This window comes from Lutra lutra, chromosome 8 (assembly GCF_902655055.1).
Source record: "Lutra lutra chromosome 8, mLutLut1.2, whole genome shotgun sequence".
In the NCBI taxonomy this organism is placed as follows: Eukaryota; Metazoa; Chordata; class Mammalia; order Carnivora; family Mustelidae; genus Lutra; species Lutra lutra.
The window spans coordinates 89,074,187-89,218,365 of record NC_062285.1 but is presented as its reverse complement, the minus strand read 5'-3'; the positions used below and the strand labels follow the sequence as shown (position 1 = coordinate 89,218,365).

General features: G+C 43.0%; 1 protein-coding gene across 3 annotated transcripts; it reads left to right on the top strand.

Annotated features, from left to right (window-relative positions):
• Positions 1–78,904: 78,904 nt before the first annotated feature.
• Positions 78,905–132,735, top strand: BCL2L14 (BCL2 like 14). 3 transcript variants are annotated; one of them, XM_047743155.1, is made up of 8 exons: positions 98,834–98,928; positions 100,325–100,379; positions 112,657–112,795; positions 117,832–118,271; positions 123,237–123,416; positions 125,457–125,527; positions 127,664–127,930; positions 131,951–132,735. In XM_047743155.1, the coding sequence occupies exons 2-8, from the start codon at positions 100,355–100,357 to the stop codon at positions 131,987–131,989; spliced, it is 1,161 nt and encodes a 386-aa protein (XP_047599111.1). In that variant the 5' UTR covers positions 98,834–98,928; positions 100,325–100,354; the 3' UTR covers positions 131,990–132,735. The 3 variants fall into 3 exon arrangements, with proteins under 3 accessions (XP_047599113.1, XP_047599111.1, XP_047599112.1); XM_047743157.1 differs by lacking the exons at positions 98,834–98,928; positions 112,657–112,795 and adding an exon at positions 78,905–79,086; XM_047743156.1 differs by lacking the exon at positions 98,834–98,928 and having other exon boundaries at positions 100,341–100,379; positions 112,653–112,795.
• The last annotated feature ends 11,444 nt before the right edge of the window (positions 132,736–144,179 follow it).

Below are 144,179 nucleotides of genomic sequence, written 5' to 3'. Positions count from 1 at the left end.
ACAAAGAAATGGAAAAACGTTCTATGCTCATGGATTGGAAGAACATGTGAAAATGTCTATACTACCTAGAGCAATCTACACATTTAATGCAATCCTTATCAAAATGCCATCTTTTTTTTTCCCAAAGAAATTGAACAAATAATCCTAAAACTTATATGGAGCCAGAAAAGACCCTGAACAGCCAGAGGAATGTTGAAAAAGGAAACCAAAGTTGGAGGCATCATAATTCCAGACTTCAAGCTCTATTACAAAGCTGTAATCATCAAGATAGTATGGTACTGGCACAAAAACAAACACATAGGTCAGTGGAACAGAATAGAAAGCCCAGAAATGGACCCTCAACTCTATGGCCAACTAATCTTCAACAAAGCAGGAAAGAATGTCCAATGGAAAAAAGACAGTCTCTTCATCAAATGGTGTTGGGAAAATTGGACAGCCACATGCAGAAGAATGAAAATGGATCTTTGCTTTACACCACACACAAAAATAGACTCAAAATGGATGAAATACCTAATGTGAGACAGGAATCCATCAAAATCCTTGAGCAGAACATAGGCAGCAACCTCTTCGACCTCAGCCGCAGTAACTCCTTCCTAGGTACATCACCAAAGGCAAGGGAAGCAAGGGCAAAAATGAACAACTAGGACTTCATCAAGATCAAAACCTTTTTCACAACAAAGGAAACAGTCAACAAAACCAAAAGACAAGCGACAGAATGGGAGAAGATATTTTCAAATGACATACCAGCTAAAGGGCTAGTATCCAAAATCTATAAAGACTTATTAAACTCAACACCCAATGAACAAATAATCCAATCAAGAAATGGGCAGAAAACATGAACAGACACTTTTGCAAAGAAGACATCCAGATGGCCAACAGACACATGAAAAAGTCCTCAACATCACTTGGCATCAGGGAAATACAAATCAAAACCACAGTGAGATACCACCTCACACCAGTCAGAATGGCTAAAATTAACAAGACAGGAAATGACAGTTGTTGGCAAGGATGCAAAGAAAACTATACAGATGTTGGCAAGGATGCAGAGAAAGGGGAACCCTCCTACACTGATGGTGGGAATGCAAGCTGGTGCAGCCACTCCGGGAAACAGTATGGAGGTTCCCCAAAAAGTTGAAAATAGAGCTACCCTACAACCCAGCAATCGCACTATGGGGTATTTATTCTAAAGATACAAATGTACTGATCTGAAGGGGCATGTGCTCCCAAATGTTTATACCAGCAATGTTCACAATTGCCAAACTATGGAAAGAACCTAGATGTCCATCAACAGATGAATGGATAAAGAAGATGGGGTATATATCTACAATGGAATACTATGTAGCAATCAAAAACCACAAAATCTTGCCATTCACAATGATGTGGATGGAACTAGAGGGTATTAAGCTAAGTGAAATAAGTCAATGAGAGAAAGACAATTATATGATCTCTCTGATATGAGGAATTTGAGAGGCAGGGCAGGAGTTGTGGTGGGAAGGGAGGGAAAAAATGAAACAAGATGGGATCAGAAGGGAGACAAACCATAGGAGACTCTTAATCTCAGTGGTGGTGGGGGAGGAATAGTGTGGCGGGGTTATGGACATTGAGGAGGGTATGGCTATGGTGAGTGCTGTGAATTGTGTAAGACTGATGATTCATAGACCTGTACCTTTGGAGCAAATAATACATTATATGTTAATTAAAAAATGACAAATGTAATTAGCAGGTAAATACTACCTTCATCTCTCTTCTTCAGAAGCTACATTCCTGGTAATTTCTCCTCTTCTTTTTCCTTTTTCCCTCACTTCACTTCTTTTTCCCCCCTCACTTCACTTTTCCAAAAAGAAGCAACTTGAGCTCCTTCAGAAACTCTACAACTATATAATGAGCATCACTATTAACAGTCACCAAAAATGGTATCTATCAGTGACATATCCCTCCCCAAATCTCCTATCCAGTCACCTGCAGTTTACTTTTCAATGTTTCTCTGCATGTAGAGCTATGGGAAGGACCATAGCTTGGGAAGAATTACACAGTTCAGGGATTAGAATTGATCTAATGGAAGTTGATAAGGCTTGTTTGCCTGGGGTCATTGATTTGTAGCCAAGCCAGCTCAATGAGTCCAGTTTCTAACTTATCACTTTTCACCCTTCATCAAGAGAGGCACTGGTAAAATCGCTGAATCCACAAAGCCAGTATTGTCAATTGTGATTTCAAAGAGTGTGGTATTCACTTTCTCTAACACAAGAGGGAAACCAAAGCTGACTCAACTAAGAGAAGGGCAAGGGGATTCCTGGCTGGTGTCATCTCACCTGGAGAGGGAATTCAGAGAAGACTGGGATTTCCATTGTACAATATCAGGGGAATGCTAGAAGAACAGGGCTCTCATTGTTCAACGTCCAGGATTTAACTACCAGAGATGAGAGCTTCCTTTCTACTCATTACCTATGGCCCAGAGTTGCTGGGAGAGGTAATCAGACCATATGGTAACATCCTTTGAACTCTCTGGAGAGCTTGAGTGACGGTAAAGCATGAGGGATCCTTATCAACTCTAACTCTTAGGCACTCCTCTCCATCTTTGACACCTGTGCACAGTCACTCACAGTGGTTCTTTCTTCATCCTGTGCTGCTGCTGTTGCTTTCCAGCCCATTCAAAGCTCCCTCCAGGAAATAGCAAATAACATTTAAACCTATGGCAGTGTCCTAAGTGTCAAAGCCAAACCTGAGAGTTTAGCATGAATTCTGCCTCTTTGCAAAGAGTAGAGTATTAGCAGTACGCACTAATTCCACAAACTGGAGACCATCAAGAGAGACCTTAGGCAGCATTATTGTGCCTACATTAACTTTCCTCAGAAGGAAATATGGTATTTTTTCCCCTCTATATTCTCTGTGTTCTTCTCCTTCATCAATCAGAAATTTTATTTGTTTTTGCATCAAAAAGGAGGCTTTACAAAAGGCTCTACAGATTTTAAGGATGCTAACAAAAAAGCAAACATGAATGAAAACATTACTTTTTATTTTTTAAAGTTTTTACTTAAATTCCAGTTAGTTAACTTACAATGTAACATTAGTTTCCAGAGTACAATACAGTCACCCCACACTTCCATACATCACACCTGGTGCTCATCACAAGTACCCCTCTTAATCCGCATCACTCCACCCCCTCCCCTCTGGTCACCATCAGTTTGTTCTCTATAGTTAAGAGTCTATATCTTGGTTTGTCTCCCTCTCTCCCTGTCTCTTTTTTTTCCCTTCCCCTTTGCTTGTTTGCTTTGTCTCTTAAATTCCACGTATGAGTGAAATCATATGGTATTTGTCTTTCACTGACTGACACTGATGGGCACTTGGGCTGTTTTCATAATTTGGCTATTGTAGCCTGCTATCAAATCAGGTGACATGTATCCCTTGGAGTTAGTATTTTTGTATTCTTTGGGTACATGTTACTCTTATTAGAAAAAAAATTCTTTCCAGGAAGATCTGAGCATTGCAGATATGTGGAAGAATGTGAGGTCACTTCAAAATACAGCAAGTTGAATTTAACCTCCCATTATGAGCAGTGATTCAGTCTGCCAATTAAGTATCTGGGCAATACAGAAATGGACCCCATTTGCCAGTAAATAAAAACATGTTTTACTGCAATATACTGCATTCTGAAAACATTCCCCTGACCCTCATAAGCTTAATAATTACACTACTGTCTAAATAAGATATCTTTTCTCTACCAACCTCTCTGTGCTGCCTGAATATATCCCATCTGGTCAATAAATCTAAAATTCAGAGGCTTATATCCTACTTTTATTTTTCAAAATAGGGTTTCTAAAAAGGCATCATTCAAAAACACTTATAAAAACATATGGATTCTTCCTTGAGAACATTACATATGCATAGACACATACATACATAAAGGAATATATATAAATTTATATACATTCTTTGCTAAATTCATGAAGAAGAAAAGGCTGTCAACTATCACCATTTCTATATCCATTTACCGTTATTCTGGGGGCACCTGGGTGGTTCTTGATTTCAGGTCATGATCTCAGGGTCATGAGATTGAGCCCCGCGTCCAGTTCTGTGCTGGGCATGGAGCCTGCTTAATATTCTCTCTCGCTCCCTCTGCCTCTACTCCTCCCCTCTCTAAAAAAATCACACACATTATTCCTTAAGTATTAGATAAATTAGGCAACAAGAAAAAAGGAAAAGTGCAGCATTTGGTGATACTATGATAATTGCTTGGAGAAGCCACTACAATCCACTAAAAATTATTATAAATAATGAGAAATTGAAGTTGTCCAGGTACAAAATTAATATTGAAAATCAAAAGTCTTCCTGTCCATAAACAACATCTGCTTAGGATTTATAATGGGACAAAAGATTGCGTTGAAATGAGAACAAAAGGTAAAACACATAGGAGTAACTCTAAAAACAATATGCAAGAAAAGTGTAAAATGGTACTAGGGAATCCCCCAAAAATCTTAAATGAAAAGTCATATCTATTCTTACCCAGGAAGTCTCAACATCACAAAGATTTCAATTCTTTCTAAATTAACCTAAAATGTATGCCATCCTCATAAAATATGAACAGAATATTTTTCTAACTAGACAAAGTGGTTGCCAGGACAATTCTGGGGGGAAACAGTGAAAGAAGTCTATTTTGCCAAATTTTAGCTAATTAAAAAAGTATGGTGCTGGTTCATAAATGCATCAGTAGATTAGAAGAATAGAAAATCAAGAATTTGACTCAAATTTACACAGGAATTTTGTATAAGATAAAGGTAGAATCTTAAGTCAGTGAAGAACAGATGAATTATTCAATAAATAGTGTTATTGCTTCTCGGCCTTTTGGCTAAGATCAAGTGCAATAAATAGTGTTAAAACAAGTGGGTAGTCATCTCAGGAAAAAATTATACCTGTATTCTAAAATTAATAATAAAATAAAACCCAAATACCTCAAAGATTAAAATGTGAAAAAACTTAAGTCCTAAAAGTATTAGACGAAAACATGAGGAAATTATTTTTATAATCTTATAGTGGGGGAAGCCCTCTCTAATGTGTCAGACACTGAGTTGTCTGTCCATTATATTCGACACTCACTTCCCCACTTCTCACTGGCTAAATAAAACCCCAATTCTATTCAGGGGGGCAATACGCCCAACCCCTCAAAATGGGTCATGATGGCAGGGTTCTTCTCCACTTTTGTAACCTCTGCAACAATGGTGGTCATGTGACTTGGTTTTGGCCAATGAAACATAAGTGGAAATCTGCTGGAAAAATCTCTTAGCTTTCCCAATAAAAAAATGGACAAACATATTGGCACCCATCCCCTTTGAAAGTCTGAAATAAATAACCTGGGTACCAGAAGGGACAGGTTAGGAGAATAGAATAAGGGACATTGGTTCTGACATGGTTAAACAGCTGAACCAATGCTAACAACCACCAATCCTAGATTTTTCGCTATGAGATAGAAAAAAAAAAAAATCCAATGTACTTGAGCTATTGTGTATAGACTTTTGCTTTCTTACAGTTGTATGATACTTGCACTCCTAACTGACAAGCTGAGAATGCTCTAAGACTCAGACGCCTTAAAGGAAAAGACTGAACAATTTGACAACATTTCAAATTTTTAAAATTTTTTGCTCCCAAAAAGGATATCAAAAAGAAAAATTGAGATATTTAAAGTTTACATCACAGCCAAAGGGTTAATGTCTTTACTATATAATAAAGAGCTCACCAAATAAAAAGTAAAAAGACCATAGTCCACTAGGACAATGGCCAAGGGATACTAACAGAGCATTCGCAGGGAAAAAATAAATACAAGGAATACAGATGATTCTTAACCCTGTGAAAAGATATTCAACTTTACTCATAACAAAATAAGTGACAAAATAATTAACTGTAGTAATATCATTCCTATCAATTTGTTTGGAAGATATTTAAAACAAAATTAGACAAAGCACTGTATTTTTGAGGAAACCCAAACTCTGGCATTTCCATTAGGAATGAAAACCAGAATAACCCCCAAGGAGAACAACTTGTCAATGTCACAATTACAAATGTCACCCCAGCAGTTGCTCCCTGGTTATAAAACTAAAGGACTGAAAATGATCTAAACGCCCATCAAAATAGGGCTTGTTATTTAAATTATGGAATATCTATATAAGAAACTATTACAAAGAAAGATATACCATCTGATTTCATTTATATGGGGAATCCAGGAAACAAAACAAACAAACAAAGCAGAAACAGACCCATAAATGCAGAAAATAAGCTTGTGGTTACCAGAGGGGACGGCGGGGGAAATGGGTAAAATGGGTGAAGGGGAGTGGGAGGTACAGGCTTCCAGTTATGGACTGAGTAAGTCACGGGGAGGAACATACAGCACAGGGAATGCGGTCAATGCTATTGTAATAGCTCTGTATGGTGACAGGTGGTGGCTACGCTTGCGGTGAGCCCAGCGTAACGCACAGGCTTGTCCAATCACGATATTGTACACCTGAAACTAATGTCACATTGTGTGTCAACTACACTTCAGTTTAAAAAAAGAGAGAGAAACTAAACCAATAAGACAAGTCAGAACTAAACTGATGAGAAAGATAAAAGATAGTTGTTACTCTCCCCATCACCAGCAAGTCTGTAACTCTGATATAATAAAGCTGAATAGGTATGTCAAAAAATAATAAAATAAAAATGCGAATTCCTCCTCATTTAAAAAATAAAATAGTAGGGATGCCTGGGTGGCTCAGTCAGTTAAGTGTCTGCATTAGGCTCAGGTCATGATCCCAGGGTTCTGGGATCGAGTCCCCCATCAGGCTCCTTGCTCAGCTGGGAGCCTGCCACTCGCCCTGCTTCTGCTCTCTCTCTGACAAATAAATAAATAAAGTCTTATAAAAATAAAAATAATAAAATAAAATAGTATAGTTCTTTAAAAAGGAATGAAGAAGCTCCCTCTGTATAACTGAAGAATCTTCAAGACACGTTGTTAAATTAGAAAATGAAAATGCAGTACCAAGTGTATGGCAGGCTGCCATATTGTACTAAAAATATACTGAAAGGGAAACTCCGTGACTTTGTATTAATAAAATACCTTTGATAGAATACCCAAGAAACTGGTAATGGTGGTTGTCTCTGAGAAGGGGAGCTGAACTACGGGGTGTTCCAGTTCTATAGAACTGTGTCATGAATCCCCATACTCCCAAGTTAGAGGCATAAACCATTTGATGAATCTCGCAGGCTCTGTAGCTCAAGAATTTGGCGGGGGCAGAGGGCAGGGACTGGAGGCTGACTTCTTTTTTTTTTTTTTTTTTTTGATAAGAATGTATCCAGCAGTGACCTCTCCATGTGGCTGGGCCTTCCTCACAGCTTGGTAGATGAGTCAGAGTAGTTGGGACTTCTGAGAGCCAACTCAGGGTTCCAAGAGCGTGTGTTCCTTCACACAGGGGAAATGCTGCATGGTTTTTTCTGACTCGCCCCCAAATCACACAGCCTCCCTTCTACCGTCCCCTATCGGCTGAAGCGCTCACCAGCCTACTCAGATTCAAGGAACTTGAATTTGAAGTATATCAATTCAAAGTAGAATTTGAAGTATATCAATTCAATAACAGTGGTTATCTCTAGGGAGTAGAATTTGGGGGAGAAATTAATTTTGCTTTTTTTGCCAGCTTTTACTTCCTAATTTCCTTAAAGAAGGAAGGACTATCTGTGTTATAAAATAAGTGTTTTAGAAAAATCAAGGATGTCTCTTTAAAGTCTCTTCTATAGGACACCTGAGTGGCTCAGTTGGTTGAGCATCTGCCTTTGGCTCAGGTCATGATCTCAGGGTCCTGAGATGAAGCCCCACATCAGGCTCTCTGCTCAGCGGGGAGCCTGCTTCCTCCTCTCCTCTGCCTGCCACTCTACCTGCTTGTGGTCGCTCTCTCTTTCTTTCTTTCTCTCTCTCTCTGTGAAATATATAAATAAAATCTTTAAAAAAGTCTCTGCTATGGAGCTCAGCAACCCCATGCTTCGCATGCATTTCCTTGCACGTTTGGAGGAATGACGGAGTTCAGATGTACATCCCTGTGTATTTCTTATAAACTCTCTCCACAATGACACACCATATGAAAAGCCTGATGGTGACGTGTGACCACATGAGTGAAAGTGTGCCTTATTCATCTGTCACAACTTGCCAAATGGGTTCTGCAGGCCTAGAGAAACACTGCTTCAGTCGACTTTGCCTGGACCTTCTCCAGCTGTGTGGCTCAGCTCTGTGGGACCGACATCCTTGTCCTTGTCCTATGGGTGTGTGCTGGCCTGCCTTTGTCCTTTTCACTGGCTGTCGGGCCTTTACCCGGAAGCTTTTCTCCAGTCTTTGCCCCTTCTCCCCACTTTATTCTTCTGTCTCTCTGCATACCTTCACCCTCCCCAGATGTTTCTTCCTTAACCCACTTTCTCTCCTCTCACCTTTCATTTTCTCCCCACACCACACCCACTATCATATGGACCATTATCTCATATGGTGGGGTTGGGGTACCACCTTCAATCAACAAAATGGGGTTATAGGGTTCTGTTGCCTTTTCTCAGCTACTAGTTTGGGTTTGTTTTTTTCCACATCACTTCCTTTTATTTTATCATTGTACTTAGAATGACCTGGTAGTGTCTAATTTCCTTCTTTTTTTTTAAGTGTGGTAAAATGAAATTCACTATTTTAACCATTTTGAAGTGTACAGCTAGGTAGCTTTAAGCACATTCCCATTGTACTGCAACCATCACCACCACCCATCTCCATAGCTTTTTCATCTCCCAAAGCTGAAACCCTGAGCCCATTAAACTCCAGCCCCCCATCCCCCACTCCCAAAACCCCCAGAAACTGCCATTTCTACCTTCAACATCAATGAATTTGACTACACTAGGTATTTCGTATAAATGGGATCATATAGTAATTATCCTTTCTGTGATGGGTTTATTGCACTTAGCAGAACTTCTTCAAGTTCATCTATGTTGTTGCATGTGTCAGAATTCCTTTCCTTTTCAAGACTAAATAATATTCTGTTGTATATACACACCATGCTTGGTTTATCCACTCATCTATCCATAGACACTGGGTTCTCAGCTATTGCTTTTCTCCAAAGTGAAGAAAGCCTTTCCCTCCCCTAACTCTGGACCAAGAATACCCACCCTCCCTCCAATTCCCTCATTCCTGGTCCACGGCTCCCTCCTTCCCTGCTAGAGTGCCTCAGGATTGGATCTTGTGGCCTCATCTCACCATTTGCCACATTGTCCTGAATGACAGGTACTATTTCCATGGCCCTCAATACCTCACAGAGCTGATGACTCCAGACTTATCCCTCCAGACCAGACTTCATCTCAGGGCCCAAGGCTTACACCTACCTAAATATGTCATGACTCTACTTATGAATATCTCATAACCACTTCATAAGCAGATTTCTTTATTCTTCCCCATCTGCCCATCCTCAGGGTAAAAGTGACCAGAACCCTTCCCTAAACTAGCCAGGAGACTAGAGCCTTGGTCTTTAAGGCACTGAAGCTTGCTGTTCCAACTCTGGACACCAAAGACCAAGGAGGGCAAGTGTGAGATTCAGAGCTGAAAATCAGGTAATTAATAGAAATTCTGTATGTTCTACAGTAGGAAGCCGACCCAGCCCACCTCCCATCCCCTGTCATGCTCCCAGAACAATAGGAGTCAAAAGCAAGTTCTCTGGCAAGAGACTGGAATTTTCTACCCTGGAGAAACTGAGTGTCCCCACAGACGTAACCTTCCAACACTGATATCTGGCTGGTTCACTATGTGTTCCCTGTCCTGAGAGGCCTCCTAGTCACCAAGAACAAAGCCAGCTGTGTACGTGAAGCTTTAACCCATGCATGAGGGACTATCTCTTGAATGTCAATAAACAATAGGATCCACCGGCCTTTAAGGAATACAGCAAGGTACCCATATTGTCTAGAAATTTAAAGATAAATATCAAGAAAATAAAGGAGTTTGTGGAGCACAAGTAATAGGAGGGGACTGGTATTGTCAGTTATACATTTTTTAGAATTGTTTGATTTTTAAATATGTGTATTTATTTCTTCTTCTGAGAGCACTGAAAGCAACCATCCTAAAAGCTCAACCTGGTCACTTAAAACCCTACCATGTCTTCCAATTACCCTCAGAATATAACACAAACACCAATGGTAAACCCCAAGGCCCTGCACAATCTGACTCCCCACCTGCCTCTTCAGCCACACCCTGCTCTATTCCATGCTCTCCCTTTTTCATGAAGCTCTGGCCTTGCCATTTTCCTTTCCTTCAATTCCTTCCTAAGGCCTTTCCATATGCTCTCGCCTATCCATGGAACATTTTTGCTCTTCATCTGGCTGGCCCCTTCCTGTCTTTCAGGTCTCCACGTAACTATCACTTCCAAGGGAGGCCATCTCCAACCAACCTATCAAAAGTAAGTCCCCTTTATTATCTTTAATGTATCCTTTTACTGGCTCCCTTCATGACATTTTTAAATTGCTTTTGTTTTTTATCAATCATTTGTTTTCTTATTCTGCTCCCCCAATAAAAAATTCGCTCCATGAAGGTAAGGACCATGTTCTATCTCTAGAGTCTGGCACAGGACCTGTTTGAATAAATTACATCCTAAGCTGAATACAAATCTCAATTTCCATCTCCCTGGGCAGTTTTCCAGGTTGTACTATTCTTCAGAGTAAGCACCAGCAACCTGGTTAAAGATTAAAGATGTATGACAACAGGTGCTCCCTAATACAGGACACACATCAGCCCCACTGCAAACTGCTAAGACATCTCTCTTACGGGACTTGAGTAACAATTTATCACTTTATATTAGAGGGGAAAGAGAACAGGAAAAACACACATACAAACTGATTCTGGTAGAGGGGGGGTACTATTTATTTAAATTACTGAATAAATCATCCTTAGATAATAGGAAGGAACCCCTATTTTCATCTGAATCACATTAGTATGAATAACATAACAGCTTAGTACTTAATAGTAGTGATGACTATTAAAATCATAACAATGTGAGAGAGCAAGAAATCGGAAAAAGAAAAGGGATTGGCAGGTAAAACACCCTCAACTGTGTCCATCAAAGAACTTTGCAGGTGGTGAGGATATTGCTGACAAGGTGTTTGCATTTTGTGTGACCTGGAAAGACCTACTTTGTTACCTTAAAATTCGGCCCATATCACCCCATGTCACCCAACCCATGTCACAATCCAAAATCATGGTGGCTTACTTCAAGCACTGCCCAACATGTATTTGAAAGGAGAATCATGCACTCTGCTGATGTTGAGATTTTGTTTTTTGTTTTTTGTTTTTTTTTTAGATTTTATTTATTTATTTGACAGAGAGAGTGAGAGAGCACAAGTAGGGGGAGCGGCAGGCAGTGGGAGAGGGAGAAGCAGGCTCCCTGATGAGTATGGAGCCCGATGCAGAACTCCATTCCAGGACTCTGGGATCATGACCTGACCTGAAGGCAGATGCTCAACCGACTGAGCCACCCAGGCACCCCTGATGTTGAGACTTTAAAACACACAGTCTTCTTTCCTTCTTCAGGAAACAGAAGCTCAAATCCTGCTTTGAGGAGAAGGAGGGATCCAGTGATTCTTCTACATTTCTCCCAGCTCTAAAATTCAATAATTAGATTACTCATCATCTGCTGAAGGAAATTATTTAGAGATTGGGTGGTCATAAGCTGTGAAATGCTCATAAGCCTGGTCATACTTATGGAATTGTTAGATCTATACAATGGCATCCTATAAAAAGGAAAGCCCAGAGGAAAGAAAGAAAATATGAAATTGTATATAAGCAGAAACTGGAGTGATGAATTACTGCTCATCATTTATTTGCTCATAAAGCAAATATTCATTAGTACTCACTACATAACCCGCACAGTGCATGAAATGGGCAGGTGCAAAAAATGATTCCCTGTGAGGATAGATTCAAAAATAAGCAAATTTTAGCACAATCTGATGAATGCTATTGTAGGGTTGTAGTGGTGTCACAAAATCTATGGGAACCCAGAGGGATGAGTAGCTCTACTGAGGGAGTTAAGAAGGACTTTATCAAGGAGATGACAGTTGACCTGGGCTTTGAAGGATGAATAGGAGTTTTCTAGTGAAGAATGGGAGAGGAATTCAAAGGAAGACTGGAAAACAGAAAGGCTTAGAGACATGAAAGAGCACAGAAGAAAAAGAGAAAGGAAATATTTGGAGTAAGTGAAGCAGGAGTACATAAAGATAAGAGACTAGAATCAAGACATGTAAGAAACTGATCATGACCTGGGCCAAAGGCAATCACTTAACTGACTGAGTCACCTGGGTATCCCACAGTTTTTTTTTTAATATATTTTCTATTAGTTGCATTGAAAAAGTCGAGGTACAATAACACACCTATAGCAATGGGCACACCTAGCAACAAGATCTTGTCTAAATACCATTCCCCACTAAAAGAGACCAGAGTTCCTTGAAGAAACATCTTTTCCAAGGTCTGGGGCCAGAAAAACATAAATTGAGCCTTGGATCTCTTGTTTTGCTCAAAGTAAGGAAGTATACAAAGTATACAAAGACCAAGAATCATGTTAAAGGGTCTCAGAGCCTGGTCTAAAGGGGCTCTCACTGAACACATTTGGGTCAATTCAGGCAATTTGCAAAAATTGATTTAGACAGGATCATCAACAGATCCTGAGACTACTGGGTAAACTGTGTTGGACATCAGGATACTCACACCATTGCCAAGTATTACCCACAGATTGCTAATTACAAAAGGGTAAAGTTACTTTTATAGTTGAGAGATATGATTGATATTTTCTATTTCTCTCTTCTAGGATTTACTTTTCCCAGGATGCTAATCGAACTTACTAACTGTGGTGGCTTCATACTGTGTCAGCCTAGCCAAGTTGGAGCCATGTTTCCCCGAATTCCCTTTCCTCTATGTCCTGAAGTAAAGTCGGTCACAAGGTAAGTTTATGAGTGATTCAGCAAGTGGACATGGAGCCACATAGTCAATGATGTGCAGTTTTCCGGCACTGAAATTCTATTGGGTTAAGGGCCATTCTATCCGTCTGCAACTTCATCCAGTCCTCACTGCTTCCATTTCTAGAATGTGAGAATGATGCTCTGGCTTGGGGCGTAGAAGCGCAGGATTAGCTTATTTCTTATTTTCCTCTTTAACTTCTCCCAGCATGCTAGATCTTTTCCTGGAAACCATAAAAAGAAACAACAACAATAACAACATTATTGGCTACCTCAGTCTCACCCACAAGCGGGGTCTGGGAATTACATAAAGCCCCTGTGTATTTGGGCATGAAGAAAAAAGTTCATTTAAATATCTGTGACATCAATGGAACAGGCACTGATTAGACAGATGGACAGTGGGATTTTTAGTATAATATGCCTTAGAAGGCTGCAGAAAAATCACTCAGCCCACCATAATGCTAGTGACTCATGGGTGTTAATAGTGACAGTTCATAACTCTACTGAGAATACAGCCAATTTCTGCTTATCCACAAATAGATTGTTACTTTGCCAAGTATTTGCACAGCAATCTGTTCCAACCTCGGCTACCATAGCAGCCTCCAGCTTGGGTGGGGTCAGGGCTACGTATAAGGGAATGTGGAGAGCAGGGTTGGGCCTAGAATATAGAGTGAAGGGTAAGGGAGTATTTTCACCCCAGCATGCAACTGATTATATTCTAAGGCAGAATGTTACTCATTGGTGTCAGCAAATATTTACTGAGCACCTACTATGATTGGGACACTGTGCAGGGCAGTAGGGATTCAAAAGCTATAAAATAGGATCTCTACTTCAGAACCTTACACTAGAGTTTAGGACACAAACCATAAACATAAAAACACATGCATCAATATTCACTAGCAATAGTAAATGACCAAGTGTGGGATGCAGCCAATGGAGAGCAGAGAAAAGGAATTTGCACTCTGTAGATGTGAAAGATGGATCACAAGACTGAGTGAATTCTCCAGGGGAAAAGGAGAAAGCAATAGAAGCAAGAAATATTTATTAAGCACCTACTAATGATATACTAACAGCTATCATTTGGGGGCACTTAACAATGACAAATGCTTTACCTGTGATTTTCACTTAATTTTTGCAACCACCATGTGCCTAAGCGAATTAGCATTCCCATACTGTAGTTAACCAAGCACAGTCGCAGATAAGTAATTACCTCAAGGTTACACAACCTTATAAACAGTAGGACAGAACTCACACACATATGTGCCTTATTCAGAGTTCATGCTCTTTCTGTTTCAGGGTCCGGGTTCCCTCTTCTGCATCTCTTCACACTATGCATGTCTCATATATGTCACATGTAACCTCCATGGCCTTGGCCTTCAAGGAGAAAGCCATGTATAGGGAATGATGCAAGACAAGAAAATGCCAAACAAAAGGATGAGTGCCCCGATATGGCAGAGATAATTGGTTCTGGGAAAGGGGCAGTCTGAGGGAGCACTAGTTCCTTGGGGAGAAGATGCCATTCAAAAAGTTTCAGGTCCTTCCAGCTGCCTCCAGGGAGCTCCAGACAAATTCTGGTACAAAAACTGTAAACTACAACAACAGCCTCTTGAGGATTCTCTTTATCTCATGTTACACAGCAAGACACCCCAATTATGTTTCAACAGCAGACAAATGGCCCTGGGTGTCCTGATTGTGGACACAAGAGGTGGCTGCCATTCCCGAGGCCCAGCCCCCTATCCAAGTGATGGCAACTCTCCAGGGGCAGAGAATATTCCTCATGCCTACAATGGGTCTAACCAGTATCAATATTTACAGAGGAACCCAAGGGACGACAGATGGATAGAGTGAACCAAAAGGCAGCCACTTCCGTCTTCATTATGAGGTCTCTAATGCAGAAGAGAAAGAGGGGTTCAAGGAAAGTAACACCTTGTGCCACTCCACTGTCACCTTGGCAAACTTGTTCACTTCCCTTAATCATGTGAGGAACTGCCTAGTGAAAGGTGGATAATAAATGGCAGGAGTCCATTGAAGTGTTAGCATTTCTGTCTTAGGATAAAACAAATCCTCTCCCTTCCCCCAGCTATAATCTTCTTCTGTATAATTTTCTAGCAGTACTTGGCAGGTCTGGGACTCAACCAGCACATAGTCATTAGCTGTAAAAATGACAGTGACGATACTTAGAGTCCAGAGGGAAGAGAACCGGCCAAGAAAAATCCTGGGGAGAGCCAACATCCAAGTCTGTGATGTGAAGAGGAGGGACCTCTGAACTCTATGTGATCATGGATGTCCACATAAAGAACCAGGACCCAGAAGTGTCCCAGGAGTATGCAGTCCAAGGGAGCAAGAAAATCCAGGAAGAAGACAACTAAAAAATGTCCCCTGCATTTGATATGTAGGTCATGAACGACCTTAGTGTGAAAGTTATGGTAGAGTGGTGGGGTTCAGAAGACAGAGACGCCTGGACTAAGGGGCGAAAAGAGGTGAGGAAGCAGAGAAGTTTGAATACACTAGTAGGAGAAGGGTAAAGGAGAGTAATTTTTTTCAAAATGGAAATTATTTGAGTGCGATGAGAATTTTAGGAGAAAGATCCAGTAGGGAGTGAGAAGTCATCACGGGGATAGAGGAACGGATGGCAGAACGCTGGCAGACATTGTACGGAGAGAGCCTGGAACATGTGTTCCTCAGCCAGACTTTCGAAGTGTTCTCAAAAATCCATAAACAACTTAGATTGTCTTCTTCCACCTCCCTTTGGACCTAATCAAGGACAAGAGGCCCAGACAGGAGGCCATCTTGCTGACTTAACCGGTTTACTCCCAAAAAAGTGCAAACAAGCTTTACTGTGTACAGACCATCTGCAGTGTTTTCTTTATCTCCCACTCTTATGTATAAATCCTTATCTCAGCTTAAGAATGGATCCCTTGGGTGACTCAGTTGGTGGAGCATGTGCCTCTTGATCTTGGGGTAGTGAGTTCGAGCCCCACATTGGGTATAGAGACTACTTTTTTTTTAAAAAATAAGAAGAGATTCTTTCACATAGGAGGAAATAACTTGCATACAAACTAATTAATTGATACTCAAATTAACTAAATGTTCTTGAGGGTTTTTTTGGCAAGAGAAAGAAAGGCAGAAGATGCAGGAGCAAACTGGTGGTGACTGATGAAGCAAGGTCCAGAGATGATAGAAGGGGACAGGGTCAGAGGGATCTCAATGAGGTTGCCTTTCAGTAGGAGCATGGCTGCCATATACTCTGACCCTAGAGAAAATGTGGGGAGGGTGCTAAGATTGGGGGAGCAATAGGGTAAAGGGGTGAAGGGGATAGGAAGTTAAAGGGCTGTCTGCCAAGAATGAAGAGGCCAAGGATGCAGGGAATGGTGGAAGGTTTGAATTGTTGTTGAAGAGAATGGACAATGGACCTGACATGGGAAAGAAGACACAAATGGAGATACAAATGGTGAGAGTCTGCATGGCTATGTGATCCCCCCACACACACATGCCAGCTACCCGGGTATAGAGGGAGAGGAGAGTGGGGTAGGTATTTCACTGGGTGGGTACAGAGGAAGAATGGAGCAGGGGGCAGATGGGGAAAGGGGGAGGCAAGGAGTTTAGATGATCATAGGACCTGGGCTGGAATGGGGAAAGGGAGAGGCAAAGAGGGTATGCATGGTGGCCCGTGTTCTAGTTAGAACAGAATTCACTCCAGCTGGCTGAAAAAGAGAGGGATATAGATAGCTCCAAAAAATCACTGAGAGATGTAAAGAAACAGACTCTGGCTGAGCATCCAGGAATGTCGCCCCCCACACAGGGTGGGACTGGCCCATCACAGGGACTGAGCCTCCACCATCAACACAAAGATTTAGCTCAGAAGCCGACCACCACAGCTTCCAACTATAGAACGAAACCCCCTCTGTCACCACGCTCCCGGAAAAACAGACGCCCCTGCTCTGCCTTCTCTGTATAACTCAGCGTTGAGTCAATATCTCTTGGAGGTACATTAGGTTGGTGGAAATTAAATCACCACCACTGGCAGCGAGGAAGTGAGGGAGGCTAGGACCTTCACAGTGTGTTTTGTTTCCTTTCCCCTCTGTGCACCCAGGGGGGTTTGGTGTTTGCACTGTGGAGAAGGTGGTCAAGAAGTATAGAAAGGGTTCAAGAGATTTGGGACAGCTGTCCACTATAGGGTACATCAAGGCTGCCACAGCCTCCACAGTGCCTCTGTGAACACTCTCTTAAATGCCCTTCTGGGTACATGCAATGTGCACATAACTTGGCATGGCCTCTTCTTTATGAGAAGATAAAGGTGCTCCTGCTTCCAGGGATGCTGCCTTGCCCCCATGCACAGGGGCAGGAAGCTTAGGGACCAAAGTGCAGGTTGGGTTTCAGCCCCCACCCACCTCCTCAAGTGGCAAACATAAAGCGTACAGTCATTTGTGACAATGCCAGAGCCTTCTGACTGTGTGGAAATAGAAGGGCCAAGGGCCAAGAAGTCTCTGCAAAGTCAAAGAGCATGTGTAGTGGGAAGAAGACTGTTGGGAGAGTCAGGAGGATAGGTGTTCTGGTCACAGTGTGAAACCCAGGGGTCTGAGAGTTCTGAGCCAGAGCTGTCAGTGTGGGAATAACAAATTCCCGTGGGTGGGGGAAGTGCAGGGGAGCTGAGGAGGCCTTGAAATGGAGGAAGCTGTTTGCGAGAGCGAGATCACCTGTATGGATGGCAAAAATTGAGATGGACCAAGAGGAAGAAGGGAGCCAGATTCCAAAGTCGTCCATGAGACAGTTACAGGGAGACAGTGGGTGACGCACTGAGGAGGACAAGAGGAAGGTAATGATCTTAAATGAGAAGGACTTCATGTAAGGGTGGGAGCAGCAGCTGGAAGCTAAGCAATAACAACAGATCCCCAGCTCTCTTCTCCTGGCCCCTTGCTCCATGGGACACTGATGTGTGTCCTCAGGCCACCATAATGAAGTACAATAGACTGGGGGTCTTCAATAAAAGAAACTTATTTCTCACAGTTCTGGAGGCTGGAAGTCCAAGGTCAAGTTGCTGGCATGCTTGGGTTCTGGAGAGAGCCCTCTTCTTGTCTTCTAGATGGCTGCCTTCTTCCTGTGTCTTCACGTGGCAGAGAAGAGGACAAGCTCTCCAGTGTTTCTTCTTATAATGGCACTAACTCTGACCTCATCTAGCTCTAATCATCCCAAAGACTCCATCTCCAATATAGCCTTCCACAGAGGGGTAGGGCTTCAATATATGAATTGGGGGTTGGGGTACACAATCTATAGCACTCGGTCCCTAGTACTTCATTGCTTATGAACAAAAGAAAATCCCTATTCTCACAGAGCTTATATTCTAATGGAGGGAAGCAGATGATACGAACATACACACATACACACAGTATGTTAGGATAATAAGTGCTGTAAGAAAACCTGGGGTAGTGGGATGATGGTAAGCCAGGACATTACTATACGTTGGATGGATATAGAGGGAGGGAGGGAGACATTGAATATCTGGTGAAAGAATGTTATAGCCTGAGAGGGCAGCAAGTTCAAAGGCCCTGAGGCAGGATCAGTTTTGACCTGTGCAACTGGAGAGGAGAGAGGGACAAGATGGAAAGTAATAGGATTTGTTGTCATTGGAGTATAACAGCAGGCAAATCACATAGGGACATTGTAAGGAATTCAGTTCTTACTGTGAGTGAGGTGGAAAGCTACTTAGGTTAATGAGGAGAGAAATGACATGATCCGGAAATGGAAGAATGGAAAACCTACAGTGGAGGAAATTACATGTGTAGTGTTCCTTAGGGGAGAGGCGGTCACAAGGAAGACAGGGGTGGAGGAGGAGTGGTTTGACAAAGCTTAGCACTGAGAGGTGAGAGTGCATGGGGCATAGTGGCATGATTGTGGGTGGGAGAAGGCCAGGGTGAGGAAGGAGCTTGAAAACACAGGAAGGGGAGTGGTTGCCTGGACACCTAAGATCAAAGGGGCAAGGGGGACACTGGACCAAGATGCTCATGACAGGGCATAGGGAGAGCTACCTGGGGTCTGCAGAGGACAGAAAGGGCTGTGGTATAATATGGAAGTCACCAGAAGTGCCTGAAGGTTTCAGGATGCCAGGGGAATGAGACACAGGGAACCTGGGACATCTCCCCAGTGTGCTGGATGGCAGCCTGGAGAGTCTGGCCAACATTTCTCTCCTGGTAAATTCTGAGGGGAAACAGTAGAAAAACATTGAATCCTGGAAAGATGTCCAGCCCAGGAAAGGACCCTACCCCATGGATCTGGGTGGGTGTGAAGGTCCTGATGAATGGTGATCAGGGAACGGGAGCTTGCCTGGAGAAAGGAAAAGGAGGAAGTGGCTGGGCTGCACCTGGGACACTACCTCCTTCACATTGGCCCTCCCAGTGACCCAGGCCCATGGGGGAACCATGTGCAGGGAGGTGCAGGGAGGAGGCCAAGGATTATGGAGGAGAAAAAGCTACAGAGTTGATCTAATCAAGAGTCACTTTCCATAACCTCGTTTGCAATTCAGTTGCTCCTTTGGCAAAAGGCCCAGTGCGGCTGTTCCACCCGACAAGGCAAGCCTTTGCCAAGTCAACCGGGGGCCATGCACAATGTCTTGCAGCTGCCAACCTGAATGCTGCAGGGCTCAGTTTCCCCTCTCTGAGCTGGCTTCCTCAGTCCAGGCCATTAGGCTGGCATGACACTGGGGGACAGGGGAGGCAGGAGGTGCAGGCACAAGCAGACAGTGCTGCCTTGCTTTGCCTTGCCTGGTTAAAGCAAGACACAAAGCATTCTTGATCTGAGCCCTGTGCCAGTTCTGGAAGGGCTGCGTTTGTCACAGCTCCAAAAAAGAGCAGGAGGTTACTTAGCTATGGATGAATAATAATTGGGCATTTGTCTAACAGCTACTATACTGATGAATAATTCAAATTTTTATTACAATCGAGGCGAAAATCACTCAACCCACACGGATGGTCTGTTAGCTGCGCCAGGGAAATGCAGGTATTGGAAGAGGACCTTCCAAGTTCTGAAAGAGAGGCCACAATCATGGCAAAAGGCTAGGGATCTTCGGAAAAGTTACAGGGGAAGCAGACCCAAACACAGAGGCCTGTTCCTTTACATTCCTTTGCAGGATGTAATAGGATCAGTTAGCTGGAGTCAGACCTGGGGCATGCAAGTGGCTGAAACAGCTAGCAAAAACTATAGGTGACAACCAGGAGGCACCGGAGATACAGAAAAATAGATAATGACTCAGCTGTACACATACCCTTCTGTCATAGCCAATGCCAGGGACTTTGATGGTAATGGAGAGGGGCAGCAGGAATATGAAGGGGTATGTGATGAACTCAGGAGTCAGAACTCACCTCCCAGTTCAACAGAGTTGCTACTTCTTGGCTGTGACCTTGGACAAGCTCACCAAACCTCCACAGGCCTCCCGTTCTACATCCATAAAATGGGGATAATACTGCTTCACTATGTCTTGCCCTGATGATTAAATGGGATCATGTCAATGAGGCTATTTGGTAACTATAAAGACACACAGCAAATGCAAATAATTATAACTCAAAAATCAGACTTAAAGGCAATGGAGTCCAAATAGCCTCAGAGCTGGGATAGGTTGAGGGAATTAGGATTCTGCAATAATGGAAAAGAAAATCTATGCTATTTGGGTTGGGTATGAAATTCCCAATGGAATTTCAAAAAGTCCAACTTAAATACATTGTCCAAGGTAAATAAATATACCTTTCATTATAATACATTTTATTTTTCTCTGCTTTGTCAACAGGACCATCCACTTAAAAGGAAGCCATGAAACATTAATTATTTTGATGAGAATACCTATGGAACTCATACATCTACCAATAAATAGATTCATGCTGTGGGACATGACCACAGAGAAGAGGGACAATTTTTGAAAGCATGTCCCATGCAGTGGTATGCAGTAGAACCTTGACATTCCCTGAGGGATAAATCCCAACAATGCCCTCAAATACATAAGGATAATATAGCATAGAGGTGGTGGCTTCATTTTCCTCCATGCAATGACCAGCCTTGCAATCTATGATTCAAGGTCATGATGAAAAACCAAAGTGTTCAACACCCGAAAGCTGAACATCCATCACTCATTATCTCCTTTAATCCTCACAACACTCCTGTGTTCCACATTTTACACAGAATTAAATGAAGGCTCTGAGGGGTTTAAGTAACTCACCCAAGGTCCCAAGGCTATTAGTGCAGAGAACCAGGATTGGAAGCTTATTTATCTCTGCAAAGCCATCAAAACATTCACTATCATATTCCCCTTCATAGTTCATGTGGGGATACAACATTGACCACAACAAGGTCGCTTTCCCTTTTAACCTTCTGGGAGAGATAATAGTGCACCAAATTAATTCAGCAAGTATTTGTTGGGTACCTCCATTCAAGGCGCCAGAGATCCACAGATAAACAAGAGAGACAAAGCCCTGTTCTTGGGAGCAGCTAGGAAGTGAGCACCGTGACCATGGGGTAGACTCAGTGCTGGAAGCCTTGCAGGGGCCCTCACTAGCTCTTGAAACTGGATCCCCCTTAAGTTCCCACCACTGGATGTCCTGGTTACAGCTACCTCCAGAGCAACCCCCTTGAGTGTTCAGAAACTGCCAGACAGCAGGTGGGCTGTGTGGAAACAGACAGAACAGGAATCTGGAGGCAGAATCCTGGCAGTTCTGGCTTCACCGTCTCGAAGCCCATGACCTTCTGTAAGTCCTTCAACCACCCAATCAGCCTCTTTGCTTATAAATGGGGATGTTGTTGAGTGGAAAGGACCGGCATCACATTGTGCAGAAGTACCTTGAAAATCATACTCAGTGAAAACTAGCTTTCATTATCCTTGTGTGTTTCTGCTAATCAGATGCATAAGAGGCAGTGTTTTCATCAATCCATGAGGCTCCAGGAGATGCAATCTTTGAATGCTCCCAGGTCCTCCTCTGTGACATGCAGGAGTGTCTCATGTGGTTCTGGCCTCAACGGAAAGTGGTGTTGCAGAAGGTGAGGAGACAGGAGAAAATCGTTTCATGCCACCTTCTTCCCATCTCTTCTTGGGCATAGATGTATGTAATATATGGTGGAAGTTTGTGTAGTTCCAATTAACAAAGAGTAGGGTGGGAAGGGGAGGGATTTTTAAAACTTCGGCTAGAACTGCTGAAGAATTTAGCTACAGTGGAGCCTCCCCTGACACCACAGGTGCTGTCATCCTCCGTGTGACTCTGCCCTGACTCGGCCTCTGAATGACTGTGGCCTGACCACTGAGCCCCACGGGTTAGGAATGCTGCTTCATCTCACAGAACAACAAAGCAGCTGCTGTCCCACCAGCTGGATGCGCCTGGACATCTGGCTGGTACCTTCCAAAGGGCTCCATCCTGAGCAATCCTCAGGAAAAATGCTCCAACCTTCCATTGTGGACCTGGGCCAGGACTGTGTGTCTGACAGTTAAAGTTCCCGATGAGACAGGTCATGAAGGGTTGGCTGGTATCTTAGTCCTTTCAACAACCAGATCAGATGTGACAGATGAGGAGTCAGATGTACTTGCCTGGCTCTAAACTCTTTTCCCTATCAGAAAGAAATAGAGCCAAACCCTTGGTTGTATAAACATTGTCTTCATTGTGACTTACTTCTTCCTTCTTAGCCATCTCAAGTTGCTCAAAGAAGTTAGGCAATTTGTCCACGGGTATCCAGGGATGAGCATCTAATGACATTTTACTGAATCCAGACTCTTCTCCAAAGTTCAGGAAGAGCTATGGTTGGCTCATCTGTTTACATAATGTCCCTGCAGGATGATGGTGGAGAGATTGTGACATTCATGCTCTCTACCTGCCCACCCTGGTGCCTGTGTGATGGGAGGGAGAGGAGACAGTGCTGCGAGAACTGGGAACAGAGCCCCTCCAGTTCAGAGAATTAGCCCGCCTCCCTTGCAGATAGACCTTCTCGTAAAACCTCCTCCCAAGGGCAAATGAAACCACTCATTACATCATTGACAGGGAGGCTCCCAACTTGGTCTGTTTATTTTTAATTTTTATTTATTTTTTTAGATTGTATTTATTTGACACAGAGAGAGAGAGAGAGTGAGAGAGGGAACACAAGAAGGGGGAGTGGGAGAGGGAGAAGCAGGATCCCTGCTGAGCAGGGAGCCCAATGTGGGGCTCGATCCCAGGACCCTGGGATCATGACCTGAGCTGATCATGGCCAGGCAAAGTTATGTCACATATTGGACTCATGTGCACCCGAATGCAACCTACAGCAATCCTGTCCATCATGATGTTAACCAGTTAGTTTGCTCGGAGCCTTCAGTGTGTTGCTGAGGAGCAAGCTAGGTACTACTGGGGACTCTGAGACCCCTGAACTCTTGCTTGGTTGAAGAAGATTCCACATACAAATTCTTTGAGGTTCTCCTCATTGACTCATTCCATTAAGCTGTCAGAAGAAATCCTGGGGTATCTGGCTGGCTCAGTCAGTGTAGAGTATATAACTCTTGGTCTAGGGGTTATAAGTTCAAGCCCCACATTAGTTGTAGAAATTACTTTAAAAAAAAGAGGGGGAGGGGGAGAAGAAGGGGAAATCCTGACACCCAGTGGGTCATGAAACCAGTCTACAAGCACAGGGAGATTTGAGGGCTCATGTTTGCAGGCCACAAGAGCCATAGCCTTGGAAAGGGTGTCAAGTGCCACCATGTCCTCCATGGTTCTCTGTGCAGCTTGGAGAATGCGCAATATTCTCCAGTTCCACCATACTAATAATATCAGGGATGTTTATAAAATTCTTATCTAATAAACAATTTAGATTAGTCAAAATAATGGGCTACATATGTACTCATAAAGAAATGATGAGGATTTTTAAAATATTTTACATTCTAATAAAATTATGTCATACCTTATGTTCTATTCTGCACTTGCCTTGTACTCAACATTATACTTTTGAGATATACCCATAATGATACATGTGACTGTATTGTACATCCGAGCAGCTATTATACTTCCTATCTTGAAAAAAAAATCTTCCATTGACTTTGCTGGCCACTTACTGCCCTCTCCTTTGCTCTCTTCACCATTTTTTCCAACAAAATTCCCCGAAAGTGCTATCAGTACTCATTGTCTCTAAGTTTTCTGTCAAACTCTCTCAACCCCTTCCAGTCAGAGCCCCTCGAGTCCACTAGCAAGAGACTTGGTTATAACAGGTGTCGTTCCCCTCTAGAGTTGCTGCATTGCTTCATGAGTGGCTAAGGAGAGGCCTCATGTCTCAGATCCTGGCAGTGGTTTCTATGGTTCTCCCATAGCTTCAGAGTGCTTTCCTCTGCTCCTCTTGTCCTGGACTTTAGGACCTGGAGTCAAGCAGACTGGCCCAGCTCTAGAGGTGAGAGCAACTCAGCTCTTTCTGCTGCTGTATGATGGTCTTGTGAATGCTATACATGTAAGGATGCATGATCTAGAAGTCCTTTCTAACAGCTTCTAAAGAGATGCAGAAAAATTATGTTGAGTTTTTCCTTCCCTTGTGAGCACTATCATGGTGAGAGAGGAACAAAGAGGCTTCCTCCAGGGCCTCTACCCTTGGATTGCCCTTCGATTGCCCTTAGATTCCACTCAGCTAACCAGCAGAAGTCCCTAGCTGCTAGTAGGATAGAGTAGCCACAGTGTGGACCAAGAAGAGCTTTTCAATCCATTTCCTCCACACCTAAAAACATATTTTGTTGGAGTTTGCAGTAAAGGTTTATGAATGACAGCTTAAATCTACCTTAGAGGACTTGGAGCTCATGAAGGAGCAAGGGTACACTGTTCTCAGAGCAGTCCCATGACAGGACATCTCTTTTTTTTTTTTTAAGATTTTATTTATTTATTTGGCAGACAGAGATCACAAGTAGACAGAGAGGTAGGCAGAGAGAGAGAGAGGAGGAAGCAGGCTCCCTGGTAAGCAGGGAGCCCGATGCGGGGCTCGATCCCAGGACTCTGGGATCATGACCTGAGCTGAAGGCAGAGGCTTTAACCCACTGAGCCACCCAGGCGCCCCATGACAGGACATCTTTATTAGCCATGCATATGCAACCACAAACTTTTCTTCTCCTCCTGCTCATGGAGAAAGATGGACTCATACACTAAACAACCTGACTCTATTGATAAATCAATAGATGCAGAAACCAGATTATGGTGGTGATGAGGCATTTCATTGACATTCCTTTCTTTCTCTTTTTAATATTTTATCTATTTATTTGAGAGAGGGTGAGAGCAAGAGCACACAAGCAGGGAGAAGAGCAAAGAGAGAGAGAGGGAGAAGCAGACTCCCCACTGAGCAGGGAATCCGATGTGGGGCTCAATCTCAGGACCCAGAAATCATGACCTGAGCCAAAGGCAGACACCCAACCAACTGAGCCCATTTTTTTTTCCTGTCCTGTTCAAATTACTTTGCATCTCAATTTATACTGAGATATGGGTGGATATGCACGAGTTCCAAAAGTCCCAGTGTCCTGCTCAGGAAATGCAAAATACAAAACAGACACTGTGACTCTCCTCTCCAAGCCCCAGCACTGAGAAACAAATCACCTGTGCAGAGAAACCCACAAAGAGATGCTGCTTACCTTGTTAATATATTTTATAGACTAATTCTTATTTTGCATTAACTTTTCATACAGCCACATTCTAAAGAGATTTTCACAATGAGCTGTGTATCTGTACCACTGGTTGCAGAGAGAGGGAAATAAGAAAGGGTATAGGCAAAGAAGAAAACGTTACCAAAGATTTTGGAAAGAAAGGTCATCTAGGACAAATAAAACATTTTTAAAAATGAGTACTGTCGCATAAAATAGACAAATAACTTGAGACAAGTAAATTGGCTTTCTTCTCCTTTCCTTACATTTCTTGACTTATTTCTCCCTTGGATAAGACAGACAGGGTTTGACACTCAGTTCTCTCACTATCTGTGACTTCAGGCAATTTATTTTACCTCTATACCCCAAGTCTCATTATCTGTAAAATAAAAGATAATTACAGGACCCAGCACCCTGGGTGACTATGAGTGTTAAATGTGAATGGAGTACCTAGCTCATTGCTTGGCCTACAGAATGTATTCAACGCAGGTAGCTGAGAGCATTATTAATAATCCCTTTAAAATTTCTCAATATTCATTTCCTCCCATTTAACACTCCCTGAGCTCCTCAATTCACCCCATCTGCCCTCAGTCTCTCCCCTCTTCACTGCCTTCATTCCCACCTCTAAGCCCGGTTGACAAACCACTGGGGCAGGTTCATGAGCTGCCCCAATCTTTCCAGCCACAAATACTTTCCTTGCTCCATAAGCTCACCCTGTGCACTGGCCACACTGAGCAGTCCCAGCCCTCAGTGATGGCGGCTCTTCAGTGTTTATTTCTTCATCCTTACTTCCTTCATGCTCTTTTCCCAGAATGCCCTTTCCCCTTGCTATCTTGCTCAAAACAGGCCATCCTTCACTCCACAGCTCTTTGAGCCCACCTCTGATACTGCAGTTGTCTCTTTGTAGTACCGAGTTTTATTTATGGAATACACTTAGCCATACTCTGAGCTATGTGTTTAGACCTAGCTAGATAGGTGATAGATAGATAGAGAAACAGAAAGATAACTACATATATCGATCTATGTCTCTCCACCAAGTAGGTACCCCAGGCGTGCTTGCGGAATGTACGAGTGAGCAGACAGCTTCTTCTGAGCTGTTCCAGTCTTGCTAGGCCACCTGGAAGATCTTCTAGGGACATCAGATCCATGCTGCCTTCTCTGGCCACCTACAAGCACAAGTGCATAAGACCCTCAGGTCACTCGGGCGAATTTTCCAGATTGAAAACATCAAGTCCTGGTGCATTTGACTTTCATGTGGAGGTGAGTCTTCGGAAGGTGAAACGGAGATGAGGCTAAGATTCCTCTGGTGGCCCAATTTCCCCGTGAGATCCTCTCATGATTGAGAGAGCAGCCTGGAAAGAATTAGGTAGCACTTGCCTCACCCATCCTGGGTTTATGACAAGAGAACGGTCTCAGTGGTCTCAGGAGCCTCTTCTGTCTCCATTATTGCTGTGTTTTCTTTTATTAAGTTTTAAATTTTAATTCCAGTATAGCTAACATACAGGGTTATATTCATTCCAGGTGTACAATATAGTGATTCAACAATCTTATACAGCAGTACTCAGTGCTCATCATGGTAAGTGTCATGGTACATGTCATGGTAAGTGTCCTTTCAATGCCCGTCACACATTTCACCCATGCCCCAGCCTCCAGTGTTTTTTTGGAGACGGACACATTAGAGCAGAGATTCCCTGGGAGATCCCGAAAATTCCTCCTCATCTCACTATAGCAGCGGGGAACCCAGAAATGATTCACAGCTGAAGCCACTGTCCCACATCAATGCATCATGTGGTCATTTAAACTGGAAACCAGATGGCCATCTGGACACAATCTATTCGTATTTTTGTGAAGTTGCAAATACACAGTGAGTAAGAGTTCAGTAAATCCTATTATAATGTTGCTGCTGGGAGCCATGAAGAACAACCCGTGGTCTAGTGAAAGACGTACTCCCTACAGAGTCTAGAGCACCCCAACCCCCAAGGCAGGATGCCACCTGCTAGAAAAGTAAATCCAAGGGAGAAAGAGGCACCTCCCAGTCAGTTTTTTGCCTTTTGGGTTTTTTGCTAGACTTATGCAGCTCTGAGAAAGACTCCACTCACATTGGGATGAAATCTCATCAACCGCTCTATAACTTCTCCCCACTGGTCTTAACACTACTGCTTTACTTCTCACACTAAGACAAAAGATTCCCCTGGGAGACTTGGTGTTGTGCTGGGAATTTGTGAACTCAAAAATATGGCATATTTTCCTGATGAGCCAAACTGAGATGAAGATTTACTGGGGGATTGGGGAGGAATTTAAGCTTTGTGTTGAACGTCTCTTCTTTTAAAAAGATTTTCAAAAATTTAAAATACTTTTCATTAAAACAAACAAGCATATTTTCATGTATAATCTAAAGTTCAGATAATTTGTTTTTCAAATTTTTGCTTCTGGCAGCTCAGCCCCCGACCTCCCAGGAGTCTCCATTCACTTGCCTTTGACGTTGGGGATTTCTAGATGGAAAAGCCTGCAAAATACTACTCTATTGAACAGAGCTACGAGAACAAACCTAATTCCTTTCCCACAGGACTGCCTGTCAAGTTTCCATAAGATCTTACAGTTGGAAAGAGACTCAGAAATTGTCTAAATCGATCTCCTTTCTGCAGCAGCCCTAACAGATGGTCACCCAGCCTCTGCTGGATCAGGCTCACAGCAAAGAGACCACGTGGTCATCCTTCCACTCCACTTCGGGCCAGCTCTAATGGTTAGAATATGCTTTTCTTAAGCTGAGCATCACGCACGTCAAACCTGAGTTGGACTCCACGCTCGTCACTTAACTTCACTGGACCTTCGTTTCCTTAACTGTAAAATCGAGTGAATGGTGTTCGCTACATCACAGGGATACTTAGAGGAGAAAATGCATGTAAATCACTCAGCATGCTGGCTGGCCCGTTGAAGGATTCAGTAAATATTCCCCACCATCATCACCATCTCCCCACATAGCTTCCATGAGCCAAAGATACAGAGCCTGTTTATATTGCCTCCGCTCCAAAACCATGTTTTAGGTATTGGATGACAGTTAATAGACTCTCCCCCAACTGTGCTGAAGAGCATTATTTCCTAAGCTAATCTGCCCCTGCCTTCCTCCATAGAACAACGCTCTGACCCTTCAGTTAGTGTATCTTTTTTCAGAAAGCCATTTGAAAGTGTGTTAAAAGATTCTTGGCACTCAACTGGAGGAATGTTAGAGGATGGAAAAGTATTGTAGAGAAAAGAAAAAGGAGCAGAGTCAGAAGACAGGAAAGGCTAGGATGTGGAGGGGTGCAACTTAAAATAGAGTCGTCATGTAGCTGAAAATCTCCAAGGACTGGGCTTGCTCATAAGGTCCCATTGGCAAACGTGGCTCAGATTAGAGTTGAGGGAGGTGTAGCGCTCCTTCTCAGAGCTGCAGACAGACAGACCTGCAGAGTAGCACGGGCCTGACTGACCCACCCAGCAGCAGGCTGAAAAGCAGTAAAAGAGGGAGCAGGGGTCTGGCTGGGGCAGCCTGAGTCTAGTCACTGCCCTGCTCAGAGAGTACCATCCAGAAGCCCAAAGCCAGCCCTCTGAGTCTCAACAGAGAGGGCCAGTGGAAGCAGGCATCCCCATTTAACATTACCCCTGGCCCCTAAAAATTAGCCCAATGAATGTGTCAGGCTCTCAGTCATCCAATTAACTCCCTCTCCTCTTGTAGAAAGGAGCAACCACAATGCTATGGACCAAACTGTGTCCCCCTCAAATTCACATGTTGAAGCCCCAACTCCCAGTGTGACCGTATTTGGAGACAGGGCCTGTATGGAGAGGAAGTTACATGAGGGCCTAGCGGTGAGGCTCTAATCTGATGAACATAGTGTCCTTGTAAGAGGAGGAAGCGACACCAGAGTGCTCTCTCCCTCCACCCCATACAGGGCAGAGGACAGGCCACAGCAGGAAGGGGGCCATCTGCAAGCCGGGAAGAGAGTTTTCACCAGGAACCAAAGCAGCTGGCACCTTGGTCAAGGACTTCGAGCCTCCAAAAGGAGAGAAAATAAATGTCTGTTGTTTAACCCAGTTATGTTGTCTGTGGTATTTTGTTATGGCGGCCTTCGCTGACAGGTGCATGAGCTGTAGTTGTTCTCCAGGGGAGCAAATTTGTTAGCAGAGTTTCTTCCTTCATGTATTGGGTAGAGCATGGGTAGAGGAGAGCTCCCCACTTACAGGTAGGTTCTTAAAATCATTCAGTGCTGTAATGATAAAATCTAAGAATATAGAATAAAGCAAAATTTAAATAGAAAATTATTCATTGTGCCCCTAGCTTGGTGTTCAATATACTAATTTCTTCTTGGGAGAGGAGAGAATGAAATAAAGCCTTGGGTGGGTGAAAAATAGTAAAGGAAGAAAACATTCACAGAGGGCAAGAAGGAAACTCGAAGAAGTTAGAAGTTGTTAAGCACACCCAAAATCCAAATTCAGGTGATGCAAGTCCTAATTAAAAGCAGAAACATGTGTAAAGGATTTCTTGAATTACTGACGTATTCAGAGACTGAGGAAAGTGTGGAAGAAGCAACAGAAGAGTAGCATATCAATCTTGCCTTCTAGAAACTTCAGTTTTAAGAGGCAAATTCTTCCTCCCTTCCTCCCTTCCTCCCTTCCTCTCTTCCTCTCTTCCTTCCTCCTTCCATAATTTAACAAACAGGTATGGAGCCAGTCTTTTGTGGGAGAGCACAAAACGCATATAAAGACAAGTTAAGAAGTTTGTGCTTTGAAGGGCTCACAGTGGAGAGAGAGAGAGAGAGATAGATCCTGACAAGGAATCTGCCTGTGAAGGGCCATTAGTTTCACACAGACAAAGAAACTTAGAGGATGACTACAAGTTCCACAGATGGGGCCAGAGGAGAAGAACATTCTGAGTAGAAGAGACTCCAAGCCCCTGCCCAAAGCCTGCACCCACAGTGTTCTCCAGAGAGTTCAAGTCCAGCCCTGAGAGCTTTGGATGGAAACGGTCAACCCTTCAGTGGAGTTTCTCTCTGCCTTCAAAATACTTCTAGATGTGCCTTTGCCTTGAGTTACAAAGCTGAGAAACCAGCCAGAAATATCTATTTTGCTGAAAAAAGCACATCCCAAAGGGCTCCAAAGCTGCCTTTGGTCCGTCTGCCTCCCTCGAACCCCCATCCCTTCCCAAGTCCACCATGATGGCAGGAGCAGACGGGAGCCAAATAGGAAACAGCTTGGCTTCCCCGCCCTGCTTCTTAATGCCCTTTTTAGTCCCAGATTTTCCAGCTCTTTAAGCCTCCCACTCCTGCTATGTTAGTCCCTAACATCCATCCACTCATTCATAGTTACTTTTTTTAAGTGCTAGGCACTTTTCATATTTTTTTAACTGATATTCAAAACAAGTCCAAGAGGTAAGTATTATTATTCTATTTACAAATGGGAAAACTGAAGCTCACAGAGGTTGTGTGAGTTGGCTAAGGTTATAAAAGTAGTTAAGAGGGAAACTTAAAACCAAGTTCATCTGACTCCATAGCTGTGGTTTTCAGCGTATGGTGCTCTGACCAGCAACACTCCTAGAAACTCTGTCAGAGACCCTACTGAATCAAGATCTGTGGTGGGAGATAGTCTTTGAGACATTAGTCCACTCTCTTCCTCATGCTGACCTCACGAAAATAAGTTATTTTCTTGCTTCACCACCACTGCTCTCTCTGTCTCTGGATTCTGTCAGTGGTGAGTGGCTGAACCCAGTCGGCCTGGTACCCCTGGAGTCAGGCTCCTTGCACCCTGCACCCCACTGCAATCTCCAGCCCTCATTAATCAATACAATATTTAGTACAGGAAACTCGTATCTCATAAATTCAAGAGGTCTACTAGTCTCCGAACCCATCCATTTACCTTAAAGTCCTGTTTTTATTTTCTCAGATGGAATCAGTTACAGGTCATTATAATAATCAGCCAACAAACAAACTGAGTTTTATGACATGTCTATTGTCAAGGTACTTAAAATCACATAAAAGTTTAAGTAATATCAGAGAATTTCAAAACTTCAACAAATTTGGGGAGAGTGGGTGCCTCAGTCGGTTAAGTGTTCAACTCTTGATTTCTGCTCAGATCATCAACTCAGGGTTGGTCGTGAGATTGAGCCCTGCATGGGGCTCCATGCTCAGCGGGGAGTCTGCTTGTTCCTTTCCCTCTGCTTCTCCCCCAACTTGTCTTCCCTTTCTTAAATAAATAAATAAAATCTTTTAAAAATATATTTACTTATTATTAATATTAAAAAAAAGAAATGAGTGAATTTAATGACTGCCCCCAAAAGGTACAAAGAGAGATAGAGATAGAAGTTGGGTTTTTTTTTTTTTTAAAGATTTTATTTATTTATTTGGGAGACAGAAAGAGAGGGTGAGTGGGAGAGACAGGGAGAGAAAATCTGAAGCAGACTCCATGCCGAGCACAGAGCTGGGGTTGATCTCACAACCCTGAGATCAGGACCTGAGCTGGAACCAAGAGTCGGACATTCAACTGACTGAATTTTTAAGTTATAATTTTAACATGAAGTCTTTAACAGCCCCGAATGATATTGTACTCTATACATAGCAAGAACAGAAACAGAGGAACAGATGTGAGAGGACATATTAAAAACAAAACCAGGGGTGCGTGGGTGGCTCAGTGGGTTAAAGCCTCTGCCTTGGGCTCAGGTCATGATCCCAGGGTCCTGGGATCGAGCCCCGCATCGGGCTCTCTGCTCAGCGGGGAGCCTGCTTCCACCTCTCCCTCTATCTGCCTGCCTCTCTGCCTACTTGTGATCTCTGCCTGTCAAATAAATAAATAAACAAAATCTTTAAAAAATTTTATTTTTTAAAAACAACAACAACAACAACAAAAAACAAAACCAAAGAACAGAAACTGTGGACATTCAGGCCCTGTAGCTTGTCCGAGCAAGGCCCTGAGGGGCTTCTAATGGACAGTAAAAACTGAGAACAATGCTTGACACTTGTACCCTTAATGTCTGTGCCAGTGTGCATCTCCACATTCCTTATCCATGGGCAAAAAAAATCACTATGGGGGACTCGTCCTGAAAAATAGATTGTTTGTACTTCTCTGCCTACATTCTTCCAAGAATTAAAGGTAACTCTTCACTCTAGACTCTGAACTTGACCCCCATCTCAGCTGGCTACCCCAGATTCATTATCACAACTAATTGTGGCCAATGGTTTTGGGCAGAAATCTGCTCTTCCATCCTGTAAGGAATTTTAGGATGCTAGCTACCCATGAAGAGGGAAATCATAGCTTTGCTACTGAATCCGACTTGGTATTATTAAGTTCTCCTTGTCAACACAGCCCTCCCCTCTTCCAGACTAATGGCTCATTCTAGTCACTACCCTTGGGGACACCACTGCTACTACTGCCACATTTGTTGATTGACAACTGTATCTGTGTCAGGTCCTCCAGTAGGCACTTGAGATGCAGTATCTCAATTAATTCTTACAACAACCTAGAAGGCAGATATTATTATCAGTCCCATTTCCAAACTGAGACAACCAAGGCAGAGAAGATAAGTAACTTAACCAAGGTCACCAGCTAATCCACTGCAGGGCTGAGTGAGTCTTGAATGCAGTTTTTGTCCACCATGCTTTGCCATGCTTTCCTGCCTGGTATAGGCCTTTTTTGAACAAGCCTCCTTTCTCGGTATACTTCAGGCCTAAGCTCTGTGTGTGGGGTTGAGAGTCCTCCTTGCAGCCCTGTGGACCCAGTTTCCTGCTCCACTGCTCTCTGCCACCAAACTCCCCACTGGCATTGGGCCCCACCTGGAGCTGCGTTCTAGGAGCCAGCCTTCTCTGCACTAGTCCCTTCTCCTTCCTTCAGACCAGCTTAGTTTCCTTTATGTGCAGCTTAGCATGGGAAAAATTCTAGCACCTGCCAATTCCCAGTTTCTAAGGCAGGTTTTTTATCTTGCCATCTCTGCTTTAACCAGACACTTGGTACGACTTCAAATACTGTCGCCCATTATCTGGCTGCCTAACAAGGAACGTTTGGCCCATTTCGAAGCCAGCTTTCTCAAAGCCACGCTCGCAGTTAGCGCCTTTAATATAGATTTTGTTTACGATAGAGCAGGGTGTACTGAGAAGATAGGCAAAAATCAGGGAGGAGGCTATGTCTTTGCTTATGATTTCTAGGCTCATGGTAGAACCAATAGTGAATCTGGTTATTGAAGCTGAAAAGGCAAAAATGGGGATGGCAGGGGGAGGAGAAGATGCAGCTACTCTCGGGCTCGGCTGATCAGAGTTCATCATGAGGCTCCTCTAACAGAAGTTGGGGGGAGGCCTCCTGGAGGGTCCTTTCCTCCCAGAACCATTGGGGGATTGGCCGGCTCCACCTTCCAGGCAAACAGGAAACTCTGCCCACACACAGAAGGGAAGAGGAAGCTCCTAGATTCCTGTTCCAAGTAGTCTCCTGAGAAGGACTTTATCTTTGGGGAAAATTTTGCTAAAGGAAATTTGAACTGAAGTTGCAAGTTTCCTTTGTTAAGAAAAGCAAATAACATGAAAAGAGAGCAAAGCAATGAGACAAGAAATTGATCATCACAGATGCAGATCTAATCTCTGGGATAAAACACACTGGAAAGAGCGTAGACTCTGCACAGAGAAGGGGGTGGGGAGTGAAAGGCATGGGTACGGCATGAGCAGGGACTCCAGACGAGAGGGCACCTGACCTTCTCAAGAGGCCATGAGGGGTCCTGGTCAACCTGAGAGAGAGCAGTGTAATGTCAGGCTCACAGGGTCTAAACTGACCATGGAGACACCTGGGTGGCTCAGTCGGTTAAGCCGCTGCCCTCAGCTCAGGTCATGATCCCAGGGTCATGGGATTGAGTCCCGCATGGGGCTCCTTGCTCAACAGGGAGCCTGCTTCTCTCTCTGGCCTCTGTCTGCCACTCTGCCTGCTTGTGCACTCTCTCTCTCTCTCGCTCTCTCTGTGACAAATAAATAAATAAATAAAATCTTTAAACTGACATGAGTCCTTATCAAGCATCTAGGAAATGAGATCATCAAAGCACATTAATAACAATAGTCAACTTTTATTTATTTTTTTTTTAAGATTTTATTTTATTATTTATTTGTCAGAGAGAGAGAGAGAGAGAGTGAGCACAGGCATACAGAGTGGCAGGCAGAGGCAGAGGGAGAAGCAGGCTCCCCACAGAACAAGGAGCCCGATGTGGGACTCGATCCCAGGACGCTGGGATCATGACCTGAGCCGAAGGCAGCTGCTTAACCAACTGAGCCACCCAGGCGTCCCAGTAGTCAACTTTTAAAAAAAGATTTTATTTATTTATTTGACAGAGAGAGAGAGAGATAGGGTGAGAGAGCACAGGCAGGGGGAAGAAGAGAAGGAGAGGGAGAAGCAGGCTCCTTGCTGGGCTGGGAGCCCCACCTGGGGCTTGATCCCAGGACCCCCCCGGATCATAACCTGAGCCTAAGGCAGACGCTTAACCGACTGAGCCACCCAGGCTCCCCAACAGTCAACATTTTTAAACATACACTAGAACCTTCTGAAGCCTTTTGTGTGGATTAGCTCATTTAAACCTCACAACAACCTTGTAAAATAGATATCATTATTATGGCTATAAGCAATAATGTTGTTATTTGGATAGTATAATAATAGTTGTGTCTTTAAATATATTTGTATAGTATAATAATTGTATTGTTTGCTTGTAGTCAGCAAAGTTTGTGTGGCCATCTTCCTTCCTCTTTCCTCTACTGGATCTTTTCACACTCACCAGCTGCTGCTTTTCACCCTTTAGAGGACACAGAAAGGTTTACTACCTTTCTCAAGGTCACCTGGTTTATAAGGCTCATCAGCGGGATCTGAAGGTGGACCATCTGTTTCCAAGGTCCCTACTCTTGACCATTGAACTGCAAAGCAGTCCACAAAAACTAATCAAATGTATCTTCTTCTGTTCTTCAAGAAGAATTTTAGCAACTCTAGAATTTTTCCCCTGTAGCAGAAAAAAAAACCTGCGTGGGAAGCCTAACTCTACAACTCAAGAATGAAACCTTGGAACTTGAACCTTAGAGGGTTAAGTATTAAGTGGGATAATACATGTCTCTAAGCCCATGGTGGACGCTCAGTAAGTCATTACATTAGCTCTTATTCACAGACGCTTCTCAGGTGCCAGGCATCGCCTGGACCTCACATACATATCTTCTGGATCAAAATCAAAGGCAGGAGATCCGCTCGTGTTTCCCCTACAGCTCCGGGCGTGAGGAACAGTTAGGTGCAGCACTGTGGGAAACTTCTCAGAACCTCACACTAGATTTGTGCAATAGTTATTTGAGCTCAATATAGATGAGGCTCTCATATCCTCTTTTAGTTATATTTTAATGAGTAATGTCGATGCCATAGGTTGCGATCATAAAGCAACTTCGTCTTTCTCCCGCAGTCCCTTTAAATCCATTGTGTAAGCAGCTTCTTTTTCTGACACTGGCTGTGGCTGAGATTTCAGACTGGTCTAGTAGCTTTTCTGATCATTCCTAGGCACACAGGTCATTCTCCGATACCAAAACAACCTCATGTAGTATTTTAAATATCCAGGCCATGGTAATGGACTTTCAAAATTCTGGACTTTCATCTAAATTTGAGAGTCTCTCATTTTCACAGCAGGACTTTAGACACCAACTGTTTGCCTGTACACAGGGAGGGTTACCTGGCCATCTTCCTCCCTATCTCCCCCACTCGACCCTCCCACCCTTGCCAGCTGTCTCTCTGGACCCCTTCCAGGTCAGATTCAAGGTCAGTGGACTAGAGGAAGAGAGCATCTGTCTTATAGGATGGGGGAATGCACTGACCTGGGCTGGTACCTGGCAGGCAGGCAAAGCTGATATTTTGTGGGAGGCAGTTGAAAGGGGTTGTAGGAAACTCCACCTCAGTCCCCATAACATGATGGGGACTAGAGGCCCTGGTGGCAGGGCCAGTTCCAGGCTAGGCCTTAGGCGCCTAGTATACTCCTGACTAGCATGCCCTTTCCTTCTCACAAGTGTCTCTTTGTGAATGATAAATTACACAGTCACCCGACTTAACATAGACGAGACCTTCTCTGGATGGTTGAGTTTCACCTTCCCCTAGCCCTGTAGGCTCCCAGAAGTCCACTTCTACTGGCCATCTCATCCCTGCAGGGAGCCCTTGTGGACAGACTTCTTTTAGAAGTTTCCAGGCTGGTTCCCCACCCACAAGGTGCTCACCTCCAGTGTTCACAGAAATGGGCGCCAGTCCTCACCGTCGTCTAAGAGTATAATCATACCTCATGCAACTCGGTGTCTCTCTCACTCTCTTCATTTCTCTGCAGCCTCATACCCTGGAGTCCTCTCTCTTGGAAAGGGAAGGCCCCTCATTCCTCTTCCCCGGGTGGGAGTGGGCACAGCGCTCTAAGAGCTGCCTCCAAAGGGATCCTCGCTCCTGGCTCTTCATCTCAACTCTTTTTTTTCCCCCTTAAAGATTATTTATTTATTTATTTAGAAAGACACAGCGAGAGAAGGAACACAGGCAGGGTGGATGGGAGAGGGAGAAGCAGACTTCCCACCAAGCAGGGAGCCCGATGTGGGGCTCCATCCCAGGACCCCTGGACCATGACCTGAACCGAAGGCAGATGTCCAACGACTGAGCCACCCAGGCGACCCTCAACTCTTTTTAAAGGTTTGCAGGTGGGTGACTGTTAATGCCAGCAGATCTGGGTTTTACCATTTCTTAGCATGTCTGGAATAGTGGGCCAACTTGATATTTTTTCGTAATGTGGAATTCTTTAGCACCTATTGTAACATTCTCAGACTTTAAGGACTCTGCCCATCTCCTAAGCAACAAGAAGAATTGAATTCACATCTAGTTATGCATGATGTCACAAAGAAGGGGCAACAAAGCACACCCAGACCTACTAAATCTTACAGAAAGGCTATTCTCGTAGCGGGCGTGACCCAAAGCCACGTCAGCTTCCAGAAATGGTATTTTGATGAAGCAAGTGCAGTTTGAGCCAGGTTGTCCCCTCCATCAGGAAGAGGGGACAGATTCCATTGGGGCTGTCTGTCAGTTTCTTTGCTTTCCTTCTCAAAGATACCAATGCATGTAGAATTTGAAAATCTGAACCATTCCCATGGTATGCCATGCCCTGAACAAAAAGGTCTGTGCAAACTTCATCTTAACTTTGAAGCTGTGAACGGAAAATCCCCCCTAGAATTATTCATCTCACTGGGGACCCCGGCCACATTGCTAACTGAGACATGCACAGAAGTGTCAGTCTTGCTGGTTTTAGTCCTCTATCCAATCCAAAGAGTGGAGGGGTAGAAGGAAGATTCCTCCTCTCTGTGTCTCCAGGGCGTTCACTGTGGAATCCTTGAAAGCTGAAGGGTAGAAATCCAATAGTATGGTCCTACAGAGGAATCACTGTGCTTGTCGCCATTTTTTTTTTTTTTTTTTTTTTTTTTTTTGCAGGTAACCTGAGAAGACTTCTGGATATGCCCGCACCACAGGCTGGATCAGTAGCTTAGCCAGGAACAATCTACACGGCCAGACTTTTAGCCCATGCCCTGTTCACTACACAACTCAAGCTCTGTAGAGTAGAGTGTCCACAGAAACAAAGAAAAGCTTTTTTGGGTAATCCCACCTTTTCCCACAAACCATGTTTTTATAGGAGGTTTTTGTTTTTTTCCCAGCAGCAAGGTAAAGCAAGCAATTGAACTAGCCTGTTCTCAGATCAATGAATCCATTGTGTGCGGCAGGGAGCCAAAGTATTTCTTCTTGTTGCTTTTTTTTTTTTTTTTTCTTTCTCTCTCTTTCAGTGTTGGTTTGGAGCAGGAATGAAACTTGGCCGTGGGCTATGAGGAAAAAGAACTGGATAGACAAAGCTTTTCTTTCTTTGGTTGGGATTCAGGTTTCTGTAAAAATCTCTAGGTTTGTAACTAAAATTGTTAGTAAATATGTATTCACTTGCCCACATGTCCTCTTTGGCTCCTCCTTCCTTCCCTCCCTCAACTTACCCCTCACAGTAGCACCAGCTGAACTCCAGAACAGGAGAACAGCCTTTCTTGAGGTGCTGTAGTCTTATGTGCCTAATGTCACTTGTTTATTCTGCCAACAGAAACAGATGCAAGGTTACCAAGGTACTATCAAATGCTGGCAAAGAAAGGGAGCTTGAAAAGTTTGTGCTTAGCACAGACAAGGCTTCAGACCAAAATTCTAGAATGTCCTAATCTACTTAAGAACTGAGGAGGGGAATGATGTTATTTATTTCACTGTTTCTCCTCTGCTCACAGATGATTTGGTTGGATTCCGTTCTCAGTCATGAGCTAGTTTAAGAGCAACTGAAGCCAAGGAAATGCAATGGGAAAGAATAGTCCTTTCACCAAATGGTACAGAGACAACTGGATACCCACATGCAAAAGAAGGAGGCTGGACCCCACTGTTAGTTGACTCAGGCCACCATAACAAAATACTATAGTGTGGGTGGCTTACACAACAGGAACTTACATTCTACTTTAGAGACTGGAAGTCCAAGATCAGGGTGACAGCACGGTCAGATTTTGGTGAGACCTCTCTCCCTGGCTTGCAGCTGGCTGCCTTCTCAGATGGTGGAGGAAAATCTCTCTCTCTTCCTCTTCTTTCAAGGCCACAGTCTTATCAGATCGGGGCCCACCCTTGTAACCTCATTTAATCTTAATTACCTCCTAAAACCCCTATCTCCAGATGTGGTCCCATTGGAGGTCCAGGCTTTGGCATGAATTGTGGTCTGCAATTTAGTTCATAGTCACCCTTTCCTCACACCATACGCAAAAATTAACTCAAAATGTATGAGAGACCTAAATATAAGAGCAACAATACACAACTTTTAGGAGAAAATATAAGAGTAGATTTTCACTGTCTTGGGCTAAACAAAGCCTTCCTAGAAATGACAGCAGTAGCACAAATGACAAAAGGGGAAAATAGACAAATTGGACTCCAAATTAAAAATTTTTGTGCTGTGGACACCATCAAGAAAGAAAAACAACAACCCACAGTGAGGCACCTGGGTGGCTCAGTCGGTTAAGCATTCGACTCTTGGTTTCAGATCAGATCATGGTCTCATGGGTGCGAAATTGAGCCCCGCATTGGGTTCTGCATTGGTTTCCATTCTCAGTGGGGAGTCGGCGTGATGATTCTCTCCCTTTGCCTCTCCCTCCACTCATGCATGCTCTCTCTCTCTCAAATAAACATTAACAACAAAAACAAAACCAATGGTATGAGAAATAATATTTACAAATCATATACCCGATAAGGGACTTATATCTAGAATATAAAGAACTCTTACAACTCAATAATAAAGACTAATAAGCCAACGAAGACATAAACAAAAGATCTGATGGCTATTTCTCCAAAGATCTAAAAGTGACCAACAAGCACATGAAAAGATGTTCATACTCACTAATCATCAGAACAATGCACATCAAAGCCATGAGATAGCATTTCATATCCACTAGGATGGTTATAATCAAAAAGAGAGATTATAGCAAGCCCTGGCAACAGTGTGGTGAAAGCAGAACCTTCATATGTTGCTGCAGGGATGGAAAATGGTGCAGCTACTTTGGAAAACACTACAGCAGCTCCTCAAAAGGTCAAACATAGAGTTATTACATGAGCTAGCAATCGCATTCTCTTACAAAGTACCCAAGAGAAATGAAAGTATATGTTCACATTAAAAACTAGCATGCAACATTCACAGTGGAATTTCTCATAATAGCCAAAAAGTGGAGACAATCTAATGTCCACCAACTGATGAAGAGGTAAATAAACTCTGATTAAATCCCTACAATAGAATATTAGTTGGCAGTAAAAAGGAATTAAGTACTGATACATGCTATAACACAGATGAGCCTCAAAACCACTACACTGAGTTAAAGTAGCCAGTCCCAGAGGCTACATATTGTATGATTTCATTTATACAAAATGCCCAGAGCAGGCAAATCTATAGAGACAGAAAGTAGGTTAGTGGGCTACCCAGGGTGGGTGGGTTGAGCACACTGGAGAAAATGGGAGCGACTATTAAGAGGTACAGGTTGGGGCGCCTGGGTGGCTCAGTGGGTTAAGCCGCTGCCTTCGGCTCAGGTCATGATCTCAGGGTCCTGGGATCGAGTCCCGCATTGGGCTCTCTGCTCAGCAGGGAGCCTGCTTCCCTCTCTCTCTCTGCCTGCCTCTCCGTCTACTTGTGAGCTCTCTCTGTCAAATAAATAAATAAAATCTTTAAAAAAAAAAAAAGAGGTACAGGTTGGGGCACCTGTGTGGTGTCACTAAGTGTCAACTCTTGGTTTCAGCTCAGGTTATGATCTCAGAGTCCTGGGATCAAGCCCCACATCAGGCTCCACAAGGATTCTCCTTGAGATTCTCTCCTCCCTCTCCCTATTCCCCTCTGATTCATGCTGACTCTCTCTCTCTAAATACAATCTTAAAAAAAAAAAAAAAAGAAAGAAAAAAAAAAGAGGTTCAAGGTTTTTGGCAGGGTGATGAAAACATTCTAAAATTGATTGCCACGATGGTTGCACAGTTCCGTGAACATACTAAAAGCCATTGAAGTATGCATTTTAAGTAGGTGACTTGCATGGTATGTGAATTGTATCTCAAGAAAATTGTACATACACTCACACACATACACACACACAACTTGAAAAATAAAATTACCTGAAATCTGAAACAAAAACAAAATTAAGAGAAAAATTTAGGGGATAAGCCCAACATACATGCTTTTGTTCATTCTGGAGAAATCATTGAAATGTCTGAAAGCTAGAAAAATTGAATTAGGGAAAAATAGAAAAATATACTCAGGAAAACAAAACCGGAGGTCAGATCAAGTTAAGCCTTACACAATGAGGCACTGATCTTGTTTATAGGGGTGAGAGTGCTGGGGTATGACTTCTACCATGCTCTGAATATTTCTTGTTAGGAAGGAAGTAGAACCCACACAGACCAGTCATACCTTCCTTCCCTGGAAGTGACCTCATCTCTAATATGTGAGTATAAAGAACAACAACACAATTTTTCCTGATTATAAAAGTAATACACTTAAGATGATGCAAAAGGTACAGAGAAGAGGGGAAGAACATCACTCAGTCTTTCACTAATATTTGGTAGAGATCTCTCCTGTGTGTGTTGTTTCAAAATCATAAAATACACACAATTTTTTACCATTATTTTACACTGACATCAACATTTTCCATAATTATTTAAAACCCTTCTAAGTACCATTTTCAATCAGAGGAATATAGCATCATTTATTTAACTAAATGCCTGATGTAGGGAATTTATCTTTACAATCTTTCGCTGTTACTAAAAACAAAATGTTGCAAAGGAAATTTTGAACATAGGTTTTTGGTTATATTTCAAATTATTTCCTTGGAATATAGCAATTTGTTATTCAAAACATATGAAAGTGTTTAATGATTGCCATAGTGCTTATCAAAAATGTAATATAAACTTATTTGTTAACAGCAATGTACTGGTTGTGCCCACATCTCTACACAATATTGGGACTTTTAAAATTTAACTCCCAGTCCCCATCCAGGAAAGAATTCTCATCACAACATTATGATAGTAAAAACTGGAGGAAAAATAAACATCCAAACATAGTGGAAAAGGTAACACTGGACTGTTTTTCAGTAATTAAAATTGAGGATTATTAAAGAATACGAAGTGGGTAATAAAAATGATTTCTACAAAATTCTTTTTTTTTTTTTAAGATTTTATTTATTTACTTGACAGAGCTCACAAGTAGACAGAGAGGCAGGCAGAGAGAGAGGGAGGAAGCAGGGTCCCCGCTGAGCAGAGAGCCCGATGTGGGGCTGGATCCCAGGACCCTGAGATCATGACCTGAGCCAAAGGCAGAAGCTTTAACCCACTGAGCCACCCAGGCGCCCCCTACAAAATTCTTAAATGAAATGACCCGTATGCCAAACACACCAGACTGTGAGGTCAGGTAATACGGAAGCACATCAGCAGTGACAATGTCTGTGTTGTGAGATGGCAGGTGATTTTCATGTTTTGTTTGTTCCTTTCTGTATTTTCCAAACTGCCCACACAGACAATTTATGACTTTCGTAATTTTTTAAAGTTCATTGATTTAAAGAGCGAGCCCCATAAGTAAATTCACTCTCAGAGAAAATAGGAAAGGTAGAGACCTACGGAAACCAAGAGAAGCCAGTGTGGAGAGGCGTTGCTGTTCCAGCACCCAGCTCCAGCTCTAAAACTTCTGGGTGGGCTTTGGGTTGAGCCCTTGACTGGCCCTCACTTCCTTGTTAAGGAAAGCTGTCAGATGACCTCTCCCTGTTCATGTCCCTAAGTCCGTGTTCCTCGAGAGCGCCCACCTCCCCAGGACTGTGTTGCCACCATCTAATGAGCATTAACAATTGATGGCACGTGAGGCAAGCATCCAAGGGAGTTCTACGTTTCCTGCCAAGCACAGAAGGAGAGGGTGAATCTGGATAACGCTTGCACTTGGGAATTGAAACGCAATCCTGGCTTCAAGGAAACCCCCCAGATTGCAAAGTTCTTGGACAGAAAGCAAAATACATCCAGTCTCCCTGCTGTGTCTGGGCGTTTTCTGCTACCATTGTCTACCATGACCTCCACACTAACAGTGAGGCTAAAATGGGAGAAAAGAGGTCCTCTGAAAAACAGGGTTGACAGACAATCCAGAGTCTGTGGTATAGTCTGGGCTTCCTGGCTGGTTCGTAATAACTCACTCACTAGTCAGGCATTAACAGCAGACTGAATTACTATGGACTAAGAGCTAGAATGTTAGCAACATAATCCTTAATTTAAAGAGCTCAAATGAAGCTGGAATGCATTTATAACCAAGTAAAGAAGCTACATTTTCCCTGGAAGAAAAATTGGTGGCAGTTGGTTAACAAGGATGGGAAGTCACGTTGACCTTATTATTTTCCTTCCCAGGTTATCATCATAACATCTCTGGATAGTTCTCGAATACCTATTATGCAAAAGCAGCCAGAAATCCCTTTTTAGCCAGCAGGGACTCAAGAGAGTCTGTTTAACAGACACAGACCAGTATACCAGTCAGCTAGTACCTCAATAAGCCTACATAATAAACCACCCCCCAATCTCTGTGGCTTAAAACAACAAAGATTTAGTCTCATACTCGCAAGACTTCAAGACTGACTGTGATTCAGCTGGTCTAGACAAGGCGAGGCTGGGGAGCTCTGCTTCAAGCTGCCGTTCAGCTATACTTGGCTCCAGACCATAGATATGGCTAGAGGCATGTTGGTTTATTCTGGGGCCCAGGCTGACTGGGCAACAGCTACCTGGAGGAAGTTCTAGTGGTTGGTCACTGATATATAAAAAGAGCAGTCTGAATGCACAGGCTCTTTTCAAGCCTCTGGCAAGTCCCATCCATTAACATTCTTCTTGGCCAAACCCAAAGTGAAGGGGTAGGAACCAACCACGAAGCCCAGAGCAAAGATGTTGAGGATTACTTCTCTTTGAATTCTGTGAAAGATTAAGAACAGTAATTCAGTTCTCCACAGTGATGATTAAACCTCCACATTATCAACCTTGTCTTCCTTCTTGGGCTACTTCTGGTTTTCTCCTCTGGCTTCCCAGACAATGTTTGCGCCGTACAGATCGGTATTATCCACCCAAATGGAGAAGGAACAACTCTTTTTTTGGAAGTTTCTGCCCAATCTGCCATGTGTCAAGACATCTCCCATTACTTGGAAAAGGATATGATTATGCAAAATCATATATGGAGTATGGACCTTAGAGCCAAAAAGGAGTAAGGGGAGGATGTTGGTTCAACAGTTTGAACTAGAAATAGGACTCAGATTAATGTCAACCAAAACATCCCAGGCAAAGAATGTTCTCCTGAATCCCTTTTCCTTATTTTTACTATTTTATCACAGAGGTAATAAATGTTCATTGTAGGAAAAAAAATCATTCTGGTGAGCAGAAAACAAACCACTCATATTTCCATCACCCATAGTTGGCCACTGTTCAAATTTTCAGAGCATCAGAAGTCAAAGAGACAATACCTAAATAATGTAGTGAAAATATTAAGGCCACGTGGACACCAGAGCTTCTTCTTGTCTCTCTACTACAGATGCCTAGGTGAGTCCTCTCTTCCAGATTTTTCTCAACGCTTATAGTATAGATGCAGAAATTATATATACTACACATTTGCATACCTACCTTTTTTTGCAAAAATAGGATTACCTATTACATATAGTTTTGAAGTTTAAACCTCCCTTTTTTTTTTTTAAAGATTTTATTTATTTATTTGACAGAGATTACAAGTAGGCAGAGAGGCAGGCAGAGAGAGAGAGATGAGGAAGCAGGCTCCCTGCTGAGCAGAGACCCGATGTGGGACTCGATCCCAGGACGCTGGGATCATGACCTGAGCTGAAGGCCGAGGTTTTAACCCACTGAGCCACCCAGGTGCCCCTAAAACTCCTTATTTGACATGTCAGACTAGTTTTCTTTATCAACAAAAATATCTATATAATCATTTAAAGTGTTGCCTGGTATTTCATTTGTGAATTACCATAAATTATCAAAGCTTCCTTGATGGAAGTTTAGGTTATTTCCAATTTTTCAAAATTACTTTCTGCATGCATAATAACCCACATCACTTCATACACAAACTAAGGCATTTCTTTTCATTTTCAGATCTAAGAAATCTAAGAAGTGCCTTTATTGACAATAAATAGAACCACCCTTGTGGTGTTAGAATGTGGGCAGCAAGAAAGGAAATAGTGTGGTTGAGTGGAGATTAGTCATTTTTGAAAGAGCACGTATGTTCATTTTACATATTGATGGCAATCCACTCAAAAGTTTATAGATGCAGGTTAGTTCCAAGAACACAGCTTAAGTTTTAAATCAGCATTAAGCACTCCTAAATTCAGATGTTCATCTCAGCCTCTCGGGTTTGCCAACCAGTCTGGAGACAAAACAAGGCCAGACTCCCTGGCAGCCTCTTGGCAATCCTGCCCTCAGAGTCATTTCTGGAAGGGCAAAGGAGCCCCAAGGACTCTTATGCTACTAGGACAGAAATGTCACCCAGCAACTCAGCCCATTCTCATCACCATGGCAGGGAAAGTAGCCCAGGCATTATTACATTGGTCAGGAATAGCTCAAAGCCAGGAGCAAGCTGGCTTATTACAAACTAAGCCAGGCTTTCAAGGGAAGGCTTTTGAAGGAAATAAGCCAACAAAACAGCACCAGACACTGAGGGACCATTCCTTCTCCAACTCTACTCCCCCAAAGATATCAAGGTGACACAGCTTAAAGTAGACATGGAAATGATTACTACGAAGGCACAGAATCCTTCTGGCCCTGGAAGAACTTACTCTTCCGTCAACCCTGCTTTTCCCCAGACTTATTTTCACTCCTTCCCATGGTAAACTGAGATTGTCCAGCATGTTTACCTGGATAAACCACATCTATCCAAAAGACTGCAGGGCCATTCAGAACCAGGAAGGCACAATGCTCCCATGAATCTATTGTATAACCTTAGATCAATCCTCTGGCCTTCTAACTTTGGACTGTGGGGTCAGGATAATAGATTCATGGACTGGGAGAACCTCTGAGGACCATGGAGTTTTTGTCTACCACCCTCATCCTTCAGTGAGCAAACCGAAGGCTCAGCGATGGTGAGGGATCTGTCCATGGTCCCACAGAATGGATGGTTAAGCCCAACACTCTTGGCCCCCAACCACTCTGTCCGGACTCCAAGCTGATCCTCTTGCCAATGCCCCACAGTGGTAACAGCCTTTTTTGCCTGAATGCCTCCCAGGGATGTCAGGAAGATAAATTACTCTCTAGCTGTGTGGTTCTTGAGTCCTTTGGATAAACTTGCTGCATGTCAGTGTGCCTGGCAGGCCACCACAGAAACTAAAGCTGGGAAGAAATGAGCAGCCCACCTTGGCTAACACTCTTGACAGAACAATCATCCCCAATCCTTAGCTCTCTAGACACCCTAACAGGCAAATGTGAGACATTATACAGAGTTAAACCTTATACATCAGTTAGGCTAAAAGAACAGTTAATTTCATACCACTAAACTTTACAGGAATAGAACACAAGCTACAAGGCAGCAAGAACAAAGAAACAGACTAGATTCAGAAAATTTAAGCCATGGAGAAACAAAAAAATTTTTTTTCTTCAAAGAAAATTTGGGGGCAGGGGATTGAAATATATGCAAAACTTATTTTTAGTGCCCTTTACAGATATAAAGTCATGCTGTTCGTTTAGGAACATAAAAATGCATTATGTATAACTTGTTTCACTCATAAAATTATCATGTTTTGTATATTGATATATTTAGACATTGGGAGAACTGAAAAAGAGTTTTATGATTTCTTTCCTGCTTGTTTTCTTGGGCAAAGGGAGTTGGGTTTTTTTTTTTTTGTTTGTTTGTTTGTTTGTTTGTTTTTAAGTCCTCAGTCAGAAAACTTCTCAGGATTTTCAGAAACTTTTCAGAAATTTCAGAAATTTTACAGGGTCTTTAATCTCCGAAACTAACTATTTCAAGTCTTCAAGTTCTCAAGTCATTGAATTTACATGTGTTCCACCAACCTGCTCTATCAAAAGATTAGCACAATCTGGCTTAGTTAGGTTAACCTAGTGTGGAACTTTAGAAAGTCCTTTTTGGCAGTTCCATAGCTCTGGAATTCAGTTGGCCCTTCAAGGTAAATCTCCTCCATTCTTCCCAGTGCAGCACTATCTAAACACATTTCTGGAAATGAACCAGAAGAGACCACAAGTCATTTAGCTGAGACCCCGCATGAGCACAGATCATCTCTATATGAGGTCTACAAATAGTTGACGGTCCCTTGCTTCTCCCAGAGCCAATAGTGTAAACCCTTTATGATGTACTTTTATATTTATGTGTGATTATCTGATCAATTTCTGTCTTCTTCACCAAATTGTAGGTGTCATCAGGGCAAGAATCAGGCCTTCTTTACTGACTATTTTGTCCTCAGCAACTATCAGTGATAGGCAGATGACAATAAATGTATGCTTACCACCTTCTGAGACACTTCTTATGATTAGAATTTTCCTCTGTATGCTGAACTCATATTACTCTAGTTGTAACGTCAAACCACTGATTAGATTCTGCCCTCCAGGTCTATCCAGACCTTCCCCAAGACAGTATTTCAAATATGTGAAAACCCTGTGTCATTGCCAACTCTTCTTTCCTCTAAGTTAAAGCAGCTCAGTATCTTCAGCTGTTCCATATGTGGCATGATTTTTTAGTACTTTTGTTATCTTGGATGCTCTTCTCTGAACATACCACTGTTCTGGTTCTATAGACCCACGTAGTTAACAGGAAAGGGGGGGCAGTTATTGGAATATTCAGTGCTCTCCCCCTCAAAATGGTTCCAAGATCCAAGACTAGACTGGAACTCTATAATGTTCTTCCCCAGAAAGTTGATTCACAACCAAGACTGCTAGTTGACTCCCAAAATACATTCTCCTCTTCCTCTACGGCAACACAACTCCTGATTTTTCTCTGGACAGATAGCTGCCTGCAATAAAGACTATGTTTCCCAACCTCTCATGCAACTAAGTGTTGCCATATGAAAAAGTTTTTGTTAATGAAATGAGTAAAAATGCATTGGACAGCCTTAGAGAACCTTCTCTAAGAGATAGCTTACCTGCATTCTTTCCCCAGGTTCTTTATATTTCTTCTATTTTTGTTTTCTAGAATGTGGGTGACACCATCTTGGACCATGAGCCCAAGGTCCCACATAGCTGAGCAATAAGATAGAGAGATTCTAGGTCTCTGACATGAAACAATGTTCTGGACTAAGATTGAGCCCAGCACTAATACTTAGTCCAGAACTAAGACTTTTCTGTCTGAAAGAGAAATGACCTGCTATCATGTGTAAACCACTGGTATCTTGGGGTTTTTGTCACACACAGCCAAACCTAATCTTTATCTGATAGTCTATTGCTTGGTCTTCAACTTCAACTTTCTCCAAGGAGCTTTGTTACTGAGGCAGAATATAATGTTATCAAACACAACATTCCAAGCTATTAACTTTCCCAGCATTTGCTACCTTGCCAAGGTGAGGGTGGGGAGGGAGATATACAGTATGACAACACTTCTCAGAGGGTATCTATGGCTTGACTGGAATGAACTTCTAAAAGGATATGCTATTTTTCTTCTTCTCCTTCCATTAAAATTTTTTGACCTAATGGCTGATTTTAGAATTACTTAATGAGTCAACCATGCAGCCTTCAGCTAGAGTAGGCCAGTCAACAGACCCTGGAAGGCCTGTAGAGATGTTTATGCAGAGGCCACTGAGAAAGTGAGCAGCAGGAAGACAACATTGCTGAGTATGCCATTGAGGCCAGGACAAATGCCAGCTTAGAAGACTCCCCATCTTCATGACTAGAGGTGATGGGGTCTTCAAAGACTGGAATTTCAGCTTCCCAGTGCCATTTCCTGATTTAATGCCAGTCATTTGGTATTGTTAAACTTCTATCACAAAACCATAAAAATGACAAACATATTAGCAAGAGGCTAATGAGCAGGTTCCAGTAGCACCATTTTTAAAAATATTCCTAAGTATGAGGCCTCCATTTAGAATGTAAAAAGTCACAAGAGATCATCCTTTTCCACTAATACAGAGAACCAGCTAGAGAAACCACTAGTGATAGCTTTAAAACTCATCAGAGAGGCGAGGACACAAATCTAAACAAAGTAAATTCCAGAAAGTGATAAGCACTTCCTTAGGAGAGAAGCATTCTTTCATCTGGCTTCTTTCATCCCTGGCATAGTCAAGAGGAGGAATCGGCCATGGAAAGAGATAAGGAGAAACCACTCAAACTTTTCATAAACTGTTAACTATGTGTGAGCTAATTTGACAGATGAGAATACCAGTGAGCTCTAGTCACAGAGCAAACTGACACCTACTTAATTTTTCCATAGGCCTTCACTGAGTGCAGGGGGATAGTCAACAAAAAGCTAGGTGCAAGACAAGAGACCTGAAAGAGATCCACACCAGCCCCTCTCTTACCCCAGTAAAAGGAGTAAGAGACCCTCTTCCAAATACAAAGTAGCATCCCACTAAATCGTAAGGAGATGCCATTTTCTCCACCCTTCAGATTGATAATATTTCTCTTAATTTCTTAATTAAAAACCTATAACATTCTGTGCTAGCAAGCATTCTCACACACTGCCATTGGAACAGGAATTACCACACTTTTTTGGGAAAGCAAGGTGGCCATAGCTTTTAAAAATTCAGACAATGACCTTTGACCCAGCAACCCCACCTTTAAGACTAGGTCCTGTGGGGTGGGAAGAAGGAATACTAGTTCATAATGATCTATTTAAAAAACAATGCTCATAGCAGCATTATATCTGAAAGTGGAAACCCAGAAACTTCCTGAGTACTTATCAAATGGAGGTTGAGTAAATGCTGGTAGATCTATACTATGGACTATAATGAAGCTATGAAAAAATGTGGCTTGGCTATTTTGATCTGGAGGGATATCCGTAGCAAACTGTTATGTGAGGAAATCAAGTTTGCATAAAATTGTATACAGTGTAATCTTATTTTTTAATTTTTTAAAAAGATTTATTTATTTGAGAGAGAGAGAGCATGGGTGTAGGGGGAGAGAAGTAGACTCCCCACTCAATGTGGAACCCAGTGTGGGGCTCAATCTCACAACCCTGAGATCATGACCCGGGCCAAAATCAAGAGTCGGATGTTTAACCAACTGAGTCACCCAGGAGTCCCAGTGTGATCCCAATTTTAAAAAGTCACAATAATATATACCTGTGTTAACTTGGGGGAAGATGTAAAAAGCTACACAACAGGTCCTCACTGGTTACCTTAGAGGAGCAGAGGTAGAAATGCAAAGACATTGAGAGAGATGCTTAATTTTTTCCCTTCTTTCTTTATAGTATTTCACTAGTTATAGAGAACATGTGTGAATTTTCTAAATTTGGAAATGGAATTTATTTATTTATTTATTTATTTATTTATTTATTTATTTTTAAAGATTTTATTTATTTGACAGAGAGAGATCACAAGTAGACGGAGAGGCAGGCAGAGAGAGAGAGAGAGAGAGGGAAGCAGGCTCCCTGCTGAGCAGAGAGCCCAATGCGGGACTTGATCCCAGGACCCTGAGATCATGACCTGAGCCGAAGGCAGCGGCTTAACCCACTGAGCCACCCAGGCGCCCCTGGAAATGGAATTTAATAGAAGATTTTAAAAACTAAAGAATATGTGCCATGCATTCTTATCTCTTGGGAATGACATAGACTCAAGATTAGTTTCCCTCCAGATGATGGAATGAATTCATCCTCTTCTGGGATGATTTATAGCCAATAAGTTTCTTCAGGTAGCCTGCTTGTCAGGCTGATGTTTTCATAGATGATATTCTTACACTTTTATTTCTTGAAAAGGGTGACAGTCTAATTATTGCATCATGAGGCTAACTGGACACAGCATCTCTAAGTCATGCTATCACACACATCTTAATAATTCCAGGAAGGCTGCGTTATGGTTTTCTGAGAAGGAGTTGTCAATACTTGGCAAGGAAGAAGGGATATTCCCAAAAGTGAATATAGGATGAAGATTTGAGAACCATTCAAATAGGATCTTCTTAGTTCCTCCCATTCTAGCACCATCCCCCTTGTTCACATTAGCCGCCATGTAGTTCAGTTGGATCAAACAGCTGTACAATCGATAAGGATTTAAAGTGTCACTGTGTTAGCCTATTGCACTTCCCTGTAGCTCTTTTAAAGATGCCAACAACTGCCATATGACCATTCATTAGAAAGGTCTTTATAGCTGCCATAACCATCCAGTGGAACTTGCATCAAGAACCTAATTAAGAGATAAGAAATCAAGGGAAACTCTAGTCAAAGTCTGGTCAGTCTTCGTGTGAAATATATATATTCATTTTCATATACATATATGAATATATATCTTTCATATATATATATTTATATATAAGCCCATATATATATGGGCTTAACAGTGGCCAAACCTCTCTCAAAACTATGGAATGCTCAAAGAAAACAATGATATTGTTCTATTTGTTTCTTTCCCAGGAACGGGGAGCAAAAGTCACTTCCCTCTGCTTTGTTGTAATCACCAAATCAAATAGCCCAAGACTTTCTTTTGGCCAACCAGGAAGAAGAACCACTGCCAGATTCCTCCTTGATAAAGTCATTCCCTGTATTGTGGCTCCTCTGCCTTTCATCTGGGGACAAGGATTGGAAGGAAAGAAAAGGCATAGAACTTTACTGGTCAGGGAATGGTTAGATGCTAAAATGGGGGCCTCTGATGAGTAACCAAGCACCTGATGGGAGAGAAAGATCATTTAAACATCAATTTTTGGGCGCCTGGGTGGCTCAGTGGGTTAAGCCGCTGCCTTCGGCTCAGGTCATGATCTCACGGTCCGGGATCGAGTCCCACATCGGGCTCTCTGCTCAGCAGGGAGCCTGCCTCCCTCTCTCTCTCTGCCTGCCTCTCTGTCTACTTGTGATCTCTGTCTGTCAAATAAATAAATAAAATCTTTAAAAAAAAAATAAACATCAATTTTTCTTATATGCCTGCTAATGCAGGAAAACCCTACACCCATACTTCTCCCCATGTATCAGAAGCAAGTTACAAAATTGCCACTCATACCAAACTTCTCCTGTAGGCAGTGTCAGCTGAAGAAAGGAACAGGAGTTTGGAGTTAGCCCAGCTGCCAACCAGCCTTCAGGAAAGAGCCCATGCTTTCTTTCTTTTTTTTTTTTTTAAAGATTTATTTATTTATTTGACAGACAGAGATTACAAACAGGCAGAGAGGCAGGCAGGGGGGCTGGGCAGAAGAGGGCTTCCCACTGAGCATAGAGTCTGATGTGGGACTCGATCCCAGGAAGCTGGGATCATGACCTGAGCCAAAGGCAGCAGCTTAACCAACTGAGCCCAGGCACCTCGGGAGCCCAGGCACCCCGAGCCCATGGTTTCTTTTCTACCCCATGTGTTCTGAACTTATCCCAGATAAGAAAGTCAGAGGCTGTCCAAGAGCAAGGGCCTAGAAATAATAGCCCTGGCTTCACAGACAGACAGTTGTGATTTGCCTCCTTAACATTCATTCTCCTTTCCTCTGCCAACAGCCCCAACTTTTTGTTGGAAGACCCACTTCTTCAATCAAAGCATTGCAGGTTTGGCCACAATGAGCATATAATACAATGGCACCAATGAGATGAAATGGGACTTTTGCTGAGACTTCTCGAAAAGTGACCTGATGTCTTCCCCCCTACCCCGAGGTTTGAAGGTGAGAAAAAGGGAGGCCTAGAACTATGTAGTCATGACAAATCCAAAGGGAAAGCCTCTGAGAATGGTGCTGATGAAGGCAAGCAGAGCTAGGGTGTGCACAGAGAGAAAGGGCATGTGATGACAGCACTGTGGTAACTAGTAGCCCCTGGAGTCTGGGACTGTCACATCAGCAATAAACTCTTTCTCAGATTGTTTCCATCTCTTGCAATAGAAGCTTCGCTGATAAGACATGAGATGGCAAAAAGTCACGGGTCCATGTGAGGAGAGCCACGTGTTCCCTTGTTCCATTTAAAATTTCCATGCACCGTGTTTACTATTCACATGCCTGAGGAAGGTGTTACATTCTCACCTGGAGAGGGGCTCCTTCCAGTCTGGTTCACCTTCTGTAGGAGATATTATTTTCCTGGAAAAGAAATCATGGTGGGAAGTCAAATGTGTTGTTTGCTGTCATTTTAATTTTGTTCTTATTAATTATAATGCATCTCTCAGTATTCACAGCCTATTCAGTTGATCCTTCATTGGCAGGAGATTTGTGCTTCCTGGTCATAGACAGAGTTTTGCTATGAGTCATCCACATTCTCATATGGCCCCCATGGTGACAATGACATACTATTGCACAATGGCTTATCCAAATCCTCCCTGTCCTCCTGTGTGGTTTAATTAAATTGGCCACTCGGCACCAGCCACTTAAAAAAGACAGGGCACTGAGGGTTGCAAACAAAAAAGAGAAAATATAGAAAGGGTATTACTGTATTCTTCCACTCAGGACACAATGCAGAATATTCTTCTAATCTGGTATTCCTTGCTCAAGACAAATGAAGAATGAAAAGGTGAATGACCCTCTCAAATTGACTTGGCCATTGAAAGGCCAGTCTTCCTCCCTTCTTCTCTTCCTTCTCCTTCCTTCCTTCTTTCCTTCCTTCCTTTCTCCCTCCCTCCCTTCCCACCCTCCCTCCCTCCCTTCTTTCTCTCTCTCTCTCTCTTTTCTTTTGCTTGCCTTCTTTTTATGGAAGAAGTTATAAATATCAGGTTGGGTCTTAAAGTATCATCTAACCAAACAAGATGGGTACCAAAGCATTCATCATGAGCAGGGCTCACAACTTTCAGTGCTTTCACATCATCTTGTTAGCTAGGGGACAGTCAGCATGTGGAGGGTCCCTCTGTCCATGATCATGTTATCAGGAAAGGGACTGACCTTTAATGGGCTGGTTCCTTCATTGGATCCAAACAGAGGTATTGAGAAATAGTTGTTACTGGATACACTTATTTATTTTACTGAGGTTCCTGTGCCTTCAGGAAGGGAATTTTTGGAGGAATTGGGTCTCTATAAGTAGGTTGAAATAACTGCTACATGAGTCATCATTGATTTCAAAACCAAAGCGGACTTCATATCAACAACAGACATGATCAGGAAGGCTTTTCCTTCACCTTTCTCCAGGGGAAGATGCCTAATAATATTCTGTGGGCAATTCCTGGTCTAATGTAACCTGGGTTTATCTCCCAAACAGATACTTTTGCTCCTATTTCCTTACTTTCTCAAGGTAAGACTATCACACAGAACTTAAATCTCACACACACTGGAAAGGTGGAAGGTGAGGAAGTACAAGAAGACACCTTTGTCCAACACATCTTCCTGGCTTTAATTTCAGGAGAACATGCTCTAAATGAGTCAACTCCTTCTCCTTCATGAGAGGATGCAACACCTGAGGTCTTGCAGCTGAACTTATGATTACATTACAGGAGAGCACATCAAAAGAATAAATTCCAATAATGGCATAAAAGGAAATCAAGCAATATTAACAAAACAATCCAAGAAACTAGAACCAATGAGCATCAATACACCAAGAACTAGAGCAGACTCATTTCCAAAATCAGGAATCATTGCATTAGTAACAGAGATCTACTTGTTTAAAAAAAAAAAAAAAAGTTGAGGGGATCAGAACTCAGATATTTTCTTTAAACTCTAGAATTAGGTCAAAGACTCTGGCTCTATTTTTTGATGATGTCCTTTAAAGTATGGGTGTGTGTGTATGTAACACAGCATTGGCAGTACAAGCAAAAGGCCAGGGCAGAAATTCAGAATTCTAAGACCTTTCTGAGATAATTCAATCTTAGGTCATTCTTTTCATTTGGGAAATAATAATTAAGTTAATGAAAATACAGCAAAAGCAGGGTGCCTGTGTGGCTCAGTCAGTTAAGCGTCTGCCTTTGGCTCAGGTCATGATCTCAGGGTCCTCAGATTGAGCCCTATGTTGGGCTCCCTACTCAATGGGAAGCCCACTTCTCCCTCTTCCTGTGCCCCTTCCCCTGGCTCGTGCTCTCTCTCTCTCTCTAATAAATAAATACATTCTTTAAAAAAAAAACTATAACACTTTTAACAATCACATACATTCTAGATTATTCAACTATGGAATTTATTATGCTCACCATCATATTATTTTATAAGATTTATGTAGTATCTATCCCCAAAATGTGTACTATTATCCCAATTTTTGCAGAATGGGAATTAGCTGATAAGATGTTAAATGATCAGGATACAAACCCAGATCTTTCTGACTCCAAAATTCATGGTTAATTATACATTGTTGCTTCTTTAGAAAAACCCAGCCCAGGGTGCCTGGGTGGCTCAGTCAGTTAAGCACCAGACTCTTGGTTTTGGTTCAAGTAAGGGTCTCAAGGTCCTGAGATGGTGCCCCCATTAGATTATGCCCTCAGGGTGGAGTCTGCTTGGTTCTTCTCTTTCTCCTTCTGCTCCTCCCCCAACTTTCAAATAAATAAATAAAATCTTTTTAAAAAAAAGAAAAGAAAAGAAAAACCAAGCCCATTAGGGCCCTCGGGAGAATCTAGGATTCCACATTACTCATGGCCTCATGAAGAAGGAAGGAATCTTCTCTTACCTGGGACTTCCCAAAAAGAACCTCACCCACAATCAAGAAGACCCCAATGACTACAATGCTGTCAGGCCCTCTTCCAACTGCTGGAGGAATCCTGGTCCTGCTCCCATCTTCAATATACTCCAGCCTAACCACCCTCTTATGGCCTCTAGCATTCCCTCATGACTTCCTGACCAGCCGGCCTTTTCCATAGTAGTTGCCTCTTGTTTAAACCATCCTTCTTACTCACTAAGGAGAATCTACTTTGCTTCTGTTCTGACATCCTCATCTTGGTTTCCTATCCTGATATTCCCTTTCTTTGGGTTGCTTTGACAAGTTAGTAGCAATTCCAACCCAAATTAATTGCCCCACCTCCAACAAATATTTATGTTTACAAGTAACCCCCACCAAACTCCCAGCTCACCCTCCCAAGGTCCCTGCTGTCTCAAACTGAGTGCTAGGTTAAGGTCATAATCCAACTTGTTTCCTCTTTCCCTCCAACATCCAAAGATGTTTTGTGATGTTGTAATACAACAAATGAGAAATTATACCCTTATGACTAAACTTAAAGAACTATGAGAATATTCAGATGAAAACAATAATGAAATGTAAGCTAAAAACAATAAAGATGAGTAATAAAATCAATAGATATTATCCTAACATCAAGAAGCAAATTGTAACGAAAAATAAATAAAATTAGATCATACCAAAAGCAGTAAGCCAGTAAGAGGAAGAGAAGTAATACATTTCAAGCAGAAGTAATGATAAGTAATAAGCTCTTGGATCATTTGATAATCCAATTAATGAGGAAAAGTGAATCATAGGAATACACTGAGAAAAGATTTAACTTTCTTGCTGATTTGACACAAAATACTGGCATGGATGATGATGACATAAAATGCATAATGTACCAGAAAAATGAGGACATGGATGTGATTGATTCAAAGAGTATTTAAGACATAAACTTACAAGAAAATCTCAAATTCCCTGAATTCTTCCAGTTCCTATATGAAAGAAACATGACAGTGATTTGCCAAATTTTGCAATGTTAAACATTTTCTTGGCATTACCAATCACAAGTTAAGAAGCTGGAAGAAATTTTTCTAAGTTATCAGTAATAAAAAAAATTTTTTTCATTAAATCTGCTAGATAAAAGACTGAATAATCTGCCTATTCACTCTACAGAAAATACAACAAAATTGTTGTCATATGAAAACATAGACTATATAGCTAAAATAAATGTTTAAATAAAATTATAAAGGCATGTCCAGTAGTTAGTTACTAAAAATGTTATTCTGATTATTTCTATTCTCATTCTAAATAAGTGTTCACTTTTCATTCTTAAGGTTGTATTATTTTACTTAGAAATTACTCCAAAAATTGTCAAAGTTTCAGCCCTTGCAGATCCTGGATCCATCCTTACAAGGGGATCTTGGGTTTGTCCCTCCCTCCTTAACGTGAACTCAGGGCTGAGCTTTCAGACAGACAGACAGACAAAGAATGGCCAGGACAGAAGCACAACATGGTAGAATGGAAATTCTACCTGGAAGTCATATGGATTTGTTCACTAACAGCTACAAAGCCTGAAATGGTAAGTACTTGGATGCCAGGGGCTGCTAAGCTCACACTAAACCACGTGTGAACTCCACAGTATAAAAGTTAGATAGAACATATTCAGCCCTTCCTTTAATTATTCTGTTTCTTCAAAAGTAAATATTCTGCGGGCAGATCTCAGCAAAGTAAACACAGGGCTTCCCTTCCTCCCTGTTGAAAGCACAGGTGACTGGTTGGACTCACATACTTGGGGAAGGTCTGGCAACCTTCTCAGTTGAATTTGGAGGATATTATTTATTTGGACTATCTAAGAAAAAGCTCTTTGTGCCTTGAATAAACATTTGTTGGTATACTAGACAAACTAAAACTAAAATTGTTTAACTACGGAAAGAGTTATCCTTTTATTTTATTATTTCCTTGGTTCTTATTTGCCTGGGGTTGGATCTCAGGAATTGTCTACCATATTTCATTAAATTTAAAATGCAAAGCTTGACCCAAAACTGTAGTTCTCTGTTTATTGGTTTCACCGATATATTTTTACCATCACTCTAATTTTATTCAGCAAACATTGGTCGAGAGCCTTCCAGTGGGACGCGTTCTGTGCTGGGCACAAGGAAATACATACATGAGGATTAGGAATTCTCTCCAGAACCACATGTCAAGGTGATCAACACTGCCTTGGTGATAAGATCAAATTATTGAGAGAACAGAGAGAAAGGAACAATGAATCCTGCCTGCACCAACTGGGAAAAGAAAGGTGGATTCGCAATGTGGTTTGTGGCTCCCAAGGGCTCCAGAGAGGAGTCCCTGAGTGGCTGCTGGGACATTAGGGAGGCAAGGAGCAGGGCTCCAGAGTTCCCTTTATAGCTTTAACCAAAGTATACCTCCTTGCAGCCATCTTTATTGGTTGGAAGTCTGCACTAAACTTCTTTGACAAAAAGCTTCTGCTTTTAAAAATAATTCTTTTAGGGGCACCTGGGTGGCTCAGTCCATTGAGCATCTGCTCTTGGTTTCAGCTAAGGTCACGATCTCAGGGTCCTGGGAGTATGGCCAGCAATAGTTTCCATGCTCAGCGAAGAGTCTGCTTGAGGATTCTCTCTCCCTCTGCCCCTCCCTCTACTCACATTCTCTCTCTCTCTCTAAAATAAATAAATATTTAAATAATAATAATAATAAAAATTCTTTTAAGCTACTAAATAAGATGTTCTTTGATCTGAGATCAAAGAAATTTAAAGAGAATTTATCCAGGTTGAGCCCAATCCTGTGGCTTTAGCTCCCTTCAGATCTTAAAATTCCCAAACCTACATAGTTAACCCTAATCTTTCTCTTAATTCTAGTATTCTCCTTCTTCAATTCATTCTCTCTTCTCCATACTACATTTTAGAACCTTTGATGGTTCCCCATTGCCTACTAGATGAAGTTCAAAGTATAAGATCCTTACTGATGGGGGTCCAAATGTCTTCCAAAATTAATTTTCCTCCATTTATCCAAAGATATTGCTGGGAGACAATTCTCTATGGGTCTCCCACATTTCTGCACTCCTTGCAAACAGAAGGACTGGGCAGTGCTGTTCCAGGCATCCTTTCTGGAACATTAGTGTGGTGAGCCGCTTTCGAAAACAGAAAGTGATTCCCTCCAGAGTGGAGAGAAGGTCTGTTTGCTTTCCAGTACAACAAAGAATTCCAGGACAAAGGTTGGGCAGTCCATTATAAAAGATTGGAGTTTCCTAAGCTTGGCGTTCTTCATCTATGACACAAACCCACCAAGAATAACATTCATTTAGGGCACTCTTCATTGCCACAATGGGACTTGCAGAACAAGGAAAGCCAGTGCAAAAATGAAGCTCATGATTCTTGTTGTGCTGGGAGGAACAAAATCCTTGATCTCTGACTCCAGAATCTCATCTCTTCTGCCAGCATCCATGTAACTCTGGCATGGTAGTTGTAAGCTTACAAGCAATATAAAACCTCAGACCCTTCACAGTTCTTGAATGGCCCCCGTATCAGTTAAGATAAACAAAGTTATGGTACAGTAGCAAATGGGCCCCCAAACCCAGTGGCTTACAACAGAGGTTTGTCTCTGGTTCATCCTTGTGTCCCTAGCAGTTCAGCTGATGGTTCTGTCACCATCGTCATTGGCCTCATTTAGGACACAGTCTGACAAAGCATCCACTCTCTGGAACGTTGTTAATGGTCAAAGAAAAAGAGAATGTAGCAAAGAAGGCACCAGCTTTAAATCTTCTATGTGGAAGTAAGAGATGTCCCCCTGCTTACTTCCATTGGCCGCATCTAAACTCTAGCCTGGTGGAAAGTGAAAGGCTACTACATGACCCAAAAGAAAGAGAGGTGAAATATTGCTAAATATACCTAATGACTACTAGAGCACCCTAGTTCCATCCACGCCAGATAACTGGTCTTTATGCAAATCTGTATCACTCTTTTGTGCCTGGGTATTTGCATATGCAATGTATTCTTCCCAAAATGTGCTGTTTCTCCCTGCTTCCCTTCCCACACTTCTTATTACCCAGAAAACTCCTATGATTTTGCAACCCCCAGCTCAAATATTACCTCTTTTCTGTAGCTTTCTCTGACCACTCCTCACCCAGAAATAAACTTTGCTTCCTTATGTTTCCATAGTTCTGTGTATATAACTCTATCAAGGTTTTGAAACCACAGCTTCATACTGGTTCATGAATGGATTCCTTCCATAAACCAAGATCTCTTGAGGATGGAGGATGGACCTGGGATTTTTTATTTACCTTTATGCAAACCTCACACCATTTCAATTAAAATATTACTGAGGATTTCCACTCCTTAAGGTTAAAAACAAAACCAAAATCTTTAACACCCCCACAGAGCACACACCGTCTGCCCATTCCCAGCTGCTTATGCCATATTCCCTATTACCCTCCACCTTCAAGCCTCCCCACATCTTTGCCTCTGCATCAAACCCCCTGCTTCACTCAATTAATACTTCCTCATCCCTCAGATCTTCCCCCAACCTAGGTCAACTCCCTCCATCATACATTCTCATAGCACCTGGTCTTCTTCACAGTGCTCAACATAACCTAGCAATTAACAGTTCTTTCTATGACTATTTTAACTGTGTTCCTCCTCACACTCACCCTTAAGATATAAGTTCATAAGAGCATGAAGCCTATCTAGTTTTGCCCACCGTTGGATCTCTACTACTTGGTATATTGTCCGCCACATAGTAAGACTCAGTAAATATACTGTGAATGAATCAGTGAATTGAGTGAATGTAATAAGACACTCAATGCATGTGTGTTGGATTAAAAAACTCCAAGTAGAGGGGACAACAGTAAAATATATATATATATATATATATATATATATATATATATATATATGGTCTGCAGGAGAAGTTTTTTTATGAATGACAAGAGCAGCAGTGGCAAACGAAATTTTATATGAATTCTTCCATTTCATCTCAATTTAGAATCTGAATTATGAAAGATCAATTCAGTAGCTCCTCAGTTTTCAGGGCAGCTTAGGATATACTCTCATTATTCTTCAACCTTTGTCTCTGATGCTTTAAACAAGCAGAAACCTTAGAAACCTGTTACTGTTTTCATCATTTCACATATATTTGGTGATTTACCATTTACAAAGCACCTTCCCTTATGCCATCATATTTGACACTAAGCAATCCTAATAATCAATGTAAAAGTCATAGGAGCTGACTCGGACATCTTTGCAGAACTTTCTGATGTATTTGTGGAATAACAGGATGGACAGGTAGCTCAAGAAAAGTGGATGGCAGAGGCATAGGGTGGGAGATCAGAAGATAAAGAATCGAAAGGGGTGGTCACAGGAGGAAGGGTGTAGTCTACATTGAGTATGTGTGTCCCCCCCAAATTCTTGTGTTGAAATCCTAAGCCCCTATGTGATGGTACTGGGAGGACGGGCCTTTGGAAGGTAATTAGATCACAAGGGTGGAGTCGTCGTGAATGGGATTAACATCTTATAAAATGGACCCCAGAGAGCTCTGTCTCCCTCTCTGTGAGGACACAGAGAGAAGTTGGCAGTCTGTAACTTCGAAGAGGGTCCTGACCAGAGCCCCACCATGGTGGCACCCTGGGCTTGGGCTTCCAGCCTCCAGCACTGCGGGAAATAAACATTCATTGTTTAAGCCACCCCATCTATGGTGACTTGTTATAGCAGCCCAAACTGACTAGGACAGCCCACAAAGCAGGGAAGAGAAGGGGGCATCAGCGGGCTGCAGGGAGTGGAGACACATAAGCATGTGCATTAAGAAATGAGGGGGAGTCTTTAGAGGGGACAAACTTCTGGGAGAGGGAAGACATAAACTCTATAGGGAGCTTACAGGGACCAGGATCACAAAGGATATTTTTTGGTGTTTGTATCATTAAAAGATTTCTTAGGGATGCCTGGGTGACTCATTCAGTGAAGCCTCTGCCTTGGGCTCAGGTCATGATCCCAGGGTCCTGGGATTGAGCCCCGCATCAGGCTCCCTGCTCAATGGAGGACTTGCTTCTTCTTTCTCTGCCTGCTGCTCCCCCTGCTTGTGCGCTCTCTCTCTCTCTCTCCCCCAAATACATAAATAAATAAAATCTTTTAAAAATAAAAAAAATAAAATAGAAGATTTCCTATATGGGTCAAGGGGGGGGTCAGAAGGTTTTCCTCTAAAGGAGAAAATAGAGATGAGGTCAGAGGTCACAGAAAATGGAAGTTGGTGAGTATCATTGGTCAGTGTCTGGGGTTGGTCTAGCTGGGGCATTAAGCATCTCGAATGTGTGTGGGGGTGGGGAGGGGTGAGGGAGACAGGTTACACCAGAATCTGGATAGGCTGACAAGCTATGAAGAATTCAGCAGATGCCCTAATCTTTTCACCAAGATATATACCCTCTCCTGATGCTTCCAGGAGCTCTGAGTCACCCGTGGGAGACTCCAGTCGGCCCCAGAGACCCCCTCCCCACCCCCAGCTGCCAGCCGAGGCCCATCCCATCCTGGCTAGCTTCTGGGATTCTCTATGAGCCACTGGCAGGCTAATCCCACTCATTTGCGTGGAGAGCCTCCCACATGGTCAGCCCAGGGGACAGCACCACCATCTACCCCACTGCCCTCGACAAAAGCCTGAAAATTATCCTTGACTTTTGTCTCACTTAACTCCCCACGTCGAAATGATTCTGTGTTGTCTTCTCTCTCAAATCCGCCCTCCTCTTGCTATCCCCATAACCACGAACGTAGTTCAGGAAGCTCTCACTGAAGCATATTCTAACTTCCTTCCTACCTCTGCCCAGTTACCTTCCTATCCAGTGTTCACACAGTCGGATTCTGGTATTCACACAACCACCGCTAGTTCTCCTAGCTGGTTCTAGCAAAACGGATCCCAGTCCCTTCTCTGATTATAACTCTTCATTAGCTCCCTTTCTCCCTCAGGATATAGTTCAAAGTTCCTACTATTGCCTTCCATACCCTTCAGGTGCTGGCCCTGGCCACATCTCTGGCTTTTTTTTTTTTTTTTAAGCTTTTATTTATTTATTTGACAAAGAGAGCACAAGCAGGGAGGTGTGGCAGACAGGGGGAGAGGGAGAAACAGGCCCCTGCTGAGCCGAGAGCCCTATGTGGGACTCGATCCCAGGACCCTGGGACCATGACTTGAGCCAAAGGCAGACGCTTAACCAACTGAGCCACCCAGGTGCCCCACAACTCTGGCTGTATCACCGGGCTTCCCACCTGGCTTTTTCCAGACACAGTGAACTACTTGCAATCCCACATGAGTGTCTTGTTCTTTTTCACTCCTGGACCCGAAAAATGCTTCTTGGTCTCTCTGGAAATCCTCTTACCCTCCTCTCCCACCCCCTCCACCCCGAGCCCAGAATCACCTGCTTAATTCCTATTCTCCAAATCTGAGCCTCTGAGGCTTCCTACTTCACAAAATCTCCCCAACTCTCTCGAGGCTGGGGAAGGGGCCCTGACTCCACGCTCCCACAGCAACTTGTATTTGTCAAAATCAGAGCATACAGTAATCCGCGTTGTAGTTTTGATGTTTGTTTATTTAGCTGATCGCACCTCCGTCTAGATCAGTGACTGTCTAATCCGTGCATCAGAATCACCAAGGGACCTTATCAAAAAAAGCGAGTGTCGGGCGCCTGGGTGGCTCAGTGGGTTAAGCCACTGCCTTCAGCTCAGGTCATGATCTCAGGGTCCTGGAATCGAGTCCTACATCGGGCTCTCTGCTCAGCAGGGAGCCTGCTTCTCCCTCTCTCTCTCAACCTGCCTCTCTGACTACTTGTGATCTCTCTGAGTCAAATAAATAAATAAAATTTAAAAAAAAAAAAAAAAAAAAGCGAGTGCCAGTTAAACAAGGAGCTCTTCAGGTGGGTCCATACATGGGTGTTCTGTAAGTTCCTGCCTCTGATTCTAGCAGGATGGGCACCAGAGATGGGCACCACTGGGTTGACTGGAATTCCTGGAGCTCAGAAAACATGCAAGGCCCAGGTGTGTATCACCCACCGGAAGACACTGACCGCTCCCCGCAAGTCACCTGCATTTCTGCTCTGCATTTTTCCAGAAGGCATCGAGGTGAGGACCACTCACCACCCCTGGGAGCCTCAGTTTATCCATCTGTGACCTTGTTGCAAAGAGGTAAAGAAACCTAAAGAGCTCTGAAAATAAACGTGTCCTTCCGAATGTACACTGTCCTCTGTGTAGAGAAGAAAGGGGCTGTGTGGCATCGGAGATGTGTCTGGGTAACAAATACCTGAGCGTGGTTTCCTGGGCAGGGCACTGGGCAGCAAACACCAACCTGGCATGTTCTCTGAGCTCACCCACTCAACCACCCTGCCTTCTTGTGCTGATGGATATGCATTTGCCAGAGGGCAGCAGAGAGCAGGAGAATTTTGCGCCCAAGTCACTTTTTTTTTTTTTTTTAATTCAGTTAGCCAAGGTCAGAAAAAACAGGATCATGCTAGTTTCTTGTAAGAGAAGGAAGGGATCTGGGAGATTTTATCAGAGAATTTGAGCCCTAATTATTATGGGGATACAGTGGTCTTTGCCAACAATGCACTGACTGATTCCGTCCCAGCCCAACGAGGGCGTCCAGGGTCAGACCCCTCTGCCCAGCAGGTGTGGCGGAGGCTGGGCAAGGAGGTGGGGCTTAGGTAGTAAATGGCTTTGGCAACATAGACACTGGATTTCAAACTCTGCTGGTTTCAGCCCTGAGCACCTGCAGGTCTTGAGCTTGTAAAAATCATGAATCTAGTCCTACTCACCAGTGCTAGCGCTTAGCACTGTTCTCGTTGCTGTCCTTCACGCTCTTCCGAGGAATCCCCTTAGCAGCTGCACTGAAAGCCCCTCGTCCCAAAAGGGCAACGAGAAATGGAGAAGAACCCAGTGACCCAGGGAAACTGCAAATGAAACCAAATGTCAATGTCATTTCTCTCACTGTGGTTTGTGGTGTTCAACACTCTTGCTTTGTTGATTGTCTCGGAGGGGGTTAAAAACCCTCCAAGGACTGTCCTCCACTTAGCTAGGATGGATGCTCCCTTCAAAGTCTCACCTTGACGAGGTGGCCCCAGGCCCAGCACCTCCCCCCTTACACCCACCCACAACACACCCCCCACTCCCCCAGAGCTGATGCTGTGGTTCGAAGTGCCTGGGACCCCGGGCATCCACACTCATTTCCTGCCTGCCCCACACGCAACGGTTCCTGAGAAAGGGGAACTGATTGCTTTTCGTAGCTGCAACAATTGGAGCCCCATCCTCAGCAGCAAGGCTGTGACTGCTCTCCAGCCATTCGCGCTTAATTGCCAGCGAAGCCAGTGGGCCGAGGGGCAGGTGAGCCGCCAACAACCCCAGCGATCAGAAAAAGAGATGGTGTGCCTTTAAGATGAAGGTGGTGGGCAACCATCCATCTTCCCTAAACACAGACTTGCCTTGTTCTTCCATTTCTGGCTGAGTGATAAAAACGTTAAATGTCATTTCCTGTATCAGTGGTTAACCACTAGATGCTGGATCAGAGATTTACCAGAAGTGCTGAAGTTAAGGAAAAAAAAAAAAAAAAAACCTGCTATTTTCAATAACCCTTCCTTGCACCCTGTGGGAACTCTTTAACCTTTGTTGGGGAGAGAGGGAGGGGTGCCAGGGGGCTGCTGGATTTGAGCTGAACGATAAATTTCGGAGTCGATTTGCCAAAGGCTCTCTTATGCTTCATACAGGAAGTGAAGAGAGACGGGATGTCACCATGCTGCATGCCTCCCCAGGGAGAGCGTGTGTAAGTGCGGGAAAGGCAGGAGAAGGCGACATAAAACCCCGCACATGCCTTCTTTGCCCACCATTGTCTCCAGATATCGATGGTCATTTGGTTTTATGGACCCCACATTTTTTTTTTTCATAGAAGACTGTGTCTTTGGCTATTTTGTTCCCTCAGCTTCCTGCAGCAGTAAGTGGTCTCTCGGGGACAGGGAGCCTACCGGGAGGTGTGGGGAGGGTGGGGAGAGCTCCCGGGAAGTTTCTGTGAGGGACGGAGAGCCCAGCTCCTCCTTTTGCTGTGTCTTCTTGGGTTTCTCTGTTCAATTTCTCCATTCAGTTAAGTGCTCAGAAAAGTGAAGTGGGGGGCGGAGCTTGGCTCAGCAGGGTCAACTGGCAGCCCACCCACAGCTTCGCTCAAGCCCCTCTAGTTTTTGTTTTGTTTTGTTTTGTTTTGTCCTGGGGTGGCTTTGATGGGGACAACAACACACACAGCCACCCTGGCTTCTCCTTCCTGCCTTCACACCCCCGTGGACCTCTCATGGGGCAGGTAAGACTTAAGAGCAATGCTGTGTTCCAGAAATCACATTTCCTACCCCAGGCCACCTAGGATGTTTTGTGCACATGCTAAGCATGCCTCGCACCTCGAGTACATCTAAGATGACCTACTGTCCGTCCCATGTACCTGGGACTAAAGGTAGTAGGCGGGAATTTTGTTATTAAAACTGGGAAAGTTCCTGGCAGACCGGAATAAATGAGTAACCCTAACAGAAGTGTGTGACAGGTAAATACTCCTTCCACTTGGAAACTGAAGCTGAAGCTTAGGAAGGATGCAGCCAGGTCAAGTTGAAGAGGGCGTGTTGCTGTTTAAGCGTCCCTAGGGGAGAAAGGAAATCTCCACTGCTCTCCCTCCGTTCCTGGCACCCAGCAGAAGCCATCCTTTCCTAAGTAAGCAGTTAGCAGTGGAAATCTGAAATCAAAGAATTGGAAGGGGAAAGATTATAGGAAAAATAATATTCCACCAACTCTCTCATAAGTCTGTGAACCTGGAACGTATTCCTCCTCATGGTCCTGGGTAATATAGCACCAGAAGGCACCCAGGTGCCCCAGATAGAAAAATCTGGAATGCTGAACCACTTCTCACTCTCCCTTAGTCCTCCTCTCCATTTTATCAACAAGCCCCGACTTTCCTGCCCCTGATGTCTCCTTTGCGCTCTCACCACTCCTGCCCGACTCAGCTTCCCTAGGGCCCTCAGCTAATGCCTCCATCCCCTCCGACCTCAATTTCATCCCCCTGATCTATTAGATAATGTCTCCCCCTTTTAAAAATTAAATCCAAGAAACAGGTATTGAGTACCTAGATCAGAAGGCTGCCATCGGTGTCACTTATCTAGATTTCATCTGACTTTGGACAACATTTCTCATGGGTTCCTTTTTGAACGAGATCATCCCGAGATGTCTTCTTAATTGAAAAAATCCCCCGGACATTTCCAGGTAAAGCTGAGCACTTCCTCTCAGCGTCCTGGTTCCTGTTGTCCTCCGGCCCTCATCATCTGGCCATGAGTATTAGTTTGCATTTCCATCTCGCCTACTAGCTGTGAACCCCTAGTGTCTTATTTATCTTGTTTCCCCTGGGTCAATCCCAGACCTTGATAGATAGCAGCCCTGAAATAAGGACAGAGAATGAGATCGCATTGAGGTAAGAAGAGGAAATATTGGCTGGCAGCTATGATACTCAGGTCTATAGTCATTTGAACATACAAAATTCAAAGGCCATTGATTATGGTTAGATCAACCTCATAGTCTGTTAAAGAATCAAAGGTCTCTGCCCCAGGCTCCATCCTAATCAACATTTTTATATAAACATCCTGGATGAAGATATAAAAGGCAAATAAAACAGATTTCAGAAGAAACATGAATGTTAGAATTCATGCTGCAAAATTATCTCAGCCTACCAGATCAATATACCAAAACTAAGAAGATGAAAATTCACACTAATAGATGTAAATGCTATTTTACACCACTCGCTAGACCAAAGAGGGAGATCTGGTATAGCAGCAGTTCAAATGAAAAATTTCTAGAAATTCTCACAGTCTTTGAGCTAGCAGAGAACACAGAGACTATCCAATATAGAGGATCTTGAACTTTTTTTTTAAATAACAGAATGTTTTTGTTGATGAGAATTTTACACAGAGGCCAGGTGAAGACATTTTGGTACGGCTCTGTGTAGGAGTAGAGGCAAAAGGTCTGATGAGACAGCACCCTTTCCCAGAAATTCACCTCACCCAGTAAAGACCCTGAAGGCATCTTCCCAAACCCAGGGGGCTCTTCTGAGCATTGTTTGAAGAGATCTGTTTCAATCTCTTTGCTCTACTGAGTCTATAACGAGTTAGCATCAGGAGTCCCTCATTCCCTTAGCCAGCTTTTTGTTTGTTTGATTTGGTTTGTTTTTATTTATTGTTCTTATCCCGCCCTGGCACTGTGTTATACATTTCACTATTTGTACTCTGCCTGCTCCCTCACTGGGGTGCGGTTGTCTGTGTTGTTCACTGCTATACCCCTGGCCCATGGTACACAATGAAAGCGCAATTAACGTTTGTCGGGAAAATGAATGAAAGAACTGGAAAAGAATGCAGATGTCTTGACTCCCAACCCAGGACTGCTCTTCCAGTAGTGAGGCCATCTCAAACAACACCAACAATGCAAGCCAAGGTCACATTAGGCTGCATTAGAAGAAGAAGATTGTTGTCCTAAATAGGGATGAAATGGCTCCACTGTACTCTGCATTGTTGAAACCATATCTGGACTATTGCATTCTGTTCTGGAAGCTACATTAAAGAAACGCAGAAAGGAAAGCCAACATGGCAGGGATGGGATGTAAATCCTTTTTGTGAGGGCTAACTTTGTACCACACATATTACACATTTATCTCATTTGATCAGCACAACTATGCTATAAAGTCATGTTTTCTTTTTTTTTTTAAAGATTTTATTTATTTATTTGACAGATAGAGATCACAAGTAGGCAGAGCAGCAGGCAGAGAGAGAGGGGGAAGCAGGCTCCCTGCTGAGCAGAGAGCCCGATGCGGGGCTCGATCCCAGGACCCTGGGATCATGACCTGAGCCGAAGGCAGAGGCTTTAACCCACTGAACCACCCAGGTGCCCCATGTTTTCTTTTTCTATCTAGACACAGGGAATTTAAGTAATTTCTCCAAAGTCACACAGCTCAATGCCCAAAATTGAGACCTCTGGCAAAGCTCCGTGTTCCTTCTGCAACACCTAGATGCCTCCTGGGAGGGGTCTCCCAGAAGGCGAGCAGGGTGGAGAGGATTGTGACAAATCAGATCTTCAGCCAGAGAGGTCCAGGCCTGTGTGACAGGCTGGGTCAGGGATGAGGAGAACATGATAGAAGTCATCAAAGAGAGAGGAGCACTTTGTTGGGGGGGGGGGGGGAGCGGGGGGAAGGGGGGTAGTACTGAGACTCAGTGTCGTTTGTCAGATGAGGTGTAGGAGAGATTCCTGAATGGAAACCTGGTCCAAACTGCCCTAAACTCTGTGAGTTTGGGACTGGCTGTTCCTCCAGGGGTGGTGACAGCACCCTGTGCCTATCACACACACACGCATACGCACATGAACAATCCCTCTATCTTCATGTCTTCTATCACAGGAGAGAAGAAGAAATTCCCAAGCTATTTTTTGTTGCGAATTTCCCGTGACAATGGGAACTGAGCTGCAGCTGTGTAGTAAGAGCTGCCCACAAGTTGTAGTTGGAAGCATTTCCACAACGGCGTGGCTTCTCTGGTTAAAGAAACAGCCCCAAGTGGAGCAGCTTGCCCTGCAGTTCCAGGCACAGAACACGGTCAACAAACGCAGGACAGAGGCAACAAAGGAGCAAGGCTGGGGTCTGAGGCTGGGAGAAGCCGGGCCACAGGACCCTTCTCACCACAGGGGCAGAGCCTAATCCAGGGCTCTTCTCCAGGCTGCCGGGCTAGAACCTCCCCAGACTCGGGTCTCCTGACCTGGTCTACCACATGAAGGCTAAGAGGAGAAGAGGGGACTCGGGAGAAAATGGCCTTTCCCCTCCTCAGTGTCTACTCTGTTAAAGACCCTTCCCAATGGCTATTCCCTATCTCCAGCCTGCCAGAAACTCTGCTGTGAGTCTGAGCGTTTAGAAACATGAAGCAAAGTGCAACGCTCGGCCGGCTCAGCTTTCAGTGGATCAAAATATAACCCTGATGACTAAACTAAGACATGGTTTTCTGTTCCATACCCAGTGTCACCTTCCTCTCATTCTTCTCTGTCCCCCTACCTTTCATGAGAGCCCAGGCTTCCAAGCCAGAGCCTCCTGGAACTCTGCTTCCCTCGGGCTGAATCCAACCCCAACAGCAAGTGGGAGGAACACGTGGAGAATTCACAAGGAGAACTCTGGCTAAAGTTGGGGAGGGGGTATTGCCAAAAGCAAATGTGTTACCCTACCTAGAATGTGAGAGCCTCAAGGACTTTCCAGAGTCATCTAGTCCAGGGACTAGTAACCGTTTTCTGTAAAAGGGACAGCAAGTAGATACTGCCCAAAGGCAACCGCAAACAATGTGTAAAAGAACGGACCCAGCTGCATTCTAATAAAACTTTATTTATGGACACCAAAATGTGAATTTCATATCATTTTCATGTGTAGTGAAAATGTTACATTTTTTTCATTTCTTTCTCCATAATTTAAAAACACAAAAGCCATTTCTTAAGTTCACCAGCTGTACAAAAACGGGCAGAGGGCCGGATGGAGCCCCTGGGGCAGTTTGCCGATCCCTGGTCTAGTTCCAGCCCTTGCTGATACGGGGCTGGCAGGGGAGCCCCTGCTGAGAATCCATTTATTTGATTCCTGTGTTGTGCTCTTTCCCCTGCAAAGTGATGTTTCAGCTGTCCCGCTCCCTTGAGCACCAACCCACCTCTACAACAAGGGCAGCAGCCTGATCCAAAGCTTGCCAACTGTCATGTCTGGAAGAACTTTTGGACACGGTACGCTCTGTCTCTGTCTCATTTCTCTGCCCACTCATGGAATGACTAGAAGCAGATCATTTGCCCTCTCTGGTTTCAAACAGAAAGTAGATAGGGGGTTCAATTGGGTCTTCTTAAGAGTGTGTCCTCTGCCAGCTGTCCTCCCCGCTACATCCCAGCCTGGCTCTCAGCGTTTGCCCTCCTGGGACATTTCAGAACCGGCCTGCCCAGGCCTCCAACCAGCTGGTACTTCCTGCTGCCCTCACCAGCAACCACCACCCCTTGGAACAACCAGTTCTGATGTCACCAAAGGATAATGACTTCTGGGCAGGAAAACTAGGAATGGAAGCAGATGAAGTGTCTATTTTCATGCAGTTGAAGTCGTGGGAGGATCCGTGATTCATGTGCTGGGTGCTTTCTGAAGAGCATGTTTCTATCATTTTCTGGAAGACAGAAAGTTAGCCTCCCCCTGGAGTGCTTGATGAGAATCATGTTTGGGGTTTCCTTTTCTAAAGGGGGGTTTCGTTTGGTTTTTGTCAATGTCGTTTGGTTGGTTTCTTAGTTTTGGGGATTTGGGGGGATTTGTTTTAATGAAGTGGTGGGGATGAAGGACCAGGAGACAAAGGTTTGGTGGGGGGGGCAGAGCAGATCCTACATGCCGTGCTTTCAGGGTCTGAACCTACAAATAAGGTCAAGGTGGTTCAAAGTCATAGAGTCAGAAGCCTGGGGCCCTGCCCACATACCAGATGACTTGGTCAGGAAATTAGTGACAGTTTGACATCTTGGTCTTGTGTGATTGCCATCCAAAGATAAGGGGAAGGGGGGAGTCTTGGCATGGAGTTCTGAGCAGGCTTGGAGCCCTGGACCTGAGCCTGCCATCCCATTAAAGACTGTGGCACTCAACCCCCAGAGTAGTTCTCTCTAGTCCTGCCAGAGTAATGGTGGCCAGAAGCCTAGAGCAGGACCCTGGTCCTTTCCAGCCCAAGGCAGAGCTCAGCATCAGTTCCTGTGCTTTTCTCTTAGGGAATTTAGCACAAAAAGGGGTGGATAACCTTGAATTAGGGTATTAGGCTGGTTGGATCTTTTCAGAGACACCAAACGTTTGTATGGTCCACACAAAAAATACCAAATGGTGGGGGCTCTAGTCACTCCTCTTCCAATTTCCTGAGTGTGTCCCTGTCTCAGTCCATCACTTTCCAGGGAAAGTCTTACTAGAGGATGTTAGAAGCAGCCAGCCCACAGGCCTGAAAAGAGGTGCTCTACCTTTAGAACATGCTAAGGGAGAGACGGAGGCTGACATCAAAGAATCCATCCCCTTAAGACAGAGCGGTGTTCTATCCACCTGGCCAGGCCCAGATGGTACCAAGGATGGAACTGTGCTACCCACCTACCGTTGACACTTCCCCTACCCTGCTTCCAGCCTCCTTCCCTCCTTCCCACCCTCACAGCATGTCCCACTGACTACACTTCTTCTGGTTTGAGGGAAGAAAACTTCACCTCCTCCGACTCCTTAGCATTCCCTACCATCCACACAAACTCATTTGTTAAAAGAATATCTAAGGATTTGTGGAAGAATGAAGGCCCCTTGCCTTGGGCAGTCTCAGCTTAGTAGGCATTCTGGGAATAGGGCCAAGCAGTAACTCACTTATGAAAGACTTCATTCTGTGTTCTGCTCTCCTCACCCAATGCCTGACACACATAAATAACTTCTTGCTGTCGTGTCTTACTGTCCTTTGCTTTCAGAACCTACTCACCTGTTCACCTGTTCAAAGAAGCTCCCAAAATCCTCTGAGCTCCCTCCACTCCCTTCCCTGAGAGGCAGGAACCTGGGGTCCATTCCTACCTCTGTTGCTAATTGCTTTAACATTTACTTAGCCTATTCTGACTGCAGTTTCCTTATCTGTTGTGTAAATATGGTTCAACTTTAAAATAATAAAGTTCCATACAAATTTTATAGAAAAATAACATTGGTGTGGAACTTTAAAAAATGACCAAGTACTTTTCACTTGAACATCACAGAAAACATTAGCAGTAACATTAACACAATATTGTAATAAGTGACATAAGTAGTAATCTTAGATAGTATTAGGAATAATATTAGGAGGCCAGAGAGAGGTCAGGGGACATATCCAAGGTTACATGGGTAGGAGACAACACAATCAGACTCAAGTCCGTTCCTCCGATGCCTAACACCACACAGACCCCTGAGAGCAAAGGCCCATAGCTAGGGTCCCAAGTCAGAGAGCCACCGTTCTTCCTCTGGGTATGACACAGCTCCATGGTCAACGTTCATGTCCTTCAGCTGACAAGTTTAACCTGCCAATTTGTATTCAATGCCTTCTAAAGTCCCCTGTGGTCTTGAGACCTGTGGTAGAAAACCCGATTTTCAATTTTCAACCCAAAGTATAGATTTGCAGTCCTCCCTAGAAATAAATAGTAAGAAGTATGAAGTTTAGACTGACCACCAGAGAAACTGGATTTATGTTAGAGACTTTTATCAGTAAAAAGGGGTCAAGATACCATAGGAACTTTCTGGTGATTCCAGGTCAGGTCCGATCTAAAGACCTTCTTCATAAATACATTATGATCCAATTAATGAGATTTGGTGAGGTATTAAGCATCTTGGTAGAGCCAGTAAGAGTTGATCATTATGGGATTTAGACTGAGGATATACAAAACTGACTGTTGTGAGAAAACTTGAAATGTTTTCCTATGCTTTTTATACAGGATAAAGACCTACAGAATATGAAGCCCAAGAAGTCATTTCAGTGTAACATGAAGTCAAACATTCAGGTGTTGAGAATAAAACCATAGCCAGCTATGTAAATTTTGTTGGAGAAAGGATGGGCAGACTGCGCAGGAACAGGTCATAAAAACATGGACGCTAGACCAACTGGGCTGGCTTCGAAGGTGCAAATGAAAGGTATGGTAGGAACATCTGCTCAAATGGATTTAAGGAAGCTACTTGGGACTTGAAGTTAGCAGAGCATCAGGGAGAAAGGGGGAAGTAAAGATTGATTTCAGCTGGTGGTAGCAAAAAAGTAAAAGGGGATTGATGAAAGAAGCCAGGCCAAGGTGATCAGGGCACTGAGGAGATATCTAGGAGGATGAGAAAAGGTACCTACAAGAAGAAGCCTGACTGCAGGGGGAAAGTTCTGTGAAGTGCATGAAAGAGGAACCAGAGAAGGAGGAACAGCTAATTGAAAGTGATAGAGAGACTTGGCCAACTCACTACACATGATCCCAAGTCCTGGAGGAGTGGGCAGGAAAAAAAGGAAACAAAGGAAAAGAAATTCAAAAGTTTTCAAAGACTAATTAACTTCACAAAAACAGGATAAACACTAATTCAAAGTAGAAGCATGAAATTGCCACTAAAAAGAAGGCAAGAATTAACCACCACTTAAAGAACTCTAAGAAAAGATAAACTGGACAAAAGTTTGCACAAGAAGTAGTCTGGATATTACACATTCAGAGCAGATCATTCTCCAGAAACATGAAGAAGACCCAGATCTGTGGGTTTCCTTATGAGACAATTTTAAAGGAATAAGATTTTTATTTTTAGTTTATAATGGGAATTTTCTAAATAGTCCTGGAATCTTGATCTGATGATACATAATGATGCTTATGAATTGAAGAAACAAAACTATCCACCTCATGGATATGCATATCCCCCCAAATAAATCCTTATAACCCCCCAAAAAATGTGAAAAGGAAAAACCATATGTAAAAATAACCCCCTTCCAAAACACCACAAGATGTGTATGGGTCAGGGGAGAAAAGGAAGATTTCCACTGGTTCTTGAGGAAAAAAAAAAGAAATGAATGATCTAAAGTAAGTGTGCCAACAAATAACCCAGGTTGAAAGGGCATAAGATTACAAAATGTTTATTTAAACACACATGCCAACAGTTGGCTACACGGTTATCAAATGGAAATGAGCCAGGGGAGTTGACATTATTTATGTACAAAAAAAAAAAAGCATAGAGGTTGTGACATGTGACATAAATGATGCTCCCATTTTTACTGATGAAGGTAATAGCCAAAATTCACTTCTCAAAAACTAGACATTTGGCAGAGGTATAAAGAAGAGGGTAAATTCCTGATGGGACAAGGAGAGACAACAAAGTAAAAGAAGAGAGATCAAGGGAAGGGCAGGCCTCTGATCCTCCCAGGATGGCAGTGGTGGACACGATAGAAAATGATATGAGGAAGTGTCAAGGAAAGTGGCCCTGAAATCAAAGGTTTTAAAAGAGAAAACCAGAATCCCTCAAGTAGAAGCAATCAACTGAGGGACCAGGATAAAGAAATCGGAATAGAAAAGGTGGAATTTAAAGTACCACAGAAAGGCTTCTAGAAGAGCTTGAAACTAGGGGAAAAGAGAAAGATAGAGCAAGAATAAGGAAATTTCATACAAAATTCTAGACTGTACTAGAAACGTAGGAAAAATGTAATGGTAAAATGAAGTGGATAGACTTTAGTGGCATGATCAAGATGGATAATAAAAGGGACATTTATAGAAGTGTTCCCAGGAGAAGAAGGGTATAGAGAGAAGAGAAAAGGCAGTGGACTAATCCTAGTGTGCCAAGAACAATAAAGAAATGCATGAATCATCAGCCAACAACCCATATCCACAGAGAATTCTGCTCAGGCTGCATGTGGAGAGGCAGCCAGGTTCTGGGGCCTCTCTCTGACACCTACAGACTTCTGCTCCCCACCTAGGCCTCCCTGAGTACCTGTTTTCAGTATCACACAGCGGGTAAGGGTGGAAAATGAATGAAATAAAACTAATTTCTTCTTCAGCTCAGTCGACACTTAATGAAAAGATGTCTATGTGAAAGCACAGTGCTTGGGACTGAGGAAATATGAAAATAAGTAAGAAACACGGCTAGATAGTCTGACATAAACAGAAGCACCAAGTAAGGGTGAATATCAAAAATGTGGAATTTGCCAGATAAAGAAGAACAAGGTTCAAAGCCACAAAAATGAGAAATAATGTGAAATATGATAGAACTGAAGATCTGAGCATAAGAGACTGCTGTATCTTCTCTCTGGAGAGGAACAAGATGGAAAAGGGAAATGGGAAGCAAAAAGAGGAAGTGAGGTCAAGAACCCTGCTCTAGGACCTGGGCATGGACTCCAATCTGAGCACCACCACTTACTCAGCTGGTTCTGGTACGATCTGGAGCAAGGCACTTACAAACTCCAAGCCTGAGGTTCCTCCACTATAAAATAGACTAGTAACATCCACCTAACTACAGAGTAACTTGCAGCATCCGCATGACAGAGTAAGGGATATCAGACTTACCCACCCACCATAAACAACAATAAAACTCAACAAAATATATGAGACAGCTCTCTTCAGTTACTAAACTACAGATGGTATAGGGATGGGAACCTTGTAAGAAGAAAAACAAAAGAGGTGAAATCCACATTCACTCTGGCCTTCTGCCTGGGGGCTTTCCAAACCACAGCACAGGGAGGTAGAACCCAAGCCAAGGCAGGAGAAAAAAAAACAAACAAACATGTGGGTTCCCCAAGGGGCTGAAGTCAACAGGGCAGAGTACTAGAGAGGAGAAAGATACACAGAGAAGAAACCCACGTGGGGACTACCTGAATCTCTGGTTGCACATGTGCAAGATGAAACACCAAGGCCCAGGGAAAAACAAGTGCTGGGGAGCTGCGTCCTGACAGAGATCCCAGAGATCACACAGTGGGGGAGACACTGATATTCTCAGCGGCTATAGTGAGTGGCGAAAACATAATTATTGCTCTGGACATTCAACTGAGATTCAGGAGAAGCTGCACCATAGTTGCTGGGCCACCTGGCTCTGGAGGGGGGCTGTCCTGGACCCACATTAACAAAGCCAAAGGCTGGTGCTCAGCAACATCAAGTTGGCCTACCAGGAGCCAGCTGCCTGCCAAGACAAACTCAACACTCTTAAAAGGAAGACAATAAAATCTATAAGCTTTGGCATGTAATAAAGAAGGATGACATGTCACAAGAAGGAAACAAAGATTCAAAAGAAAGAATCCCAGAGGCAATACAGATGGAATTTGCAGACAAGGACTTTAAAATGACAAAAATGAGTATGTTCAAGAATTTAAAGGGAAAGAACAGACATAAGGAATGAGTAGATGGATAATCTTATCAGATAAACTACAAAAGAGAACAAAATGGAAACTGTAGAATTTAATAATGTACAGTAATTGAAATAATGCACAATAGGCTTAGCAGCAGATTGGACACTGCACAAGAAAAGACTGGTAAACTTGAAGACAGAATATTAGTAACCAAATTGAAGCACACAGAGAAAAAGAACTGAAAAAAAGAACAGAGCTTCAGTTACATGTGGGACAATATTAGCCCATCTAACATAGGCATATCTGAGGTCTCTGAAGGAAAGCAGAGAGAAATTGGGGAAGAAGAAATATTTCAAAAAAGTAGGGACTTCCAAATACGATGAAAAATACCAACCCACCGATTCAAGAATCTCAACGTATCTAAAAACAAGACAAACACAATTGGAAGGCAAGATAAAGATATGTCTAGATAAACAAATGCTGAAAGAATTTATCACCAGCAGAACTACACAGTGAAAAATGTTAAAAGGAGTGTTGCCTGGGTGGATCAGTCAGTTAAGCATCCAGCTCTCGATTTCAGCTCAGGTCATGATCTCAGGGTCATGAGATGGAGCCCTGCATCAGGCTCTACACTGGGCGTAGAACCTGCTTAAGATTCTCTCTCTCCCTTCTGCTCTGCCCCTATTGGCCTCCCCACCCCACTCATGCTCTCTCTCTCCAATAAAAAAAAAAAAAAAAAAAATGTTGAAGGGAGTTTTTCAGGCCAAAGAGAAATGATATCAGATAGAAACCTGGACCTACAATACAGAAAGAAGAGTACCAAAAATGGTAACTATACAGGGCAGAAATACAACACTTTTTTCTTTTGATTTATTTAAAATACATTGGCTCTTTAAAGCAAAAATAATGACAGTGTATTCCTGGGTCTGTAATATACACAGAAGCAAAACACATACTGACGTTATCACAGAGGAGAGAGGCAAATAGAAGGATACTGTTATAAGATCCTTATATTTGGAGCACCTGGGTGGCTCAGTGGGTTAAAGCCTCTGCCTTCAGCTCGGGTCATGGTCTCAGGGTCCTGGGATTGAGCCCAGCATCGGGCTCACTGCTCGGCCGGGAGCCTTCTTCCCCCTCTCTCTGCCTGTATCTCTGCCTACTTGTGATCTCTCTCTGACAAATAAATGAATAAAATCTTAAAAAAAAAAATCCTTACATTTCACATGAAGTCTTATCATATTAATTCAGGTCACACTATGATAAGCTAAAGACGCATATTTTCACTAACCACTAGATAAAACAAAGAGTTGTAACTAAAAGGCCAATAGAGGATGGGGCACCTGGGTGACTCAGTTAGTTAAGCATCAGACTCTTGATTTCCACTCTGGTCATGATCTCAGGGTCATGAGATTGAGTCCTGCCTCCAGTTCTGCATTGAGTCGTGGAGTCAGCTGAAGAATTTCTCTCTCCTCCTCCCTTGGGCCCTTTCCCCTCTCCTTGCATTTGCACTGGCTCACACTCTCTCTAAAAAATAAAGGAAAAATAAAAATAATTTTTAAGATAATACTTAAAAAAAACCGAAAAGGCCAATAGAGGAGATAAAATAGAACACTAACAAATACTTCATTAATCTAGTAAAAGACAGGAGAGGGGGAAGGAGGGAGTAGATGGCTAAAAGCAAGAGCAAATGGCACGATGGCAGAATTAGACCCAACCTAACTTATGGATCTGTTGCGTATGTAAAATAAAATAATAAAAGTGGAACTCTGTTATAAAGCAGTCCTCCTAAGAGAGAGGAGGTTTGGGCAGTGGGTTTTAGAATGGAGGGGAGGATAGTAATACAGGAAGTGGGGAAGTGGGGGATGGGAGACCTCTAACAGAACGGGTTCCCAGCGGTCACGCTGCTGCTCACACCCATCTGTCTGGGCTCACACAGCCAGGTAGCACTCTCAGCAGTGAAGCATGCAGTTGGCTCCATAAAGCCCACGGATACCACTTCCATGGCTTTATGGAGCCAACCCCATGAACTCGGCTTGGGACCTACCCCCGCAGGAAGGCAAGTGGAGCCGGTTTACTATGCTGCTGTTCGAGACGCATGGAAGGCAGGAGACACGCTTCTGACCTATCTTCCATGTAAACACTTGGCACGAAGAGGGCCCAGCTGAAGAAAACAGAGAGTGACTCTGTCCACTGCGCAGAGCGGGGAGAATATGGCGGAAGAAAACAAAGATGGCAGATCCGGAACCGGAAGTTCTCATCATGACCTGGGCAGCAGGTAACTGTACGCTTAGACTGTGACACAGTGATTAGCAGGCCGAAGATTGCCGGCGACAGGGCTCTCACACAGTGTGTGAACCAGCTGCTGGTTGTTGACCATTGTGAAGCCCCCCTGAGTGGCAACAGCGGCATCTCACTTAACTGTCAGCGCCAACACCGTGTCCCCCTGGATGACAGAGAGACGTGGTGGAGGGTCATACGGTTCAGGTAGGCCCTCATCCACCGAGAACCTGCTGATGCCAGGCCCTGTGCCAAGTGCTGGGGGTACAAAAATTACTAAGACCATGTCCGTGCCTATAAGAAACAGCCAGATCCCCCGGAGGGAATAGGTATAGAACCCCATCAGAAAGCAGAGTCGCTTTGGTCCTTGCATCCCTCTGCCATTTACCTCCTCAACCTCAGTTCTCTCATCCATACAATGGGGACAACAATAGCGAGCCAGCAGAATTGTCGCATCCACGATTTTAAAAGAGATGGTCGCATCCACGATTTTAAAAGCACCTCGTACGAGGTCTCACCCTAATTCAGCGACTCTCAACTTGAGAGCAGAGCGCATATTAGAAACTGATGCCAGACCTGAGGAGAAATCCCTCAAGGGCAAGGTTCACTCGGCTCGCTTGGCTTCGCCTCCCAGACACCCACCAGAACTTCACCCTAAGTAGGCACTCAGTTTGCTGAACAGAGTCAAAATTAGTAAACTTCCTTCTCCAGTTCTTTTGCACCTCAAACTTTATCTCCAAGCAAGGGATTCACTCAGTTGTGGTTTTTATTAAGCCTCCCAAGGGGTATACCATGGAGTGAGGAGAAAAGATAGAAAAGCAAATAATTACAATACAGTTAAAACAAAAAAGTTGTAATTCCAGTGCCTGCAAAGTACTTTAGGAGATAGGAAAAGAAGCAATTAACTGCCAGGGGAATCCAAGAAAGTCTCCACCATGAAAGACATACTTGAACCGGGTTTGAAAGGAAACATAGGAGTTCAAAAGTCAGAGATTTGCAAGAGTATTCCAGCTTGAAGGTGGGCAGAGGTAAGGAGGTAGGTGAGGGATCTGGAAGTTTCCAGGACCAATGATTGGTACTTCCATTCATGGCAGATTCGATATGAAATATGAGGGGAGAACCTAGAACAGAGGTTTTTCAACCCAGGCTGCACATCAGAAACACCTAAGGAGCTTTCAAATGGTCCAATGCCCAAAGCACCCTCCAAACCAATTAAAGCAAGATCTCTGGGACTGGAGGCCAGTTGTCAGGGATTCTTTCTTAAAGTTCCCAAAGTGGATCCCATATGCTGCCAAGTTTCAGAACCACTAGTCTAGAAAGAAAAAAATAAAGATTCACAGCATCTCAAGAGGTCAGGCCCTCTTGGTGCCTCCGCAGTCCAGAACACATGCCCTCCCCCAACTCACTCCGCCACAGGGGCCAAAGACCAGCCCAAACAACAGCCTTGGGCATCTTACTGCTGCTCCTTCTCCCCCTTCCAGCTCTGTGCTCTGAAAAAGCAGCTCTAGAAGTTTGGTCCCCAGTCCAGTAGCATCTGCCTCACAAGGAACTTGGTAAAAACACAAATTTTTTTTTACTGCACCCCAGACCTACTAAACCAGAAAGTGGGGCCCAAGAATCTGTCTTAACAAGCACCCCAGGTGATTCTGATGCATGCTGAGCTATGAGAACCAATGTTCTGGAACATTGATTCCTCTGAAGCAGCAGCCGAGCAGCGTCTGAGTGTGAGTCCATGCCATGGGAGTGGGGGCGCTGGGGGGTTGTTGCTGCAGGTAAGGAACCTGGTAGAGTCATTGTTAAATCAGCAGAGATGCCAGGAGCTGGCCTAGGTGTCATTATGTTGGTCTGGTGTCAAAGATGCCAGAGGCAGACAGCCCAGGTGGTTTTCTGTGGTACCAGGAAAAGCTTTAGGGTAGGAGGCATGGGGTTTTATTTTCTCCTTAAGCACAAAGCAGTCCTTTGAAAGCAAACTTTCAAGATATTTTAAATCAGGGCTGGCAGGAAAATCCATGATGTCAATGGGCATGGACATACTATTTCCGTTTTTCCTTTGAAGGAAAGGGGCAGGTTGAGATGGGGGGTGGTTCTTATGTCAGGGAGGGTGGGAAGGAAGAAAGGGCACTGTTAGCTCACTGCTCCATCCATCTCCTCCTCCCAGGTCCCAACCAGTTGAGAATTCACAATTCTTGGGGGGAAAATAAAATAAAGGAAACAACAAAAGGAAGTTAGTTCCTTGTATAGAAATGGAAATTGCCTTTCCCCTAAGGTCAGAGGGCCAGGCATAAAGGAGTACACCCAAACGACCGAGGAGGCTGGAGCCCTAATCCTAGAGTGATTTGCCCTCACAGGGTAACTCCGGCTTTCTTCCTGCTGGAGCCAGTCACTTCCTGAGACGGCACTCACTTGGGGAGTCAGCAGGCTCCTTATTTACCCAGCGAACTCTAAGGACACAAGTAGCTTCTCTGCCACACAATTAAAGAGGGCAACTTCTTTGGGGCTTTTAACCATCTCCTTTCAGCCCCACTGTTCCAAGCTGAAAAGTACTGGACCTACCCGTATTTTTTGTTGTTTTTGTTTTTTCCTGCTTCAGTAAATTAGGGGAAATCCCCCAGATTTGGAAAAACTGCTGGATTTGACAAGCGTGTGTGTGGCGCCACCTTGTGGTCATAGCTCATCCAAGCAGTTTTCTTCCTGCTTCGCTTGTTAATCGGAGGCACCAGGTTCCAGGCAGGTAGGTACATATTCCGTGCTCACTGCCTGCTCAACTTTCTCATGGGATTATCAGCCACTTTGATTTGCCTTGGCTGAAAACCCCTTGTTTTCTCACAGGCACAAAAACAATATAGATAAGCGACAGAACTTTCTTTTTCTCTGAAGTAGCCAAGCATTTAAAATCTTCTAAGGTATAAATTTCTCTAATTGACGAAAGGAAACGAGAAATTTCTGGCTGTGCCTGTAAATCATGACAAAGTGTCAGGAATTCTTTCTTCCTTCACGTGATTTTTGGGGTCCAAGCATACAGGAGAATCGAACATCCTGAGTTTCAAGTTTCCGAGGCAGTATTTTTTTTATTGAGGTATAATTTACATATAACATCATATTAATTTTGGGTGTACAACATAATGAGTCAGTATTTGTATACCCTGCAAAATGATCACCACAGTAAGTCTGGTTAACATCTGTCACCATACATACAGTGGGGGGAAGATAAGATGGTCTGGAGAGCTGTTAGTAGTGAAACATGCTATCAACTAGACATCAGGAGAAATCAGTTCTAGGCTTGGCAGTGCTGCTAACCCACTGTGTCAACTTTAACAAGTTACTTAATCTTTGTGGACCTTCCTACCCAAGAATTGTTACCCTTCTCCCTGCTTTCCCCAGAAATTCCATGAATTTTAAAGACATTGCCTTCCAAATGGCAGCTCTAAAAATTTAATAACTTTTCTGTCTTTAATAGTGAGATGTATAAATGCCCACTGGTTCTTCTGGTCATCATGAAGCAACCGGAATAACCACAATGAGTTTACATCCTAGACAAAGGCCAAGGCACTTGAAAGCTCCTTTTTCTATACCCAGGACATGTATGATTTCTGGAATGCTTTTAGAATATTGGAGGTAACTCACAGACCCTCGTTACAACTTTCTCAGGGCTGGGGAATCTCAGTTAAGGAACAAACAGACTGGATAATCCTCAACCGGGGTAACTCGAGTTCTTACAAACTAAGACGAGGGAAGAATGGAAGGCTGTGGTGCGTGTATACAGGTAGAATCTCAATTTAAGAAACATCATTAAAGGGAATTAACATTTAAGAAATACCAGTTCTGGGTGCCTGGGTGGCTCAGCCGGTTAAGCATCTGCTTTTGGCTTAGGTCATGATCCTGGAGTCCTGGAATCAAGCCCCACACCAGGCTCCCTGCTTAGCAGGGAGTCTGCTTCTCCCTCTCTCTCTGCCCCTCCCCTTGTTCATCTCCTCTCTCCTTCTCTCTCTCTCTATTTCTCTCTTGCAAAAATAAATAAGATTTTAAAAAAAGAAATCCCAGGTCTATGCCAGGAGTTCTAAATGGAGAATTCCCGTTAGTCCCCACAATAAGCTCTAAGGTAGACATGCTGATGAGAAAGCAGGCGCAGGGGGCGCCTGGGTGGCTCAGTGGGTTAAGCCGCTCCCTTCGGCTCAGGTCATGATCCCAGGTCCTGGGTTCAAGCCCCACATCGGGCTTTCTGCTCAGCAGGGAGTCTGCTTCCTCTTCTCTCTCTGCCTGCCTCTCTGCCTACTTGTGATTTCTCTCTGTCGAATAAATAAATAAAATCTTTAAAAAAAAAAAAGAAAGAAAGAAAGAAAGAAAGCAGGCGCAGAAGTTAAGGAAATTGTCTTTACCACGCAACTGGGATCAGAACCAGGTCTGTAAAATTTCGAAATGCATAGTCTTTCAAAATAGCCAAACTTTGATACAAAACATGGCAATTTCCAGATATGGACCAAACACCCAAACTTAAATCACTTTGTTAAACAGATATCTGAGATACTACCATGTTTCCACAAGTTCCTATCTTCTTCAAATATAGTATTTTTGGTTGAGTGCTTACTGACAAACCTTTCAAATATCTATGCAATGTTAATTCTTCTTATGATACATTCTTTTATTGTAGTAAAGCCAGTCTCCTGACCTCTGCTCCATTTATCTGAAAGCAAACTGTGAAGTACTTCCATTCTACATCCTGGTGATTTTTAGGGACTTGGGCTAATGTGTTGTTTCAAGATATGAAAGCTTAGTTCTGGGATATTTTCTTCTTTTGTTCCATTGATAATTTTTTTCCACCCATTATCTCTGTTTTCTCTTTCCAAAACTCCTAACAGTTGAATATTGGACCACTTGAACAGATAGTCTAGTTGTTTTGTTTTGTTTTGTTTTGTTTTGTTTTATTTTGTTTTGTTTTGTTTTTAGAGAGGGGTAGGGACAGGGCAGAGGGAAAGGTAGAGAGAGAATCTTAAGCAGGTGCCACACCCAGTGCAGAGTCCAACACAGGGCTCCATCTCACAACCTCGAGATCGTGAACTGAGCCAGAACCAAGAGTCGGACACTTAGCGGACTGAGCTGCCCAGGCGCTCCAGATATTTTGCTTTAACTTTTCTCTCTGTGTTAGGGAATCTGATTCAGCTAGGAATAAAAGAATATCCAATTAAACAGCTTAACACATTAGGGTTTGTTTTGTTTTTTTGTTTTTTTGTTTTTTTTATTCACACAGGAAGTCAAGAGGTGGTTAGACTGGTATTATTTCAGAGGGTTACAAATCTCAGGGCAAAGATCTCTGGAACTCTCTTGGCCTCTCAGCCATGGCCACAAGATAACTGCTGCAGCTTCAGCCATCACTTCTATATTCAAGGCAGAAATGAAAAGGAAAGGGGAGGAGGGTGGCATGTCTAGAAATCCCCTGCAGACTTCCACTTAGAACTCATTGATCAGAAATGTGTCAAAATGCAAATCTAACTACAAGAAACTCTAGGAATGGAAAAGAGACAAGAGAAAAGTGGGTTGTAAAAGAGGAATGAGCCAATCTAGTGTCCTATTTTCCAAGTTTTTTTTACTATTCTATGCAAGAATTCCTCAATTCCATCTTCCAAACTCTGCTGAATTTTTTATTTCTACCCTAATCATTTTCTTTTCTTTTTTAAGATTTTATTTTATTTTTTTTAAGATTTATTTACTTATTTATTTGACAGACAGAGATCATAAGTAGGCAGAGAGGCAGGCAGAGAGAGGAGGAAGCAGGCTCCCCACTGAGCAGAGAGCCCGACGAGGGGCACAATCCCCACTGAGCCGAAGGCAGAGGCCTAACCCACTGAGCCACCCAGACACCCCAAGATTTTATTCTGAAGTAGTCTATACACCCAACATGGGGCTCGAACTCACAACCCCGAGATCAGGAGTCACATGCTCCAACAACTGAGCCAGCCAGGCATCCCTGATCATTTTAATCTCTTTTTCATTCTTGTTTTCTGCTTTTCTCTGTTTTTGTCTGTTTTATCGGCATCCAGTCTTGTTTCATGGCTGCAATATCATCTCATCTCTCTAAAGATACTTATTTTTCTTTAAAATTTTTACCCCTTTCTTACAACATTTCCTTTTTCTTCTACTTGATAGTCTTCCCATACCTACACTTCATTCTCAGTCTTTTTATTTCGATGGTGTCTCTCAAAAGTCTGATGATCCTTGGCTTAAAAATGAGACACCAGATAGTTGTTTGGAAAGGCTGTGTGATTGGATCAGATTTTTCACCTGGTGGCCAGAAGAGTGATCAGGTGTTGAGTCACTCTGTCATTAAGAGATACAGACCTCCCTCCCAATTGTCATTATGTGTGAGTATTTTCTCTGGAGCCATTGAATTTTTCCATGGACTTCTCACTCTGATCTCCAGCATGATGGGGTTGGTGAACTAGGTCTGTGTAGTAAGCCTGGCATGACAGTGGGAGTGGTGTGATGATAGGGACTCAACAGCTGGCATGGCCCAGAGCCACTGACTCTGGTCAGTTTCTTCAGAGAAGGAACTCCCTGTTCTACCGTGATTAGAGAGAGGTTGTCCCACAATGGTGTGGGTCAGAGGCATAATACATCCTGAAGGAAACTTTCAAACCATCTCCCTCTTCTCGAGTCAGTGACTCATCCTTGCTCCTTCCACTTGGCTAGTACCTCCAATTCCAGAACCCTTCAAGGAGCTCTAGGGAACAAATCTCTTGCTGCTCATCAATCTTCCTTTCCACAGGCACTTGGGTTTCAGCCATTTCTATCTACTAAGTTGGTTACTATCCTTCAAAACACCTTTTGTCTCCCAGGTGTGAATACATCTCTTCTCTACTCTTGTCTCCCCTCCAATTCTCTTCGTCTTTATGGGTTTAAGTCACTTTATTTTTTTTTTCCACTGTAATTTTTTTTTCAAAGATTTTTTTTTTTTTTTTTTTTGACAGACAGATCACAAGTAGGCAGAGAGGCAGGCAGAGAGAGACAGGAGGAGGAGGCAGGCTCCCCACTGAGCAGAGAGCCCGATGAGGGACGCGATCCCAGGACCCTGAGATCATGACCTGAGCCGAAGGCAGAGGCTTTAACCACTGAGCCACCCAGGCGCCCCCCCACTGTAATTTTGGATGGAGAAAGAAAGATGGAGATGGAGCTCAGATAAAAGTATGTGTTTAAAGTTTACATATATATTTTTCAATTTCCTCAATTTCATAATACTTTTGCCCCAAAAAAACCCCTCATAACTATTTTATTATAAATGCGGTACCTGCCTCCAGTAAGAATATGCCTTAATTGGGGTGCCTGGGTGGCTCAGTCATTAAGCATCTACCTTCAGCTCAGGTCGTGATCCCAGGGTCCTGGCATCGAGCCCCACATCAGGCTTCCCACACAGTGGGAAGCCTGCTTCTCCCTCTCCCACTCCCCCTGCTTATTATGTTCTCTCTCTTGCTGTGTCTCTTTCTGTCAAATAAGTAAATAAAATAATTTTTTTTAAAAAGAATATGCTTTAGCAAGTTTATAAATATGTGCTACATTTTAGACGTTTGATAAACATTATCCTGAAAACCCACATTTGGTTGGTAGTACCTATGGATTCTCCAAAGTAAATATAAAGAGGAAGAAGGTAAAACAAATCCGAATTGTGTTTGTGTTCTGTAAGTCACAGGGTTTTAAGGAATAAATTCAGATCTTCCAATATTACAAGATCTGGAGGGTCAGGATAAAGTGAGCTAGGCTTGTACATTAAAGAACGAGTTGAACACCTACAAAAAAACTGATTGCTAAAGGAAACCAAATTGTGAAAATGTATAAGCAACCTCAAGATAATTATAAAGAGGAAAATGCATTTTCAAAAGTTAAGAGACATCGAGGAAAAAAAGATCTATCCTAACCATAAGGAAAAAATTAATGCACCTAGAGCTTATCTCCTAAGAATGTCTTGTGAAATGTATCTTTTGATCTAACTGTAAGGGCCTGCCTCTCCCAGAGGAACTTACTTGTAAACCCCAGATATAGGGGCGGGGCGGGCCGGATGGAGACATCCAATCAGTGGGGCACACATATATTTACTGAGGTGAGTTGAAATCCCATTGGCCACCTGTGTGTGGGCCGGGCTCAACCACCTCTATAAAGGTTAGTCTTCGAGGCTGGGCGGGGGAGTAGTGGGGGGGGGAGTAGTGAGTAGTGGAGGGGTAGTAGGAGGAGTTAGGATAGCCATTAGAATAGCCATTGGAATAGCCGTTAGGGTAGTCTTAGGGAGAGTCAGAGAGTCGTGGTCATCATGGTCGTCGGGAGCATCATCATCCTGGTCATTGTAGTCGTAGGCAGCAGCACCACGGCGAACGGCCTTGCCCCAGCAGCCTCACTGACAGCAGCCTCGCCACAGCAAGCGGCCTCGCCACCACCAAGCCGGGGCCCCGACACAAGCGGCCTCCCCCGAGCAGCATCATTCTGGGGAGCAGCCCCATCTGCGGAGCGACCTCATCAGCAGCAGCCTCATCCTGGGAGCGGCTTCATCCAGAGTGGCCTCTTCTTGGGTGCGGCCCTGTCCAGGGAGCGGCCTCGCTGGAGCAGCCCCTGTCCGGGAAGCGGCCCTGTCTGGGGAGCGACCTCATCAGCAGTGGCCTTGTCCTGGGAATGGCCTCGTCCAGAGTGGCCTCGTCCAGAACGGCCTCCTCCAGAGCGGCCACGTTGGGAGTGGCCTTGTAGGGGTCATCGTCATCACCTCTCATTTCTTTGATCACGGACCAGAGCTTATCTCCTAAGAATGGCTTGTGAAATGTATCTTTTGATCTAACAAATCTACTTCTACGGATATGTTCTACAGATACAGTTGCTCAAGTGTTCAGTTATATACATTCAAGGATGTTTTCTGGAGCATTTTTAACAACCACTACAAAATGGAAACATTCTTCAGTGAGGCCCACCAGATCCAGGGATCCAGTGGCCATAGGAATGATACCTAAGCTGTGAGTGTAGACGAAAGACACCAGCAGGGTCATTGGCACAGCAATGAGCCAGAGCCAGGACTCACTGGCCTGTGTAGGACCCATTTAACAGTGATGTTTCAAGCAGCTTGTGCTCTCAGTCTCTCCAGATCTCTACCTGGCGTTTGGAAACAAGGCTGACCTCAGACTGAACAAATCCCTGGTACAGACCATGGAAGGAGCCTGGGCTTTCTTCTCCACCTGGCAGTAAAGAGAAGCCCCTCTTTTTCCTGCTGAGGAGGCCTAGTGGAGGGTCTGGATTTTCACCATCACCCAGATTTAATAAAACCACCTCCACCATGGTGTCAATGGAGACTATACAGGAACTCCACAACTCATGGACAATAACAAAAGAAACAAAAGATCATATATCCATGTTGTCAGAGTCCCAGAAGGAGAGAAGAAAGAAGGCAGAGAGAAAATAAAGAATTATCACAGAAATAAGGGTTGAAAACTTCCCCAATTTGCCAAGAGACCTAAACCTATAGTTTCAAAAAGCCATGCAAACCACAAACAAGACAAATCCAAAGAAATGTGCACCCAGACACATCATAGCCAAATTTTTGAAAACCGAAAACAAGGGGAAATTCTTGAAATCAGCCAGAGAAAAACAGAGGCAAAACAATTAGAATGGCAGACCTCTTACCAGAAACCACAGATGCCAAAATGCGGTGGTGAAATATTTTTCAAGTGGCAAAGGACTAGAACTGTTAATCCAAAATCCTATACCTCCAAAAAATATTCTTCTAGAATTAAGGAGAAATCAAGATATTCTCAGATGAAGGAAAACTAAGAAAATTTGTTACCAATAGAACTATCCTAAAACAATGTTGGAAGGAAGTCCTCTAAATAGAAAGGAAACAAGAGAAAGAAACTTGGAATACCATGAAGCAAGGAACAGAGTATATAATAAACAAAAATATGGACAAATACAATAGTCTTTCCTTCTCCTTTTGAGTTTTCAAAATTATGTTTGATGGTTGAAGCAAAATTTATAACACAGATGTAGTTCTTAATGTGTGTAGAGGAAATATTTAAGATAATTTTTTTAAAAAGGAAAAGAAGGAGATGTGAAGAGTGAAAAGGTTTCTATGCTTCAAACTGGTAAAATGATACCAGTTGACCATGATAAGTTGTGTATATATAGCATAATACCTAGAGCAACCACTAAAAAAGCTATACAAAGAGATACATTCAAAAATGCTATAGATAAATCAATATGGAAAAATGTTCAACTCACCCAAAAGAAGGGAGAAAAAAGTAAACAGAGAAGCAAAAAATCAAAGGACAAATGGAAAGCAAAAATAAATACATTAAATACAACTGGTTAAAACAGATCAACTAAAAGAGGTTGCAGAGTGGATTTTAAAAATATGACCTGCCCTAATGATGTACATATGCTGGCTAATTGAACATAATAATAATAAAATAAAATATGACCTGCCCAACTGTATTTGCTATCTACAACAAATTCACTTCAAATAATGATATAAAATATCAGTATCTACATAATAACTTAGATGAAAGCGAAAGCATGGGGAAATATATGTCATGCAAACATTAATAAAAGGAAAGCAAGGTGGGCTATATTAATATCAGATAAAGTAGACTTCAGAGCAAAGAAAATTACCAGAGACAGAAAGGGACTTTATAAAATGATAAAAGAGTCAATCCACTCAGAAGTCATAGCAATTCTGTGTATGCAGCAAAAAAAAAAAAAAAAAAAAAAGAGAGAGAGAGAGATGCAAAATACGTGAAGAAGAAACTGATAGGAAAAATAGACAAATTCACAATTGTGGTTGGAAACTCCAGCATCTCTAAACAATTGATATAACAACTAAAGCAAATATCAGCAAGGGCGTAGAAGAACTCTCTAACATTAGCCAATATAGAACACCTGACCCGACCGCAGAACATACATTCTAATACACATTCTTTTCAAATGCCCATTGAACACATACCAAGATAGATGATATATTGGACAATAAAATGAACCTCAACGAATTTAAAGGAACTATAAAAAATGGAACAAAGCTAAAAATCAGCAACAGAAAGATATTAGGAAACTATCTAAATACTTGGAAACTAAACAACACACTTCTGAATAACTCATGGATCAAAGAAGTCTCAGCCACATATTGCATTGGGCTCCTTGGTCAGCAGGGAGCCCGCTTCTCCCTTTCCCTCTGCCTGCCAATCTACCTTCTTGTGCACTCTCTCTGTCACAAAAATAAATAAAATCTTAAAAAAAAAAGTTTCAAGAGAAATCAAAAAGTACATTTAACCGGTTGAAAATGAAAATGTAATATATTGGGCACCTGGGTGGCTCAGTTGTTAAGTCTGCCTTCCTCTCAGGTCATGATTCCAAGGTCTCCAGATCGAGTCTTGCTTTGGGGAGTCTGCTTCTCCCTCTGACCTTGATCCCACTCATGCTCACTCACTTTCTCTCTCAAATAAATAAATGAAATCTCTTTTTAAAAAAGAAAGAAAGACACTGTAAAGCAGTGCTAAGAGAAAAATGTATAGCACTAAATGCATACATTAGAGAAGAAGAAAAGTCTCAAGTCAGTAATATAAGCTCCCACCTCAAGGACTTAGAAAAAAGAAAAAGCAAAATATACTCAAAGCAAGCAGAAGGAAGGAAATATAAAGACAAGGGCAAAAATCAATAAAATTGAAAACAATGGAGAAAATCAAAAGAGTTGGTTCTTTGAAAAGATCAATAAAATTGATTAACTTTAACAAGACTAACAAAGAAAAAGAGGGAGAAGACACAAATTACCAATATTGGGAATGAAACAGGAGATATCACTATGCCCCTTGCAGACATCAAAAGGATAATAAGGGAATTCTGCAAACAATCCTACATACATAAAATTTGACAACTTAGGTGAAATAGACCAGTTCCTAAACACACACAGACACACAGACACGTACACCCACACACACACACACACTACCCCAACTCACCCAAAATTAAACAGGCCATGTGAATAACCACAAGGCTATAAGGAAATTGAATTCATATTTTTAAAATTAAAAAAACAAACCTCTAGGCCCAAATGGTTTCACTAAACAATTCTACTAAATATTTAAAGAATTAATGCTGGGGGGCCTGAGTATGTCAGTTGGTTAAACATCTGACTTCTGCTCAGGTCATGATCTCAGGGTCCTAGGATTGAGCCCCACATCAGACTCCCCACACAGTAGGAAATATGCTTGTCCGTCTCCCTCTACCCCTCCCCCTGCTTGTGCTCTCTGTCTCTCTCTCAATTAAATAAATAAAATCCTAAAAAAAAGAAAGAAAGAAAGAAAGAAAAAAGAATTCATGCCAATTCTACACAGTCTTTTCAGAATATAGAAGAGGAAGACACATTTCCCAATTTGTCTGATTTATGCCAAAAACAGACCAAGGAAGAAAACTACAGAGCAATATTCTTCTTGAGTATAGTTACAAAATCCTTAACAAAGTATTATCAAATAGAATTCAGCAATACATAAAAGAATTATACACCATAATCAAATGAGTTTTATCCTAGGAACAGAAGGCTCTTTCAGCAGCATCTGGGTGGCTTAGTCAGTTGGGCGTCTGCCTTTGGCTCTGGTCATGATCACAGGGTTCCTGGATCAAGCCCCGTGTCAGGCTCGCTGTTCAGTGAGGAGTCTGCTTCTCCTTCTTCCTCTCCTTCTCTCTCTCCCCCTGGATCATGTTCACTCCCTTTCCCCCCACCATCAAATAAAGAATTTTTTTTTAAAAAATGCTCTTTCAATATTCAAAAGTTAACGTGCGTAATTAACCATATTAACAACTATGGAAGAAAAATTACATGATCAATTGATGCAGAAAAGACATTTGACAAATTTCAACATCTATTCATGATAAAAATTTTCAGAAAAAATATGAATAAAAGGGAAACTCCTCAATTTGATAAGAGCATTTACAAAAAGACCACAGCAAAATTATACTTAATGGTGAAAAACTGAATGCTTTCCCCATCCCAAGATAGGAATAAGACAAGGATATTCACTCTCATCACTTATTCAACATGATGCTGCAAGTTCTACTCTGTGCAATAAGGCAAAAAAAACAGCAAAAAAAACAGAGTACTGAGTACTGAGTTCAGCGAATTTCCAAGATATAAAATAAGTATACAAAATCTATTTTATTTCTGCATACTAGCAATGCACGTGGACACCAAAACTAAAAATGTAGTACCATTTACAATCACCCATAAAATAATGAAGCACTTAGATGTAAATAATAAAAACATACACAGGACTTTATGCTGAAAATTATAAATACAGTACTGATGAAAAAATTTTTTAATCTAAATAAAAGGAGAGATAGTGTGTTCATGAGTTAAAAGATTCAATATGAGTGAAATATAAATATGTTGATAAAGATAAATGAACGTAAGTATATATAGATAAGATATAGCTAAAAAAATAAAGACAGATAAATATAAATGGAATATAGAATATAGATAAAGAAGCAACATAGATGTCAATCTTCCCCAACTTGATGTACAGATATAACACAATTCTATCAAAATCACAGCAAGATTTTCTTGTAGATAAGGCAGTTATTCTGAAATTTAAATGGAAAGGCAAGGAACTGGAAGAGTTAAAAATAATTTTGAAAAAGAAGAAAAAAGTAGAAGGAATTAGTCCATAATAATCAAGATGTTATCGTATTGGTGGAGGGATAGACACGGCGATTAATGGAATACAATGGACAACCCAAAAATAAACATACAAATAAGCCCAACTGATTTTGACCAGGTTCCAAAAGCAATTCAATGGAGAAAAGACAGTTTTTTCAGCAAATGGTGCTGAAGCAATTGTATATCCATGACCAGAAAATGAACCTCAACCTAAACCTTACACCTTATACAAAAAGGTATAGGGATGCCCTGAGTGGCTCAGTAGGTTAAGCAGCTGCCTTGGCTCAGGTCATGATCCTGGGGTCCCACATTGGGCTCCCTGCTCAGCAGGGAGGGGAGCCTGCTTCTCCTTCTGCCTGCTTTTTCCCCTACTTGTGTGTTCACTCTCTCTGACAAATAAATAAAAATCTTTTTAAAAAGTGAACTCAAAATGGATCACAGACTTAAATGTAAAATGTAAAACCCTAAAACATTTAGAAAAAAAATATTCAGGATCTAGAGCTAGACAGAGTTCTTAGGCTTGACACCAAAAGCATGATCCATAAAAGGTGAAATTAGCAAATTTGACTTCATCAAAATTTAAAATGTTTGTTTCTGTAGAAGGCCCTATTAAGATAAAAAGACAGGAGCGCCTGGATGGCTCAGTGGGTTAAAGCCTCTGCCTTTGGCTCAGGTCATGGTCCCAGGGTTCTGGTATGGAGCCACGCATTGGGCTCTCTGCTCAGCAGGGAGTCTGCTTCTTCCTCTCTCTCTCTGCCTGCCTCTCTGCCTACTTGTGATCTCTGTCTGTTAAGTAAATAAAATCTAAAAAAAAAAAGATAAAAACACAAGGTACAGGAACATCAGTGTGGCTGTCTGTTAAGTGTCTGATTCTTGATCTCAGCTCAGGCTTTGACCTAAGTATCATTGGATCCCAGAGGTTCAGCTAGTTATCAAACCATTGAACACCTACAAACTCAACAAGCAATTGAAGAGAGGAAGAGCACCAATTTTAGGAACCGAAAAGCGATCACTTTCTGGAAGGTCAGACGTGTGGAGAAGTGAATCCAAGGCAACATATGGGAAGAGCGACCACAGGGGGAGGGGCTGGCTCCTGGCAAGTGGTAAAGCAGCGGAGCACAAAATCAGAAATTTTAGAAGTCAGCTCCACTGAGGGACATCGCTCCAGAGGATAAGCCTGGGTGGAGCCCTCATGGAGACAGTGTGGTTTTAGGACCCAAGGGGTCACAGAAGGATCAGGGGTGTCTGAGTGTAGCAGAGCTTGCAGGTATCAGAGCAGGGAAACCGGTTATAGAGATGGAGCTAAGGAGTGAGTGCTCAGCTCGGGGTTACCTTAAACCGTGATCCACAGTGTAGTCGGGCTACTGCTCTTTGAGCAGGGACCCCAAAAGTGGCAGATCCGGAGAGACTCACCTTCCTCCTCTGGTGCAGGGATCTGCTGGGTTTGGAGACTCCAAATGGGGCCCTGTGCCAGAGACAAAAATGCTCAGTCACAGGCCAAGTGAGCTCAGAGCGCAGCCAGAGACCAGGGAGATGGGAGGGATTGACTGCTTTTCTCCAAGGTGCACAGAGGAGTACAGCCCCGAGCTCTCGGCTCCTCTGGCCAGAGATTGGGAGGCCGCCATTTTCATTCCCGTCCTTCAAAGCTCTATGGAAAGCGTTCAGGGAACAAAAGCTCCTGAGAGCGAACTCAAGCAGATTACTTGGCCTGGTCCCTCACAAGGGTGGTGCAATTCTGCCTCGGGCAAAGACATTTGAGAATCATGGCAACAGGCCCCTTCCCCAGAAGATCAGCAAGTACATCCAACCAAGACCGAGTTTACTGATCAATGAGAACTGCAGAGATCCAGAGCTAGGGGAAAGAAACACATAGAATTCATGGCTTTTTTCCCATGATTCTTTAGTCTTTCAAAGTTAAATTTTTTTAATTTTATTTTTTTCTCATTTTTTTATTCTTCCTCTTTCTTACTTTAATGTTTTTTAACTATTTTATCTTATCAATACTGTTTTTAAAATCTTTTTAAATTTTCATTGTTATATTCATATTCCATCCCTTCATTGTATTTAGCCCTATTTTTTGTATACATATAGATTTTTCTCTCTTTAAAATTTTGGGATACAGTTTCTTCTAAAAGATCAAAATATACCCTAAATCGAGCACACATGGCTTTGTTCTAATCTACAGCCTGATCCTATTCTTTCCTTTTTTTTTTTTAAATCTTCTTTCAACCAACTTCTCATCTTATCAATTCCTTTTTTAGAATATTTTTAAATTTTCATCTTTACAGTCATATTCCATCCCTTCATCGTATTTACCCTTATTTTGGGGTATATATATGTTTTTATTTCTTTAAAATTTTGGGAGGCAGTTTCTTATAACAGACTAAAATACACCCAAAATATCAAGTGTGTGGCTCTGTTCTATTCATATATATATATATATATATATATATATATATATATATAGTCAACTAATCTTCAACAAAGCAGGAAAGAATGTCCAATGGAAAAAAGACAGTCTCTTCATTAAATGGTGTTGGGAAAACTGGACAGCCACATGCAGAAGAATGAAACTGGACCATTTCCTTACACCACACACAAAAATAGACTCAAATGGATAAAAGGCCTCAATGTGAGCCAGGAATCCATCAAAATCCTTGAAGAGAACACAGGCAGCAGCCTCTTTGACCTCAGCCACAGCAACTTCTTCCTAGAAACATCCCCAGAGTCAAGGGAAGCAAGGTCAAAAATGAACTATTGGGACTCCAGCAAGACAAAAAGCCTTTGCACAGCAAAGGAACAGTCAACAAAACAAAACAAAACAAAAGGCAACCATCAGAATGGAAGAAGATATTTGCAAATGACATGTCAGATAAAGGCTTAGTATCCAAAAGCTATAAAGAAATTATCAAACTCAACACCTAATGAACAAATAATCCAATCAAGAAATGGGCAGAAAACATGAACAGACATTTCTGCAAAGAAGACATCCAGATGGCCAAAGACACATGAAAAAGTGCTCCACATCATTCGGCATCAGGGAAATACAAATCAAAACCACAGTGAGATACCACCTCATGCCAGTCAGAATGGCTAAAATTAACAAGTCAGGAAATGACAGGTGTTGGCAAGGATGCAGAGAAAGGGGAACCCTCCTACACTGTTGGTGGGAATGCAAGCTGGTACAACCACTCTGGAAAACAGTATGGAGGTTCACAAAAAGTTGAAAATAGAGCTACCCTACGACCCAGCAATCACACTACAGGGTATTTACCCTAAAGATACAAATGTAGGGATCCAAAGGGGCACAAGCACCCCAATATTTATAGTAGCAATGTCCACAATAGCCAAACTACAGACTGAACCTAAATGTCCATCAACAGATGAATGATAAAGAAGCTGTGATTATATATATATATATATATATATATATATATAAATATATATATATACACACACACACATATATATGTATATATGTATATGTATATATATGTATGTATGTGTGTATATATATATACACACACACATATATAAATATAGATACTACGCAGCCATCAAAAGAAGAAAAATCGGGGCGCCTGGGTGGCTCAGTGGGTTGGACCGCTGCCTTCGGCTCAGGTCATGATCTCGGAGTCCTGGGATCGAGCCCCGCATCGGGCTCTCTGCTCTCTCGGGGAGCCTGCTTCCTCCTCTCTCTCTGCCTGCCTCTCTGCCTGCTTGTGATCTCTCTGTCCAAAAAAAAAAAATAAAAAAGAAGAAAAATCTTGCCATTTTCAGTGACATGAGTGGAACCAGAGGGTATTATGCTAAGTGAAATAAGTCGGTCAGAGAAAGATAATTATCATATGATCTCTCTGATATGAGAGATATGAGAGGCAAGGTGGGGGGTCATGAGGGAAGGGAGGGAACAAAATGAAACAAGATGGGACCAGGAGGTAGACAAATCATAAGAGACTCTTAATCTCAGGAAACAAACTGAGGGTTGCTGAGAAGGGGGATGGGGTGGCTGAGTGATGGACATTGGGGAGGCTATGTGCTATGGTGAGTGCTGTGTATTATGTAAGACTGATGATTCATAGACCTGTACCCCTGAAGCTAATAATACATTCTATGTTAATTTTTTTTAAAAAGAACTCTCAAAATTCGACAGTAAAAAAAAATGAATCCGGTTAGAACACACACAAAACACATGAAGAGACATATCACCAAAGTAGATATAGAGATGACAAATAAACACTTCATTATTAGACATTAGAGAAATATGCATTAAAACCACTATGAGAAATGATCCTATGCCCACCAGAATGGCTAAAATAAAAAGTAACGACAATACCAAATTCTGACAAAGATGCAGAGAAAATGGACTGCTAACATATTGCTGGTGGTGATATAAAATTTAGCTTCCGGGCATTTATATCAGATATGAAGACATATTTACACAAAAATCTGTACACCAATATTTGTAGCACCTTTATTCATAATAATTCCACATTAGAAACCACCCAGATGTCCTTCAGCAGATGAATGATTAAACAAATGTAGTCCACCCAGACCTTGGAACACTACTCAGTAGTAAAAGGTAATAAACTATTAACAGATGTGATAACATAGGTAAAGCTCCAGTGAATTTTGCTGAGTGAAAAAAAAAAATCCAGTTCCAAAAGGTTACATATTGCATGATTTCATTCATGTAACATTCTTGAAATGCCAAAATGATAGAAACAGGATAGAATAGGTGTGGCCAGGGGTTATGGAGTGAGTAGGAGCCAGAGGGAAGGGGATGTGGCTATAAATGACAACATGAGAGATCCTTATAATGATCAAGGTATTTTGTATCTTGACTCTATCAATGTCAATATCCTTGTTATGATACTATGCTATAGTTTTGCATGATGTCACCATTGAGGATAAAGGATGCATGGAATCTTTACTATTTCTTTTTATTAAAAGATTTTATTTTGTTTATTTTTTACATTTTCTATTTTTTAAAGTAATCTCTACACCCAGCGTGGGGCTTGAACTCACAATCCCAAGATCAAGAGTCACATCCTCCACCAACTGAGCCAGCCAGGGGCCCTGGGATCTTTATCATTTCTTACAAGTGCATGGAAATCTACATTTATCTCAAAATTAAAAGTTTAGTTTTTCAAAACAACAACAAAAAAAGCTTTATTTTTCATAAGTTTTCAAGGTTCAGCTAATATAGACCAGGTGGCTCTATCAATCTTGGCTGGCCTTCCGTGTGTGTGTGTGTGTGTGTCTATGTGTGTGTGTGTGTGTAGGGGTTTAGCAGATCGAGGCTAGGCTCCTCTGTGCCAGCTGGAGAACTTGACTCCATTCCATATATCTCTCATCCTCAGTAGGCAGGCCTGAATATATTCTCATGGCTACTGCACAGTGCCCAAAAAAGCAAGCTCTAATGGACAAACCTCCCTCAAGCCTGGGCTTCAGTCTTGGCTTTGACATTGTAAAGGCTGAAGCAAGTTACCACAACTTAGCCCAGAATCGAAGGCAAGGCAGATCATTCTAGTCATGATGGAAAGACACCACAAGGTCACAGGCATTGGCAGTGGGAGAGAGGAACAGCTAGGGCCACAAAGGACTCTACCCCACCATCCAGCATCACTTCCAGGACAAAAACCACCCTTGGCCACTCTTTCCTCTCCTGGGCAGGCTGTGGCTATTCTGTGTTGTTTCCGGGGCCTTACGGATCTCAGTGTTTCTTGGCCAAAGAGAGGTCACAGGGGAAGAGAATGTACAACATCTAAAACCTTTCTGCACTGAGACAGTCTGCCTCGACACATCCCTCCCCCTTGTGCCTCCACCTTTCCCGGCTCTTTACTTTCTCCACCACCCGCACCCGATTCTCTTCCCACCGCTTACATCTTCTAGAATCCTGTGCCTTTCCTAGCACTCACCAGACTTTATTTTATTAGAATCCCTTTCCAAAGCCACCAAGATCAGTTCTTTGGGCCTCCCATCTCCTCATCTGCAAGATGGATAATAGCAGTACCTATGCAGCTCCATTGGTGTTGATGCGAGGATGAAACAATGTAATTCACAGAATGAGTTTACCCTGCTCCCTGCATAGTAATTCCTCAATAAATGGCAGTGGCTTTATTTTCTTTTAAGATGGGAGCAAGGGGTGTGCTTAGTCTAACTGCAGGCCGTTCAAAGCATCCTAGCATTCCGAGTGAGAACTCTGAAAATACTTCCCCATGGAAACACCATTCTACACCGCGACTGTATTCTGTCTGACTATTATTACCCCTAACGATTCTATGATTCTGGTGTTTCAGCTTTAATCCTGCACGTTCAACGGGCTCTCCTGGATGGGCCTGGCAAACTAATCACCATGAAGAATATTACTGCAGGGGGAAAATGTGAGTTCCAAACAAGGCCCTTACAAACGAACTTTTTGGAAATAGAACCCAGTCTTAAGTTTGGTATTGCCTAGAAATGAATGTTACAAAGGCAGATACTTTGAGACTGTAAATGTATCAGGCTGATGAACGGCAGATATACTACTGACCTGGGCTTTCTGAGCAAGAGCCTTATGAATGAGGCCAGATGGCAGAAGAGCTCGGGGCCAAGGGTAGGAAGCAAAACTGTGTTGTAAAGAAAACCAGGTAGACCTTAGGGGAGGGGGCCTAATGGGAGGTCACAATTAATACCTGCAGCAGTTAGGGAGACATCTTGAAAAGGAGGCTCCAAAACGGGGAAAACAGGGTCCTGAGAGCAACACCAGAGGGGTACCTACTAAATGTTGAGAAGCCTATGAAAATTGAAAGATTGTAGCTGGAAGCTTACAGAAGTCTATCCGGGACCCAGGCAGGGAAGAAATAGCTAGGACCATAATTTGAAAATGAAATGGAATGGCAAGAAGAAACAGAAAAACTATACCTTCAAGTCTAAGAGCCCAGAAGGGACAGGTTTGGGGCCTCCAGGTGGAAGGGCTTGATACGTGTTGAATAATGCAGTGACCCGAAACTAAGCTGCAAGGTTTCAAGATACAACCAGGAGACACTCAGGACTTTTCACTGTAGTAAAAGTTCAGCATGAAGTTGACCTTCTGGGTGCACGGGACAGCAGTGAACAGGACGGGAAAATGCAATGGAAGGGATATTGCAAGAAACACAGCAAGTGGGGAGAGGAGCTGGCTTTTCGTGGAGATAGTCTCCTTTAGCACACTGGGCTCATGAGAGCCAAGAAGGCATCTGAGTAAGACCCAGCCATGGCTGGACCCAGGTCTGCCAGGCTCGGTCTCAAACCAGTTAGTGCACCAGGCACCCCTCCCATCTGCTGTGTCTGGGACTCCACGTGGACCCTAACATGGCACCAAGATCTTTAGTGTTGCTGAAACGAAGCTAGCTAACAAGGAAGCTCAGGGATGTAGCCCATATTCCTGCCTACTGCATCCCTGACAGTGGGATCCCTCTCTTTGAATAAGTTCACTGATGGGCTCTCACTTCTCATGAGACTCCCATGTCCTCATTAAAGCACTGTCATGTGCAGAATTCTCTCCAATCAGCCGGATCACATCCGCCCCCTGGTGACTCCCAGCCCCCAGTCCTCATTCTGCTCTTCGGGGCTAAGTAGTTAAATCTAATCCTCCCTCCCCCTGAGACTGAGTTCCATTCCCCTTAAATTGTCACCCTTCTAGGATAAATGGTCCACATTACACAACCTTAATGACCAAGTTGATGAGCATTTCCTGATGGTCTTGATGTGAGCAGAGCTCAGGGCCCATGCTGAGTAAGTTGTCTCTTTGCTCTTCAGGTCAACAGGACGAACACAGAAGCATGGACGATGAACTCTAATACAAAGAAGACTGGTAAGTATCATTTTAAAATGTTCAGAACTTGCTATGGTGTCGCTCTGGGGAAAGCATAGACTAGTTCTCATTGGGGGATCTGAGGAGGCTTCTAAGAAGTGGGATTTGAGCTGGGACTTGAAAGATTTTGGCAAGCAAATGCATGGAAGGAAGCAGGTGGGGAGTGAACTGAACAGAGGACATGGGCTGGAGGACCCTGGTCCTTAATTTCCTACTTGATTTTGAGCATATTTAATATGAGGGCCCTAGGGGCACCTGGGTGGCTCTGGTGTTAAGCATCTGCCTTTGGTTCAGGTCATGATCCCAGGGTCCTGGGATTGAGCCCCACATCGGGCTCCCTGCTCAACAGGAAGCTTGCTTCTCCCTCTCCCACTCCCCCTGCTTGTGTTCCCTCTCTTGCTGTGTCTCTCTCTGTCATATAAATAAATAAACATCTTTAAAATATATATAAAAAATAAAATAAGATAAAATGAGGGCCCTAAACTAAATGATCTCTAGTGTGTAGTAATAGAGACCCCAAAGGTATGAGTCAGAACATTCCAACTAAGGCAAGAGTCCAAAACTATGATCCCTGCTCATATTAAGGGAGTGGTGTGAGTGTTTGGAACAGGTGGCGGAGGGGGATAAGAGGAGGATCCTTCCTTCACTGTTCTTCCTGTCACACTGATACAGCACCCTTCACCATCCTGACCATGTCATTTTGGGACACTGACAATGTCCTTCTTAGAATAGCACTTGCTATGAGCCAGACGCCTTTGGAAGCATTATATATTTACACTTACATTCCACTGAATCCTCAGAACAATGCTCTGAGATAAGTACAAGTTTGATCCTTCCCATTTTACAGATGAGAAAACAGAGGCACCGAGAGATTAAATATCTTGCCCAAAGTTCCTTGAGCAAGTTTTACAGCAAAGCCAGGATTTGAACTTAGGGAATCTGGCTTCTGCTTTACTTGTCCAATAAAAACAACAAAGGCAGAATGGGGCGCAGCCCTGTAGGCATGCTCTGCCTCACGGGGGGAGAGTTCTATGACACTGTCTCTCCTCGGCCTAACACAACACCAGCTTTCTCGGCAGCTGTGGCACCTCAATGACTCAAGCTGAGTGGGCAGTTCCCTAAAGCCCCTAAAACACTGAACAGCAGGTGCTCCTAAACCAGGTCAGTCCCATTCGGCTTCCGCACAGTTGGTTAGTTAATCCCAAACACTGGGTTTTCCTTTAAGCCCTACGATAGACTAGGTCTTAGCTCATAGTTTCACCCGACAATAATTCTGAAACATGATATGTTAGCCGATGTTCTCTCTCCCAGCTTAGTCATAATATAACATGAATGGCTACGGGTCAATGGAGCATTCCTTAACTGAATGTTTTTCTGATGGTATCTTCTATGATCATTTAGTCTTTACATGAAGTCTTTTATGACTGTTGTTACTGTTATTCCCATTTAAGTGGACAGAAAATCAAGGCTAGTGAGGTTAAGAACCTTACTCAACATCCAGTTAGGAAGTGACGGACCCAAGGTTCCTACCCAGGATTGTCCAATTCTGGAGCCGGAACTCATCCATATGCTTTCTCACCTCTTTGCATCATCCATAAACTTACCATTATCGAAGTCAATCACAAAGAAATGTCAAACAGAATCAAGGACTTAACTCAGAGGGAAATCCTATCCCTCCAGGCACATATAAACCAATTATCCGTGTAGTCATACAGAGAGGGAGGCATTTTTTACATATAATATAGAAAGGCCAGAGAAGTGCAGCAGTTTGCCCGAGCTCACACACCAAGGGAAGAAAGGAGATGGGAAAGAAAACAATCAAGAGAGCTCAGGCCCTTCATTCCATCAGCACACACTTGGGAGTGGAAATGAGTAGAAATAAACCCAGAAAGTTTCGCAATTACATTATCATCTAGACTGCAATTCTCCAACTTGTTCACATGCATCTCACAACAATCTTTATCAAAATCCTTGTCTGAGTGAGCGTGCACTTTATCAAACACACCCCCCGACCCATGGGAAATGGGATGAGTTTGCCATGACCAACTCTCAGTGAACACTCGGAACCCCGCATTCTAACAGTTTGTAAATCATCCGTTTAATACTGTGGGGTGGGATTTTTTTTTGGAAGATTTTTATTTATTTATTTGACAGAGAGAGAGACACACACACTGAGAGAGGGAACACAGAGGGAGTGGCAGAAGGAGAAGCAGGTTTCCCGTTGAGCAGGGAGCCTGATATGGGGCTCAATCCCAGGACCCCGGGATCATGACCTGAGCTGAAGGCAGACACTTAGCTGACTAAACCATCCAGGTGCCCCATCTTTTGTCATTAATATTTTCAAGAACTTCAGGGGGGATGGCACTCCAGGCCACCCTGGCCGGCATCCAGCAAGAATCCTATCAGGTTGGTTTAGCCAGATTCCCCTCCTTATCCCTAATTCTTCTTCTGGGCAATTTTCTATCCACTGACCCCTCCACCCTGCTCCTTGGCTAGGAAGTACCACTATTCCCAGCTAGATTCAAAGCTAAGCCCAGTCTCCCTCTCCTACTGCAAAACCTCACCTCAGGGTCCCTCTACCTAGTCCTGAATATTGTCTACCTTATCATTTTAACAAGTGACAGAATAATTTTTTAACAATAACTCCTTTGGGTACCGTTTACATGTGTTCTTTTAAAGTGAGAGCTCATGCAAGAACTTCCATTCAGCCTCAGAATCAAATGTCTTGCCTTGGCTTCCTTCTCCAGATGACTCCCTTCTACTTCCTACCTAATAAGAGGCAGAATCAGGATTCAGCTCCAGCCTATTAGCGTATACAGCCAGAGCCCTTATGATACCGTCTTATTTATAAATGGGTCAATAAAAGCTGTTAAAAACAGCCAATGCCAGCACCTTGAGATCTCTATCCAAATGCCTCTCAATGAATTAGGCAATCAAAGGAGAGTCTGACGGAAACATGAGGTGCAGAGAATGAATTGATTTAATCAATGTTAGAGATAATTTCTTCCAAGATAAAAAAAAACAACCTGGGTAAAGTGGTAAGGACAGCTTGTAAACAGTAGAATACTATTGCCATGGGGAAAAGAGTCCAGTGTGAGCTGTACTAAACTTGGATTTGCTCAGGGATGAATGGGTATTTCAAAGGGAGAATGAGAGCCAGTGAGCTGAAGAGAGTGAAAAATTTCAAAACAGAAGGGAGAGCTGGGTCCATGCAAAACCATCTGGGTTGGTTAGGCTCCAACCCTCCCACGGAGACAGCAGACAGGGGCCCTGTGCTCAGGTGTTGGCTGAAAAAAAACAGTAAGTTCTTTTGTGATTCTTGAGTTTGCTGGGCAAGCACTCTAAGGGAGCTTAGCCCAGGCCACTGTAGGGTACGGATGAGGCCATGTGCTCTTGGAAATTATGTTAGAGCTCCATTCAAGTCTTTATGGGCCAAGGTTGAGGCTTAGTCAATAAAGGGCTCAGAATGAGTTTGGTTAGATTATGGTCAAAGAGAACCTTTGTCAACTCCCACATAATAAAAAAGAACGTGTCAAATATTGTATTTACCTCATTAATGGATGGTGGAACTGATATAATATTATAACCAGCTCAAGGGAGAACTCAAACTGTGACCCATTTATAGACAGCTAAGGAATACTGGAATCAATGACAAACAGAGGCAAACTGGAAAAACAGGTCAATACCCTCAGACAGTCAAGAGCCCCATTCCTCTGGGAAACCATCTGCATTTTAATGGGAAGAACACTTTGCTGTTACTATCAGTCTCCTGTAAGTCAGCTTTGGTCTTACTGAGTTGTAAAATAACCCAATTGATGGAAAGCCAGCAAAGGTGCACACAGGTATAAAATCAAAAAATCTCCAAGGGTTCCAGCATTCCACTGAAAAGATATGCAATAATATCTTTTGGTCTATTTCAAAATCTTCTTGTTTTTCCCTATACCAAGCTCAACAGCAGTAAAAGTGATTCAAAAAAATCAAAAAGAGGGGGAGCCTGGGTGGCTCAGTCGGTTAAGCATCTGCCTTCAGCTCAGGTCATGATCTCAGGGTCCTGGGATCAAGCCCCACATAGGGTTTTCTGCTTGGATGGGAGTCTGTTTCTCCTCCTCCCTACTGTTCATCTCTTTCTCTCTCTTTCTCTTTCTCTCTCTCAAATAAATAAACAAAATCTTAAAAAAAAAAGAAAATTAAAAAGATGATTGAAAAGCATCAATGATCAGGGATAGGTCCATACAGTAAGTATGAAGAAAACATTCAGTTTCAGTGGTTAGGTTCCTGAACTCTGAAGCCTGGCCACCTAGGCTCCCTCAAATCCCAACTTCGCCACTTGTGATTGTGTTATGTTGGGTAATTTTACTTAGTTTCTTTGTGCCTCAAATTCCCCATCTGTAAGATGGGCATAACTAGTAATTATTACATAGCTGAGTTAATCACTGATAAAAGTTCAGTAAATTACAGATGCCACTGTGATGCCTGTTGGAGCCTGTGGCCATGAAAGCATGCCTATCTTTAGTCTACAAGGCAGTGCTTGGCTAGGCCAGAATTCTATCTTCATGATCACTAAATTCTACACCAGGGTCAACATTAATTCTTTCTCCCAAGTTTCCCATTGCTTCTAGTAGACTAACCAGTTCTTCTCTCCCACGCATAAGATTCGAGTGTAGGCAAAATTTATCACCGTTGCTTCCTTTGACTTTAGAGATGACATTAGCATCAAGTACAAGGATCTCTTTGTTTGTCGGGAATGTTTAGTGAAAGTCAAGTTAGTTTAAATCTGCTATCACAGTTAAACTCTGCTTCTGTGCCAGTGTGATCTCTGTAACCACCATCCATCTTCCTTCTGGTTATAACAACTCCCCAAGACTATCACTTTAATTCCTTTATTTTGTCTTCACTCAAACATTCTAACCACAACTTAAGGTGTAGAGGAGGGTGAAAACTTCTCCTGGGACCCTGCAAATTAGACAAAAGCAGATTAACAACAGAAAAACAAATATAAGTTTATTAATACATACAACTTACATACACAGGGGAGAAACTCAGTGATGAGTAACCCAAAGGAGTGGCTAGAACTTGGGACTTAATATAGCATCTTAACAGAAGAACAGTACATCTCCACGACTATAGCAAACAAAGAAGCCATTATTAATAGGCATGCAAGCGCTGGCTGTGGCCATCCCCTAGGGCTCTGAGCAGAGGGAAGAGGCAAAAATTCTCACCTTGGAGTCTTACCCAGGAAAGTGTTTGTACTTTACAAGTTGCTGCCCAAGGGTCTTGCTTCTAATTAGCAGACGTCTAAGTGCTAACTGCAATCCTTCCCGGAGCCTGAAAGAGCTGATGGGCACTTCCCCTGCCTCCTCCCTCCTGCTGACTCCAATAATAAAACCAAATTGTTGGTGTCTCCTTGGAAGGATCTTATCAACACATCTAGTGTCCCAACTTTTAAGATTGCCACCTGAGGAATGGACTGCCAAATCCCCCAGCTCTGATAGCCAACATAGCTTGCCTCTGCCTTCTCCCTCTAGCCCACTCCAAATCACCAGCATCTCCCTGGAAGGAACTTATCTGGCACCCCAGCTTTTGCAGATACCAGCCAAAGGATGGACCCCCGGATCACCTGGTTCTAAAAGCCAACAGGGCTTGCATTCACAGATCCCACAGGACTATAGCAACCAATGAAGCAGTTCTTAATGCATGCAAGGGTGCCCACCATCACAGCTGTACACTGAGGTCCTGTGCAAAGGAAGCAGGCCAAAAAGCCCACCTCCCAGTTTCTACTGGAAGAACTCTAATTACATACTTTCCCAGCTGCTGCCTAAGGGTTTGGCTGCCAATCAGCCAGCATCTAGGTGCAAACTATGATTCTACCCTTTGGGACACTGACAGGCTTTGGCACACCCTCAACTATTGGGCGCCACTAAGAACAAAGCTTAGATCATCACAAAGTTTTGAGAGACAACCAAGAACCACTAGTAAAGATATCGAATCAGTACTCACAAACCTCCCCACAAAGATAATAAAGATGGCTTCAATGGTAAATCATACTAAACATTTAAAGAATTAATACCAATACTTCTCAGTCTCCCAAAAAATAGAAGGCAAGGGAACACTTCCAAACTCATTTTATAATAATAACGTTACCCTGATACCAAAACCAGGCAAGAACACTACAAGAAAAGAAAATTAAAGGCCAAAATCCCCGATGAACATAGATGCAAAAACCCTCAAAAAATATTAGCAAACCAAATTCAATCATACTTTAAAAGAACCAATACACTATAATCAAGTGGGATTTATTCCAGGGCGGCAAGGATGATTCAATATTCACAAATCAATACGACACTCCGTACCACAAAATGGAAGATAAAAATCATATGACCATCTCTGTAGGTGCAGAGAAAACATTTGACTAAAGTCAATTCATCTCATGACAAAAACTCTCAAAAAACCGACTATATAAGGAGCATACCTCAACATGATAAAGGCCAAACATGACAAACCCACAGCTAACATCATACTCAGTGGTGAAAACTGAAAGCTTTTCCTCTAAGATCAGGAGAAAGACAAGGATGCCCACTCTAGCCATTTCTAGTCAACATAATACTAGAAGTCCTAGCCAGAGCAATTAGGCAAGATAAAGAAGTAAAAGATATCCAAACAAGAAAGGAAGAAATAAAACCATCTCTATTTGTAGATGACATATTATAACTCTAAAGACTCCACCAAAAAAACCGTTAGACCTACTAAATGAATTCAATAAATTTCAGATACAAAACGCAATACACAAAAATCAGTTGCATTTATATATACTAACAATGAACCAATGGTAAAAGAAAACAATCCCATTTACAATATCCATTTTATAGTAGCATCAAAAATAATAAAACACTTCAGCATGAATTTAACCAAGGAGACAAAAATCTATACCCTGAAAACTATAAAACATTGGTGTAAGAAATTTAAAAAGACACATGGGTAGATATTCATGTTCATGGATGGGAAGAATTAATACTGTTAAGATGTCCATACTACCCAAAGTCATACACAGATTCAGTGCCATCCCTATCAAAATCCCATTGGCATTTTTCACAGAAATAGGAAAATAATCCTAAAATTTGTAAGGATCCACAAAAAATTCTAAAGAGCTAAATCAATCTTGAGCAAGAAAAACAAAACTAGAGGCAACACACTTCCTGATTTCAAACTATATTACAGACGGTAGTAATCAAATCCGTATGGTATTGGCATTAAAACAAATACATAGATCCATGGAACAGAAGAGAAAGACAAAAAACAAACCCATGTGTATACGGTCAATTAATTTTCATCAAAGGAGCCAAGAATATGCAATAGGGAAAGGATAGTCTCTCAAATAAATGGTGTTAGGAAAACAGGATATCTTCCTGCAAATGAATGAAACTGGAGTCCTACCTTATACCACACACAAAAATTAACAAAATTGATTAAAGACTTGATCGTAAGACCTGAAACTGTAAAACTGTTAGAATAAAACATATGAGTTAAACTCTTTGGCATTGGTCCTGGTGATGATTTTTTTGGATTTGACACTAACAGCAAAGGGAACAAAAGCAAAAATAAGCAAATGAGACTACATCAGACTAAAAAGTTTCTGCATAGCAAAGGAAACCACCAACAAAATGAAAAGTCAGTGTATGCTGTGGGAGAAAACATTTGTAAACAAAATGTCCACTAAAGGGTTAATATTTAAACTGTACGAGGAACTCACACAACTTAATGGCAAAGAAACTGCCAGTTTTGTAAATGGGCAAAGAACCTCCACAGAGGGGCGCCTGGGTGGCTCAGTGGGTTAAAGCCTCTGCTTTTGGCTCAGGTCATGATCTCGGGGTCCTGGGATCGAGCCCCGCATGGGGCTCTCTGCTCAGTGGGGAGCCTGCTTCCTCCTCTCTCTCTGCCTGCCTCTCTGCCTACTTGTGATCTCTGTCAAATAAATAAAATCTTAAAAAGTTTAAAAAAAAAAAAAAAAGAAAGAACCTCCACAGACATTTTGCCAAGGAAGAGTTACAGCCAGCCATCAGCACATGAAAAGGTGTTGTAATCTCTAATCATCAAGGAAATGCAAATCAAAACCATGATGAGTATCAACTCACACCTGCTAGGTTGCCTCTTATCAAAAAGGCGAGAAGTAGTAAATGCGCTTGAGGATGTGGAGAAGAAGGGAACTCTTGTGGGCTGCTAGTGGGAACGTAAACTGGGAACACACACTATGGAAAACGATGTGAAGTCAACTCAAGAAACAGACATAAAATATTTTCAGCCTTAAAAGAGAAGGAAATCTTGCCATTTGTGACAACATGGAGGAGCCTGGAGGGCATTATGCTAATTGAAATAAGCCAGACAAAGACAAATATTGCATGGTCTCACTCCTATGTGGAATCTGAAACACAAAAACAAACTCCTAGAGACAGTGTAGAGTGTTGCCAGGAGCTGGGGGTAGGGAAATAGGAGGAGGTTAAAGGTTACAAAGTTTGTTATGTGTAAGATCTGAGGATCTAATGTATAGCATGGTGACTATATGGCTGATAAGACTGTATTGTAATATCAAAATTTAAGAGAACTTATGTGTTCTCAAGTGATGAAGGTGCTAATTAACTCTGTGGTGAAGATTCTCTCATATGTATCAAATACATTTCATATATCAAACCATGATGTTGTGCATTTTAAACATATTACAATTTTATTTGTCAGTTACCCCTCAGTAAAGCTGAGGGGGAACAATAAATTTGTATAGAAGTGACAAAGCAAAGTAAAACGGCTTCTGGGATTTTGGGGATGGCAAACCGTGGGCAGGTAAATATATGGGGAAACTAATGGGAGATTAGAGTTGTCGTAGTAAGGTTTCTCTGTCGATTCCTCTCGCGCCAGCTCTAGGCGGAGAAGAGTCTAGTATAGTCTCTTGTGGTTCAGAATCATCCTTCTTAATTAGGCAGAAGGCAGACTTTTTCTTATGTCAGCTTCTTCTTAATTGCTCTCAGCTCAAAATACTCCTGGGGGCCAAAGTGGCATGTTTTGAAGTATTTTAGTCTGAACCCCTTCACAGGTAGACTTTGTAACAAATGGTGCTTCTCCTCTGCTCCTTTTTTCCCCTCAAATGTTTCATTTGAACCAGTTGTGTTCCTTTGTTGCTTCATTTCATCCAGTTTCATCATTGAGATTGAAAGAAAGATGAGAGTCAGCCCCAGAATAATATGGTATCCTTTCCAAAGTCTGCTCATCTGGACTTTCAAGTCTTATTTGGTATTCACTTGATGCTCACTCACAGAGATGGGTAAAAACCCCAGCGTCTTCCTGAGGGTGAGCTTCTTATCCATACCTCCAAATACATAGGGATTTTTCCCTTGGACATAGTTCCCATGATAATTTAAACAAATTCCAGAATCCAAGATTAAGGCAAACTGAAAACAAATGCAACAATTTCAAAAATAGCCATCATTGGGGCGCCTGGCTGGTTCAGTGGGTTAAAGCCTCTGCCTTCGGCTCAGGTCATGATCTCGTGGTCCTGGGATCGAGCCCCGCATCGGGCTCTCCGTTCAGCGGGGATCCTGCTTCTCCCTCTCCCTCTGCCTGCCTCTCTGCCTATTTGTGATCTCTGTCTGTCAAATAAAAAAATAAAATCTTTTTTTAAAAAAAGAGCCATCATCCATAATTCAATTCCTAGGAATCATTTCTCAGGAATCAATACAAAATATGGGCAAAGATGACAAAACTATACTCTGCAACATCGTTTGTAATGGCGAACACAGGAAAACAAACAGAACATTTGGCAAATAGCTGCTTGGCTGAATAATTTTAGTGCTTCCATTCCCTGGACTTAGGCAGCCATTAAAAATTCTATTTCAAAATATGTTGGTGTGGAGATAACCTTATGATAGAGGTTAAATGCAAAAAGCAAGTCAGAAGGGGCGCCCGGCTGGCTCAGTTGGGAGAGCACGGGGCTCTTGATCTCAGGGTGATGAGTTCAAGCCCATTGGGCATGCAGCCTACTTAAAGAAAAGAAAAGAAAGTCACAAAGCTATGATAACGTCTTAACTATGTAAAACCATGTACATTGTATTTGTTCAGGAATCCTTCTGGTTGAAAGAAACACACTAATTAGCTGAATTTTTTAAAAAATGCATTGGTAAAAGGTGTCTTCCAACCCCCAGGTGGCAAGTGGAGAGCTCTGAGGAACCAAGCAGCATTGTCTCCTACTCCCCAGGACCTTATTGCTCCCCAGTTCTCTCTTGATTGATTAGTTCCTTCATCACCTTGTCTGCCAGCTTTTACTCCTCTGTTGCGTGGGACCCAAGCATGACCTCCCAGTGAAAACACCCAGCAGAGGCTGGCTAGAATCCCAGTAACACAGTTCCAAATCTCCGGCTTATGGAATTGAACTGGCCCAGCTTGGGTATTAGGCGATCCGCCTCTCATCCAGTTGGCTATGATTAGACAGGCAAAGGGTCATTTTGTCCAGGGCCAGGGGTGCCTCCCCATAAGTGCATAATCGGAAGTGGTGTAAAAGGGAAGGGAGTGGGCAGGGCAGACGCTCGAGAGGTAGTTAGACGTTATTGTCGTAGAAGGAAATACACCAAATTTTTAATAACATTTACCAACAACTGACGGGATCATGATGGGCTTAATTTATGTATATGCTATTTTACATTTTACAAGTTTTCTACAACACTATGTGTATTTTTAGAAGGAGAAAAGTGGGTTTGGTTGTTTTTTTATGTTTTGTTTTTTTATTTTTAATATATAACACGTGCTAAATCCCATCCCTATTATGTGCTAGCTTTTGGGTATGGAAGTTGACCAAGTTGAATGATTATTGGACGGTCTCTATCCTTGATGAGCTTGCCTCCTTGTGGAAGTTCCCCTTCTTGTGTTTGTACTTAATCATGCCAAGACCTCGTGGGATTGTAAATGGTTTCTGCGACCAATATCACTAAGTGGTACAACTCTGAACACCAATAACAACTCAAGCCCCTACTATCTGATTTAGTTATCGATGATAGGCATTTGTTGGTTCCTGAAACGTTTCAAATGAATAGATTTTTTTTTAAGACAAGGTTTGTTTTTTTTTTTTAAGATTTTATTTATTGAGAGAGAGAGAGAAAGTTCATGTGTGTGCCCAGGTACAAGCAGGAGAGAAGGGCAGAAGGAGAAGGAGTGAGACTCTCAAGCGGACTCCCCACTGAGCTCAGAGCCCCACACGTGGCTCAATCTCACAACCTTGAAATCACAACCAAATGGAAATCCATTTGGAGTGGAAATCCAGAGTCAGACACTTAACTGACCGAGCCACACCAGGGCCCCAAAACAACTAAGTTTTTTCTAAAAAGAAAAACCATTCTTAGTATTTTGTTACCCCTTGAGGTGACTGACATGCACATGTCATATTCTGTAAATACTAGTTTGCTGGGTTAACATTCTTGAGTCCCCAAAGAACTGACTTTCCCATAACCCCTGTCCGTTTGCTTCTCCGGGATCTGTTTGCCTAATATTTAAACGGCCAACTCTTCCTTCACTTTTGTGCAATTAGCCTTAATTCCTCTTTCCCCATTCACACTTCTTCATCTTCATGTTCCCCTGGCCAGCTCCTGAGGTTTCAGGATCACACGTATGGCCATAAATATCTCTTTCAGTTAACAATCTGAGTAGAATGTGAAATCATTTTTAACTCTCCTCTTTCATATACATAGGGAACTCCATCTTTAAAACTGTGGGGAAAAAATGAATTTTTGTGGCTTCTATGGCTGGGGTTAAAGCCTGTTTTTAAGGCTTTTCCAGTGGTCCCATTTGAATGTAATCTTTGAATTACAGAGGAGGGGTAACACATACATAACGGGAAGCTAGGAGGACCAGGGTTTGGCTCTCAGCTCTGCTGACAGGGACCACTAGCAAAAGATGTTGCTTCCCTGAGCCTGATTCCTCATCCATAAAATAGAAATCCTAACACTTACCTCTCCGTGCTAAGATTAAATACGTGGCCAAGGCTGTTCTCTACTAGGTGGTCAGTAAACATTTGCTAAACTGATGAAACGTACAGAATGTAAAGAACTATCAGGGAAACACCCACCTAATCGTCCTGAAGGGCAGCGTTGGGTTTTGATAAAGGATGCAGAACTATTTCTAGAGTCAAATTACATGGGCAAAGGTCGGCCCCTCCTTCAGTTAAAAAGCTGAGGGCAGGACTTAACGAGGAAGTGGTCATCCTTCTCCGAGCCTCACTTCAGCCTTGGTCCTCAACCTGAGGAACCTACAGCCCGTGGAAGTCTTGGTCACATGAGAAGCCAAGAAGACCTGGTGAAAGTTTCCTCTGAGGGACTCAGGTCTAGAAATTTCCTTGCAGCCACCTGCCCTGAAGAGGGGGAAACCTGTGCCAGCCCCATTCCCAGGTAACACCAGGGAGCGCCCGCCTGGTTCTCAGCCTTCCCAGGAGGACACGGTTGGGTCTTCAGTCCTGGTTTTGCTAAGGAGGCAAATCTAAGCAGGGGAGAGGTTTACCGGGTTTACTAGAAACTTCTTATCATGTTAGTCTCGGGAAGCAAAATGACAGCTAAGAATATGGGGTTATTTCCAGGAAAAGGAGAGAAAAGTTGTATGAGGTTTCTCTTTCATTTCTTCTTGCTACAGAAGGTTTGAGAGAGTGCAGTTAAGCATACATAACTGACTGGTTCTTTTTTAATATTATGCAGCCCTCTCTCATTGAGTGTATGACAGCATGTGTGATGACATGACCGCAGGTGGGTGGCCAAGAGCCCGTGGTGATGCTGACTCCCTCCCCCAGAGCAGGGATGGGGCTGAAGGCAGGAATCCATGGGTTTGAACCCAGAGTTCCGAGCACCTGGTGGGAAAGTGGTCTAGCTCTGGCTTGACCCCCACTGGCTTCCCTGAGGACAAGCCCCAGCTAAAATGGGCAAGCCCTCTCCTTCCCCTCTAGAAAGCTCCTTCCTCTCTGAGTCCAGGCCCCTCATCTTATTTCACTAATGTGCCCCGAGGCACTCTCAGTTTAGTTTCTCTGGTAGGAAAAATTAAGACATATTACCTCATTTCACCCTTAGGATTAAAAAACAGGTCATTCTCAGAAATGACAAACTGGGGAGCGGCATGGAGATACTAGGAAGTCTGAAGTTCAGGGAGGAAGGAAAAAAAGACAAACAGGTCCTGAAGGGCCCAGGGGGCATAGGGTTCTGACCGGAGGCTCAGAGCAGCCAGACATAATTTAGCTGACAATCTGGTCTGGGAGACCCCATTGGGGGTGAATGTCTATGGTCGTGAGTGACAGCTGACGCTCACCTGTCTGTCCAGAGCAGTGGAAGTCAGCTGTTCTGCTGAGCCTGCGCCTGTGACTCCCCTCCCCTTGCCCCGCACCCCGCCAGGCCTGGGCACAGCCAGCTGAGCCAAATGCTGCCCAGTTTGCTCTGGGCACTCATCGTGGCAGCCTCTGCTGGAACCCCAAAGCACGCATGCTTCTCCATGACCTGCCACAGAGAAGGGAAGTGAAATCTGATCTCAACAAGCAAATCCACTGCTAAAAATCCCCAAATCAGGTCTGGTGATAACAGCTGAAGGAGCTTGCCAGCAGGTTCTACCTTCCCAGCTCCATAGGTGGCCCCAAGGCCAGGTGGCGGGGACCCTGGGGGTACTTCGGCCATTTAGGAGGTTGGGGGGGAGAGGATCTGTGAGAGAGGGAATAGAGGCCAACCCCAAAAGCTCGTTGACCTTGCTTTTGAAAGTAGGTTTGCCGTCGTTTGTTCCCGATGAGGATGTGAACAGAGGGTAGAAGGCGTAGCCTTGTGTCCCCTGAGTCACAGAGTTAGCATAAGCCTCACAGGTGTTCTTCGGCAGCAGACTCCCCAGATTCTGGGTCAGATCCACCGGTGGGGGGCTTGGCCGGGAGGAGCCGGGCTTCCTTTCCATATATGTGCATTACATTTATGGTGTAAGTTTCCATAAACCCTAAAGTTGGGCTTTTACTTTCAACAGGCATGGCAGAGAGCAGTAGGGACCCACTAGTTTATCCAGAGATAAGCTGTCCCATCTGCTTTAAAGTAAGACTTAGCTACAAAGTTAACAAGTAGCCCTCCCTTGGTGTACCGTGAAGATCAGTAGGGGGAGAAAAACCTATGCTTGCTAAATGCATTTCAAGTGTTGGAACCCATACTTTGACGTGTCCACTGTTTGGTACCAGCCCAGTGCTTTCCAGGCCCTGGTCACAGCACACCCCCACACCGCACCCCACGGTGGGCTTGCCTCATCCGGGCCATTCCAGAGGAATGAGCCCTGCAGTGCTTTCTGCATCTCCCTCATTTTCGGCCGCCAACAGTGGGAGCCAGGTACTCCATTCCTTTCCATGCCTGGCACAGGACAAAAATCTCCTCTTTCACAAAATGGAAAGACTGTGTGCCCCATCTTGACCTCATTGGTTTTCCCCTTTTCTGATGTTGCTCCTGCATCAGCATTCATTAAGAAACTTGTTTCTTAAAGAAGTCAGACCCTTCCTCTCCCCTTCAGTATCACACATGTGCACGCACACACACATACTCACACACAACTTTCCAGTCCTCACACCACATTAGAAGAGTGCGGGTGTCTTTGGAAGCAGAGATAGTACGGCTTGAAGAGTGGGCTCACCCTCCCATCCAGGACGGAGTTCCTGCAGAACCAGAGTGTATTTCCTGCCTAGAGCCTTCCCGGGCTGCCCAATTCTAAAGGAAGCTTCACATTTAACACCTCACTTCTGTCCTGACCCAGTCCAGCTCTGGGCTCTTTCCTGGGCACAGGTCCTTCCACACCGCGGCTGCTGCCCCAGTTCTGACCAGCTGTCCTGTTCTCACCTCACCCTTTCTGGCTCCTTCTCTTTCTTGTCTCAGGTTGCTCACTCTCCCTACCTCCCTTGGGGAGCAGCCGCTTACGTGGGTCTCAGTTCTCACTATTTCTAAGCTACATCTTTCATTCATAGAGTTGCCGGATCTGCATAAAAAAAAAATGCAAGACGCCTAGTTTAGTTTGCATCTCAGATAAAAAAACAAATATATATTTTTTAAGTTAATATGTAATAAACATGATCTGTACAATACTGGGGACATATTTATACTAAAAAATATTTGTTTATCTGAAATTCAAATTTAATAGGATGTACTGTATGTTATCTGGCAGCTCTATAATCATTTCTCGTTCATTCATCGAAAAAATATTCTTGGGGAACTTACCATGTGTCAGGCATTATGCTGGGTGCTGGGAAAGCCGGCCAGGTCCCAGTCTTCATACCTTACAGAATGTATACTTTATATACTTTGTAAACACACATACTATATACATACGGATATGTGTGTGTGTGTGTGTGTGTATACCTATAGGAAGAGCATGGCTTTTGTACTAAACCTAATATTTGTATGTCACTAGTTAGTTTTAACTGAATTTGATGAGCTCGCTTCTATAAACGTTAATATTTACTTAACAAAAAAAGTAACCTATTACAATTATACAATTGTAATAAATAATGGATGCCAATATTCCCAGAGCATTTATCATCTGCCATGCACTATTTTAAGTGATTTACACACACTAACTCTTTTTATCCACATACAAAGTTGATGAAGCAGATTTTTTTAATCCCCATTTTGCAGATGGGAAAATGGAGACCCAAATAAATTAAGAAATACACCCAGTCACACAGCTAGTAAACAGATGATCCAGGATGTGAACTAGATTATCTAACTCAAGAAACCAACAGGTAAACCACTACTCTATACAGATCAACACTTGTTTTAAGGATTTTCACAGTTTGTAATTCGTCCTCCTCCATGGTCAATGAGTTAGATAATATGAGTCACATTTTATAAATAGGAAAACTACACCTCAGTGAGGTTAGTGATTTGCCTCAATCCCTTTGCCAGTAAGTAAAAAAGCAGTTCTTCAACCCAACTTCTCATTCCAAATACTGCACTCCCCCTATACCATCCATAACCCTCTTGGAGCTTAATTAAAACGGTAGTGCCCAAAGTGAGTTTCATAAATATTCTTTACTGTAAGACTTAATCAGGCACTTGTTCAAACACTTAAGTTCTACTCTAAATGCTTTACAAATATTAACTAACTTAATCTTCATAAGATGGGCACTGTTCATGAGATGGGTACTGTTATCATCCCCATTTAAACGTGATAAACTGAGGCGTAGAGTGACAGAGCCAGGATCTGAGCCCAGTCTCTCAAAATAGGAAAAAAATTCCACCAATCATTGTCAAATGATTGTGGTCCCTATTGTAGGCAAGGGGCCTATGGCTGGGGTAAAACGCACTGACATGCCTGCCCTGTGGGGCTTATCTTGTGTTGAGGAGAAGAGAATAAACCTAGACAAACTTCGGCAAGGATCCTAATGGGGGTGACTAAGACCCGCACCAGGAGGGGGACAAACTGATGGCCTGTGAGACCACGTAGCAGGGGAGAGGAAGAATGTCAGGTGGAGGGGGACAGAGGTGGAAGAGCAGGAAGGAGCATATGCTTTCCAGAGATATTGAAGTAACTCCAGACAGCAAAGGTTTCACTGTGGTGCATTGTGACCGTGACATTGGGAGATGGTGAGGGAAGAAAGATTGTCAGATGGTCAAGTCCTGGAAGAGGAAGTGGGTATGAGGGAACAGAAGGGAGGAGGGAGCAAAGCAGTCATGACCCCCACCTCACACCATAGCCCTCAAGTTTTACTTAAGTTCAGTTACCTGAAGCAGATCTGTGGGACTCAGACCTAAACAAGCAAAGGCAGAGGATAAAGGAAGAAGTAAGGGAATGGGAAGAGTCAGGAACCCCAGATATTTCCCTTGGCTGAGTCAGCCTCTCTCTTTGTCCACCTACCCTCCCCAAGAAGCTCTTTAACTGCTTCCCATGGTCTAGGTCTCCTTTTGAGGTGTGCCGACAGATCCACTAAGACCAAGCAGAGCTTTCAGCCCCACAGTCGAAGGCCCCCATGGTTGGGCCTACTGCCATGTCACTTCCTGTCCCTCCACAACCCTCAGCCCCAGCTCTTCAGGAAACACGTGCTCTGCCAGCTCTCTCGCCACTCTTCACACACATCCTAGACTAACCAGAGTCTGCCCTCTGCCCACCCTGTCCCACCCACCCGCATAACCCCTTCCAGTCTGTCGAGGAGACTTGGCTCGCCTTTCTCGGGAGCTGTCTGTTCCTCCCCACACAGGCTATCTGCACCTCTGATCCAGCTCCTCGCCCACTCTCTCTGTGTGGAGCTGTCTGTGTACCTTCTCTTGTCCTCATCTTTCACAGAGAATCCTGGATTTTCCATTTCTGAGGACTCCTTGCCTCCCTGCACAGAATAGGTTCTCAGTAAATGCAGGTGGAGCTCCACGCCTTGCCTCCTGACCCCCAGAGAGCAGTGCGCCCATGGGTAAGAGGTCACGTGTGGACTTTGTTGTTCCAGGCCCACCATGTGCACCGCCAGTGCCTGTGACCTGGAGGAGATCCCCCTAGACGATGATGACACAAACAGCATAGAATTCAAAATCCTGGCCTTCTACACCAAACACCATGTCTTCAAGAACACCCCTGCCATCTTCTCGCCAAAGCTGCTGAGAACAAGAAGTTTGTCCATCAAAGAGCAGGGGGGTTGGTCAGCAAACGATTCATGGACACAGGTGTCATGGCCTTGCAGAAATTCTCCATCCAGGGAGAAGCCCCTAGACCTGGCCAAGAAAAAGTCTTCCTGGAGGACATTCTTTGGAGTAATCGAGAAGGAGGAAGATGCACAGAACTCAGCCATATTCGTTTTGCAGGGTGCCACCGCGGAACGTCAGGATAGTCCTCAAAGTCAGCAGTGGTCGAGGTCCCTCACTAACGTGGGACAGCGCACAGAGCAGGAAGGTAGGCTTTGGGGGCCGCTGCTCTCCCACAGAAAAATCTTTCCCTTCCTGTATATGTGGTATTTCCTCTCCTCCCAGCTGGTAATGTGGCCTGATGCAGGGTACTCCAATGTGCCTCAGTTTCCCAACTTCTTGATATTCAATAATAATTGCCCTGCTTTTCTCAAGACTGAGTAGGAAGTGGGAGGCTGTCAGTGAAGGGTGGCAGGACTGGTGTCTGGCTCTGCTGGCTAGAGATAGGCTTGCTGCCCCAAGTCCTGATCATCTGTGCCAGAGACCAGGATGGAAGGAAGAGTCCTGAGCGGGGCTTCAGGCTGCCGTTCTTCTTGAGGTAAGTCAACCCACCTCTCTGGGCCTCTGTTTCCAACTGTATGTTGGGGTATCCCACCCTCCCTACATCTTCGGGTGGTGAATGGAAAGATCAGGTAGCTACATACAAAAATACTTTCCAAAGTATAAGGGACTCTTAAAAACAAAACAAAACAAAAACCCAACGACTGAGAAGCATTTTGGGGTTTTTTTGGGTGGTTTTTTATTTTGTTTCGTTTTTTTTTTTTTAAAGATTTTATTTATTTATTTGACAAAGAGAGAGAGAGACAGCAACAGAGGGAACACAATCAGGGAGAGAAGGCAGAGGGAGAAGCAGGCTCCCCACTCAGCAAGGAGCCTGATGTGGGGCTTGGTCCCAGACACTGGGATCATGACCTGAGCCTAAGACAAACATTTAACGACTGAGCCACCCAGGCACCCCTGGGTTTTTTGGTTTTTGTTTTTAAAATTTTATTTATTTATTTGAGAGAGAGAGAGAGAGAGAGAGAGAGAGGGATACCACAAGCACTGGGGAGGGTAGAGACAGAGAGAGAGAAGCAGACTTCCTGCTGAACAGGAAGCCCCACTCAGGACTCGAACCCAGGATCCTGGGATCATGACCTGAGCCAAAGACAGACGCTTAACCTACTGAGCCACCCAGGTGCCCCAGCTGAGAAGCATGTTGACAAAACCTTTCCTCAGTGTGACAAAATACATTATATTGAATAAAGCATTTTCATGAAGGGCTTCAGCAGAGAAAGCTGCCCTTCATCCACAAACCTGGGCACAAGCATCTTCTTGCCCTTCAATAATACCCAGTGCCAGCTGCCCAGATTTTGGAAGAAACTCCCTCTCCTGTGGGCTTTGATTGCTGGGCTATCGTGTCAATAATTAGTCAACAGGTGGCAGTAATGTCTCAATTTTAGAATGTGTGACTGTCCCGGTTTACTTGGGGAATCCGCCCACATTTGGCAGTTTTCCATCGCTCACTATGATAGGGGAAACTTTTACTTCCCAAACTTTTGTAAGTCCCACAGACTAATAACATTTTAGAACAGAAGTTAGGGGTGAGATTTCCTGGGGAACGTCTCCTCTCCCCATCCCCCCCAGTGGTACAGCAAGCTCCTGCTGGAGATGGTAGCCGAGCTCTCAGGCCTTAACAGTTTGGAGACACCTCAATAGGCTTTTCTGCTCTGCTCTCCCTTGGACTTCACCGAGAGGCAGACAGAGCATTTACAGACTCTAATCTTCTGGTTTCCTGAAATAAAAGACACTCTGTATTTCCATAGTGCCGAAGTGTCATTTAACCTTCTTTATTTACTAAAATTTCAAAATCTTTATATAGATATTCTCAGAAATAGCAGAAATGATTACTTCCTAAGGAGCCCTTGCTGTAGACACTTACATTCAGTGTATCCTCCCTTCCCACCTTTCTCTTGCCCGCTTTCTGGTTTGGTGAATTATGTGGGTGGTTAGTTGGTTTTACATCGGACATGACTCAAGAAAGCCTCACGTTCTATTTCTATCTTGCCATGTATAAATCAGAGCTTAGCAGTCGTGTCACCTGGGTTCTATTAACTGAAGGTCACAATTTAGACCTCGCTGCCATGTCCAGGACTTAGACACCAGGCCCCAGCGAGAACTGTAATCTTATGTCCCAAGATCAAAGTCTAGAAGTGAGAGGTCTTAGGAGGTAGAAAAATGGGCACCAATACAAAGCCAGGTTCTTTGACTTTGAACCCTTGTTTGTCCACAGCTAAAATTTGCTACATGTGGAATGTTACAGGTAGAATTAGGTTCGGATACATAGAGTGGAAAATTCAAATAACTGTGGCTTCAACAATGTAGAGATTATTTTTTCTCACCCATAAGAGAAGACCAAAGTTTGGCAGCCCAGGGCTCATGCAGCAGCTCCAACCATCGTTAAGAGAGTCTTACTCTGCCATTTCTTGGCTAGTGGCTTCCAACCTCAAAATCACCTTGTATTCCAAGGTGGCTACAGGGACTCCAGCCATCATCTGTACATTTCCAAGCAGAAAGAAGAGGAAACAAGTGGTGGCTGGGAGGCACAAAAGGATGTCTTCTTTCTAGATAATTCCATTCCCTTTTAGAGAGCTTTCTTGAACCCGTGCTCAACTTTTCTTATATCTCGTTGGCCACTCCTTAATGTAAGGCAAGCTGGAAAATGTAGTCTGTTCAGCTGCCTGTGACACCTCGGGGTGGGGGGTCTTTCTAAGAATGAAGGAAATGAATACAGGGAAGGAAATAGGGGTCTCAATCATAGAGAAATGCCCTACCCCTTCTATTTGAAACAAATGCCTCAGGGGGTGCCTGGGTGGCTCAGCTGGTTAAGAGTGGAACTCTTAATCTGGGCTCAGGGTCATAAGATCCAGCCCTGGGTCAGGCTCTGTACTCAGTCGGGAATCTGCTTGTAGACTCTCTTTCCCTCTGCCTCTTCCCCCACCCAAGCTCTTTCTCTCTCTCTCTCAGATAAATAAATCCTTTTTTTTTTTTTAATTAAAAACACACAAATGCCTCAGGCCAAAGGCTGACTGGCACCCTCTCAACGGTGTTGTGCTCTCTTTCTATCCTTAGCACCACAGTGACACCTCCCCCAGACAGACCCCACAGGAGGGGCAGCCTTCCCGTCCTCTCCCTCCCCCATCCAGTTTTCCCAGCCTATCAGATGAGATGAGCTCTAAGAAGAAGGGAATCCTTTCTTTGCTCAGTGTTTAAAATTAAGGTTTTGAAAATGGGAGTCTCAACTAGAGCTGGCTCCTCCGAGTCGAAATGTGTTTGCTTATCCTCTAACCCGCACATATGTCACCTGCTTCCCTCACCCCGTGTCGCCCAGTTCATAGAAGTGGATATGCCATAAGAAGGCGAGTCAGAGTCCCTATTTCCATGTCCTCCAGTAGTCTCCTGATTGCCCTGCCACAGAATGGGGGCTGGGGGATGAGGACGGACCACCTCCGAGGCCTTCCTCTGCCTCCTGTGAGTGCAAGTTGGGCCACGCTCTGACCACTGCAGACAGGCTGCCCAGGGTTACAGAGGAAGAAAACACAAGCTTTTCTTTCCCACCTTCTGTGGACACAAGGGAAGGCTCCCACTGGCTTCAGGATTCAGCCTTTTCCCATCTCCCTGCTGGGGGTCATGCACAGCCAGTGTTCCAGAGGAAGCTGGTTGGGTAGTAGTAAGGTGAAAATTATATATTTGGTTTGATTGATAAAACGGGAAGGAAAAGCATTGGTCCTTTTCTCCTTGACTCTCTCATTCTTCTCTCTCGATTCTCTCATCTGTTTTTGAAGCCGATGGGCCAAGCATGAAAAATGTGGCTTTTTAAGAAAACCATTATGCTTTTCTTTAAAGGAAGGCATTGTGGATGAAGTACTCATTCCCATGGCCTTCCAGAGATGACCAGAGTGTGAAGGGAGAGAAACAAAGCGCCCACGAAGCATCTAGGGCAAGAGGGTCAGAAATCACCTACAGGATATCAAAGCTACGATTGTGACACTATCCCTCCTGGGACCCAGGCTTTGCCTCTCTCACCACCCTGATGTACAAACCAGGAGTTCCCCTGGACATGCCAGCCTTCTAGCCAAACCCCCACTCTGTTCCTTTCTTTAAGTGTGTGAATTGAATAGTAGCGTTTTTTCAAATATCCCATTCACTCCATATGGCATCAGAGACAGAGCTTCCACAGATTTCTAAAACTTAAGAACTTAGTGACAAATCACCAATGGGATGAAAATGTTCGTCCCAAATGACTCGGCAATACCACCTGCCCACCCCCACCAGCCCCCATCCCTGACCAGAGACAGAGCTGACTGATCCTTTACAGGCGAGGACATTCAGGGGCCAACTGCCACTTGAACCTTACTGTCCTCACACACTTTATTCCGTAGTTATGTGTGCAAATACATAACTCTCTTCCTGGGTGATAAATGCTTAAAAGGCATGGATCGCAGAGCACTTCATGCATCCTGGTTTACCTGTTTGGCATTAAATGGATGTTTCCCATTAGACGGGGAGGCGAGAGAAGACACATGACTGTATGTGCAAGGGCAAGGAGACGTCGGTGTTCACTTGATAATGGGCTTGAGTGATGAATATAGCCTGAGAAAGGGATATTTCTCCTCTTCTCTTTCCCAGTGTCCAACCCCCAAAGGCTTGTCAGACTATTAACTGCCCTCCTATGCACATAGGGGCCCACTCCCCAAGGTATAAAGGATGTTAAAAAAAAAAAAAAAAAGAATAAAAATAAAAACATAATGAGAATTCCCTCAAAGAACTAAGCACTTTCTTTTGTGTTTCTTCTTTTGCAGAAGGGAAAGGGGACACTAATTTTACAAGACTTCAAAAAGAGGGTGCAGAAGGGCAATTATTTCAAGGCAGCAAATCATTCCTTGGTGCACTCCGCCCCTACCCCAGCCTCTGCCAGGCAATTCCCAGTGCTTTCTGAAGAATGGCTTCCCCCCACCCCCCACAGCCCCCACATCCCCCCCATACTCTGCACACCCCCAACAAGCACCCTACTGGCCCAGCAGTTTCCTCTTCCTCTGGGCGGGCCTTTTCACTTGGGGCGACTGTGGATACTAGTGAGCTAGACAGAGTTCTCCTGGGAAGGGCCACTCAGCTCCGTTTGGTCTGGTTTCAGCTGTGGACCCCAAAGTTGCTTCTATTGCCCATCGTGTTGCCGAAATTGTTTATTCCTGGCCCCCGCCCGAAGAGCTCCAGGACCTGGTAGGAAGCTGCAAGTCCAAAGGGAGTTTTGTTCATCAGTTCATCCGCCGCCAGGGCCACTGTTTCCAGCCTCAAGCCACCAGCACTAAGAAAGGTAGGAACTTCCTTCTGCATATTTGGGTCGGGTGGAGGGTTTGGCGGGCAGAGGTGCATGAGCGCCAATGTCTGTAGCCAGCGCTGGGCATCTCTGATTTAACCAGCAGAGATCTCTGTGGCCTCTCCGCTGCCCTGGACCAAAAGCACGACAGCACCGTGCTGGAGGCCCCCACCTTTAGCCCTGGAGAGACCAGCCCCGGACAGGTGGAGCGCGCCCGCCACACTCTGAAGCAGCGGGCCAGGTTCACTGCAAAGTACAAAGAGAATTCTCCTCCTGAGGGAGGGGAGGAAGTAGAAAGTGGGCACCTTGCCCGCAGAGGGCAAAGCAGTCCTCGATTCAGTCCTGTGAGCAACGGTCCAGGGCGATGGTCTACTTGCTGATGGAACCGCACGGGGTTTTCTAACACTGCCGGGGGCTCCTAGGGAAAAGCAAGGCATCGTCAGTCACCAGGTCTGGGGCAGCACACGAAGCAGAACACAGAGGTGACCAAGATGGGGTCCGTTGCCAGCAGAACCAGAGTGGGAGCTGGGACCACAGTTCCCATCAGAGGGGTGGGAATCCTGGAGGCGAAGGGAGCCAACCAAGTGCCCCAAGAAGAGACATTCTGTCCTACTTTCCCTCCCGGACTACTGTCCCTGCTCTGGGCTCCTTTTCCCCAAACTGCGGCATTGGGGCTGAGGCAGAGGCGGCCCCCTGGGTGGGCAGTGTGCCCACATGCCAGGAGCTGGTGTCGGCATCTCCCCACCTTGGAAGCAGAGTGCTGGGTCCGCCTGCATCCTGCTGTGTTGTGGGGCTCAGGGTGAGTGGCTGGAGGAGAGGGGTTCCGTCTGGGTGCACTGAGAAGAAAGGTGTCTCCACTTTCCTGCAATCCCCTGGCCGTCTGGGTGACATAAAGTGATACCCCGCGCCAGGCCCAAGCTAAGGCTCTTGTCCCCTAAGCACATGAGAAATTGGGGTCCCAGTTACAGGGGCCGCAGCATCAGAGAAAAACTCCACAGAGGCCATGAAGACCCTCGTTCTTGCTTCTCCCGCAAGACCTGAGTCTCAGACTTCTGCCTACCTTGCCTTTCGCTGGTCCTTCTTGGGATGGGACTGGCTGGCTGGATGTCCTCGCCTCCCTTTCCCTCTTATCTGGAACAAAAATGAGCAGTCCACGACTTCAGAGATGGTGCCATTAATGATAAGTGCCGCTGGATCAGTCACTAGCTTTTCTTTGTTTGGATCCTGTTCTGGGGCAACAGCCATTTTCCCTCGTGGGTAGCTTGTTTTGAGATGAGAAAAATCATACTCCTCTCCCCCTCACTCCGCCATTCTGACATCTACACCACAGAAACTGTAGCCAGCTCTCTCTCCACCTGCCATTTTAGCCTTTGGGGTGGGAGAACTTAATCATTTTATTTATTTCTACCCCACCTGGTTGTAAAGACAGCAAAGTTTACAATGTTAGTAAGAGAAAATAAATACCACTTGAAAGATAATGGAAAATGAAAACACTCGCGGGGAAAGAAGATGGGTTTAGGAATGAGTTTAATTCCCAAAATGCAGGCGAGGAAGACTGTACCCTCTCTCACATGGGAGCCCCAAATTTGGCTCTACAGTTTCTAGCAGCACAAAAGGGGGAATATGAACCAAATGGAATTTATGGTGTCCACATGGAAAAATCACCATCTACTGAGGAGAATCCTACAGACCAGAGAGAAAGTTCTCCTGAATATTTTCAGATATGGGATCCTGAGCAGTGGAAATAACAGCTTCAACGCCATTCTTACAATAAGTATATGATGCATTTTGTAGTGAGAAGTGGGGCGCTGAGGGGAAAAAAGAAGAAAGGAAAGGAGGGGTGTGTAGGAGACGGTGGCTGGAGTAGTTTGTGCCTTGTCAGACAAGGCGGGGTAAGAGTTAAGTTGCTAAGAATTACAAAGCACGTGTCTCCCTCAGTCCCTAATCTGGCTACCCGTATTGTCCCTGGGGAGAGAAAAAAATTAAGATTATATTTTTTCTTAAAAAAAAAAAATAACTGGAATTTCCCCCCGACAGATGGAGAAGATCAGATAATAGCGAAAATCGTTGAGCTGCTGAAATATTCAGGGGATCAGTTGGAAAAAGAGGTATGGAGCTTCTTGAACTAAAGTGATTTCTTTCTGTGCCCACGCGCTGGGACAGAGAATGGAATCGTACTCCAGATTGTATTCCTTTGCAAGTTCTGGATTCCACTTAGTCCTAAATTTTATTTCCCTTGGAGTGAAAATTCTTCATGCTGGCAGCATCTCAAAAATGAATCACTTTGGAAAACATAAGTAAACCTTCTGGAGCCTCCCTGGAATTTTTGGAAATGAAAAATGTAACTTTGTTATTGCAAGAAAAGACACCAATAAATTAAAATTTGCTGAATAGAATTATGAATCTAGTTCCCCATGTAACTGATCCTTGGGGAAGTTCAGACTCTCGCATTCGCCCCGCAGTCTGGATATTAATGTCCCATGCTTGGCTCCAAAGCTGGAGTCCTTCCCGAAATCTACCCCAAAAGTGGTCGGGCTGTTCTCTGCTCAAGGTCTCTCTCAGCAATTTGGCCAGGGAGGCGGGTTAAGTGTTACTTGGAGAACTTGGCCTTCCTGCTGTTTAGAAGTCGAGACTACATCGTTCCAGTCAGGAAGGAGTGAGAGTGCCTTCAGATACAGAGCTGGTGAGTGGGACCCCACTGTCATCAGAGGGGAGTTCCGTGTGGTTCCCCATAGACTGTCGAGTAGTCTCTAGGGTGTGTTGGTCAGGGACTGGCCTGTGGACCCATTTCCTCGTCCTACCAGGATCAGTGGGAGGAAGTCTGGCCTCATGGGGCTTGTGCAGGAGGGGAAAAGCACTAACTGGCCAGCCAGACTTCCCCTGTCCCGACATGCTCAGCCGCTCCTCTCCCCATGCATCTGTCAGGGGTGTGCCCAGCAGACCATGACCAGGGTGGTGCAGAATGAGAAACGGAGAGAACCAGGGACACAGCATAAAGAAAAGAGAACAGGGTGTGTGAGCTCCAGGTCCACAAGTAGAGGATAACAGGAGTGCAGAGAAAGAACATCGAACGTGCCTGCCTATGTTTCTCCAGAACCAACATCAGTGGATAGGAATTATGGGGCGATTGATTTCCCCATGTTAGGAATGAACTTTCTAGCACTCAAGACTGACTTGTGAAGGAATGAGCTTCTTGAGAATTTCAAGGAGATGCCGATGACCAGCCAGCAGCACAGGACTTGGCCTGGGAAGGACCTACTGGAATCCTTGAAGATTCTTTACAGCTTGAAGATTCTGTGGCTTTCTCATGGCCTCCTCCTTCCCAGCCTCCCTAAGTGGTGACTTGCATTGAGTCCTGGAGGCAAGGAATGGGAGGTGGTAAGAAGCAGACCTCCATGATTAGAGGGAGAGAAATGCTTTCCTTTTCACCCCATAAATCACTACTTTTTAAAAATCTCACTTTTGTTGATGATTTGGGGTGATACTTTACATTCTTTATATAGAGAACATGATTGTTTCCCCAGTAGCAGACATGTGTAGGAACACACAGAGGGTCTGACTTTGCCGTGCGGGTGGGGGTTCCCACCAGGCCGGGACAGTGACAATGGGGAGGGCCACTCCGTCCATGCTGCAGGAGCCATTCATCCCCAAGAGCCTATGCGGCCTCCTCCAGCCTCTGCCGGAGAGGCCTGGCAGAGCCAAGGGCCACCCGAAGGAGCAAGGCTGGGACAGGCCAGGGCCCTCTGCGGAAGATGTTTCTTTCAGGCATTTGATTTCCCTATTGTTGTGGCAAGCGCAGGCTTCCAGCTACCCACTAGGGTTTGAATCAAGCTGCTTCCACTGGGTCCCTGGTCAAAAGCAGTCCATTCTTGCTGGTGAGGACACTAGCTCTTCTTGCTTCAGATTTGTAATTCGGACAGGCTCCTTGTGTCTCACAGAAGTTGCGGGGAGTGGGCTGGGCTCACATCAAGAACATTGCTCCACCAGAATCTTTATATAACAACAGATGCACCCCCAGAATATTCCTTTTAGAAACAATATTTGTTGAGAACCTGCTTAGCTTAGCATTCCCCAGAGACAGAACTAGAGGACTTCTAAGGAAACATGGAGTCCTCGCTCACTAAGAAATTTCTGTCTGACTGGAATCAGGGGTTTCCCACTGAGTGTGTGGGTGGCCACTGCAGAGCTCAGGTCTGCTCCCCGGGGCCAGGCTGCTCACTGATCGCATCTCTTCTTATACGCAGTTGAAGAACAACAAGGCTTTAATGAACAGCTTCCAGGACCAGCTGTCCTACCCTGTTTTCAAGACCATCACGGACCACTTCTTAAGGGGTGTGGACACCAGGGGAGAATCAGAGGTCAGAGCTCGGGGCTTTAAGGCTGCCCTTGCAATAGACGTCACGGCCAAGCTCACTGCCATCGACAACCACCCCATGAACAGGGTGCTGGGTTTTGGAACCAAGTACCTGAAAGACAACTTCTCACCCTGGGTCCAGCAGCAGGGTGGATGGGTAAGTGGAGCCTGTCTCAGAATCAGTCTTCCCAGATTCAGAGAAGGCGGAATGGAAAGTTACGGTTTTGGTTTTGGGTTTGTTTGTTTTTTTTTTTTTTTCGTTTTTTGGGATTTTTTTACATGAAGGGAACACATCTTTGAAGGGGCTCTCATGGATTTAGAACAGTTGAGTGGCAAGAGATAGATCCCAGTGATGGGAACATATTTTTAGTGATTATCTTCCTCATCAATAAATATTTACTGGGCTCCCAAAGGGGACAGGGGTATGTGTGTTAGAGGGGAGGCACTGGTCAAATAGAACAGGAAATGCAGAGCTAGTGAGATATAAAATGTTTAGACAGATATAATTTCTGTTTTTACAAATTGTGGAGGCAGCGGAAGTCTGGCAGTGAGACAGGGAGAGGCAAACAGTTCCTTATTCTCTCAGATGCTGACAGGCAGAGAGAGAGATGGCGCTCATGATATTTGGTCATTGCTGCTTGGACCCAGCCGTTCTGACAGGGACATTTCCATACAAACCAAAAAGCAAACAGTGAAACTTGTGTCTGTTTGTTTGTTTGCTTTTTAAATTAAGTTTATTTTTTTATTTTTTAGTAATCTCTGTATCCAATGTGGGGCTCAAACTCAACAACCTCGAGATCAGGAGTCACAAACTCTTCCCACTGAGCCAGCCAGGCGCCCCACATTTGTGTCTAACTCCTTGCTGTCGGGCAGAACAGACAACTTCACCCCCATGCTTCAGATTCACCCCTCCGCCATCCTTTATCCTCATTCCGTGAGATTTCTTCCAAGCTGCCATAACCTCGTAAGGTTAACTTCTTCAAAACGCTTTAACCTATCGCTTTAAATCTCAGTAAGCTCAGGGCATTTTTGTCTGTTCAAACCCTTCCCTGGAATGACAGGCCTTTGCCCCACATTATCCTTAGTCATCCTTCCACCAAAATGGTCTAAGAGTACCAGGTTTGATTCTGCTCTATGCATGGCCCAGCATGGCCCAGCATGGCCCTGCAGCCTCCAAACAGGCTTGTGTCTTGGCTACCAGAAGGAAAATATAGCTGATCTTGCTAAAGGGCTGAAGGGACCACCGTGGTCTTCAGTGGCTGTCTATTGATGTTTTGGCTGCCTATTGATGTTACCTAGTTTTTTGTTCCTTCATATTTTCCACATTTGCACCAGATATGGAAGACTTCAGTGGCTGATCTGAAGAACTAAGTTCTCAAGTATTCTAAACTCAAGCTAAAAGAGGGATAGATAATTTGACTTTATTTTGGCTTTATCTGTTCCGTCTTCCAGAACCCCCTCAAGTCCCTTCCCTGCCCCAGAGAATTTCCTGACCATTCTAGCTTAAGGGCCTCACCAGCCTCTGACCTCTTATAATGCCTCATGTCTGCACCATAATTATATACAGGAAAGAACCATCCTTGTTGGTCTTGTAGGTATATTTTTCCAAAGAGATTGTAAGTACCAACTGGGCTCACAGGCAGGTTCTCAAAAGTCTGTTTAGTTAGTTAATGGAGCTGGAAGGCCAAAAGTGTTCTAGAAAAAGGTGACACCAAAAGCACAAACAACAAAAGAAAAAATAAATCAGACTTATATCAAAATTTAAAATTTGTCTCCTTCAAAAGAAACTACCAAGAAAGTGAAAAGACAACCCACAGAATGGGAAAAAATATGTTCAAATCACAAATCGGATAAGGAACTTGTATTCAGAATATGTAATAAACTCTTACAACTCAACTAAAAAAGACAAAGCCCAATTTTTAAAATGGGCAGTGGATTTGAATAAACATTTATCTGAAGAAGATATACAAATGACCAATAAGCACATGAAGAGATGCTTGCTTTACATAGTCATTTCAACATTAGGGGAATGCAAATCAAAACTGCAATGAGCAGCACCTGGTGGCTCAGTTGGTTAAGTGTCTGACTCTCGATCTCAGCTCAGGTCTTGATCTCGGGGTCATGAGTGCAAGCCCCACACTGGGCTCCACGCAGGGCTTAGAGCCTACTTAAAAAGCAACAACAACAAAACACAATGAGATATAATTTCACAGCCACTAGCAATACTTCCCCTTTGGAAGCAATCTGGCAATTCCGCAAAACATCAAACAGAGTTACCAATTCTGCTCTTAGGTATCTACCCAAGAAAATTGATAAAAAATGTTCCTATAAAAACTTGTACATGAATGATCCTAGTAGCATTCATTCTTCATAATAGCCAAAAAGTGGAAACAACCCAAATGTCCATCAGTGATGAATGATGACTGGAAATATCAAAGTGGTATGCCCCTACAATGGAACAGTATTTAGCCATGAAAAGGAATAGAACAGGTAGATAAACCTTAATTTTTTTCAATTTTTTAACATTTAAATTCAATTAATTAACATATAGTGTATTATTAATTTCAGAGGTAGAGTTCAGTGATTCATCAGTCTTACATAATACCCAGTGCTCATTACATCACGTGCCCTCCTTAATGTCCCAGATAGATGAACTTTGAAAACATTATGCTAAGTGAAAGAAGTTAGACAAAAGGGCCCTATATTGTATGATTCTATTTTTATGAAATATCCAGAATAGGCAAATTCATAGAGACAGATGAGAGGAGAGGGAATGGGGAGTGACTACTAATGAATAAGGAGTTTCTTTCTGTGTGATGAAAATGTTCTAAAATCAGGCAGAGTGGTTGGTTGCACAGCTCTGTGAATATACCAAAAGCTACTGAATTATATACTTTAAAAGGATGAATTCGGTGGTACATTTCAATACATCTGTTGTGAAAAATGGTGGTTCTAATTATAGTAAGCAAATAAAAAGAGGAAATATATAAGAATATATTTTTATTTACTTATTTTTTAATTTGGCTGCTGGTGCTAGAGAGAAAACAGTATCTACGTAGAGAAAATAGATGGATTTTTGGTTGAGATAATAAAGGCATTTTCAACGGTTTTAGAATTTTATGGCATTTAAAAAAATTATTTGTAATTTATTAGTTTACTTTTCCAGGCCATCATAACTCCTAATTTTAAGCCTTGGCCACATTTAGGTTTAATTTGGAGCATGTAGCTGGAAATTAAGAGAGGGAGAAAAAAGAATGAGAGAGAAAGGACTAATTTTCCCAGAGCCGATAGAAAAGGACTTGCAAAAAATAAAGGAGGATGTTGATAAAAGAATATTTACACATTGATAGGAGCTATTGAATGTGGAGGAGATGTGGACTGAGACCTGTGTTCAGTGTCCATGAATAGGAAAGAAAGATGATGTTGGGGTGGCAAGCGTCTAGCAACTTCCATTGGTCCCAGGTATTTTGGTGACTCTCCAGGGTGTTGCCTTATAGTGGTGGAGAAGGAAGAAAATGATTTCCATGCCCAAGGGTTCCAGGATTCCTGACTATCTCAGTATTCTGCATTTCACACAGGTGCATCTAATCTTCCCAACTAAACTGTAGATCTATGGGCTGGCTTAAGTATTTTATGCCTCTTAAGTATTTTACACCTGTTCTTTCTATATACATCATAGATGTTCAGCCAGTTCTCCTAACATAATGAATCAATCAAATGAATTACAACCGTATCTAAAAAGCCTGCTAAACAAACTGCCATGAGATTTTAATTCAGTCGGCCATTTTTCCTCATTGTAAAGCACTGTTCAAATAGTTACTCTGTTTGTAACTGCAACCTCACCCATTTTACAGTAAATTGTAGGGAGAGGTTTACAACCTCCCTAGTCTTCAACCTTTCAGCATCTATTCTTTTGAATGTTAAATACAGCATCAAAGCCTTTCCCCATCTAGCTTGTTAGCCCTGGATGTATAACATAACTCCTTAGCATATGTTCTCCTTCCAGAATAGCAAGGATGCTGGTCATCTTCCCAGACCCTCTCCCAAACCCTACCATAGTCTCAGAACCCTGGGTCATGCCTGGGATAAGAGAGCCAAATTCACAGCTATCTGTTTTCAGTTCAACCGTCAGTCAGACTTGGAATGTTATGTGTCTATTTCTTTTGTTCCTCTCTAGGAAAAAGTACTTGGAATAACACATGAAGAGGTAGACTGAAGCATCAGAAGAGTTGTCATCTGGAATACTCATGATTCAGCTGATCCTGTCTACATTGGTTTCAGCATAGAATGTGGGAGAACGTATGAATGTGCAAGGCAAAGGGAGCGCTGAGGTTTCCCAAATCATTGTTCCTGTGAATCCAGAGGCATCAGGAGAGTCCTCGTCTGTCTCCAGCTCACAGAATGTAGTAGCGTGGCCCACGACATCCATTATTTTCAGGTCCTCCATTGAATGCGGGAGGAAGTCTAGGAAGACAAGTGGTAATTTTCCGTTCAAACATTCAGAACAGAAACTATCATCTTGCTTCTGTTGGCCACTTTAGGGAAATTTTGTTCCAGATATTTGCTGACTCCATGAGGGTGAAATGATAAATCGTGCATGTGCTTACTCTTTGGTTTCTAGTACTATTTATTTTTAAACTACACTTGGGATGGCGTAATAATGGCATTCTTTCAAGCCTACCTTTAGGAAGATGTTGCTATTCATGTCGGTAGACAAAGTTCAAAGAGACTCAAGTTCACTGCAATATCCACTCATTTGGGGAGATATCTGCCATTTGACTCATTTCCCTAGAAAAATTCTTTGGCAGTTGGAAACACTTGCATTTGGCAGAAAATAATTACTCCTACCACGCTTAACTGTCTCAGTGACCCCACCTCCATTTCTTAAGGTCTCTGAAATTTTCCTTGTTTTTTTTTTTTTTTTTTTGTTTTGTTTTGTGGTAGTGTAACAAATAGTCACTGATATGGAAAGACCACTGTCAAAAGAGTATCTAGTGGTTAAAAGAAGTAAAAAGTAATAGTACTAAGATCTCTGTAAGGATCAATGAGTTAATTTATAAAAAGCGCTTACAACAGTGCTTGGTATATAGTGCTGAGTTTTCATTTATGACCAGTATTATGTACTGCCCTCAGCGAAGATGAAAATTTCCTCTCAACGCAGTCACTGATTGTTTTTCTGAAATTGATCCTGTTCAGAATGAGGTCTTATGGTAAGTGAAATATGTTTCACAATTGTTTAACAATTATTTAAGATAATAATTATTAAAACAATTTAAGGGGCGCCTGGGTGGCTCAGTGGGTTAAGCCGCTGCCTTCGGCTCAGGTCATGATCTCAGGGTCCTGGGATCGAGCCCCGCATCGGGCTCTCTGCTCAGCAGGGAGCCTGCTTCCTCCTCTCTCTCTCTGCCTGTATCTCTGCCTGCTTGTGATCTCTCTCTGTCAAATAAATGAATAAAAAATTCTTAAAAAAAAAAAGACTTTATTTATAAAAAAAAATAAATAAATAAAAAATAAAACAATTTAAAAATACTTTCAAATTAAAATCTTAAAAATTTCTGGATCCGTTGCCCTGGATGTAGCCTGATGTAAAACAGGTGTTTAATAAACCTTTGATGAACAAATAAATGAATAAATTAATCAGACATACGTTCAGCTTTGTGAGAAAATTGGACCTATCTAATATCCCATGCCTTACTACTCTACCGGTCTTAATTAAAATGAGTTATTCTCTTTTACTTCCTGCCCCCCCCAACATACACACGCACAGAAAATCATAAATGTTAGGGATAAAGGAGTTTCCTTTTACAGAAGGAAGCACTGGAGACTTCTCTTCTCCCATGTTGATCCAACCATTCCACACTATTTGCAGTTTCCCAAATGTATCCTGCAACATTGTACCTCTAAGCCTCCATAACAATATTTTCTCCACTTGTCATGTCCCTGCCTCCTGGTCCTCTCCCCCCTTATTTCCACTGATTGAATTAACTCCAACCTATCTTTCCAAATTCACGCCTTCATTTCCTCTAGGAAACATTTGCTAAGCCTCCCTGGCTGCCATAGGGCTACACTTGGATGCCTTTCCTCAAAAGCATGCACCATAACACACTGTTTATAGACAGTATATCTAATACATTATGCCATAAGAACTAGTCTTTTGCACTGGATTATAAACTATTTTGTAAACAAGTATTTTGTCTAATTTAACTTTGTCTATCTAATGCCAGGGACACTTTTTTTTTCAGGTTTTAACATTTTATTTTATTTTTATTTTTATTTTTATTTTTTATAAAAATATATTTTTATCCCCAGGGGTACAGGTCTGCGAATCGCCAGGCTTATATACTTCACAGCACTCACCATAGCACATACCCTCCCCAATGTCCATAACCCCACCACACCTCACCCAACCCCCCTCCCCCAGCAACCCTCAGTTTGTTTTGTGAGATTAAGAGTCACTTATGGTTTGTCTCCCTCCCAATCCCATCTTGTTTCATTTACTCTTCTCCTACCCCCTCAACCCCCCATGTTGCATCTCCTCTTCCTCATATCAGGGAGATCATATGATAGTTGTCTTTCTCTGATTGACTTATTTTGCTAAGCATGATACCCTCTAGTTCCATCCACGTCGTCGCAAATGGCAAGATTTCATTTCTTTTGATGGCTGCAGAGTACTCCATTGTGTATATATACCACATCTTCTTTATCCATTCGTCTGTAGATGGACATCTAGGTTCTTTCCATAGTTTGGCTATTGTAGACATTGCTGCTATAAACATTCGGGTGCACGTGCCCCTTCGGATCACTACGTTTGTATCTTTAGGGTAAATACCCAGCAGTGCAATTGATGGGTCATAGGATAGTTCTATTTTCAACATTTTGAGGTACCTCCATGCTGTTTTCCAGAGTGGTTGCACCAGTTTGCACTCCCACCAACAATGTAGGAGGGTTCCCCTTTCTCCGCATCCTCGCCAGCATCTGTCATTTCCTGACTTGTTAATTTTAGCCATTCTGACTGGTGTGAGGTGATATCTCATGGTGGTTTTGATTTGTATTTCCCTGATGCCGAGTGATGTGGAGCACTTTTTCATGTGTCTGTTGGCCATCCGGATGTCTTCTTTGCAGAAATGTCTGTTCATGTCCTCTGCCCATTTCTTGATTATATTATTTGTTCTTTGGGTGTTGAGTTTGCAAAGTTCTTTATAGATTTTGGACACTAGCCCTTTATCTGATATGTCATTTGCAAATATCTTCTCCCATTCTGTCAGTTGTCTTTTGGTTTTGTTAACTGTTTCCTTTGCTGTGCAAAAGCTTTTGATCTTGATAAAATCCCAAAAGTTCATTTTTGCCCTTGCTTCCCTTGCCTTTAGCGATGTTCCTAGGAAGATGTTGCTGCGACTGAGGTCGAAGAGGTTGCTGCCTGTGTTCTCCTCAAGGATTTTGATGGATTCCTTTCTCACATTGAGGTCCTTCATCCATTTTGAGTCTATTTTTGTGTGTGGTGTAAGGAAATGATCCAATTTCATTTTTCTGCATGTGGCTGTCCAATTTTCCCAACACCATTTATTGAAGAGGCTGTCTTTGTTCCAGTGGACATTCTTTCCTGCTTTGTCGAAGATGAGTTGACCATAGAGTTGAGGGTCCATTTCTGGGCTCTCTATTCTGTTCCATTGATCTATGTGTCTGTTTTTGTGCCAGTACCATGCTGTCTTGATGATGACAGCTTTGTAATAGAGCTTGAAGTCCGGAATTGTGATGCCACCGACTTTGGCTTTCTTTTTCAAAATTGCTTTGGCTATTCGAGGTCTTTTCTGGTTCCATATAAATGTTAGGATTATTTGTTCCATTTCTTTGAAAAAAATGGATGGTACTTTGATAGGAATTGCATTATATGTGCAGATTGCTTTAGGTAGCATAGACATTTACACAATATTTATTCTTCCAATCCAGGAGCATGGAACATTTTTCCATTTCTTTGTGTCTTCCTCAATTTCTTTCATGAGTACTTTATAGTTTTCTGTGTATAGATTCTTAGCCTCTTTGGTTAGGTTTATTCCTAGGTATCTTATAGTTTTGGGTGCAATTGTAAATGGGATGGACTCCTTCATTTCTCTTTCTTCTGTCTTGTTGTTGGTGTAGAGAAATGCAACTGATTTCTGTGCATTGATTTTATATCCTGACACTTTACTGAATTCCTGTACAAGTTCTAGCAGTTTTGGAGTGGAGTCTTTTGGGTTTTCCACATAGAGTATCATATCATCTGCGAAGAGTGATAGTTTGACTTCTTCTTTGCCGATTTGGATGCCTTTAATTTCCTTTTGTTGTCTGATTGCTGAGGCTAGGACTTCTAGTACTATGTTGAATAGCAGTGGTGATAACGGACATCCCTGCCGTGTTCCTGACCTTAGCGGAAAAGCTTTCAGTTTTTCTCCATTGAGGATGATATTTGCGGTGGGTTTTTCATAGATGGCTTTTTGATAATATTGAGGTATGTGCCGTCTATCCCTACACTTTGAAGAGTTTTGATCAGGAAGGGATGCTGTACTTTGTCAAATGCTTTTTCAGCATCTATGGAGAGTATCATATGGTTCTTGTTCTTTCTTTTATTAATGTGTTGTATCACATTGATTGATTTGCGGATGTTGAACCAGCCTTGCAGCCCTGGAATAAATCCCACTTGGTCGTGGTGAGTAATCCTTTTAATGTACTGTTGAATCCTATTGGCTAGTATTTTGGCGAGAATTTTTGCATCTCTGTTCATCAAGGATATTGGTCTGTAGTTCTCTTTTTTGATGGGATCCTTGCCTGGTTTTGGGATCAAGGTGATGCTGGCCTCATAAAATGAGTTTGGAAGTTTTCCTTCCATTTCTATTTTTTGGAACAGTTTCAGGAGAATAGGAATTAGTTCTTCTTTAAATGTTTGGTAGAATTCCCCCGGGAAGCCGTCTGGCCCTGGGCTTTTGTTTGTTTGGAGATTTTTGATGACTGTTTCAATCTCCTTACTGATTATGGGTCTGTTCAGGCTTTCTATTTCTTCCTGGTTCAGTTGTGGTAGTTTATATGTCTCTAGGAATGCATTCATTTCTTCCAGATTGTCAAATTTGTTGGCGTAGAGTTGCTCATAGTATGTTCTTATAATTGTCTGTATTTCTTTGGTGTTCGTTGTGATCTCTCCTCTTTCATTCATGATTTTATTTATTTGGGCCCTTTCTCTTTTCTTTTTGATCAGTCTGGCCAGGGGTTTATCAATCTTATTAATTCTTTCAAAGAACCAGCTCCTCGTTTCGTTGATTTGTTCTTTCGTTTTTTTGGTTTCTATTTCATTGATTTCTGCTCTGATCTTTATGATTTCTCTTCTCCTGCTGGGTTTAGGCTTTCTTTCTTGTTCTTTCTCCAGCTCCTTTAGGTGTAGGGTTAGGTTGTGTACCTGAGGCCTTTCTTGTTTCTTGAGAAAGGCTTGTACCGCTATATATTTTCCTCTCAGGAGTGCCTTTGTTGTGTCCCACAGATTTTGAACCGTTGTGTTTTCATTATCATTTGTTTTCATGAATTTTTTCAATTCTTCTTTAATTTCCTGGTTGACCCATTCATTCTTTAGAAGGATGCTGTTTAATCTCCATGTATTTGGGTTCTTTCCAAATTTCCTCTTGTGATTGAGTTCTAGCTTCAGAGCATTGTGGTCTGAAAATATGCAGGGAATGATCCTAATCTTTTGATACCGGTTGAGACCCGATTTAGGACCGAGGATGTGATCTATTCTGGAGAATGTTCCATGTGCACTAGAGAAGAATGTGTATTCTGTTGCTTTGGGATAAAAAGTTCTGAATATATCTGTGATGTCCATCTGGTCCAGTGTGTCATTGAAGGCCTTTATTTCCTTGTTGATCTTTTCTTGGATGATCTGTCCATTTCAGCGAGGGGAGTGTTAAAGTCCCCTACTATTATTGTATTATTGTCGATATGTTTCTTTGATTTTGTTATTAATTGGTTTATATAGTTGGCTGCTCCCACGTTAGGGGCATAGATATTTAAAATTGTTAGATCCTCTTGTTGGATAGTTCCTTTGAGTATGATATAGTGTCCTTCCTCATCTCTTATTGTAGTCTTTGGCTTAAAATCTAATTGATCTGATATAAGGATTGCCACTCCTGCTTTCTTCTGATGTCCATTAGCATGGTAAATTCTTCTCCACCCCCTCACTTTAAATCTGGAGGTGTCTTCAGGTTTAAGATGAGTTTCTTGTAGGCAACATATAGATGGGTTTTGCTTTTTTATCCATTCTGATACCCTGTGTCTTTTGATTGTGGCATTTAGCCCATTAACATTCAGGGTAAGTATTGAGAGATATGAATTTAGTGCCATTGTATTGCCTGTAAGGTGACTGTAAGGAGTATATTGTCTCTGTTTCTTTCTGATCTACTTCTTTTAGGGTCTCTCTTTGCTTAGGGGACCTCTTTCAATATTTTCTGTAGAGCTGGTTTGGTATTTGCAAATTCTTTCAGTTTTTGTTTGTCCTGGAAGCTTTTAATCTCTCCTTCTATTTTCAATGATAGCCTAGCTGGATATAGTATTCTTGGCTGCATGTTTTTCTCGTTTAGTACTCTGAATATATCATGCCAGCTCTTTCTGGCCTGCCAGGTCTCTGTGGATAAGTCTGCTGCCAATCTAATATTTTTACCATTGTATGTTACAGACTTCTTTTCCCTGGCTGCTTTCAGGATCTTCTCTTTGTCACTAAGACTTGTCAATTTTACTATTAGGTGACGGGGTGTGGACCTATTCTTATTGATTTTGAGGGGGGTTCTCTGAACCTCCTGGATTTTGATGCTTGTTCCCTTTGCCATATTGGGGAAATTCTCTCCAATAATTCTCTCCAATATACCTTCTGCTCCCCTCTCTGTTTCCTCTTCTTCTGGAATCCCAATTATTCTAATGTTGTTTCGTCTTATGGTGTCACTTATCTCTTGAATTCTCCCCTTGTGATCCAGTAGCTATTTGTCCCTCTTTTGTTCAGCTTCTTTATTCTCTGTCATTTGGTCCTCTATATCGCTAATTCTTTCTTCTGCCTCATTTATCCTAGCCGTCAGAGCCTCCATTTTTGATTGCACCTCATTAATAGCTTTTTTGATTTCAAGTTGGTTAGATTTTAGTTCTTTTATTTCTCCAGAAAGGGCTTTTATATCTCCTGAGAGGGTTTCTCTAATATCTTCCATGCCTTTTTCGAGCCTGGCTAGAACCTTGAGAATCGTCATTCTGAACTCTAGATCTGACATATTACCAAAGTCTGTATTGATTAGGTCCCTAGCCTTTGGTACTGCCTCTTGTTCTTTTTTTTGTGGTGAATTTTTCCGCCTTGTCATTTTGTCCAGATAAGAGTATATGAAGGAGCAAGTAAAATACTAAAAGGGTGGCAACAACCCCAGGAAAATATGCTTTAGCCAAATCAGAAGAGATCCCAAATCGTGATGCGGGGGGGAGAAAGGGGATAAAAAGAGGTTCAGAAAGAAAGAAAAAAAAATTAAAAAAGAAAACCAATAAAGAAAAAGTATAAAAAGGAAAAAATATATATATATAGTAGATAAACTAGTTAAAAATGTTAAAAAACAAAAGGGTAAAAGTTAAAAAAATTTAGCAGAAGAAGAAAAAAAATTGAAAAAGAAAAGAAAAAAAATTAATTTAACTGCAAGGCTAAAGAATCATGGGGAGAAAGCCATGAGTTCCGTGCTTTGCTTTCTCCTCCTCTGGAATTTTGCCGCTCTCCTTGGTATTGAAACAGCACTCTTTGGTAGGTGAACTTGGTCCTGGCTGGGTTTCTTGCTGATCTTCTGAGGGAGGGGCCTGTTGTAGTGATTTTCAAGTGTCTTTGCCCCAGGCAGAGTTGCACCGCCCTTACCCAGGGCCGGGCTGAGTAATCCGCTTGGGTTTGCTTTCGGGAGCTTTTGTTCCCTGAGCGCTTTCCGTAGAGTTCCGGAGGACGGGAGTGAAGATGGCCCTCCCAGTCTCCGGCCTAGAGGAGCCGAGAGCCCGGGGCCCCACTCCTCAGCACGCCCCCAGAGAACAGCGCCCAATGACTCCCGCCACCCTGGCCTCCGGCCGCGCTCCGAGCTGACCGAGCCTGCGACTGGTTCAAGGTAACCCCAAGCTGAGAGTCACTCCTTGGCTCTGTCTCTGTAGCCGGCTTCCCCGTTCTAATACCTGTGAGCTCTGCGACACTCAGCCACCCCCGATCCTTCTGTGACCCTGCGGGACCTGAGGCCACGCTGACCCCGCGTGGGCTTCACCCCGGTTAAGCCTCTGAAGCGATGTCCCTCAGCGGAACAGACTTTTAAAAGTCCCGATTTTGTGCTCCGTTGCTCCGCCACTCGCTGGGAGCCGGCCCCTCCCCCCGCGGTCTATCTTCCCGTGGCTTTGGATTCACTTCTCCGCCAGTCCTACCTTGCAGAAAGTGGTTGATTTTCTGTTTCTAGAGTTGCTGTTCTTCTTCTCTTCGATCTCCCGTTGGATTTGTAGGTGTTTGTAATCTTTAGATAAGCTATCTAGCTGATCTCCCGCTACCTGAAGTAGTCTCAGCCTGCTACTTCTCCGCCATCTTGACTCCTCCCCCTCTTTTTTTTTTTAACTGAATAGTATCCTATTATATGGATATACCACATTTGTTTATTCATTCAACTGTTGATGTTGTTTCCCATTTAGGGCTTTCACAAATATAGTTACTAGATTTGGTATAAGTTTTAGACCAAATTCATTTCTTTTGAATAAATTCCTAAGAATGAAATGGTTGGGTGAGCTGGTAGATGTTTTACTTTTAAAGAAACTGCTAAAATGTTTTCCATTTTCAAAATGTAAAATTTTACATTCTGTTTTTCTTCAGTGAGTTTTGGTAATTTGTCTTTTAAAAAACTTGCCCATTCTGAGGGGGCCTGGGATCAATTCCCCCATCAGCCTCCCTGCCCGGTGGGAAGTCTGCTTCCCCTTCTCCTCCTCATGCTGCTCATGCTCTCTGTCTCCAAATAAATAAAATCTTAAAAAAAAAATGTGTCCATTTCATCTAAGTCATGGAATTTTGGCATATAATATTCTCTTATTATTCTTTTAATATCTGTAGAACCTATAGTAATGTTCCCTCTCTCATTCCTTGGCAATTTGTGCCTTTTCTCCTGATCAGTCAGGCTAAAGATTGTATTATCTGCTCAACAAACCATCTTTTGGTTTCATTGCTTTTCCCTATTTTTCTGTTTTCTGTTTCTTTGATTCACTTTATTTCCTTTCTTACACCTACTCTGCATTTGCTTTTTGTAGTTTAAAGTATAAGCTGAAGTCATCAATTAATGACCATTCTTTTTAATGTAGGTATTCAGTCTATAAATTTCCCCTCAAGTACTAAGTATCCCCATAAGTATTTAAGTTCTCTTCATAAAGTCTGGTATGCTATGCTTTCATTTTAAGTTCAAATTTTCTCTTTAACCCATGGGTGATTTAGACATGGGTTATTTAATTTTCAAACATTTGAGGATTATCTAGATATCTTTCTATTACCAATATATAATTTAATTCCACTGTGATCAGTAAACATACTTTGTATTATATGAATCCTCTTAAATTTACTGACATTTGTTTTATGGCCCAGAATATAGTTTGTAAATGTTCTGTATGCATCTGAAAAAGATGTGTTTTCTACTATTATTGGTTTTAATGCTCTATGATGTCAATTAGATCTAGTGGGTTAGCAGCATTGAAGACTACAGTATTCTTACTGATTTTCTGTCAACCTGTTCTATGAGCTATTGAGAGGCATTGGAATCTCCATGGTTGTGAGTTTGTCTATATTCCTTGCAATTCTATCAGTTTTTGCTTTGTGTACTTTGAGCTGTTAATGGTTTGTAATACTATGATTTATAATAGGAAATATGTATTTAGTCATTGTCCCTGCTCCTCCAGGCACAGAACCAATAAAACCCTTGGAATTTCCTAAGTGATGTGAGCAATGAAGGTGTTTATTGTTATGTTAATGAGGCAACTTTTGGAAAGTCCCTAGGTAACCTATGGATGGGTTGTCAAGGGAACCAACCCTGTGAATTGAGGGGGTGGAACTTTCAGTCCCACCCCCTGACTCTGGGGAGGGAAGAGGGCAGGAGGTTGAATCAATTGCCAATAGCTGATTATTTAATTAATCATGCCAGTGTAATGAAGCCTCCATAAAAACCCAAAGGATGAGGCTGGGAGAGCTTCCAGGTTGGTGAACACATATAGGTACTGAGAGAGTGGCACACTCAGAGAAGGCATACAAGCTTTATGCTCCTTTCCCAGGCCTTGCCCTATGCATCTGGCTGTTTCTGAGTTCTATCCTTTTATATTAGAGCAGTAATCTAGTCAGTGAGATGTTTCCCTGAATGCTGTTAGCTGTTCTAGCAAATTAATTGAAGCCAAGGAGGGACTTCTGATTTATAGCCTATTGGTCAGAAGCCTAGATGATGTCTAAAGACTGTGTTGTGGGGAGCCAGGCTCATGGGACTAAACCCTTAACCTGTGGGATCTGACATAATCTCTGGGTAGATCGTTGAATTGAGCTGCATTATAGGGTAACAGCTGGTGTCAGAGAATTTCTGGTAATGTAGGAAAAAACACACTGAAAGATGCATTAATGTTAGAATTGTTATGTCCTCTTGATGAATTGACCCATATTACTATTAAATGACAATTAGTAATATTAGTATTCTTTGCTCTGAAATTTGTGACTGATGTTAATATAGCCACTCGATCTTTCTTTTGACTAGTGTTATCATAGTACTTTTCCACCCTTTTACTTTTAACATAATCATGTCTTTATATTTAAAGTGGCTTTTTGTAGACTACATATAGCTAGGTCTGGCTTTTTAAATCTAACCCAGTAATCTCTGCCTTTTAATTGGGATATTTAGACATTTTTCATTTATCACAAATATTGATATGGTTTGATTTAATACACCAACCTGCTATTTGTTTTCTTTTTGTCTTGTCTGTCCTTTGTTGCCCTTTTCCTCCTTTTCTGCTTTATTTTTAGAATTAGTATTTTTTGTAATTCCAGTTTATCACCTTTTTTGGGCTTATTAGCTATAAATCTTCTGTGACTATGTAGGCGTATATATACATTTCAGTGGCTTTTTAGATTTATAGCATACATTTTTAACTTACAAGTCTACTTTCAAGTGAAATTATACACTTCATGTATAGTGGGGACACTTAAAATTATACCTTCATCTCTTCCCAGCCTCTGTACTATTATTGTCATATATTTTATTCTATGTATGTTAAAAAACACTACAATATATTATTTTTCCTTTAAATGATCCATTATCTTTTATTTTTTTAAAAGAGCAATTTTTATATTTTTTAAAAGATTTATTTATTTGACAGAGAGAGAGAGCAAAAGTAGGCAGAGCAGCAGGCAGAGGGGGAGGGAGTAGCAGGCTCCCCGCTGAGCAGAGAGCCCAATGGGACTCAATCCCAGGACCCCGGGATCATGACCTGAGGTGAAGGCAGACACTTAACCAACTGAGCCACCCAGGCACCTCCCCCCCCATTATCTTTTAAATAAGAGATTTAAATAAGGAAGAGAGTCTTATATTCACTCACATATTTATCATTTCCAGGGCTCTTTCTTTTCTGTAGAAAAGATTTCTATTTAGTATAATTTTCCTTCTCCCTAAAGGACATCCTTTATAATTTTTTGTAGTTCAAATCTACTTGTATGAAGTTTTTAGCTTTTGTATATCTCACAAAGTACCTTCGTTTTTTTAAACATATTTTTGTTGGGTATAAAATTTCGTGTTGACATTTTTTTTCTCCGCTATTTTGAAGATGTTACTCTATTTTTTTCTGTCTCGTATCATTTCCCAAGAAAAGTTTGCTGTGTTTATTTTAGTTTCTCTGTATGTATCTTTTTCCCTCTGGTTTCTTTCTTTCTTTTTTTAAGAATTTATTTATTTGAGACAGAAAGAGAGCAAGCGAGAGGTGGGTGGGGGCAGAAGAAAAGAGAGAAGCAGACTCCCCACTAGACAGGGAGCCCAATGTGGGGCTTGATCCCAGAACTCCAAGATCTTGAACTGGGCCGAAGGCAGTCATTTAACAAACGGAGCCACCCAGGTCCCTCTTTCTCTGGCTTCTTAAGTATTTTTCTTCATCACTGGTTTTGAGCAGTTTGTGAGCTGCCTTATAATGTGGAGTTGCCCACATTTTTTGGTGTGTGTGCTTGGTGTTCATTGACTCTTTTTGGTTCTGTGGGTGTATAGTTTTCATCAAATTTTGAAGTCATCACTCCAATTACACCTAAATTAGACCAGTAGAAGTCATCCCACAATTCACTGTTACTCTGTTAATGTTTCTCCCCAGCCTTATTTCTGTGGCTATGTCTTTAAGTTTCTTATCTCTTC

Excerpts from the sequence above, each read along its gene's own strand:
- BCL2L14 (XM_047743155.1), top strand. The coding sequence starts at position 100,355 with ATGAACTCTAATACAAAGAAGACTG. Across the intron at positions 100,380-112,656 it reads CTCTAATACAAAGAAGACTG|CTACAGCCCGTGGAAGTCTT; the intron begins GTAAGTATCATT and ends AACCTGAGGAAC. Across the intron at positions 125,528-127,663 it reads GGGATCAGTTGGAAAAAGAG|TTGAAGAACAACAAGGCTTT; the intron begins GTATGGAGCTTC and ends TCTTATACGCAG.